At 46.1% G+C, this 121,896-nt stretch overlaps 3 protein-coding genes and 1 non-coding gene across 11 annotated transcripts; 2 read left to right on the top strand and 2 right to left on the bottom strand.

Moving 5' to 3' along the window:
* Positions 1-16,498: 16,498 nt before the first annotated feature.
* Positions 16,499-22,893, top strand: TSR2 (TSR2 ribosome maturation factor). Of its 4 annotated transcripts, none has more exons than XM_063083296.1 (5): positions 16,505-16,588; positions 16,748-16,838; positions 20,330-20,421; positions 20,960-21,136; positions 21,358-22,893. In XM_063083296.1, exons 1-5 carry the CDS (start codon positions 16,505-16,507, stop codon positions 21,490-21,492), a joined length of 579 nt encoding a protein of 192 aa, XP_062939366.1. In that variant the 3' UTR covers positions 21,493-22,893. The 4 variants fall into 4 exon arrangements, with proteins under 4 accessions (XP_062939367.1, XP_062939366.1, XP_062939369.1 ...); XM_063083299.1 differs by lacking the exons at positions 16,505-16,588; positions 16,748-16,838 and adding exons at positions 18,090-18,135; positions 18,231-18,320; XM_063083298.1 differs by lacking the exons at positions 16,505-16,588; positions 16,748-16,838 and adding exons at positions 18,090-18,135; positions 18,231-18,332.
* FGD1 (FYVE, RhoGEF and PH domain containing 1) lies at positions 22,309-67,919 on the bottom strand. Its single transcript, XM_063083295.1, has 18 exons — positions 67,426-67,919; positions 51,047-51,220; positions 50,541-50,718; positions 49,975-50,413; positions 48,581-48,670; positions 40,354-40,502; positions 38,883-39,039; positions 38,638-38,776; positions 31,882-31,940; positions 31,590-31,736; positions 31,086-31,178; positions 30,872-30,951; positions 26,507-26,537; positions 25,904-26,005; positions 25,409-25,534; positions 25,071-25,232; positions 23,857-24,000; positions 22,309-23,330 (listed from the first exon to the last, which is right to left on the bottom strand). The coding sequence occupies exons 1-18, from the start codon at positions 67,730-67,732 to the stop codon at positions 23,025-23,027; spliced, it is 2,883 nt and encodes a 960-aa protein (XP_062939365.1). The 5' UTR covers positions 67,733-67,919; the 3' UTR covers positions 22,309-23,024.
* Positions 67,920-85,342: 17,423 nt separating this feature from the next.
* Positions 85,343-118,844, top strand: GNL3L (G protein nucleolar 3 like). Of its 5 annotated transcripts, none has more exons than XM_063083322.1 (16): positions 85,343-85,411; positions 87,653-87,718; positions 94,679-94,719; positions 95,684-95,791; positions 96,448-96,561; positions 97,332-97,415; positions 97,581-97,716; positions 98,607-98,710; positions 107,317-107,461; positions 109,518-109,605; positions 110,114-110,288; positions 110,383-110,525; positions 110,845-110,981; positions 112,801-112,928; positions 115,875-116,094; positions 117,777-118,844. In XM_063083322.1, exons 2-16 carry the CDS (start codon positions 87,700-87,702, stop codon positions 117,857-117,859), a joined length of 1,725 nt encoding a protein of 574 aa, XP_062939392.1. In that variant the 5' UTR covers positions 85,343-85,411; positions 87,653-87,699; the 3' UTR covers positions 117,860-118,844. The 5 variants fall into 5 exon arrangements, with proteins under 5 accessions (XP_062939392.1, XP_062939391.1, XP_062939394.1 ...); XM_063083321.1 differs by lacking the exon at positions 85,343-85,411 and adding an exon at positions 85,423-85,522; XM_063083323.1 differs by lacking the exon at positions 85,343-85,411 and adding an exon at positions 86,137-86,155.
* Positions 90,863-90,969, bottom strand: LOC134368752 (U6 spliceosomal RNA). The gene has a single exon (XR_010022462.1). It is a non-coding gene; the product is annotated as a U6 spliceosomal RNA (small nuclear RNA).
* Positions 118,845-121,896: the final 3,052 nt, after the last annotated feature.

Genomic DNA, 121,896 nt, shown 5'->3' with positions numbered 1-121,896 from the left:
TAGGCGATAAGATCAAAGAGGTACGGTATTGGGAGTCAAGATCATGTAGGGCCTTGAAGTCCACTATAACGACTTTGGTTTTGACACCGAGTGAGGTGGGAGCCGTAGGAGGATTTTTAACAGGAGAGGGATATGAGTGACTTTGGTTTATACTGGACCTCTTTGGCTGCTTCGAGAATAGACTGTAGGGGGCAAGAGTGGATGCAGGAACCGGGCTGCTGTTTAGGTGCTATTTGCCTATCATTGTGCAACTTTGAAAAAGGTGCCTCGCCCACCTGGCACTTGACTTAGAAAGAAGGGCTTTTATCTAAAGAGAAAGATGCCCCTTCTTTCTGTCAATGCAGCCCCACACCAGGGTTCATGGCTTAGCACCAGAGTACAGACTGGATTTCAGCCCCTACTGGGCCCCTTAGCCGGATGTCTTTGTGCAGTGCCCAAACCACAGAACTGTCTATAGCCATGACCAAAGAAACTGGTAGGAAGCTGTTGTGGTAATCCAGATGAGAGGTGACAATGGCTTGGATCAGGGTGGCAGCAGGGTGGAGGGAGGCAAATGGACAAGGGAAATGCTAAGAAAATCCTTAGCCATGGGTGCTAGCTCTAGCCCTGGGAAGAATGGAGGGCTATTGCTTCTTTAAGAGCAGCTCTAATGTCCACCAAACATGAGCTCAGGCTCATTTCAGCCCTAAACAACTCTCTCAAGTGAGAAGTTGGGGTTGTTACTCAGGGAGTCAGGGGGAAAGATTTCTCTCCCCATGGAGAGAAGCCGTAGCCCCAGGAAGCTTTGGTTCCCAGGAAGGATGATGGTCAATGGGCTATCCCCCCAATGGAGTCCAAGAGCAGTTGTGCATCTGTGCAAATTATGTGAAATGAGGATATTAATCCCTACCTAATGTTGTAAGGATCAAATATATGTTCCAAGCAGGTGGACTGGGCCTGGCACTTAGTAGGCATTCAGACCTCTGCCCTGGTCCTAGTTCCTCCACGGACTTACTGGGGGATCTTAGACAAATCACTCCCCCTTTCTGAGACACAGTTTCTTCATTTGTACAATGTGAGTAATATTCCCTGCAAAGAAACGGTTTCTGGAGCAAATGGGATGAAAACTTGGATGTGAGGGAAACCCTTGGAGAGCTATACATGTAACTGCTGGCATCATGATGTTGCAGCACCTCTTTCTCTCCTAACTGCCCCACTAGTCCAGTCCTTGTCCCTTTTGCCAGGACTTCTGGAAGAGCTTTCCAGCTGATTATCCCACCTTTGGTCTCCTTGCTACCTGATCTAGTTTTCCTGAACCCTCCTGAACCTTAAGCTTCCTAAAGTTTTAGGTATGTTCTGCCCTTGCTCCAAAACCTGCATCAGCTTCCCAGAGCCCACCAGATTTGTATGGGGAGGCAACAGCTAGGTGTCCTGCAAGGACTTGGGCAGGACAGACATGAGATTGCCCTAAGAAAGTTTGGTGGAGTGGTACTAGAGGAGACTGTTGCACTCACTTTTCTTTGTTCTTTCTTTTCTTCCTTTATTTCTGTCTCTCCTTCCCTTTGTCTTTCTCTGAACTTTCTTCCATCCTGGCCTCCCTCTATATTGCCCTGTTTCTCTTTTTGTATGATTCAGATTTCAGATTCTCTCTCTTTCCTCCTTCCCTTCAATTGGTTTGTCTTCAAGTCTATCTACCTCTCTCTGCCCCCCTCTGGGTCCTCTCCACCCCGTCTCTAGCTTTCCTCCCCGCCTCCTAGGTTTAAGGATGATGCAACCTCTGAGAGTCTGGAGCTCCCACAGCTGTTCTGAGATTCCGGGGCCCCCCACTTCCAGGCCTGAGAAAGGCTGACCCACAGGAGGGGCCAAGGGGGAGGGGTGGCAGGAAAAAGAGGGCGTTACACTTGTGGCCTTTTTGTGCCATTCATTTTGGAGGGGAAAAATGAAACAAGAGGAATTTAAAACTTCCTCTTTGTCTTGCCCCGGATGCAATTAATGATGGTCTAGGAGCTTGGTTTGACTTTCTAGGAATGAAAACTCTTCTAAGAAACCGCATCATTTAAACACTTGCCTTGCGATGGACCGCAGCATCTGATAAAACAATGAAAACAGAAAAGGCTTTTAAAACCAATTTAAACCACACATAAATGTAATTCTAATGAAGAATCAATAGTCTAGTGGATCATTTTTCCTGCAGCTCCTTGGAGAAGCTTAAAGAGACTTTCAATCAGTGGTGTGGGTAGTGAATAGAATGTTCTTTCTGAAATAAATAGAGTCGATTTAAAGATGAAGATCAAATAAATAATATCCAAGGTGGCACTTGGTCTTGGCAAATATTCTAAGGTGATTCTGCAGTGGCTGCTGTTTGGGAAGCACTGATTTAATGAAATCAATATGTAATGGGAGGGGGCCAAATGCCTTCACAGATTCATTAGGAGTATAAACACATCTGAAGGAAGAACGGTTCTGCAGACAAGTGTGACCAGCCTTGAAAAGGGGAGACACAGAATTGGAAGACTGTGGCTAGGTCTGTCCACGGGAGAGAAATTTAATGATACTGCCTGTAGATTTTTGATTGCCCAGACTCACTTTTTCCCCTTCCTAACCATACCCTGGTTGCCTTTGGGGAATTCTCTCTGACCCCACTCTATCAGGGTTTGACAGTTGTCTTCTTCTTCCACACTGTCAGGGCCCTGCTTTGGTTCCAGGACCCCCTCTTCCCCATGTGACTCAGGACTAAGTCCTGATTGATTTAAGCCAGTAGTTCTCCAGGTGTGGTCTGGGAACCCCTGGGGATCCCCAAGACCCTTTCAGACTGCAAGGTCAAAACTCTTTTTCAAGATGTTATTTTCCTTTTTCACTCATTCTTTTACAAGTATACAGAAGAGTTTTCCAGAGGTTACATGACATATGATGCCATCACTCTGACAGTTAATAAAATGTGTGCTTGTGTATTCTTGTGTTTTCTAGAATTTTCTTAAGATTTATCATATGTATTTTCAGAAATTAACTCAGTTTGATCTCAGTGCTTCTACTATGCTATTACTATCTATCTTCTTGCTATAATCTCTGTAACCTTATTATCATCCAATAAATCATTACACTTAAATCCCAGTTTTTCCTCGCATCTATGTGGAAACACAAGAATTTGGTACATTTTATTGTTTTGTTTTGCAATTATATTTTTTAAATTTCTCATTTTATTGTAGAACTGTGATTTAGAAGGACTCATTCTTAATTTCTAATATAAAAACTGTCAGCTATCACTCACATAAACAAAAGCTGTTTGAGGTTCTCAATAATTTTTAAGAATATAAAGATGTTATGAGGCCAAGAAGTTTGAGAACTGTTGGTTTAAGCCAATCATAGAGGTCTCATTCCTCTTTCCAACAATTGTTTAAAGAAGGGGAATAGGATACTGTCCTTACTCATGAGACAGAAATAAGGTCCTCTGTGTGGTGGTGTTCTAGGAAAAGTTTCCTTGATCTTAAAAAGAAAAACACAAGGAAGCAACCATTCCTTGGTTTGTTTCTTGACATTGTCCTGTCTGGAAGTGATGCTTGGGACTCAACAGCTAGCAGGCAATGTAGCCTCTAAGAGTAAAGTCACTGTATTGAGTTTCACAGAATGGCAACATGGACAGGACTGGGTCCTTGACGTACTGACTTAACCAACTCTAAAGCTCCTCTACCTTGGGACCTCTGGTTGTGTAAGATAATGCATTTCTTTGTTATTTAAGCCAGTTGAGTAGTGTTTGAAGTTACTTGCAGCTTAATTAATGATTGATTGATATATACATTGTATGTAGTCATGGTGGGAAGTAAAACCCACTGTGAAAACCTGAATAGGCTTATCTCTTCTTTCTCTTGTGTGTAGAGAGGAACAGGCTTATAACCCAAAGTTAGCCAGCCAAATGCTGTCTTTGAATCATGAGCAAAGAATACAAGGATGGAGGGAGGAGTAAGTATTAAGTTGTTCACTCTTTATTCCTGCAGTTCCCTTATTTCCTGCTCAGTCCCCAGTCTGGTCCTCCACACATGGATTCTACAAACACATAATAGTCTTCAGGTAATTTTCTAGCCAGAGTTGATTTCTGTTGTTCACAATCAACAACCTTACAGGGATGCAGGGTCAGAGACAGGAAAATTCCAGTTACTAAGAAGTGTAATGTTTCATTTTTGTTCATCAGGCAAATATCTCTGGAGACTCTCCATCTATCTTGGCTGTGGCTCTCTACTCAACCAGGCAGCCACTCCATATATTAATTAAATGGCATATGTTTTGTGGAGTAATCAAGTGCACAGTTTGCTTGTATCACCCAGCTCTGAGTTGGATCAGCTCTGTGTGCTCTTCAAAGTCAGATTTCTAGACCCACAAGATTGAGGCTCACAGGCCCTGGATTGTAGAATGTGGGGAGCTTGAACCAGCAATAAGGAGATCATCCATTAAGTCGGCAAATATTTACTGCAAATCTAACTGTTCTAGAATAAGGATACAGTGGTAAACAAAATAGACACAGTCCCTGTCTTTGTGGAACTGACATTCTAGTTGGAGACACAAACATTAAATAAACAATTGTACAAGTATTTAACTGTAAGAAACACTAGGAAGAAAAAGTACAGGGTACCTTCAGAATCTTCAGTTGGGCCCCAAGCTAGTCTTTAGTGTCAGGGGAGGTTTGCCCTGAGAAAGGGATATTCAAGATTAGGCAAAAGGGTGGGAGAAACATTCCAGGCAGAGAGAACAGCATCTTATCAAGGTCCAGAGATGTTGCTTTGCCTCCCACGGATTTGTCACCCTTTTTCCCCTGGGTGATGGAGCCGCCAAAAATTACTCAAAGCCCATCTCTTTTGAGCAGTGAGAAGCCCAGAAAGGGGTTAATATCCTGGGACCCTCAAGTGTGAGGCATACTTCCATTTGAGAAATTAACCACGAATTGGGGTTCTCTTCCTGCATTTATTCTCCAGACCAAGAAGTTACAGGAAGAGACATAGAGGGGGTTTTGCTAAGTATAGTTTAACAACTTTAACAATAGAAGCTGGTAACATTCAGTAAGTCAAGCAAGGTGACCTTCTGTAATGCAATTTGCAACAAAGGCTTGATTTTAGCAAACATTCTCTTCTTACCACAGTTTCCCAGGATCTTTACATATCAATCAGTAACTTGTCTGTCTTTGAGCCAGCAACCTTGCTGTGTTACAATTCTTATCTTGCAACAGAGACTCAATAGCCTGGGAAAAATTTTCTGTCCTTTGCAAGGTCAATATTTGAAACTGCAAGGCTTTGGAAAACCAGGCCCTGTGAAGTACATTTGCTTTATGAATCCTCTACACAGAGATAGTACACTAGGGGAACAGAAGGAAACTCCTGATTGTCAGGGCACAAAGGGAAGGGAAGAAGGAGGCCAAATGAGGCTAGAGAGGTGGCAGGAACCTGAAGTGGCTTTGCAGGCCAGCCCTTCTGTATCAGTCCATTTTTGTATTGCTATAACAGAATACCTGAAACTGGGTAATTTATAAAGAACAGAGGTTTATTTGGCTCATGATTCTGGGACAGTTGCGTCTGGTGAGGGCCTCAGGCTGCTTCTACTCACGGTCGAAAGTGGCAGGCAGCTGGTGGGTACAAGCAGATCACATGGCGAGAGGAAGCAAGAGAGAGAGAGGGGAAGTGCCAGGGTTCTTTAAACAACCAGCTCTTACAGAAACTAACAGAGCAAGAACTCACTCATGACCTGCCCCACCCCAGGGAGAGCATTAATCCATTCATGAGGAATCTGCTCCCATGACTCAAACAGCTTCCAGCACTGCCACATTGGGGATCAGATTTTGACATGAGCTTTGGGGGGATAACACATCCAAACTCTATCACCTTCTTTTCCACATTTTTAATTGTGTAAAATACACATCACATAAAAGTTACCATCTTAACCATTTTTAAGTGTACAGTTCAATGGCATTAAGTACATTCACATTGTTGTGCAACCCTCACCACCACCCATCTTCAGAAACCTTTTCCTCTTGTAAAACTGAACTCTGTTCCCATTAAACAACTCCCCATTCCTCCCCCCGCCTCCTCAGCCCCTGGTAACCAACATTCTACCTTTTATTTCTATGAATTTGAATATTCTAGGGACCTAATATAAGAGGAATCATGCAGTATTTGTCTTTTTGTGACAGGCTTATTTCACTTAGCATAATGTCCTCAAAGTTCATCCATGTTGTAGCATATGTCAGAATTTCCTTAGGTCAGCTGCTCCTTGTACCCACTTTGATTGACAGGGTTGTAGGCCATGCTAAGAATCTCAGGACAAGATTTTGAAATCTTTAATCTTTGTGCTTTTCTTTTTTTCCTTACCTTTCCTTGTTTTTCCACTAAGAAACAAGAGCATCTATGTTTGTATTAGTTACCCAGGGCTTCCATAAAAAATGTACCATAAACTGGATTGCTAAATGAAGGACATTTATTCTCTCACAGTTCAGGAAGTCAGAACTCCAAAATCAAGGTGTTGACAGGATTAGTTACTTCGGAAAGCTCTGAGGGAGAGTCTGCTCCATGCTTCTCTCCTAGTTACTGATGGTTATCAGCAATCCTTGGCGTTCCTTGGCTCGTAGATGCATTACTTCAGCCTTTGCCTTTGTCTTTACATAGTCATCTCCCTGTGAGTCTCTTTTTGTATCTGTGTCCCAATTCCCTCTTCTTACAGGGACACTGATCACCGGATTTAGGACCCACCCTAATCCGGTATGACCTCATCTTAACTTGATAACTTATTTCCAAATAAGGTCACATTCACAGGTTCTGGGTCGACGTAAATTTGGAGGGGACACTATATAACACAGTACATTGTTGCTTCTAAAAGAATTAAGACTGTTAGAGAAGGAACATAAAGAGAAAGATATAGATAATGTTCAGTTTTTTGTTTTGTTTTGCTTTTAACTTGGGCTTTTGAACAAAGTCAATGTACTTTTTTTTTTTTTTTTTTTTTGTCTTTTTCGTGACCGGCACTCAGCCAGTGAGTGCACCGGCTATTCCTATATAGGATCCGAACCCGCGGCGGGAGCGTCTGCACTCCCAGCGCTGCACTCTCCCGAGTGCACCACGGGCTCGGCCCTCAATGTACTTTTTGCAAAAGAGAAATCCTTTACTGGAGCAGAACATATTGTAATAAAGATTGAAAGTAGAGGAGAGGAAAATAGAGACCACTTTCTGAGGCTCTCCCCCTACTAGATACTACCTGAAGGTCACTTGATCTGGCAAGAGGGAGGAAAAAGTAGTGACTGGCCTTAGAGGAGGTTAAGGGGTGTAAGAAGAAAGTATTTATTTATTTATTTTAATTTTTAATTTTTTTACTTTTTGCTTATAAACAATAGACTGAAAAGTACAAGATCAAGGCAGATTTGGTTTTGGTAAGGCCTGAGTTTTGGCTCATAAATGACATTTTCTTGCTGTGTTCTCACAAGGTGGAAGGAACTAGCTAGCTCTCTGGGGTCTCTTTCATAAGGGCTGTGCCCTCATGATCTAATCACCTCCTAAAGGCCTCACTTCCTAATATCATCACTTTGGGGGTTAGGATTTCAACATACGAATTTTAGGGGGACACAAACATTCATACCCTAACAGGGATGTATCACACAGTGTGTATAACAACTGACCCATTGAAGGACATCTGAATTGTTTCCAATTTTTGGCTACTATGAATAAAACGTCCATGAACATTCCCATACAGATATTTTGCTGTGTCCTGTAGTAGTTACATGTTTAATTTTTTTTTTAACTGCCTGATTGTTTCCCAGAGGGACTGGATCACTTTACATTCCTATTAGCAACATAAGCAATGTATGAGTGATCCAGTTTCTCTTGCTCTTCCCTAACATTTGGTGGTGACACACCAGGTGCTCAGTTTCTCTGGGCTCAGGTTTCAGGACATGCCTCTGGGTTACAGCCACTCTCTGAGGGCTCAGGCCCCTCCTCTGAGCTCTCCTCTGGAGGAAAGTTAACTGTTGCCAGTTAGACCTATTTTTAGCACCAACATGGGAAAAATGAGATGACAAGGGGCTGGTTTATGCAAATCCAGTGGCTCAGCATGCTCAATAGAGAGCACAGAATATTCTTGAATATGCCTAGTGCACATAACTGGGAACCACCCCCTTAACTGAATATTCATTAGATAGAGAAACTATAAAAGCTGAATCCCAGCGGAAGGTAGGGTTGTTGCTCACTTTCCTGGAGGCAACTGGCTCTTTACTGGCTGAGGTGTGTATGCTTTACTTTGTATCTAACTTACCTTTTCAGCAAAGGGTTGCTCACTCTCAGGCCAGCCTGCACTTTGCACTGAAGAAAGTATTTTGTTAAATTGGTTATGCATATTCATGGCGTACAAAGCTGACCGTAACCACTTGTGCCCAAGATGTGATGGCCAGATCAATACTATCAGCATGCCCATTACCACAAATTGCGGTTATTCCTTGCGTCCCCCACCCAATTAATCCCCGACCTCCCTCCCCCTCCCCCTCCCCCACCCCCATCCCACTCTGCAACCCTAGGTATACTCTTTCTCACTGCAAGTCCAACATACCACTGTGGTCTGTCTTTCCTTCCAAGAAGAAAATATTGAATGGGGGGACCACGAAGAGGGGCAGGAGCAGGGTGAAAACAGTGCTGTGCACTGTTGGTGGGAGCTCAGAGCAGCCCCCAGTGGAAAAGGACTGCTCCTGGTATATGTTGCAATAGGAGTGGCATTGGCACCAGAGCAAAGTAGCAGGAGGGCCCAGAATAAGAAGGAAATCTGGCCAGGAAAATGAGATTCCACCAAGAATCTTCAGAGATATTAGAGGAAGTACAGGGTTTTTCCAAGGTATGTTGGCTAGGATTTGAGCTGTTATATGAGAGCATTAAAGAACGAGACCATATCAGTCGCTACTCTTTGGATACGTCCAGGCATAAGGCATTTTGGTGACATTTTTCTTTGCAGAAATGGTATTTAATATTTACAATTCCAGGCTGGCCAGTTAGCTCAGTTGATTAGAACGTTGTGTTATAACACCAAGATCAAGGGTTTGGATCCCCTTACCGGAAGCTCCGACAGACAAACAAAAATTTACAATTCCAAAAAATAATGATAATATTTAAAATTCCAATTCCATAAGCTATGAAGTTTTGAATAGGAGAGTATGGAAATCATACTAGGCTTTCAGAACAGAGAAATCTCTTTGTGAGGGGGAGGAAAAAAGTGGGAGAGGACAGGGAAAGAGGAAAGAAGGGCTGCTGGAGGAGTCCGTATCCTCAGAGGTGGTAAAAATCTAACTGATTTCTTCGTGTCAGCTTCCTGGTCATTTACATGTGTATTCTTTGGTTTTGCCATCCTGTTTTTTTTTTTTTTTTTTAAATCTCAATAAAAATTTTAATAAAGAAACAACAGAGTTAAATTCCAATTATGCTGTGTACTCTTCTAATGCTTGAAGTGTTTATTTTAAAAATTCTTTAAAAACATTGTAAAATTTTTATTATGAAACTCTTCAAACATATAGAAAAGTAGAGAAAACAGTATAATGAACACCCATATAGCTACCAATTAGAATTTGTTAGCATTTTCATTTTGGTGACTTTTGGATTTGTTCAATATTAATGCCTTGTCTTGAAGCTCCCTACAGTACTGAAGCCCCTATCACATTCATTCATTTAACAAACATTTGTTAAGCACCTACCATATGCTAGGTACTGGGGATGCAGGGATGAAGAAGACAAGCAGGGCTGGCTGGTTACTCATTCAGTTAGAGCACAGTGTTATAACACCGAGGTCAAGAATTCGAATCCCTGCACAAGCCAGCTGCCAAAAAAAAAAAAAAAATTGACAAGCAAAGTCCCTATCCTCTTCGGTGTTTTCTGGTTGGGAAGAGAGACAATGACCTAATGATTACATAGATATATACGTAGTACATACGAACAGCTCCACAGCTCTTGAGGTGCTAGCAGAGTCACATCTTTTGTAATTCTCCAAATTAAATGAAAACTGGTTTGAGCCCTCTGCCTCGGGTTGAATGTCCCTCCAAAACTTAGTCCCCATTGTGGCAATGTGAAAGAGGGTGGGAAATCCTATTATGGTAATTGAAAGGTGGGGCCTTGGGGAGGTAATTAGATTAGGACCATGCCATAGTGCATGGATTAAAAATGGTGGTCAGGGGTCTGCTTCTGAGGGCTTTAAAAGGAGAGTGAATGGGGAGGTTAGTTTCTCTGCTCTGCTCTGTCTGCTTCCACCATCTTGCAATGTGAGGGGTCACTGTTGCCACCACCAGATGTGTTCCTTGGACTTTGGACTGCCCAGCTTCAGAAACTGTAAGCAATAAATTTCATTTTTCTTTATAAAATATCCAGTTCTGTATATTTTGTTATAAGCAACAGAAACGGACTAATACACCCTTGCAGGCCAGATAAGCAAGAAGTTCAGAACCACCCTCTTTGGCTCTTCTCTTCCTCTGGCTTATCCAGGAACTTACACAGGAGGTCGGCCTCATGTCCATGCCTCAGGGGAGAAAAGCTTCTACTGCCATGCCTGCCATTGTGTCTCATTGCCACAAAGTGTCGCTATTGAACACCAGTCTGCTTCCATATGGCACTGCTAGGCTATAACACAGCAAAGCTTTGCTGACCCGACCTTTCAGTACAGGTCAGTGTGGTCCTTCAAAGGTTCCTCAAATTGCAGCTCTAAGTGACCAGGCTTTCTGGGGATACAATCAGCTCTTCTCCTCAGAGACCTCACTGTCTCAGGGACACTGGATTCAGACTGTGTCAGGTGTTTTTGTCCAACATAGACCCTCCCTCTTTTTGAAGAGAACAGAACTGTGGTTACTAGAGGTGGAAAGGGGGAGGGGAGGAGGAAGGGGGGCATTAATGAGAAATTGGTTAACGGACACAAAGAACAATTATGTATTGTAATGTTGAATAAGCTATCTTGATTTGACCATCACACATTGTACACAACTATTGATAGTCAACTTTCTATCCCACAGATATCTATAATAAATAAATAAATAAAGACTATGTGGCTGGAGGGAGATGTGGTTAAGGGGTGATCTGAGATTTATGTCCCAAACTCACTGTTCTGATAAGCTGGGTCTTCCTAACTTCAAATGTCAGGCACAGAGCTGCAAGATGGTATGCATTTTTCAGTGTGTACCTAAGACAGATTGCTACCAGCTGATATGATCATTTCAGAAAGTTCCTGTTTAAAAAAATAAGTAAAAATAAAAGCAGACAACATCTCTGGGAGGGTTAATCTTTGAAATGAATTATTGAATTATGAAGCCCCTGGCTCCCAGAGATGAAATGAATGCCTGGGGACATGGGCATCATTGTGCATGATTCCCAGCAGCTGGGAATTCCAGAAACTGTTCAGCTCTGGTTTCTCCCAGTGAAGGTAAGAGAACACTCATGGGGATATCATTTTGGAGGTTTGGTTTAGAAACTGTTTGGGCCACCTGCTTTATGGCAGTCTGTCTAGGGGCTCAGGTATTGGTCCTAGTCTGAAAATTTCTATTTCGGACTACCCTTTGTACTCAGACACTAGCAGTTCAGTGTGGTGATTAAATCTGCATTTCAATCTTGGAGCTCAATCTGAGGTCTATTCTGGGGGTTGAGTTTGGGCTTAGGCTTTGGGAGTTTAGTCTTGGACACATCAATCTGGCCATCCGAATACTCAATCTAGTTTGAAATGTTTGCCCTGGAGTAGGGTACTTACACTGGGAAACATAGATGTATAAAGCATCATGCATAGTTTGGGGTGTCTGTGTATTTGGATGTGACCTGGAAACTCAAACTGAGGTGCTTAATCTCAGTATCTTCGTTGGGACCTCTGAACTTAATCTAAGTTGCTGAGTCTAAGGAAATGAGGCTCTGGAGCTCTGGAGGAGCCTATGCCTCCTGAAATTCTCAGTCTGGGGATACTCGTAATTCTCAGCACACAACATATTGTTTCCCATCTCTGTGTATTCAAATATTGTTTCCTCTGCATGGAAGGCTCTTTCCTCCTTTCAGTAATATACCCTTCCCCCATACACACAAACTCGCCATCACCTGAAAAAATTCCACTCAAACTTTACAAATCAGCTCAGGCATCATCTCCAAAATGATTGCCACAACCCCCAAGTCTGGGTCAGAGGCCCTCTGCTGGACTCCCATGGGCCCCTGTGCTCCTTTCTCCTCTAACATTGCACAGAGATGATTATAACTAAAAAGCTTAAGTCTCAGGGCCCCACACTTACACAGGCCACTTCCAAATCTCTGGTTATTTAGCATGGTAAATTTGTCTTTTTTTTTTTTTTTTTTTTTTTTTTTTTTTTAAAAGATGACCGGTAAGGGGATCTTAACCCTTGACTTGGTGTTGTCAGCACCACGCTCAGCCAGTGAGCGAACCGGCCATCCGTATATGGGATCCGAACCCGGGGCCTTGGTGTTATCAGCACCGCACTCTCCCGAGTGAGCCACGGGCCGGCCCCGGTAAATTTGAAGAGTATTTAAGATTTGTCACTGCACAAGAAAAGCTAAAATGCCCTGAAATCTTGCAGCTCACGTAAAAGAAACTAGAGGTTTTCCCAAATTTGATAACAGTCTTAAAATTTACATTACTAGTAACAAGTTACGAAATTGTAACTTTTCTAAACTACTATAATAAAAAATTTGATCAACTGAATTGAATTAAAATCAATTGAATACTTTGTATTCTCTCTAAAAAACATTATAAAATAATTGTCACATAAGGAGGATATTAAAGAGTTTATAGCCAAAAAAAGGTAGGAAAAATTAGTAGAGAGATGAATCAGGCAATTAATAATACTTTTATTTTTCTGGATTTTTTCTTTTCTTTTTTTTCTTACCTTCATGCAAAGGAGCAGAATATTTTTCTGTATTTAAAAATATTTGTAGCATTTGTCAGTTTTTTAAAAATTTGTAATTTGTAAAATGTAATTTCTTTTGTAATTCCAAAGAAATATTCTCGTACCTAATTTTGTACTATTTTCTTAAAGAGGGCTTGCAAAATTGCATGTGCTTTGGGCCCTTTAAAACCTAGATTCAAGGGCTGGCCTGGGGTTCACTTGGGAGAGTGTGGTGCTGACAAGTCAAGGGTTAAGATCCTCTTACCAGTCATCTTAAAAAAAAAAACAAAAAACCCCAAAACCTAGATTCACCCTGGGCACTGATCATAGTCTATTGTCATTGGACAGTCTTGCATGCCAGACTGGGAGGTCCTCGAGCGTCTCATCAAATTCCATGACCCAGCAGCGTTCAGCACAGAAGTGTTAGTATTGTTTGTTAACACAGTCTGGTCCAAAGTTTGCAACCTTTGCTGTCTGAGGTAATCACCTATGATATGTTTCTAAAACATCTTTATTATGGGCTGGCCCTGTGGCTCACTCGGGAGAGTGCGACGCTGGCAGCGCCAAGGCTGCGGGTTTGGATCCTATATAGGGATGGCCGGTGTGCTCACTGGCTGAGCGTGGTGCAGACGACACTGAGCCGAGGGTTGCAATCCCCTTACCAGTCAAAAAAAAAAAACCATCTTTATTATTATTATTATTATTTTTTAAAAAAGATGACCGGTAAGGGTATCTCAACCCTTGGCTTGGTGTTGTCAGCACCACGCTCACCCAGTGAGCTAACTGGCCATCCCTATATGGGATCTGAACCCGGGGCCTTGGTGTTATCAGCACCACACTCTCCCGATTGAGCCACGGGCCGGCCTTAAAACATCTTTATTGAGATATTATTTACATACCATATCTTTTACCCATTTAAAGTCTACAGTTCTATGGTTTTTAGTATATTTACAGAGTAAACTGTAAGGTTACTGTAACAAAATACCACAGACTAGGTGGCTTAAACAACAAAAATTTCTTTTCTCATAGTTCTGGAGGCTAAAAGTCCTAGATCAAGCTGTCAGCAGGTTTGGTTTCTTCTGATTTCCTCCTTGGTTTTCTCCTTGGCCTTCTCGCTGTGTTCACGTGGTTGTCTCTCTGTCTGGGTCCTAATCTCTTCTTTATAAGGACACCAATCATATTGGATTAGGGCCCACCCATATGACCTTATTTTACCTTAATTACCTCTTTGAAGGCCCTATCTTCAAATGCAGTCACATTCTGAGGTACTGGGGGGGGGGTGGTTAGGCCTTCAAGATATGAATGGGGGTTGGGGGAAAGGCCACAATTTAGCCCACAACAGCAACCATTACCACATCTAATTTTAGAACATTTTTACTAGGTCAAGGGTTTGGATCCCCTTACTGGCCAGCCGCCCAAAAAAAAAAAAAAAAAAAGAACATTTTTATCACCTCCCAAAGAAACCCTGAACCCATTAGGAATCATGTTCTATTCCATTCCCACACCCCAGCCCTGGGCAACCATTCATCTGTTTTTTGTCTCTAGATTTTGCCTATTCTGTACATTTCATATAAATGGTATCATACCATACGTGGTCTTTTTTGACTGGTTAGTAGTGATGTCCCCTCTTTCATTCCTGATTTCAGTAATTTGACTATTTTTTTCCTTAGGCAATCTAGCTAAAGGTTCATAAATTTTGATCTTTTCGGGGCCGGCCCGTGGCTCACTTGGGAGAGTGCGGTGCTGATAACACCAAGGCCACGGTTCGGATCCCTATATAGGGATGGCCGGTTCGCTCACTGGCTGAGCGTGGTGCTGACAACACCAAGTCAAGGGTTGAGATCCCCTTACCGGTCATCTTTTTAAAAAATTAAAAAAAAAAAAATTTTTGATCTTTTCAAATTGCTGTAAAGAAAATAGAAACAGTTTAGTCAGGTTTCCTCGCCTCTTATCAGGCAGAACGTGATTCAGCACATTTCAGCTTGTATGCTGTGAACAAGTGATATAAGAGAAGTGTAACTGGGCACGTGTGCTTATGTAATCTTTGGCTTATTGCCACTATTGTGTACTTGTAGTGTAAGAGACAACTACTCTGTATTGGGGGTCAGCAGAGCAGGGAGAGCCGGCAGAGCTCACGTCTGGAATAAGGCATGTCCGTTGTGCCTAAGGCTGCCAGAATCTTCTTTCAACTGCCTGACTCATGACCTACACAGGATGGGGCAGAGGGATCTGTGATCTCAACCTGACAATCGCTAACTTTTGTCTTCACTTTTTTTTCTTGTTGTTTTTCCATTCTCTGTTCCATCTATTTCTGCTCTAATCTTTATCATTTCCTTCTTTATGCTTGCTTTTGGATTACTTTGCTCTTCTTTTTTTAGTGTCTTAAGGTGAAAGCTTAGTTTGTAAATTTGAGCTCTTTCCTCTTTTTTAATTTGGGTGTTTATTGCTGAAAATTTCCCTCTAAGTGTTGCTTTAGCTGCACCTCATAAATTTTGGTATGCTATGTGTAGGGACCCAAATGCCCCAAGGGATCACACCCCGATCACATAAGCCCTTCCCGGCCACACCCCATCATGGCGCTGGTTGCCCTTCTCTTCCATCTTCTCCTTCCCGCAGGCGCGAATTACACACCAATCAGCTCCCCCCCAAGCCCCATGCGGTATGCTAAGTAGGGATTGTATTTTAAGCCAATCAGCTTTCCCCTTAAAGCCCTATATATGTGTGTGTGCCGCCTAATAAACGAGCTCTCTCCGGTGGACGTCAACTGGTGTCGACTCTTCCTTTCACTATGTTTTTGTTTTCATTGATTTCAAAGTGTTTTCTAATTTTCCCTGTGATTTTTTTCTTTGACCCACTGCTTATTTAGGAGTGTGTTAATTTCCACATATTTGTGAATTTTACAGAATTCTGTTATTGATTTCTTTTTAAAAAAATCTTTTTCATTTTTTTTCTGTTATTGATTTCTAATTTCACCTCATTGTGGTCACAGAATGTACAGTCATGCATCATTACAACCTTTTGGTCAATGATGTACAGCATACATGACAGTGTTCCCATAAGATCATAATACCGTATTTTTACTGTACCTTTTCTATGTTTAGATACACAAACACTTACCATTGTGTTACAATTGTCTACAGAATTGAGTACAGTAACGTGCTGATGACTGTACTTTGTATTATTTTAATCCTTTTAAATCTATTGAGGTATGCTTTATGGTCTAGCATATTGTCTGTCCTGAAGAATGTTCTTGTGCACTTCAGAAAAATATATTCTGTTGTTAGTTGCAGTGTTCTATAGATGTTAGGATGCCTTCTTGAAATGTAGATTTTTTTAGGCTATGCACCCTGAGTCCTCTGCCCAAGGGCCTGGATTCTGTATCCGTAATAAGTTCTCCACATCCTTCCTGCGCAGTACCCACGGATCCGGAACCCACGGCCCCACAAGTCGTTTACGTCTGGCGTTCTTTGATTCAGTTACTGCAAGTGAGTAACTGTGGTGTTGTCATCGATCGCTCGGATAAGCTTTTCTATTGCTCTAGTCTTGCTGCCAGGTCCGCGGAGAAGCGAACCTGTGCTCTCAGGCTCGGCTTCCGGCTCATTCTGCCTGGGCCGAGCTGCTGAGGGTTGGGCCGCCTGGATGTCACGTGGGCCGGACCGGATGATGGCGGACGCTTGGGAGGATGCACGAGCTCTCTTCGGGGCCAGCGTCCGCGCTGTACTGGAGGCCTGGCCGGCCTTGCAGGTGAGTGGAGCCACAGCAGGGTCAAGGTTAGGGGCCGAAGCAGAACAGGAGCTGGCAGGGCGAGGCGCCTGAGGCTTGGCTGGGTGGTGTAAGCGGCGGACCCTCAGGCCGTCCTAGGCCTGTTCCCAAGCTGACGTGGGCTTGGACATGTGTTCGCAGATCGCTGTGGAGAATGGCTTCGGTGGCGTGCACAGCCAGGAGAAGGCCGAGTGGCTGGGGCGTGCGGTGGTGGAGTACTTTATTCGCAATGGTGAGTGAATTTGAGGCGCTGCAACCAGTCTGTCGGGGGTGTGGAAAGTAGGAGCCGCGTGCTGGAGAGCCTCCATTTCTGAGCAATTGCAGGTTGGGAACCTGAAGGAGAGGTGGAATGAATACCCTTTGGAGTCAGAGTCCTGGGTTCGAATGCCTTACGGGCTGTGCCACTAACTCATGTTATCATCATGGACAAGGCATTTTATATTTATTTTTTTAGAAAGATGACCGGTAAGGGGATCTTAACCCTTGACTTGGTGTTGTCAGCGCCACGCTCTCCCAAGTGAGCTAACCGGCCATCCCTATATAGGGATCCAAACCCGTGGCGTTGGTGTTATCAGCACCACACTGTCCCAAGTGAGCCACAGGCCGACCCTGACAAGGCATTTTAAAGACTCAGTTTCCTAGTTCCTAAAGTGGGTATAGAAAATATACACTCCTGCGATGTCCAATAGAAATATCATGTGAGTCACATCATGTAATTAAAAATGTTTGGCAGCCACTTTAATGAATTAAAAAGAAACAGAAGAAAGTAATAATATATGTCATTCAACTCAGTATATTCAAAATATTTCAACACATAAACAGTATAAAACATTATTGAGATATTTTACACCTTTTTAGTGTTAAACTTTCAAAATCTGTTATTTTATAGTTTTAGCACATCTCAATTTGGCCTAACCATATTTCAGGTGCTCAGTAACCACATGTAGCTATTTGGACACCAAAGATCTACACCTTAGGGTTGTCTTGAGAGTTATACAAGAACGAGGGGCCCAGCAGAGGGCTCGTTGCATAGTATGATTTTTGCGAAATTCTTCATTCTTTAGCTTTGGAGATGACATTAGGCAGGGTCCTTTCCCTGAAAGTTTACTATCTAGTGAGGGATCAATACAAGTAAACAGACAGTTACAACACTGGATGATAGGTGTGCTGATAAAGAGGAGCCCAGGGTGCTTGGGGTAACATGAAAATGGGGAGAAGGCTTCTCAGGGGAGGTGGTGATTGGACTGGGTCTTAAGAGATGAGGAGTTAACTAGGTGGGGGAGGCAGAGAGAGCAACACTCAAGTTCGGTGGTATGAGGAGGTAATGTGCTTTATTTGATTAAGGGTTTGTGCCATATTGGGGGTGAAGGAGCCTCCTTGCTCTTCCTCCTCCCGGAAAAGGGCAAGGCATGGAAGGCCTGATGTACCTTTGATTTTGTACTTTAGGCCAATGTTTGCCAAAACGCATGCTATGGAAGACTAGTCCCAGTAGATGTTCAGTGAAGAAAAAGCTCCTCCAGTCAAATTATGTAAGAAAAGCTCTTTTCTTCAACACTCATTAACATATTAAAGGCTTGGATAAGAACCACTAAAAAGAAACTTGTTTGCCTTTGTTTCCCATTAGCTTTCAGTGGACAGCTTCCCTTAAAACCCAGCAGAACACATATTTCTCAAAGGCAAAGTATGAAACACTGCAGTAGGTGATAATTCATAGGTAGGTTCTAAGGTGAGTAACAGGATGGGATTTGCTGGCTAGAAAGTTCAGGATGTAATCAGTACGGAGCGTGGACTGGAGAGGGAAAGACTGGTGAGAAAGCTGTTTTTGTCTAGAAAAATCATGAGGCCTGAAGTAGGGCAGTGGCAGTAGTCATGGAAAAGAAGGGGCGGATTAGGGCCTTGGAGATTGCTTGGCCATAGATGGGCGGGGGAAGAAGAGGAAAGTTTCTGGTTTGAGTTGCTGGGTAGATTAGGTGCCTTTCATGGAATGGAGGAACCCTGGAAGATGGATGAGAAGCAGGTTTGGAGTAAGGTGATGAATCTGGCTTTGGACATGGAGGGTCTGAGGAACCTGCGAAACATTCAGGCACAGGGTAGTCTGAATTGGAGACAGATTTGGGGGATATAGTTGTCCCTCAGTATCTGTCGGGGATTGGTTCCAAGACGCCTGAGGTTACCAAAATCAGTGGATGCTGAAGTCCTGATATAAAATAGTGTAGTATTTGCATATAACCTATGCACATCCTCCCATATACTTTATTTAAAAAAAAAAAAAAATTTTTTTTTTTTTTTTAAGATGACCAGTAAGGGGATCTTAACCCTTGGCTTGATGTTGTCAGCACCACGCTCAGCCATTGAGCAAACCGGCCATCCCTATATAGAATCCGAACCTGTGGCCTTGGTGTTATCAGCACCACACTCTCCCGAGTGAGCCACAGGCCGGCCCTAAAAAAAAAATTTTTTGTGTGTGGCTGGCCAGCACCGTAGGCCTTGGTGTTACCAGCACCACACTCTAACCAACTGAGCTAACCGGCTAACCTCTTCCCATATACTTTAAATCGTCCCTAGATTACTTATAATACTTAATACAATGTAAATGTTATGTAAATAGTTGCTATACTGTATTGGTTTTTATTTGTATTATTTTTTATTGTTGTATTGTTACTTTTTATTGTTTTTTTTCCCCTGAATATTTTTTTGTTTTTTTTTTTTTAAAGATGACTGGTAAGGGGATCTTAACCCTTGACTTGGTGTTGTCAGCACCACACTCACCCAGTGAGCAACCGGCCATCCCTATATGGGATCCGAACCCGTGGCCTTGGTGTTATCAGCACCACACTCTCCTTAGTGAGCCACGGGCTGGCCCCTCCCCTGAATATTTTTGATCCTCAGTTGCTTGAATCTGCAGATGCATAACCCAAGGATAATGAGGGCTGACTGTATTAGGTTTGAGTGGTAGGGAAAGACAAGGGGATGGATGAGCTCTCCCGGGGAGAGCATATACAAGGAAGAGAGGGCAAGGAGATTTGTGGAAGAGTTTCTTGAGTTATTCTCTAATTCAGAAAAAGTAGAGCATGGGCCCATAAAATAACTGAAGCCCAGACAGGAGGCCTCAGCCAGCATCACACAGTAGGATGTTGGTGTCAGGGTGTGACAGTTTTATCATTGGAAGTACTACCTCCATTTCTTCTTACCTATCCATTGGTCTGTGGCTTCCTATATCAGTGGAGCCACAGTTGTGAAGGGTCTCTACACTTCCAAAACTTTAGCCCTTGAGTGATGGAAATTAACATGGATTATGGATCTTTCCTGTGCCAGGCATTGTGTTGGATGACTCCTCATAACAGACCTTCAGGGAAGCCACTACTAGCCCCACTTTAAAAAGGAGAAAATTGAGACTCAGAGAGACTTAAGGTCACATAGAGGGGAGGCCAGTTAGAACAGGCCAGATGAAAGAGGGTGAGTGTGAGGAGGCTGGGGCTGCAGGATTATAGGGCTTGGTAGTGTTTAAGAGATTGGAAATTAGGTCTTAGTATTTAGTGGATTTAAAAAAAAAATCATGTTAAAACCTAGAATGCAGAGCACTTTGGTGAGTGAAAGGCTCACTGTTTGGGTCTTTACCCACCAATCAGATGCATACCCACTAAGTAGGTATTGAAGAGTAGTGGTCGGGGTCATGAAGTTGGCTGGCCTTTGACCCTAAAGGCCCTATTCTTTCCTACTCAGCCAACTTGGAGCTAGATGAGGTGGAGGACTTCCTGGGAGAGCTGATGACCAATGAGTTTGATACGGTTGTGGAGGATGGGAGTCTGCCCCAGGTGAGTTTATCATGGACACAACTGCCATCTCCCTGCGTGCAGTCTTTCTTCTCCGCAAGACTCTTGGCTGTAACCATTCATCTCTTGGGTCTTGCACAAGACCCTTCTATGACTCCCTATTGCCTAGAGAAAAAAAGTCTAGTCTTCCAAGGCCTTTCCAAACCCTGCCTCTATTCTGTTTCTCCCCATATATCATTCCCAGCCAGGCCTGTTCCTCCCAAGGGCAGGTCAGGCTAGGTACATTTCCATCCTTGCTGTGGTTAACATTGCTCCCCTTGATGAGACTACCTTCCCCTTTTTATCTTCCCTCTTTCAGAGCACAGTTCTAGTGCTTTCTCCGCTAGGAAGCCTTTGATGCTTCAGGACCTCACCTGAGCCCTTCAGATGTGGTTGCTTCATTGGTGAACTCCTTGGGGAGGAAAGAGCCCCATTCTCTTCTGGGAAATTCCATCCCCTTCCCTACTCTTGATACAAACATGGGCTGATTGTATAGTAGATTCTCTGGAAAATCCAAACCGGTTGATTGTTTTCTTGATAGGTGAGCCAGCAGCTGCAGACCATGTTCCACCACTTCCAGAAGGGTGACGGGGCTGCTTTGAGAGAGATGGCCTTCTACATCACCCAAAGAAAGTGCAGGGTCACAGCAACTGCACTTAGGACAGCCAGAGAGACTGATGAGGATGAAGATGGTGCAGACAGTGTGGAAGAGATGGAGGTGAGGGGGGTGCCCCTTGGGTGGGGGGATACAGATGTTTTCAATTTTCTGGGAGAGCAACTTCATAGGGAAGTGATGAGGGGGGGTTGTTAGTGGTGGTATTATCCAGAGAGGTCAGGGAACTTTCCTAAGGTCACACAGCCAATCCTGGAAAAGCTGGGAGCAGAGCCTGGGTCTCCAGTGGCCAATGTACTTAGCTCTCTCTTGTATTTCTCCTCCAGGTCACAGCTATGAATGATGGGGCTGCTACAGATGGGGTCTGCCCCCAGCTTGAACCCTCTGATCCAGATTCCCAGACTATTAAGGAAGAAGATATAGTGGAAGATGGCTGGACCATTGTCCGGAGAAAAAAATGAATGGGGATGGAAATGGTTTGGGCCCTCATTGGCTGGATGTTTTGAGACTTGTTTATTATAAGGACTTTTTTGGAGGGCTGTAGACCTCTGGACTGGTTACCTATCCCCCATCCTCTCCCTTGTTCCCCTGTCCAGCTCCCTCCAGGGGAAGAAAAGCCCTAGGGATCTTTGGTCTTGGGGGTGGTGGGGCCTGATCTACCATACCCTCTCAGGCCTCAAGTCACTATCTGAGTAATGAGGCCAGGTTTCCCAGCACAGTGCCCCTTGGGTGCAGTCATTGTGAAGAAGGGGGACTAGTGAGTTTGGATGTGGCTGGAGAAGGAGCTAAGACACGGACAATGGGCAGGTGGATTTGTGAAGAAAGAGGACCAGTGGGAGAACTAGTACTCAGCACCAGGGGGCTGGCTGGGTCAGTGAGATGAACATGCACATGGAAGAGAGAATAGTTGAAGATTTGAATGAAAGTAGCTGTGGTGCCTCTTTACCCCACCATGCCCACACAGAGTAGCTCTGTACCCCTGCCCAGAACTTGGAATTTCCCAGGAATGTTCCCTTCTTTCAGCCCAGCCTCCAGCCTTGGGTTTCCTTGGGAATTCTGAGACCTGGGCTAGGTGGTGAGCTTGGGAGAGCTGGGCTTTCTTTTCTGTCTCCTCCATCTTCTTTCCTGTCTATCCCATCTGATTTAAGTCCAGGGATGAGGCTCAAGACCTTAATAAGTAATACCTTATTGTTTAATCTGTGGCTTGAGTAGCCTTGGAATCAGCCTTCTGGGAGCTGAGCTTCAGAGTTTGGCAAGGGAGCGGTTACTGGGCCCACCCTAGCAACTTGGTACTTTGGACAAACAAACAGATGGACGGATGGAGCACAGTAGTGCTCAGAAAGCTACTGTAAGCCTGAAATAACTGTATTTTTCTTTAAAAAAAAAAACAACAAGAGTGTCCACATTGTCTTTCCCCCCATCCCCCTGTCCTGCCCAGTGGCCCTGCCATGGGTCTGGACGATAAAATACTGGGTAGCCTTGGGGCTGGGAAGAAGCTGTAAGCTGTGGGAAACGCAGGAGGGGTCTAGTCACCACCCCACGTGGAGTCATACTTGTGAAGACACGGGCTGAGGAGGCAGGGGTGGGTTGGGGTCCCAGGGTTAGTTGCAGAGCTGGCAGTTGAATCCAGTTCTCCTGCCCCCAGTGTTTTGGGGGGAATCAGGTGGAGGCAGGATCTGTACGGTGTTGTTGGAAGGGAGGGAAAATGGCCTAATTCAGATGGGTCTAGCAACAGCTCCCACCTTCCCTGGGGACAGGGATTAAAAAAAAATTAACATCACTGTGGGAATTGCACTGTGGGAATTTTTTTTTTAAAAGCCCACATTTTGTGAAAAGATGAATAAAAAACCCAAGACCCAGCATTCAGGATTGAAAGTGCCCATGATGGGAATTCAAGTATTGACTGAGCTGGGGGGGGGGGGGCGGCTGAAGCCCCCAATCAGATGGGGCAGCTAGAGTGTGGGGTGGGGGCTCCCAGCTCCCCCCAAACCCTCTAGGTCTTGTCTCGGGTCTGGGGGGCTTCGAAGGGTTCAGCAGTGGCTCCTGCAGCTGCCACTGGTGCCTCTTCTATCTCCCTGTCCTCAGACAGTGTGGGCCCTGGGCAGAACGTGTCCCCACGGCCTGCCCGGCCAAGCACGGCCATCCAGCGCCGCTGTAGCTCCTCTGTCTCAGGACTGAAGTACCAACTCAGGTGGCTCTGGGTGATCTTGAAGACGTGCCGTCTGTCAGGCCGCTCCCCTGCCTCAGGAGGCCCCACCTCAAAGCCAATGAGGGGCAGGCTGCGCTGGGCTTTCACATCCTGGGGAGGAGGGACAGAGCTGGAGTCATTGTGGGACTGGACTTTCCCCTCTGCCCCACCTTCTAACTAGTTTTGCATTTGCTCTTCTCTTTCCCTTCCCCTACTCAAGAACCTTCCATGGCTCCACTGTTATCAACATGAAAATGTCTGAACTGGGGCTAGAATGCGGGCTGGTTCAAATACCTGTCTCCTCCCAAACCCTAAAGCAGCTGGGTTAGTCTCTTTAGCAAATGTTTTCAGGCCCTTGTCTGGCCTACTGCCCCTACCTACAAGCCCTTCCCCACTCCAAGTTGGACCTAGCAGTGTCCCGTCTCCACTCTTGCTTCTTTCAGGAAGCCAGCTCCCCCAACCCAGTGTTCCCTACATACCTTGGTCCACAATCACTCCTTGTCTCTAGAGATTTCCTCTTAGGTACAGCGAGGCTCACCCTATCCTCCAAGGCCAAGGAGGGGTCAAGGACTGGAGGGAAGGGAGCTGGCTGGCTTTGCCAGGTGGCTGAAAGGACCCAAGGGAGTAGGATGCACACCTGAGGGGCTCCATAGATGTACAGTACCAAGGGTTCATTCTCAGGGACCACGAACCATGCCTTGTGCCATCCTTTACCACCCTTCTCCATGTAGTGCAGGAAGCTGCAGATGACGCTGTTCTCTGCAGCCACCGAAGCCTGTTTCTGTGGCCAGAGAGATGGGGGCATCAGTGTTAACAGAGGCCTAGCCTGGCTCTCACCCTCCACAATGTAGGGATTGCTATTTCCATGTCTCAGATGAAGACGCTGAAGCTCAGGAGGCAGGAGTGATTTGCCCAGCGTCACCCAATGAGAGTCAAAGCCAGGCTTGTCTGCCTGAGACCATGGTTGCTATCTCTAAGAGTCAGTGAAAGGGGTGTACAGATCTCAGTGGGGGCATCTAAATGTTAGACAGGCATTCTTTCTTAGTTCATTTATTCTTCAAGTCATTCACACATTTATGCCTCACCTTTTCTTCATCTTTTGTCACACATCCATTCCCTATGCTAGCAAGAGGCAATCTAGCATCGTAGTTAAGGGGTTCAGTGGGTGGTTAATGTAGAATTAATGTTAAATTCTGGCTCAGAATCCCAGCTATAGATGAAAATGTATTGACTCGAAAGGAATGCACAGTGGGCTGTTGTGAGGATTAAATGAATTAATATATGCAAAGCATTTAGAATAGCTCCTGGCACAGAGTAAGTGCTCTTTAAGTGTTAGATAAATACCTCCATTTGTTTAAATAAGAAAACCCAAAATGTGTGTATGCACACACCTAGAAAGATAGGAAGGATAAGTGTTAATAGTGGTAACTTCTGGGTAGAAGGCATATGGTGTATTTTTTGTTCATATTGTCCTACTTATCTTACTTTGTAATAAGAAAAGGCATTTTGTTAATTTAAAGAAATGCCAGCTCTGTCACTCATTGGCTGTGTAACTTTGGTACTGGCGAATAACCTCTCTGGGCCTCAGTTTCCTCATTTGTAAAATAGAGATAATAATTGCATGGGCCATTAATACTGTGAGAATTAAATGTCTAAAGCACTTCAATAATATTACTGTTTTTCATTCACTCTTGCACTCATTTCACTCACTTCAAGCCTGGGTCACTTGACCAGTGTATGCACACAGCACCCTACTGTTTCAGAGATGCCCAGGCCTCCTCAGTCACACTGGGTAGGGGGCTGGGGCCTATTTGGTTGCTGTGGAAGTATTAGTTGGGGCCTGGCTCTTACCTCCAGGATGGACCTCCGGCGCTGGGGTGTATGCTGGCTGCAGGCTGGACTGCTCCCGGACACCCCATGCAAGGCCACGTAGCAGTCAGTGCACACACGGTTGGAACGGTTGTTGTCATAGATGAGGCGAGCCCGGAACTCGGAGCACTTCCCACAAACCACCTGGGGTGGCAAGTGGGCAAGAGCAGCCTGATTCCAGTGGGCCTTCCCCTTCAGTGTACCAACTCCCACAGTAGACTTGTGACCTCCTCCCACTCGGAGGGTATCCACTCAGAAGTGGGCCTTTGGGCCATCAGCCTGTCCCCTCCCTAGCTGTGCCCCTGCCTCCCAACACTCACATGTCCGCAGGCCTTGCAGTGGTGCCTGCGTTTGGTGATGGAATTGAAGGGCTCCTGGCAGCGCATGCACATGGTGACTTCCTTTTCCCGGATAGGCGTAGGAGCCCGCTTCCCAAGATCCATGTTCTGGGGGAAGGGCCAGGTCCCAGATCAGAGATAGCTACTCCCCAACCCAGTCCAGCCAGCCCTTGCCCCTGCCCCAAGGCTTGGACCATCATCGGGGGAGAGGGGGACCGAGCAGCAGATACATTCAGTAGACGTGCCTTTGAGTCCTGGCTCTACTCCTGTCTCACTGTGCGACTGAAGACAAGTCACTTTTACTTTCTGGGCCTCAGTTTCCCCAATGATTTCTCTGTGGCCCTACCAACAGAAGACTATGCTTCTGAGGTCATGAACTGCCTCTCTGGGAAGGGGAGAGTATCATCACAAGGTCAGGTGGAGACTTGGAGGTCTGGAAGGGGTCCCAGTGCAGGGAGAGAGAATGGAGACTCTTACTGGAGAGTTGGGGGGGGTGTCTTCATCTTCCCTGTTCGTTGAGTTCAACAGTTTGAAGGTCTCCAGCGTCTGTTCATGCTTCAGGAGGGTGGAGTTGATGGCCTGGGGAGGAGGTGTAAGAAATGACAGGTGAGATCACCCCACAAACCACCTATTTCCATCCTCACCTCACATTCCTGTGCCATAGCCTGGAGTAAGAAAAGTTAGGGTGTAGGCCCAGCTCTGCCCCTGCTAGGTGTATGGCCTTGAGCAAGTCCCTTCCCAAATCCATGTCTCAGTCTTATAACTGTAAAATGGAGCAGTGGCTGAAAAATCTCAGGTGGCCTTCCTGGCCCCTGTCTGGGCTTAAGGTTTTACAGGGCTTGACTCACTGGGATTATACCCTCAGAAGAACCAGCTTTCTGAAAGAAGAGTTTATGAATTTCTGCTTAACCTCTGGACCTTAGTTTGCTTATCTGTAAAATGGAGATAATAAAATTTGCTGGAAGGCAGGTGTCCAGGCCCATGTGATCAGATGTATCTTTTTGGGGAGAGTCCACCAATCCCTAGGAGACCTATTAATACTCTTCCTGCCCCCTACCACAAAGTCTTCTTGGACGTTACCTGGACCCAGTCTTTCTTCTCCTCCTCAGTCCTTGGGGGGAAACAAGAAAGATGTTGGGTTAGGCAGGCCGATAAAAAGCAACCGGAGTAGTAAAGAACAGATGTTTTGGAGTCAGACCTGGGTTTGACTCTCTGCTTCTTCATTTATTAATTGTGTGACCTTGGGTGAGTCACTTCACCTGTCTGGGTTTATTTATTCAACAATTCCAGACCCTGTGCTAGGAACTTGGGCCTCAGAGAGGACTCTGCCCTCAAGCAGCTCATGATCTAGTAGAGGTGACAGACAGGGACAATTCAGAGAAATCAGTGCTATGACAGGGTGAAATAGGGCTGAAGAGCCCAGAGGAGGGGACCTGCCCCAGCCTGAAGTTTAGATGGTGGCTTTTAAGGAGCCACCTCAAGGAAGTGCTAGGCCTCAGGTAGAGGGGTAAGGGTGAAGTGTGTGTGAGAAAGAGTATGGAACATATAAGAAACCACATCAATAATTCCCCATTGCTGGGATGTCAAGTTTGAGAAAGGAGGGCAGTAGTTTATTTATTTATTTTCATTTGTGAAATGGAGATCATGATTATCACTCTCTGGGTTGTTCTGAGCTGTAACTGAGGTGACATGTGTAAAGTTCCCAGCACAATGGCTGGTATGCTAGCTGCTCAATCAGTGTGAATTCCCCTTTCCTTTGCCTTCCTTCCCTGACTCTCCCATCAGCCCTGTAGTCTCCAAGGCCTTTCCCCTGACATAGCCTTATCAACTGCTCACTGGGAATAGGACCCCAGCCTCTTTGCTGTCTCCCATCTGGTCTCTTCTAATTTCCTTCCAAGGGCTAGCCAGTTAGCTCAGTTGGTTAGAGCACAGCCTTGTAACACCAAGGTCAAGGGTTCATTCAGTTCCCCGTACCAGCCAGCCACCAAAAAAAAAAAAAATCCTCATTACAGATATGCTGGGTTCAGACACTAACTTCCTTCCACATCCACAATCCAGACATCAAGAGTATCTTTCTAATATGAAAGTCTAGGCTCAATTGGTTAGAGTGTGGTGCTGATAAGACCAAGGTCCAGAGTTCAATTCCTGTACCGGTCAGCCACCAAAAAAAAAGTCTGACTACATCCTTAGAACCATTTCATGAAAAATTAAGGATGTGCGTCAATATTTAGCTACAAGAATGTCCACTGCAATGCTATTTATTATACTGAAAAATTAGAAGCAGCTCATAAGTGTCCAACAACAGGGAATCAGGGGAAAAAAATGATCCTACATCACTACTGCAAGAAAACAATAATGATGTAGAAAGATGTTTATAATACATTAAATGAAAAGAACATACACAAAACATATTTAATATCCCACTTTTTTTTTTTTTTTGGCAGTTGGCAAGTACTGGGAATCTGAACCTTTGACCTCAGTGCACTTTTGTTTAAAATATTTATGTGACATTTCTCAAAACTCATCCATAGTACACTTAAGACCTATGCATATCACTGTATGAAAATTTTGCCTCAAGAAAAGTGGGGAGGCTTAAACAAATATTGAATTCTAGTTAATGATTTGCATGCTAGACTCTTGAAGGGTGATGTGTAGTGATGTCTGCAAATTATTTTGAAATGCATTTAAAAAATCTGATGAATTGGTGGATGGATAAAAGGATAGATATGTGATATAGTAAATAGAGTGCAATGTTAACACTTGGAGAATCTAAATGGTGGGTTTATGGGTGTTCATTATATAATTCTTTCAACTTTTCTGTATTTTGGAAAACTGTCATAATAAAATGTGGAAAGCAAAGGTCTGAAAGGGGTTCTGACAACATAACATGGATTATTTCAGGGTGATTAGGTTCCTAGGGGGGTTTTACTTTATTCTGATGCATTCTTTTAAAAAATTATTTCTTATTTATCTATATTTTCTAATTTATAATTTATTTGCAATGAACAAGTGTTGCTTTTGATTTATAAGAGCCACAATCGTGTTTGTGGCCATTCATACTGAAGTATATAGGGGTGAAGTGTCATGATATTTGTAATTTATTTCAAAATGATTCAGCAAAAGACACGTATGGCAAAACGTCAGTAGTTGTTGACTCAAATCAATGGTTCTAAACCCTGGTGTACATATTAAAATCACCTGGGGAGTTTTTAAAACTCCTTGTGTTCAGATTATACCCCAGACCAATTAAAATAGAATATCTGAGGGTGGGTCCCAGGCATCAGTATTTTTTTAAGCTCCTCATTTGAATTCAAGACTCACTAAGGTTGAGAACCAGTTGTCTAAGTTGTAGGCATACGGATACTTGTTGCACTTCTACTTTTATGTGTATTTGAGAATTTTCATTTAAATAAACCTTTAAGGGCAATAAAAGTGATTGCAAAGCGAACCCTCCATGCCTTCCCACTGCCACTAGGAGGAAACCCTACACTGCTTGGCAGCCCCCTCCCTCTCTGCAGACGTTTCGCTGTCACGTGGCTTGTCACTCCTACAGACGTGCTCTGTTTCCCCTGCTGCAGGCCTCCGTGAGGTCTGTCTCCCTGAGCTTCAAGACCCAACTGCTAGCTCGCTTCATCCTCCAAGAGGACGCCCTCTAGCCCACATTCATCTCTCTCTCCGACCTCCATGCAGTCCCAGCCAGTCATTTTTCACTTCCTCACAGCCAATCAGAAGCTGGTCATCCATTGATGTGCATCCATTCTCCTGCCCTGTGACCTTGATACCTTTTCACCTGTGCCCTCAGAAGGCAACACGGACAGTGGTTAGGAACGTGCACTCCTGGGCTAGACAGCCTGAGTGTTGATCCCAGCTCTGTTTCTTTTTAGCTGTGGGATCTTGGGCAATGTGCATAACTATTCTGTGCTTCAGTTTCCTCATCTGTAAAATGAGTTGATGGTAACAGTAGCTACTTCATGGGTTGTTGTAAGGATTCAACTAGTCAATTTAAACTTGAATTGTTTAAGTTAAAATTAATGGAGGGCTGGCTGATTAGCTCAGTTGGTTACAGCATGGTGTTATAACATCAAGGTTAAGGGATCGGATCCCCTTACTGGCCAGTTGCCAAAAACAAAAATAAAAAAACCTTAAAAATTAATGGAAAACAGTACCTGGAACATTTCACATTCACGAAATGTGAGCTATTATACTTGTCCAAGTAGAGGATGGATATGAAAGCCCATCTGGTAAATGGCTGGGTATTTTATCCATGTCACTATTTTTTTTTTTTTTTTTTTTAAAAGATGACCGGTAAGGGGATCTCAACCCTTGGCCTGGTGTTGTCAGCACCACGTTCAGCCAGTGAGCAAACCGGCCATCCCTATATAGGATCCGAACCCGTGGCCTTGGTGTTATCAGCACCACACTCTACCGAGTGAGCCACGGGCCGGCCCTCATGTCACTATTTAAAAATTTTTATTATGAAAAATTTCAAGCATACAGAAAAGTAGACAGGATAGCACAAGTATAATAAATATATACTCTCTATATAGATGCAAAAATTTTTAATATTTTGCCATATTCACTTTATATATATGTGTATATACAAGGGGTCTTCAAAACGTTCATGGGAAAATTCATATTATCTGTTAATTCCATCTTTCCAAGAACCTTTTGAAGTATCCTCACGTATGTATGTATACATGTGTATGTAGATGTATGTATATATAAGTGTGTGTATGTAAACGTATTTTTTGAGTGATGAACCATTTTAAAGTAAATTATAGATATCGTGATACTAAATCCTGAGCATGTATCACTGAAAAACAAGGCCATTTTACGAGGGGTCTTCAAAAAGTTCATGGAAAGATTAGTATTATCTTAATTCTATTTTTCCATGAACTTTTGGAAGTACCCTTGTATAACCACCATACCATTATCACACCTAAGAAAGTTAGCAATAATTCCCCAATATTTAATGTTCAGTTCACATTCAAATTTTCCCTATTGCCCCACAAATGTCTTTTAGGGATTTTCCCAAACCGAGCTCCTATCATGGACCAAGCATTGCATTTGGTTGTTATTTCTCTTAAGTCTCTGAATCTACAATAAACTATATGTGGTGCTGTTATTCATGTTAGGATTAGTATACCACTCTTCCCTGTCCTCTAACAAAACTAACCAGAAGAAATTCTTGTTTTAATCAGGGAGAGCTCATTCTCCAAAAGGCCCTCCTACCAGGAGTGCCACCTTTCCCCACATCATGAAGTATTCACCCTGAGTCCAAATGGCATCGAGCCCTTGGGGATCGCCCCTGCCACTGAAGAGCAAGCCTGCATCTTTGGGGAAAGGTCCCCACCCTTTTTCTGGAACAATCTCTGAGCCTGGAATGACTCGGCATATCTGAAGGAAAGAGGGGGCTAGGCGGAAGGCAAAGACAAGGACTAGTACCTGGCCTGGAGCTCCAGAGAACGCTGCTTTCCTGATACCAGGAAGGTCCGAGGCAGATTGAGGTTGGAGCTCTCCTTTAGCTGAATGGAGGGAGAAAGGGGCGTGGTGAGGCCTACTGAACTCCACAGACTTGGGGTCAAATCAAACATGCCCTTGTTCCTCCCAACACCAAGGCCCCATTCCAGGTTTCCATTTCCCACCTCCTGGTGCTCACCTCCATGCCATCTACATCAATGCGTGCCCGCACACTAAACTTCTGGCCAAGGAGCCGCAGCCTGGGCACGCAGTAAAGGAGGCGGTCGTTGAACTAGGAAGGAAAAGGTTTGGGATATAAGTGCAGGGGACCTAGTGGGGATGTGGCCCAGCTCCCTACCCTTATGGGACTCCTGAAGCTTTAGTGCTGAAGACTCAGGCAACAGATGGAGAAAAGACAGCCCAGATTAGGCACAGGGGTAGCAAGGAAAGAGACCAGGCATGGGAGTCACTTCCTAGTGGGTGACCTTGGGCAAGTCACTACTCCCTAAGTCTTAGTTACCTCTAAAGTAGAAAAGTTTTCTCTAAAGTAGAGAAAAAATTCCTAGCATAGGTAGTGAAAATACAATGAGTTACTGGAGGAAAGAATGGCTAGCAGGAAGTACAGTCTTGAGTGAGTACCAGGTCAATGTGTGTGTATGGGAGGGGGGTATGGCCCACCCACAACCCCATACCTGGTACTTACTAGTATGAGGTATCGGTCTTGAGTGGTCCCATTCTTTGCTGACAGTTTAAGGATGTGGCCTTCTTTTATGAGCTCTTTGGTGGGGCTGACAATGTCCTCCTCACCCCCTAATAGCTCATATACCTTCAGCAGCTTGTGCATTCGCTCCTGGTAGGAGACAGTGAGCAAAAGGCAGGGTTTGGGGTGCCAGCCTCCTGTCAGATGCCCCCACAAGTTGCAAGCCCCCCACCCCAGGACAGAGACACCACAGGTGGGTGGCCAAGGAAGGGCAGGGGCTAGAAGGACCACTTACCATTTTGCGGATGGCAGCATTAGAGTGCTCTGCTGCTGTGGCTATCAGCTCCAGAGACTCTATGGGCACAGAGAGGTGAGGTCAGATGGGGGACAGACAGAGAGGAGGCTCTTGGGGGCTTCTTTCCTCCCTGAATATCTCTCCTAGCCTGGCCATACCCTCCCCATCCCAGAAAGCACCAGCATCAAAGATGTCCATAGCAACATCATTTAAAATCAGAAACTGTCTCAATTAATGCCACAATAGCAGACTCACAATATATGGAATAGCTGGTAGCCAATAAAACACAAGCTTGCCAAGATTATTATTACCATTAATAATAAAACCAATAATAGTTCCTTATGCAACTGGAAGGAAACATACCCATGTTTAACAAGTTGTCTCTGGAAGATGGGATTATTGGTGGTTTTTATTGTCTTCTTTAGATTTTTCTGTATTTTCCATATTTTTGACAAAGAACATGTATTATTTTTATAATCAGAGGAAAGTCATATAAAGAAACAAAGAGATGATCCTATTCTTTGTCTCAATAATTCTGATTATAGTTATGTATGCCAAGAAAATACATGTTCTGTGCACAAATACACTTTCACTGCAGTGGTGTTTACAACAGTACCAAACCGGAAACAAAATGTCCAACTGTAGGAATTCGTTTAAATACATTTGGTGCATCCATATGATGAAATATTAAAAAAAACCCTTTATAAGCGATACTTGTGTAAAGTTTTTAATAATCTGGGAAATGCTCAGGGTATTTTAAGAAAAGAATACAAACTTGTATATACAGAATGATCTCATTTTTGTAAATACACATGTCTAAAAAACACCAGGAAGAATATATGTCAAAATGTTCATCTCAGTGGCTCAGAACACAGGTGATTTTTTTTCCTACTTCTTTTGCCTTTTCTGTACTTTCCATATTTCCTGTAGTGACCAGGTATCATCAAGAACAAACCTTACCAAGCCAAGGGTTAAGATTCCCTTACCGGTCATCTTTTAAAGAAGAAAAAAAAAAAAAAAAAAAAAAAAACCTTAAATGAATTCCTATATATCTCCACATGCTAACAAAACCCGCCCATGCTTAAGGCCTGGCCGCAGCTTCACTGAACACACTGTACATGATGAATTTCCTCACTTAGAAGATATGCCTGTCCTGGAGGACCGCAGGGGCTTCTGAAGGGGGCCCATTTGGTTGGCAAACCAAGTCTTGTTTCCCCAGGAGACTGTCTCTCCATGACCAAGTTTTGGTGCTCAAGAAAATCTGTGGCCCCTGTCCCAGCTCAGGCCTCCACATGCCTTTCAGGTGCCAGGTCAAATCTGCAACCCTTCTTCCCTGGCTACCAGAAGGAGCTTTCTCACACACAGCTTACTGTCACTCCTCTGCTCTCATCTGCCAATGGCCTCCCTGTGCCTGCAGGGTAAAGACCCAGCTCTTTAGCCCGGCATTCAAAGCCCTTAGTGGTCTGGCTTCTGCTGATTGCTCCAGCTTCCTCCACGTGCAACTCCCTACATACGTCTTGTCTTGCTCCATCTGGCCAACCACTGCTCGGTCTCGGATTCAGCTCACCTCCTCCAGTAAGCCTGCTCTGAGTTCTCAGGCTGGGTTAGGAACCTGTCTGGGTTCCTACATTCCCATTTGCTCCCTTCTGTCCCACTAGTCATACTGTGTGCTTGTCGCACATTTATATATACATTTATATATCTGCATCTATATCTCTAAGACAAGGTCAAGTTCCTACCACCCTCTCCAGGGCTCTCCAACAGACGCTTTATATAAATCAGCTCTTTCAATCCTCACAACAACCCTGTGAGATAGGTGTGATTGTGTTCCATTTGTCTAATGAGGAAACCAAGACTCAGAGAGAAGGCGGCCTCCCTGGGTTGTCTATCTGGGAGGCGGCAGAGTTGGCATTAGAGCTGGGGCTGATCTCCTAGCTGTCTTCTCTCCTATATATTGTGCATCTCCCCTACCCCAGGGCAGGGAGCAGGCTGGGTGGTTGTAGTGGACTGAATTATGTCCCCCCAAAACTCACCGAAGCTTGAATTGTGTCCCCCAAGTTTATGTATTAGAATCTTAGCCCCCACTGTGACTGTTAAGAGGGTGGGAAATCTCATTGTGGTAATTGAAAGCTGTAGCCGTGAAGAGGTGATTGGATTGTAGGACCATGCCATAGTGAATAGTTTAAAAATGGTAGTCAGGGGCATGGTTCTGAGGGCTTTGAAAGAAGAGGAAAATCTGTGTTTCTTGCTCTCTCTGCTCTCTCTGCTTCCACCATCTTGCAATTGAGACCCATAGGTCACTGTTGCCACCACCGGATGGACTTTGGACTTCTCAGCCTCAGAAACTGTAAGCAATAAATTTCTTTTTCTTTATAAATCACCCAGCTCCATGTATTCTGTTATAAGCAACGCAAATGTACTAATACAGTGGTGGAGGTAAGGGGTGCCCAGGGAAGGGGACAGGAAGAAGATTCTGGCAAGCTAAGGGCACATAAGCTCAGGGTTGTGTAGGCTGCAAAGCTCAGGTTGGAGGCTTTGCCATAGGGAGCTCTGTCTGGAGGTGACTTGTGTGGGGTATAGACTGGCACTTCCAGGAGTCCAGTGTATGCACGCTCTGTCTGAGGGTTCAGTGTAGGGATGTCAGTCTAGGATTTCACTTGGGGGTTTAGATTAGGGAGTACAGTTTGAGGAGCCTGGTGTGGGGGCTTGGTCTGGAAGCTTTGGTGGGGCCTGGTCTGGACTTGGCAGTCTGGGATCTTGATTTGCAGTTTAGTCTTGGGTTCAGTGAAGGCAGCTAAGGCCAGGAGTTCTAGCTAGCCTGGTTGGGGGAACTCAGTATAGGGTCCAGGCTCTAGAGTTCAGTATGGGAAGGGAAAGTGGGTGAGTCAGTCTGGGGAACCAGAGGTATGATTCAGTGGGGCTCAGACCTGGAGCCACTTTCTGGGACTCAGCCTGGGGATTTTAGTCTGAGGGGTAAAAAACAGGGAGCTCAGCTTAGGATCTTGGGCTGGCTCTCATTCAGAGATTCTCATTCTGAGCAGCTCAGAAAACCAGACTGGGAAGTTCTTTCTGTGAATTTCATCTTTGGGCTCAGTGTGGGGAGCTCAGTCTAGGAAGCTCTATTAGGGGAGCTCAGTTGGCCAAGCTCAAGCTCTGAGGCTCATTCTAGGGGCTCGGATAGGGTTGGGATTGGTACGAAACAGGAAGCTAAGTTTGGTAAGTTCAATTAGAGCACTGATTTTAGGGAAATTCAGTATGGAAGGTATTAGCCAGAGCATTCAGTAATAAAAACAGCTAACCTTTATTGAGCCTTTACTATGTGCCGGGCACTGTGCTAAAAGCTTTACCTAGATTATCTTATTTATCCTCAAAAGAACCCTATGAGGTAGGTATCATTATCATCCCCATTCTACATGTGAGGAAACTGAGGCTGAGAGGCTAAGCAAATTGCCTAAGGACACACAGTTGATAAAAGGGACTCTATCTGGGGCCCAGCGTAGGGGGTTTACTTGGGGGTCCAGTCCAGGGAGCTCATTTGTGGAATTTCCATCTGGGAATGTCATACTGGGGATCCAGTGGGGAAGTAAAATTGCAGAAGTGAGTCCTGGGAGCTCAATGTGGACATGTAATTCTGTCGGGCTCTGAGTGCAGAAATGAGACAGGAGGCTCCTTCTGGGGACCCCAGTTAGACCAGTATAAAATGTGGAGACTCAGTATGGCAGTAAAGTGCCCTTCTTGAGTCTCAGTATAGGGCCCAGTCTGGAGACCTCAGTCTATTGGACTCAGTCTGGGAATCTCAAATCGTGAACCCAAGTCTGGGAGACAGAAAATAGGTGGTTCAGTCTGGGAGAAGTCAGTCTGGGAGCTGAAACTCTGAAGATCAGACTAGGCACTTAGCCTGAGTGGCTTAATTTGGGGGACAATCTAGGGCATTAGTCTGAGAGCTCAGTGAGGGTTTCTCAATCTGGTGGATAGAAAATTTTGTTCTTCAATCTGGGGGACTTGAGCTAGGGAGAACATAGTCTGGAATCTGTTGGGAGCTCAGTCTAGGTTGCTCAATTTCAGGGTTCCCTCTGGGATTCACACTGGGAAATTGTGGGAATTAGTCTGAGGGCTCAGTGGGGTTTCAGTCCATGGGATGCACCTGGAGATTGTCTTTTGGGCTCAGGCTGGAAGTTTCAGTCTGAGGAACAGTAAATGGGAGGATTAATCTAGAGTGTTGAGTTTGGCAATACCCATCTATATAGAATGGTGACCCAGGAGATCACACTGGGAAGCTCTTTTGGGGGAATCTCACTCTGGGACCTCAGGCTAAGGGCTTTGATTGGGAACCTGCTCTCAGGGCTCAGGGTGGAGAGAGCATTCCGGAGGCCCTGTCTGGGGATCTCAGTTCAAGAAACCAGTGTGGAGATCTGTAACTGGGACCGTAGAGTGGGCTTTGAGGGCTCAGGTTGGAGATGTCAGTCCACGGGGCTCATTCCAGGGAATCAGTCTGAAAGGCTCTTTCTAGAGTTTTAGGTTATGTAGCTCACCCAGGCACCACAGTGGGAGCTCTTATTTGGGGGAAGGAATCTGGTACTTAGTCTGCAGATATCGGTTTGTAGAGCTCAGCTATCAAGCTTTCTAGGGGCTTAGCTCTTTCTAGAGGTCCAGGCTCAGTAGCAAAGTGCCCCATCTGGTGGGGTGGAAGCGGCTCAGTTTGGGAAGTGGACACAGCAGTGGACACAACTGTCTGCTCCACATTCTTGTGGCTTCCAGGACTCCACTTTTTCAGGTTTTCCTCTTACCTTTAGGGCTGCTCCTTCTAAGTCTCCTTTACCAATTCCACCTCCTGGAGCTTTGTCCTTGGCTCCCTTTTCTCCTCCATTTACACTCACTCCTTTTGGTGATCTTGGCCAGCCCCATGGCTTTGAATACTATGTGCTAATGACATCCAAATTTCTCTCCCTGGAATTTCAGACTCATCGAACTTCCTAACTGGTAGCTCACTTTGAACATGTCCAAAAGCAAACACCTGAGCTCATTTCAGGAACCATCACTACCAGCCAAAAACCTTCAAATTATTCTTGATTCTTTCTCCCAAGCCCTGCATCCACTCCATCCTAGTCCTTTCAGTGCTACTTCCAAATAGAATATATCCTGAATCCAACCATTTTTCAACACTTCCACTGCTACTATCCTCATCCAAGCCAAATTTTTTCACTTAGATTATTGCAAAAGTCTTCTAACTGATCTCTCGGCTCCCTCTCTTGCTCCTCAAGTAACCCAGATCAAAACCTTCCCATTACTAGCCAGCTGCCAAAAAAAAAAAAAAAAAAAAAAAAAAAAAACCCACAAAAAGCAAAAACCAAAACCTTCCCATGGCTACCCATTATGCTCAGAATAAAATCCATCTCCTTATCTTGGCCTTCAAATTCTTGCTCTTCTCTCCAACTCCATTTCTATCATTCCACCCTCACTTGTCATGTTTGGGTCACACTGGCCCTCTTGTTGGTCCAGAGATATGCAAGCTGCCTGCCTCCCCCAATCTCTCTCCTGCCTTGGGGACTCTGCACCTGTTGTTGCCTCTGCCTGGAACGTGCTCCTCCCCAATCAGTACATAGCTACCTTCTTGTTATTCAGGTTTTGACTCAAATGTCTTCTATTCAGAGAGGCCACCCAATCTAAAGTAGGCTCCCCAGTCACTGTCATATCACCCTATTCTAATTCTCTGAATTACATTCAGCATCTATATAATATCCTGCATATTTATTACTTTTGTTTATTGACTCTCTCTCCAACTAGAATATATGCTCCCTGAGGTCAAGGATCTTGTCTGTTTCATTTACCTCCATATCCTCAGTGCCTAGAACAATGCACAGAACACTGAAGTGCTCAGTAAGTAACTGTTAAGTTAATGAATGAATAACAATCTGAGGAAGAGAAAATGGGGTAGACTCTGAGGAGCTCTATCTTGAGTGTGACCCTATTGGGGGTGAAGCTGATACTGAAGGAATCTGAATGAAAGACTTTTCTAATGGTTCAGTGTGTAAGGACTCAGTCTGGGAGGGGGTATCTCAACCTAGAGATCCAAATCTGAGAGGTAGGAAATATGGGGTCCAGTCTGGGGTGCTCAGTTTTGGAGAGGTAATTTTGTGGGGCTCTGATCAGACTTGGAGGTTCTTTTGGGAGGTTCATTCTGGGTAGTGGATGGTGCACATGAAGCGGAGTTCTAAATCTGGAGGATGGAAAATCAGGAGCTCTATGAGACCTGGCTCTTTCTAGGGAGCTCAGCCATGGAGATTCAGTAAAGAGGGCTGGGCCTAAGGGGATTGATCTGGGCTCTCAGTCTGATAGCTCAGTCCCTGGGGGGTTCAGGCTCAGTTTCATTTCATACTTGGTACAACTTAATTCAGGGATGAGTCTAGGGGTCAACCTTGGGGTCTTGGCCTAGGAAATGAATGGTTCCCTTTAGGGGATCATTCTGGGCATGCCTGTCAAACTCTGGAGTTCCAGTTGGGAAGTTAAGACTGGGGGAATCCTTCTGAATGTTCTATTTGGATACTAAGGCAGGGCTCTCAACCTGGAGGTTCATCCTGGAGTCTCACTTCAGAGCCTCAAAGTGGGCCTTTCAGTTTGGAGATCCTACTCTGGGATCTCAATCAGGTGGCAATGGAAGGCTGACCTTGTGACTTAAGTCTTGGGGTCCTGACTTGAGGTATGGCCTAGGGCTATTAGTGTGAGGGAGCAGGGCAGGGCCTGGATGCACACACTCACTTTGGGCGTCCTTGCTGTCCGGGGAGCCATGGGGCAGCTTTAATAGATAGTCCTTGAGAAGCAGCTCATAGCGGGGGATGCGCTGCACGGGCTCCAGCATGTGGTGCTGCAATGTCAGGTTGCCACAGGCTTCCTCCTTCTGTGACAGGCAGAAGCAGAGGGGCTCAGGTCTGGCTGCAGACCCCCGACTAGGTCCCTGCAGACCTCTCCTCCCCGGGTCTGCTCCCTCCAGCTTTGCCACTTACCTGCACCTCATGGATGATGACTTTAAACTGGGTGGAGCGCTCTGTCCAGGTGTTGACCAGCTCCACGGCCCGGTCAAAGTTCTTTACATACTCGCCATACATCTTGAGGAAGGGTGCCAACTTCTGCAGGATGTCCCCAATGCGTGGGTAGCGGTCCCTGAGGTGGAAGCAGAGGCTGACATGGCCCTGCTAACCCTTGCCCCCCAGAATCCTCCCCACCAGGTCTCCAACCCCAGGCAGAATACTTTCATCTCAGTCCTGGAAACCCACTTCTCAGCCAGTCTGCTCCTTTGGAAATGCTGCTTACATTATAGACCAATTAGGCCAAGAGGCTTGATCTGAGATCATGGCCTGGGATGCTAACTGTCTCTGCCCTGCTCAAGCATCAAGAATGACACGTCCTGGAGTACCCACCCTGACCTTACTGCAAGAGCCACTTCATATACTGATTATTGATTCCATGCCCAGCCTTGTGCTGGGTGATGCTGGGGACACAGAAATGAATCATATCCAGTTGAGCCCTGAGAAGGTCACTGTCTGGTAGGGGAGGCAAAATGACCAGGCCTGGTCACACTCCTCATCGGTCACAGTCTGATGCAGAAGACAAATAAAGCAGACCTGGTCCCAGCCTTCAGAGGTCACAGGTTGGTGGGGAGATATAGGAACTAGGCTTCATGCCAGTCCTCTATGGTCACGGTCTGGTGAGGCGGACACACTTTATCCTGTGAGTGTGGGGAATGTGGAGAGATGATTTTACGCAGGGAGTGATGTGGTCTGATTGTTGTTTAGAAACAACAATCTGGTGGGTGGTGTAGACTGTAAGGCTGGATTGTAAGAGGAGAACCTGGAGGCTGAGAGATTGCCTACAAACCCTGCCCTTCTGCCTCAGGACTCAGCTCAGGCATTACCTCCTCCCTGAATTCTTCTCTAACCCCTGGGCTAGGCTTGGTTCATTTGTCTGCATTCCCTCAGTCTCCCATTCTCAGCTCTATCATAGCACTGATAATAACAACAGCTGACATTAATTGAGCACTTATTATATACTGGGCACTGTTCCAAGCTCTCTACATGTATCAACTCATTTAATTCTTAAAAAAACCTTACAAGGTAGGCTACTATTACCTCCACTTTATAAATGAGGAAACTGAGGCACAGCAACTAAGAAAACTTGCTCAAAGCTAGCAAGTGGCTGAGCCAGAATTTTTGAAGCCGGCCAATTTGGCTCCTACCCTCACATTCTTGAGGGCATACCATAGAGAGAATAGCATAGCTATTCTCTTGCAATTTTATGAGTCTGGTCTGTGTTCCACATTAGATTGGGAGGGCAAAGAAGACAGAACTTGGGCCTGGTTCTTTCTGTGAAAGTGAGTAAGGGAAGAGGGCAGGCAGAAATAAATCTGTACACATCTTGGCTAGGGCTCAGCAGGCAAGTGGACAGAAGAGCTGGCAGCCTAGGTCTGGGGCCCCTCACCATTCCTCCATGCGCTTCTCTAGCTCAGGCAGCAGGAACTGCTGGTGGAAGCAATAGATGGAGCAGATGTTAGAGAAGATGCCGTGGACAACATCGGCCGGGAAGGAACTGCGGTTCCGAGCTTCTTCCAGCAGCCGGGCACAGAACACCTGTAGGGCAGGGCAGGAGTGCTCAGCCCAGCTGGGCCTGGGGCTTGGCTGGGGAAGGAAGGTGAGGGCAGTGTTTGTGGGCAGCTTTGTGGAGCTTTGGAATCAGCATTGATCTTGAGACTGAGGAGAGAGGGAATGGAGTTAAGGTTATATATGGGATTGGATTTCAGGTTGTTAAGGTTAGGACCTGGAGTTAAGCATTGGAACAATGCGAAGGCAGTATCAGAGTCAAGGTCAAAATTAGATTCAGGGTCAGAGAGAAAGCTGGAATTAGATTCATTCATTAAACAAACATTTTTGAGTGCCTACTGTAAGAACCCAAATGCCCCAAGGGATCACACCGAGGAATGTAAGAACCCAAATGCCCCAAGGGATCACACCCTGATCACATAAGTCCTTATCCGCCACACCCCATCACCCATCGCGGCACTGGTTGCCCTTCTCTTCTGTACTCTCCTTCCCGCCGGAGCGAATTGCACACCAATCAGCTCACCCCAAGCCCCATGCGGTATGCTAAGTAGGGATTGTATTTTAAGCCAATCAGCCTTCCCTAAAAGCCCTATATATATGTGTGTGTGCCGCCTAATAAACGAGCTCTCTCCATGGATCAACAACTGGTGTCAACTCGTCCTTTCATTTGGTGCCAAAACCCGGGACGGAGCTTCTCTCGAGCGGCGACACTTTTCGAATCACAGCAGCAGCACTTTCCAAGTCGCCCCTCGGGAACTCCATCCCGCCAGGACCCACCTCCCTTCCACCGCTCACCATTGACGGTCCACCCTCGTCCATTCTTTTCGGTGCTGGCTCCTTCCACTCACCACCGGCTCATCATTAGGTAAGCCCCCTTTTCTAAAGGGCACCAGCCCTTTTCAGGCTACCACAGGGAGTCTAGATCGTCCGGTAGCCCCTAACGCCCATACCCCACCCCACCACGGTCTTCATGACCACCATAAATTCCCAAACTATAACAGGTTCCAAAGCCCCGGTAAACTTACTTTCATTTTTGGAGGTTAAAAGCCCCATTCTGTTCTCTCCTTCACCCTCCTGTCCACCACTCTCTTCTCTCCACTTCCCGGGTCCGGGACCCAACCAGAAAATCCTGGCGCTAGGTTCCTTCAGGCACCGGGCTTTTGCCCTAGAGAAGTGGAGGTCTGAGTGACGACCCACACCTCCCTTCTCTCCTCCTGGTTCGTACCTGAACCTGCCGGGACTGACGTGACCTACTGGGGACGCCCTCTAGGACCCCGCCTTTCCCAACTGGCTGAAGGATCTGTCCTATCACTAAATCTCTGCCCGATTTCTGTCTAAATTCCCATTAAGAGACCAGAATGGGCGCTTCCTCCTCCTCCCTAGGGGACTCTCCACTTCAATGCCTTCTGAAAAACCTCACCAACCTTTCCCTCAGGCCAGATATTGAGCCCAAACTCCTCACCAAATTCTGTACACAAGATTGGCCTTATTATCCTTTAGATAATCAAAACACATGGCCCCCTGAGGGCACATTAGATCCTAACATTCTACGAGACCTCTTTAACTACTGCCAGTGCCTAAAAAAATGGAAGGAGATACCCTACATCGAGGCTTTTCACCCCTTGGCTCAGAACCCCACCCTCTGCTCCTCCTGTGCTCCCTCTCAAGTCCTTTTAGCCTGTAAACCCTCTTCACAGTCACCCCTTGATTCTTCCACCTTCGACCCTGCTGATGAACCCCCACCCTACCGACCTCCTCCTCCCCCAGTGCCTCCGGCGTCCGCTCCTCCTCCCCCGTCATCCGCGTCACCTTCTGCACCTCCTGCACCATCCACTCCCCCGTCTTTACCCTCCACTACTCCTGACCCACTAAGCCCCCCTTTCACCCGTTCCCGAGGACCTCCCCCCACCCCTTTAACAATTGCCCCACTACGTGAGGTAGCTGGGGCTGAAGGAGTAGTTAGGGTCCATGTTCCCTTTTCCCTAGCTGACCTTACAGAATTAGGAAAAAGACTAGGCTCTTTCTCTACCAACCCTACCACCTACATTAAAGAATTCCAATGGATCCTGCAGGCCTACAGCCTCACACATCATGACATCTTCATGCTCCTAGCCAATACCCTCCTCTCCGAGGAACGCTGCAGGGTCTGGGATACAGCCCAAACCCATGCCACTGACACCCATCGTACCAATCCAGATCACCCGCCAGGCCCCCAAGCAGTCCCAGAACAGGAACCTAATTGGGATTATAACACAGCCCAGGGAATCCAGGCTCGAGACCGTTTTGCCTCTTGCTTAATAATTGGCCTCAGAAAATCGGCTCGCAAGGTCGTCAATTTCCAAAAAATTCAAGAAATTGTCCAAAAAAATGAGGAAACTCCCTCCGAGTTCCTCAATAGATTAACTCAGGCCTTTCAACAATACACTAACTTAGACCCGAACTCAGAAGATGGCCGGCATGTCCTTATGACCTATTTCCTGGCCCAATCCTACCCCGACATTAAAACTAAACTTAAAAAATTAGAGCAGGGTCCTGCAACCCCTCAGACTGAAATCCTGTCAGTGGCCTTCAAGGTTTTTCATAATCGGGAGGAGGAAAACAAAAGGCCGACCACGCCAACTTCCAGATGTTGGCCTGGCTTATCAAACCCCCTGGGCGCCCTCCCACAGCCTCCACCTCTAAGCCTCCACCTGGAGCCTGCTTTAAATGTGGAAAGGAAGGGCATTGGGCAAAGGCTTGCCCCACCCCCAGGCCACCCACCACTCCTTGTCCAAAATGCAAAAAGAAGGGACATTGGGGATCTGATTGTCCCCTCGCCCGAAGGGGTGAGGGACCAACTGCCCCACAGTCCCCCGAACCGTGGACACCACCTATGTTCGGCCTCACTGAGGAGGACTGAAGGAGCCTTGGGCCCTTCCCGACCATCTCTATAACAAAGCAAGAGCCCAGGGAATCCATGGTTGTGGACGGCCACCCAATATCTTCCTCCTGGACAATGGAGCCACCTTTTCGGTCTTAAGGGAATATAAAGGCCCCACCACCTCCAGCAGCTCTCCTATAGTCAGGGTAGGAGGTAAACAAATCTTTCCCCAAAAAACCCCTCTTTTAACCTGCTGCCTTCAAGGCACTCAATCCGTTTTCTCCCATTCCTTTCTAGTCATGCCACAATGCCCCGTCCCCTTGTTGGGTCGGGACATTCTATCACGGCTTCAAGTCTCCATTACTTTGCCCCTGTCCTCTTCCTCTTCCCCCGTTTCCTTCCTCCTACCGCTAGTTCAAGCCCAAGATCCTACTAATTCCACCCCTCCAAAGAAGTCCTTACCCATGCTAACGCACCCTGTTAACTGCACAGTTTGGGACACTGCCAGCCCCGCTCTGGCCCAGTGTTCCCCTGTACACATAAAACTAAAAGACTCCTCCAAATATATTTGTCAGGCTCAGTATCCATTAACCACAACAGCCCTCGTCGGGTTAAGCCCCATCATTCAGGACCTATTAAAAAAGGGGTATCTCCGTCGCACTCGCTCCCCTTTCAATACTCCCATACTCGCTGTAAAAAAACCTAATGGCGCTAACGCTGCTGTCATTCCCATTCACCCCCTTGTATCAAATCCATACACTCTTCTTTCCAAGGTCCCAGCGACCTCTACTCATTTCTCGGTTTTGGACTTAAAGGATGCCTTCTTTTCCATAACCCTGGAAACCGATACTCAGGACATTTTTGCCTTCACATGGACTGACCCCCACTCCCGCCACTCCGAACAACTCACTTGGACGGTCCTGCCACAGGGATTTCTGGATAGCCCTCATATTTTCGGGCAGACCCTAGCACAGGACCTCAAATCTTTTCACTTAAACCATCCAGAGTCCACCTTATTACAATATGTGGACGATCTCCTTCTATGTAGTCCTTCATGGGAACAATCCCAAGCTGACACTTCCCATTTGCTTAACTTCCTAGCAGGTAAGGGATATCGAGTGTCCCCCGCCAAGGCCCAAATCTTCTTGCCGTCTGTAACCTACCTTGGTTTTCTCCTCTCCCTGGGAAGGAAGGAAATCACCCTGGACAGGAAACAGCTTCTTACTGACCTGCCCATCCCCCAAACCAAAACAGAAATCCTATCTTTCCTGGGTCTAGCCGGATATTTCAGAGCATGGATCCCCAATTTCTCTTTGCTAGCCCAACCTCTCTATAACATGAGTAAGGGTCCTCCTGAAGAACCTTTACTCTCCTCACCTCAGCGCCCTTTTCTCAAGCTTCGATAGGCCCTTCTAACAGCCCCTGCACTTCATCTCCCTGATCTAACTAAACCCTTTTTCCTCTATGTTCATGAAAGTACGGGACAAGCTCTGGGCGTTCTAGGACAGAATTATGGCCCCTCCTTTGCCCCCGTAGCATACCTATCAAAACAATTGGACCCCACTGTACAAGGCTGGGCACCCTGTCTAAGAGCCCTGGCAGCGGGGCAGTTACTGCATAAGGCAGCATCCAAATTAACATCTGGGGCACCTCTCACCATTCTCTCACCACATCACCTTAAAGACCTCCTTACCTATAAGGCTCTCCAATCCTTCCCACCTTCCAGAATCCTAACCCTCCTATCCTCGTTTCTGGAAAATCCTGCCCTATCCTTCAATACCTGCCCACCCCTAAACCCGGCTACCCTACTGCCTATACCAGATTCCCCCAACACCCCTTTGCACAGCTGCGTAGAAAGCCTTCAGAATTTCATACCTTACCGATCTTCCATCACTGAGGGGCCCCTGTCTCACGCTGATCTCGCATGGTTCACGGATGGGTCCTCATTCAAGGAAGGAAACACTCATTACGCAGGTTATGCCATAGTCTCCCTTGATTCGGTTATAGAAGCCCAACCTTTACCCAAGGGTACTACCAACCAGCAGGCTGAACTTATCGCTGCCACGCGAGCCTGCGTTCTAGCTGAAGGAAAAACTCTTAACTTATACACTGACTCCAAATATGTCTTTCATATACTTCTCTCTCATGCCGCCACATGGAAAGAACGCGGTCTGCTTAACACCAAGGGTAACACAATCACCAACTCAGCTTTAATCTCCACATTAATTGAGGCATCCCATTTACCTTGTAAATTAGGAGTCATTCATTGCAGATCCCACCAGAGGGACGATTCCCCAATCACTCACGGGAATTGTAAGGCTGACCTCGCCACACGCACTGCGGCAGTGCACCCACAGACACAAAACCAACTTCCCGTTCTTCCATACGGTTTCCAAGGTTCACAGACACCCTCTCAGCCTCAACCGCCTAATGATGATAAGTCCTCTCTCTTTCGCTTGCTCCATGACCTGTTTCACTCTAGCCCCCAAGCTTTATCCCAGTTTTTACAAGCCTTCTTCTCAGTCACCCCATCTGACAAAGCCCTCTTACAAAAAATTTCCTCCTCATGCACAATCTGCCAGTGTACCAATCCTAACACCCCTCTCAAACCTGGGCCATACCCCTCCCACCAGGCCAGAGGTCTCACACCCGCGGCCGACTGGCAAGTCGATTTTACACACATGCCTTCCGTCCGGTGCCTCAAATACCTCTTGGTGTTTGTTGATACCTTTTCAGGATGGGTAGAGGCATTCCCAACATCCAATAAAAAGGCCTCCACCGTAGCCCAGACTCTCCTTTCCCAAATCATCCCACGATTTGGGATGCCCACTTCCATTCAATCTGACAATGGACCTGAATTTACCGCCCAGGTAATACAGAAACTCTCCCAGTCACTCTCTCTCCCCTGGCACTTACATTGCCCTTACCGACCTCAGGCATCCGGAAAGGTAGAGAGAACCAACAGAACCTTAAAGGGCATACTAACTAAATTGTCTCTGGAATTACACCTTGATTGGGTCCGTCTTCTACCTCTCGCTCTACTCAAGACCAGGGCTCTCCCAAAAAGGCCCTCCAATCTTTCCCCTTTTGAAGTCATGTATGGTAGGCCCCTCCTACCCCCGGGGATCACAGCGACTGAAGGAGCCATACCACCCACCATGGCCTTACCCTTGCTCTCCCACCTTCGCACCGAGCTATGGAAGTACCAGGACTGGCTACTTCCAGATCCGTCACTTTCCAAAAATAACCTTTCACTCAGCCCAGGCCAATTAGTATTCTACACTTACCCGGAACCCAAAACCCCCCTAACCCTTAAGTGGGAAGGCCCATGTCCTGTCATCCTTGGCCTTCTCCTGTTCTTTTCATTTCACCCAGGGAGCTTTCAGGCCCCTCTGCTAGCTCCCCAGGGTCACCCATTTACACCTGGCAACAGATCTCTCATGCGACCACTCCTGGCGGCCGTCCCCTTAAACGCTTCCCTTCCTCAACCATTTATACCCACACCGTCGCCCCACCAGGCTCTTTCTTCTGGTGCAATGGAACCCTCTCTACCTCCATCCTGTCCAATCTTACTGTCCCATGCCTTCTTGTCACCATCGTCCCTCAACTCACTCTGTATACCAGTTCAGAACTGTTCTATCTTCTTCATCCCCCCTCAAGGCCAAAAAGGGCCGCCTTCCTCCCGATCATGGTCGGTATTTCCCTAACAACATCAGCGGTCGGAGCTGGCCTGTCAGGAGGATGCTTAGGACACAGTTTATGGGCGGTCGAAGACATAAATGCTAAACTTGAAGGGGCTCTGACCTCCACTGCCGAATCTCTTTCCTCTCTGCAGAGACAAATTACCTCTTTAGCTCAGGTCACCCTCCAAAACCGTAGAGCACTAGACCTCCTCACCGCAGAAAAAGGAGGTACTTGCATCTTCCTTGGGGAAGAATGCTGTTATTATATCAATGAATCTGGTCTAGAAACAAACATCATCAAACTCACCGACTTAGCTTCTAGCCTACGAACCACATCCAGTTCTAACCCCTTTTCCTCCTTTATCTTAAGTCCCATCCTAACTTGGATTTGGCCCATTTTGGGACCTCTAATCATTATCCTCATAACCTGCCTTTTCTTGCCCTGCATCATTAGGTTTCTTCAAACCCAAGTGGGAAAAATCTCTAATCAGGCCTTTAACCAGCTTTTGCTTAGAAACTACCAGCTTCTAGGTACCGATGAACCCCCCGCCTCATCTCGTGAGCACCTCAGCCGATGCTGAAGAGACACCACCTTACAGAGGAAACGCATTCCTACACGCCCTCGCCACCGAAGCCTGGCTGCTCCCTCCAGTCTCCAACTACGAACAATGGAACTGGTGCATATTCGATTTATGGCTTCAAGGAACGTTTATGGACTTTTCCCCTTTTGAAATTACTTGTTTCTCCACCCTCCTTTGGGGTTTCATAATGGGTATTTATGTACCTTCCTCCCTTTGCCCCCCCCCCAACGCCCCAGTTCAGCAGGAAGTAGCTCGATGACTTCAACGTCCCCTTTCCTAAAACAAGAAAAAGGGAGGAATGTAAGAACCCAAATGCCCCAAGGGATCACACCCTGATCACATAAGTCCTTCTCGGCCACACCCCATCACGGCACTGGTTGCCCTTCTCTTCCTACTCTCCTTCCCTCCAGCGCGAATGGCACACCAATCAGCTCACCCCAAGCCCCATGCGGTATGCTAAGTAGGGATTGTATTTTAAGCCAATCAGCCTTCCCTAAAAGCCCTATATATATGTGTGTGTGCCGCCTAATAAACGAGCTCTCTCCGGTGGATCGTCAACTGGTGTCGACTCATCCTTTCACCTACTATGTGCCAGGCACTGTCTTAGAGGCTGGGATAGAGCAGTGAACAAAGCAGAAAAACTCCCCACTTTAAGGGATTCTAGTAGATTTGGGGTTAGGAATAGGCCTAGGATTAGAATGAGGTTCACAGCCATGGATAAATTCAGAGTCAGCATTAGTGTCAGAGTAGCAGACAGGGCTGGTGTACTTGCCCAGGGTTAGGAGTGATGGTTAGTAGGAGCATCAAGTTTGGGGTCATACTCAGAGCTGGTTTCAGAGACAAGTTGGCTTTGAGGTCAGAGAGGGGTCTTGCTACCTCTAGATTCCGGCCCCCATGGTGGGATTGGGCTCAGGCCCTAACACTTCCTCCTTGGAACCCACCTACCAGGTCCTGGAACTCCAGGACCCCTGAAGTGCCACTCACCTGATCCAAGAGATGGAGCCTGGAAACGTAGGCCTTCTCAGTTTGCAGGAGCTCATTGGCAATGTGGAACACCTTCTGCTGCACAGTCAACTGGAAAGGAGAAGAGGTGAGCCCTGATCCATCATCCTCTACTCTAACCCTCACCCAAGGCCCCAGAATTCTTAGAACAGCTCACATACTACTCTAAGCCTAATGCCACCCCCATCTCTAGATCCATAAGCTCCCCAGCTACATCCCCGCCTCCCCAGTCTGTCATAAAGCCCATCTCCCAATTCTGATGACATGTACTCCCTCACTCAGCCACTCATTCACCCATTCAGCTGCTCTCTCTATTCATACAGCATAGTGTAGTGCTTAATCATATGGGCTAGGAAGTCAGACATCCTGGGTTCAAATCCTAGCCCAGCCACTCACTAGCTTGCTTAAGTTGATTAAATGCTTTGTATTTAAGACTTGTCATTTATAAATACAGATAATAATAGGACTAAAGTCCATCTGTAATGGAGACAATTAAATGATTTAGTATAAATAAAACATAGCAGACTACAGATCAGGTAGTCTATAAATGCTAGTTATTATTTATTCACCCACTCAGTTCACTCTCAGCAAAGGCTTGCTGAGTACCTGGGGGTGTGAGAGAAACACAAATGTATAAAAATATATACAACTCATTGTCTGTTGGCCCAGTTTCCTATTAGTTAGACACATATTAATCTGCTGAGTATCTGCCATCCCAGCAATCCCTGGACTCAGCCCTCACACTTGAGCTTGGTCCTGGTGGAGCAGGTATTCTGGCTGAGACCTAACTCAAATGTGAAGACACCTTCTGAAGAAATGTTAGGCTGTCAGGGCACAGAAAGGGGTCCCTGCTATCTTGAGCCTTCATAACCCAGCCTCTAGTCCCTGTGGGGCTCTAGCTCTTGTGCCCAATCTCTGGCTGTCGGAAAGTCTCTCTGGATGTGAGAGGCTTTCCATTTTACAAATAAGGAAAATGAGGCTTGTGGTGGGGGAGCAGAGAGGGAAGAGACTTGCCCATGTCACACAGCTACTGAGTCATAGAATTTAGCTGGAACAGGACATTAAGGATCTCCAACCAGGAAGCCTATCTTCAAGAAGGAAAAACTGAGGTTTAGCTAGTGGTTCTCTGATGAGGATAGAACAACTTTCTTAGTGGGCATTTGGAACTGTGCATGGTCATATTGCTAGTCACAGTGATTGGGGGAAAGAGCAGGGGTTTGCTATTGGTACTTACTACCAGGAGACCAGGGAAGCTAAATTTGAAAATGGAAACAATGCCCTATATTTCGAGAAATACTGAGATGGGGAAGAACCAAGCATAAAAGCCAGGCTCCTGGTTTCTCCACACAGTCCTCTTGGTGCACATGGGTTAGTACCTCCATCGACTCCTGTCTCTCCACTGGGGGAACTGGGATTTCTCTGTCCTTCTCCTCATCCTCCTCGTCGTCCTCCTCCTCCAGGTCACTGTCAACCTCCTGGGAGCCAGGCCGGTGGGGGTCGGCCAAAGCAACAGGCACACTGGCCAGGACAGAGGGCCCAGGGCAGAGGCTGTGGCTGGGGGGCCCATCATCACTGACGAAGCAGGTCTCCTCGCTGTTGGATGGTGAGCTGATGCTGTCAATGCCACTGTCCCGGTTGGGCATCTTCTCTCCATCCTGGGGCCCAGGAGCCAGCAGGAACAGGCAGCGGGAGGCCTCTCCCTCGGAGAGCTGGGGCACTGGTGGCTGCGGGGGTAGCTGTGGCAACATGGCTGGCTCTGGGGGACCTGGGCTGGGGCCAGGGGCTGGCCTATCCGAGGTGACAATCACAGGCTCTCTGAGGTGGGTGGCAGACACACATGGAGGCAGGATATGAGCTTGACTGAGAGGTCTCTCCTATGACTATCCCTTCCTGTCCCAGGTCCACCCTTCCCCACCCCTGGTCCTCCAGGGACCAGACTCACCTTTCAAACTTCTCAATCAGTGAGGATACTGCTGCAGAACTGGGGCTGGCCTCTGCCCTGGGGGCCAGGCCCTTGGCCACTCGGGGGTCTGCTGGCAGCGGGCGTGATGGTGGAGGGGGGATAGGCTCAGATGGGGGGTGCACCCGGGGCATCTGCAAGTAGCTGGGCTTTGGCGGGACTGGAGAACAGATAGGGAAGAGACAGCGAGAAGACCCCAATGAGCTGGGTTTGGAGGTGGCTGTCATAGCCAGACCATACCCTCCTCCATAAACCCCAGTCTGTACCTTTGCCTGAAGTAGGCATAGAGCAGGCCTGAAGTGAGATCCCAGTATGCATACATTAGCCTCAGGCCACCACCCTCTGCCAGATGGGTAGGTAGCACTGCCCTTGAGACTGTGTGCCTCCTTGTCCTTCCAACAAGCCCACTCTTCTGCCACTGGCTAACTTCTCCCCTCCTCTGTCCCCTCTTCTGGGCCATTTCTCTGTTGCTTTCTGGAACCACTTACCCTGCGGCTTTGGCCCTGGTGCCCGCTTCAGTGGTGAAGGACGCTGGCTGGGGGTTTCGGTTGGGGGGCCTGGGTCTGAGCGAAGCCTCTGGGGGCCTTCTGGATGAGGCTCAAGGTTCTGGCCAGGGTCAAGGGACAAACTTTTAACCAGGATCCGGTTTCCCTGGTGCAGCCCTGCAGAAAGGGAGAAACTGGGTGTGAAGCAACCAATTTTACCAAAAAGGAGACTGGGGAGTTGCATGTCTTAGCAGGTATCTGAGGTGTTGGGTTGACTTGGGCCCCTTTCCTGGCCACACCACTTTTCTGGTAAGCCCCTACCCCAGCCCTCAGGAGCCAGGCCCAGGGCTAGGGCTGGCTGTTGTCATCAACAGATAAGAGTTCTGGGCCGGCCCGTGGCTCACTCGGGAGAGTGCGGTGCTGATAACACCAAGGCCCCGGGTTCGGATCCCATATACGGATGGCCGGTTCGCTCACTGGCTGAGCGTGGTGCTGACAACACCAAGTCAAGGGTTAAGATCCCCTTACCGGTCATCTTTTAAAAAAAAAAAAAAAAAAACAGAAACAGATAAGAGCTCTTTGTGATTAGTGCACTGATTCCATGAATGTCAGCAGGCATTATTACTAGATAGTTTAACCAGACTGGGGTGAGAGTGAGCACCCTAAAGTTTGTGTACGTGTTTGCAATCCTTATTTATGCAAGCAGGCCATGGGTCTGCTGAGCATAAACCATTCTTCATCCTTTTTTTTTAAGACTCTGAGGATATCTGAACTTTCTTGTCTACAATTTTGTACAGCTGGGCATGCTTAAAAATGATGAAGTTGTATTTCATGAGCAAAAGTTTTGCTTCTTAAATCCCAGCTTCTCACCAATGTGTACCACTCTCCTCTACTTCCACATCCATCTTCCCCCATGCACTGTTCCCCCACCCCCCTCAAACACACCCAGCATCCAGAGTTCAGGTCACAGGAACTTTAAAACAGCAATCAGAAAGTTCAGAAAAAGGGGAGGCCTTTTTGTACTATCCCTCTTCCCTCACTGTAGGTCCCCTCAACCCACCTCTGTTTTTGGCCCTGGAGATGATAGTCACACCTACTAGAGAAGATCTGTTCGGTCTGGGAGGCAGTGGGGGACCCCCCCAGGGATGACATGTCCCAAGAGAAGGAGTGTGGGGCTTGTGTGGTCCTGGCTGGGCAGGGGGCTGTGGGAATTCCTCAGTTGATATAAAAAGTCAGGTGGGGCCAGAGAGGAGAGGGAAAAGCCTTGGATGCCAGGCTGAGGAGCCAGATGTCCATCCTGTGGCAGAAGGGAGCCATGAAAAGCCCTGTGTAGGCAGAGATACAGGCAAACAGGCATGAGGACAAGAGAGTGAGGGGTACTCAAGAGCTCCCAGAGGTGCCAATGGCACATGGTGTCAGTTACATTGTGCCACAGCCACATGGCCTTTTACTCACAGCCACAAATGGTCTGTTACCCTGTGTCACGCAGTCTCATAAATGACTAGTCACAAATGTGCTCACTCAGGAACAAAAATACGTGGCGCTTTTTACACTGTTTCACATAACTGTGGGGTCACACAAGGTCACACTTGCAGTCCTAACCTCACTATGATTACACATGGTCATGCACAGTCACACAATGGCAATTCTACCACCTCACATAGCCTCACACAAAAATAGTCCAAACACATACCATCGTATACCCAGTTATACACCCCTTAAACATGGTTCCACTGAGTCACAAAGATATACATTGTCATTTACATTGTGTCTCACAATTGCAGGGCCATAGTGTGTCATATACACCATAATATGCCTTTGCACACCTACAAACATGGTTACACACAGACAAAGACTATAGCCACAAAAGGTCAATTATACCATGTCAGACACAACCTCACACAATGGCAAAATAGCATAGAGTTATACACTACTACAAACTCAGAAACACAGACACACAATTACAGACACATGGCATTATGTAGCACACTCATGAAACATGTCCATGGTGTCCCTGGTGTGGTCTTAGCCATGGGCTCAGGGATACATACACATGGGACACTTGCCTCCTCCTGGTCTAAACAGTCACAGTGTCACATGTGGCCTTTGATGCGAAATCATATGGCTGGGACACACACAGAGACATCCGTGCCCTCCCTTACAGGGTCACACAGGCAGAGTCATAGGGGATTTTAGGTCTCTCAGTCCTGGAAGGAAGGAGTAGCCCAACCCACAAGATTCCAGCAGCTTCCCTGTACCCCTGACCCCACCCTGGCTACAGCCCAGCCAGGCAGGCACCAGGGGACTCAGGCCAGGAGCCTTTCCCAGGCCTGAGAGAACATGGTACCCCAGGCCCCAGACACAGCACCCCTCCCCCACCCCGTACCTTACTTTGGGTGTAATTTCCTCACTTCCCTTCCTACCTGAGCAGGCAGGGCCCAGCCAGGACGAAGGAGGTGTTCCTCTTGGCTCAGCTGGGCTGCTTACTCTGCCCTGCTCAGCACATCCTGGCCTGGTCCTGCCCTGTCCTCCCGCTAGGCGTGGGGTTGAGGAGGATGAATCACATGGAGGGGGAGGGCGGCACAGGTAGAGTCATAGTTGGAGAAACAGATGGCCAGAGAAAGTGAAAGATGCAGAGAGCGGCTGACAGGGTCAGAGATCCAGTGAGAAAAGCCAGGCACACTGCCATGCAGAGTACCCCTCTCCCCCCAGATATACACACAGAGGCACCAGGGTCTCAGGGGCCCCTTGTCTGTCTCCTTGGGCCTAGAGGAGCCCACCTGGCCCTGTCTTGGCACCTCAAAGTAGGGAGAACCCCTGGGCAGGCCCTCCCTGCCCCATCTGCAGCAGGACAGCAGGGCCCCTGGCTGGGTCTTCCCTCCCTCTGCTCCACTGCTGGCCTCGGGGTGGGGTGACCATACTACCCTCCATGGCCCTGTCCTGGCCCATCCTATGCTCCCTCCTCACCCACCTCACCTGGGAACCCACACATGGGCCTGCCTCTCCATTCTCTCTACCTCCTTGCAGGCAGTCCTGCAGAATAGGGAGCTGAATGAAATTCAAAGATTCTGGGACACCCTGGAGTACCAGCTGAGAGGGGCAGGGATTGTCAGCCCAGTTTCTAGTGAAGAGATAAAGGCAGAGAGAGGGGCAGGGACTTGCCGAAGGTCACACAGCAAGTCAATGGCAGACTTTAGCACAGACTGGTCCTGGACTGGACTCCTTTCTTAACCCTGCTGTCTGAGGGCAAGGTGGAAAAGAGGGGAACCAGGAGGGGCAGGGGTGGACTGCAGTGCTTCAGAAAGTCACAAGATGCAGTGAGGCTAGTGAAAGCCTCAGTCCCGCCAACAGGGAGATGAATAACAGGGTTCCGGTTCAGGAGGCTAGGCCTGGCCAAGAACCAGGCTGGGTTTCACTGAGGAGAAAAGGTTCAAGATCCCTCCCTCTCCTGTTTCAGCACTCCCCCCCGCACTTGTCTCTCTGCCTACATTTCTGTCTCCTCCTAGGTTGTCCCTCAGTGGTTCCCTTGGCCCAGGTCTTGCTCCCCCCAGGTGGTTGGATGAACCTTCTTACAGTCCAGCTCAGATCATGCCACATACCTGCAAAAGAACATTCTGTAACTCCCCACTGCCCATGGGAAAATAGGAACTTCTCAGCTAGGCCTCTGTGGCCCCTCAGGACACTGCTGAACTCTCTGGCATTCCTCAGCTTAGTTTGGTTCCCCAAATATTTCTCAGCCTGGTAGACTCTGTGCTGGAGGATGAGAAAATCCCATCCCTGCCCTTGAGGAGCTCCCAGGGTAGAGTCTCCCTCCCCCTTCCCAGAAACCATAGCCCTTCCCACTGCCCCATCCTATTCCTACCCAGCTAGATCCTGCATTGGTTTTCACCAGCCCATTTTTCTGGTGGTTGATAATCCAGAACATTCCCTCTCATACACATACTCACACCCACACCTACACACCTGACAAGACCTTCCACCAGCACTGTCCCCTGCACCACTGGGTTTATCAGAGTACCCAATGCCCATTAGAGCAGAGGCCACAAAGGAGCCCCCCTCACACACCTAAAGTAATACCACCAAATCTTACAGCACTTTGTGAAAATGTACCCAGCCACACACCAACTGTGCACAGCCTTCAAAGACCCTAGAGAGAACTACAGAACTGTTCACCTGTCCATGTGCAATGTTCTCGGCACAATGTGTTCACACACAATCACCACCGTCACTCAGACATCTCTTGTTGACGATGAGTAGCATACCCTGGGCACCCCAGGAGTGCTTGAGCACTGCCCCAGCCCTGCTGTGAGGGTGGGGTGCAGAGCGCACCTTCCCCACCCTCTCCAGGCTGGAAGGGTAATCCCTTATCCTCAGGGAGCTCCCAATCTCAAAGGCAAGAGACTCTTATTCAGGATAAGAGTCTCCTAAGTGGTGGCTCAGGAAGTAAAAGGGGGTCAGACTGTTGGGACTGGGGAAGCACAGGGGAGGGAGAGGTCAGGAACAGGATGGCCAGATAAAATACAAGATGCCCAGTTAAATTTGAATTTCAGATAAATAATGAATAATTTTTTAGTATAAGCACGTCTCACGCATACTTACGCCAAAAATTTATTATGCTATGCTAAAAAATTACTTGTAAGTCTGAAATTCAAGTAATCATACTGTTTGGGCTAATTCTGACAGCCCCAGTCAGGGACAGCTTCTGAGTAAATGAGGCAGAGCCATGCCTCCCAGACAGCATGGGAACCTCAGGCTCTTGTCCTCTTAAGCCTCAGGCAAGCTAGAGGCTCTACACAATTTCCCCTGCAATGGGCACCAGAATGCTCATGACAGTGACATTATTTCAAGGATAACCTTAAATCTGGTTTTATTTATTAAAAAACAGAGTCAATAATTTAAAAACCATGTTACTTGACTATTCCAACAAGGGTGGTGTCATCATGATCACTGATTAAGGTGTTGCAGCACCTGAATTAGGAACAAGTGGCTTAGGTATCACACAGACCTCAGTTTATATCCCAACAGCACATTTACTAGCTGTGTGGCCCTGGGCAAACCTCCCCATCTATCTGAAACTCAGTTTCCTTGTCTGGAAAATAGGATAATAACAGCAGTCCTCTGGTTTGGGGGAGTCAATGAGACAAAGAAAGGAAAGAGCATAGTGTCCCTCGACACACACACACACAAACACACACACACACACACAGAACGATGTGGGTTAAACTTGAAAACCAGCAGAAACACACATACACAAAGTCACAAAACTATACACACAGATACATAAAGCCACAGGCCGCAGGCTGCAACTCAACATAAAGCCACTGAGAAACACAAGCCAACACAGCCAGAGATGGGCACAGAATCGAGCCCCTCACCACGACAGCTCTGCAGATCAGAGTGGGATTCCTATTAGGGGCAGCAGGGCAGTGAAAAGATGCCCTGTCCCTGCCGCCCCCATTCAAATTCAATTCCAAATACAAACCAGACAAAACTGTAAAATATGTCAAGAAATGTAGCTGAGTTGTGAATTTGTCCATGACAACTTATTGTTGTTGAAATAGCAAAGTCATTCCAAAAACTGTTTCTGGTTTTACTGCATGCCACTGCTTGGCAGCCCTGAGCACATGCTTCCAGGTTTACTGGCAGAGCAGATCCAGCCTCCAGTTGAGGCACAAGGACTCTTCCTCTTGCCCATTAACCACTGGAACCAGACCCTTCTCCCTCACATCTTTCTGGGAATTTCAGCTGCCAGCTTTTCCCCCTCCCTGGCCAGCAGCATCCCCTCTCCCTTCTCCCAGCTGTAATCTTGGCTTAATCTCAAGACAGCTACTAGGGCCTCAGATTGGATCTTGGCCATCAGCTCCCTGGTGACCTGGGACAAATGGCTTTATAGCTCTGGACCTCATTTTTCCTGTTTGCAAAATGGGAAGAATATGTGTCTGCTGCTCCTTGTGAGGATCAGTGAGATGCTAGCCAGCCCTAGCACTCAGCCCTCCGGACAGCTGATGCAAACTTCTCCCTCCAGCCCCCCAAATCTCTGGCTTTCCTGGCTGAGAGGTAGGCCCCAGGGACAACTGGAATTCCTGGGGGTGGGGTAGGGTGGGGAAAGGGAACAGAGGGAGTTGAGAAGAAAGAACAGCAAAAAAGACAGTGCCTTTTGGGAAGCCAGCTCTGTGAGGGGAAGGAGAGTCCCTCAGCTTGAGAAAAAAGCAGGGGATAAAGGCATAACTGCCCCACCTCTTCCCACCTGCCCCTTGAATGTGAGCCCCAGGCCAGCTGCCCCACTCCACCTTCAAGGCCAGACTGCACCCAGGCCTTGCTTGGCCTGGCAGATGTTCTCTCTGAAAGTTCAAACACAAAGCTCTCTCAAGTGTGAAACATGCAGGAGGAGCTGTTTATAGGAATCCTCTGGGTAGTTCAGAGGTTCCTTCCCTGAAGTCTACTTATCTTCTGAACCTAAGGACTCTGCAGAAAAATGGAGGCACCTTCTATAGAGTGGGAGCTCTTTTGGAAAGTGAGAGCCATTTTGGCAAGTAAGGAGCTTCCTAAAGAGTGTTCCCTCCTGCAAAATGGAGAAACTTTCTATAAAATGGAGGTCTCCTTGATAAAAAAATAAGGCCCTTTCTGTGAAGAGAAGAAGTTTCTGCAAAATAGAGGAGTCTTCTTCAAAGTGAGGAGAGTTCTATAAAGACCCTTTTGTAAAATGGATGACCTGTCTATAAATAAAGAACTCTGACGAAACAGAAGTCTTGTCTGTAAAATGGAAGAACTCTTTTTTGTGAAGTGAGACCCCTTCTATAAAGCAAAGGACATTTCTGTAAAGTGTGGATCTGTGTGTAAAGTGAGGAACTTTCTGTAGAACACAGTGTAAGGCAATAGGGAATGGTGGGGACTAGGGTAAACTGGAGACCACATGCCTCACCTAAAGTAGAGACAGCAGCCCCTCCCTCCATCCAGTTGTGACCTTGCAGTAATGGGGCCCTGTATTATCAGATCTTCCAATATTTCAAGAGAATACAGAAATCTAGATTTTTATGTGAAATCCCCTAATTTTAAACACAGGGAGCAGGCCAAATTGTGGGCCAAATTCAACTTGTGGGCCATCACATTGTAATAACTGTCCTTAGGGCTTCTTCTGCTTCTGCTGTTTACCTCATGCCCTATCTGCATGCTCTGACCCTTGGGCAGCAGCCTTGGAAGTCTCCTCTCTCACCCCATGGAACGGCTCAGTTTCTGCTGGGCCTGAGCAGGCTCAGGATCTGGCTCATGCAATAGTTTTCAGGAGTTCCCTGAACTGGAATCTGCCTTCTGTCTGGTTCAGTTCACCTTCTGTCCTGCGCAGGATGCCCCTCTACAAATTTGGCCTGCTCACTGTTTTTAAAATTAGGGGATTTCACATAAAAAGCTGGATTTCTGGATTCTACTCTCTGGAACTCAAGCTGTTCACTTTTTTAGTAGAGGATATAAGGTATGGGGATTCGACTGTTTGTTGAACACCTACTGTGGGCCAGGTGTTGTGCTGATGCTTTCCTGTAAGGCATTCTCCTAACAACCCTGTGAACTATTAGCTCCATTTTACAGATAAGAAAACTGAGGTACGGAGAAGCAAAATAACTTGCCTGAGAATACACAGCTACAAGTGGTTGACCTGGGACTGGATCCCAAGTGTGTCTGTGTCCAGAGTCATAGAGCACATCTTCAGTGAATGTTTGCTGAGTTGGGAAAGAAATCACATTTGGAGAGGGGAGGAGAGAAGACTTTCTAAAAGAGGTGGTTTTTAGTTGAGCTCTTCAGGATGAGGTGTGTTTTCTTTCAGGTATAGATGGACAAGGGAAGAAAAGTGGACAAAAGTGTGGATACTGAGGAGGGGGTATGGGTGAAGCATGTGTTTGAAGGACAGAGAGTCTTGGGTTTGCAAGAAGGCTCCAGAACAGAAAAAAAGGGATAAGAAAGGCTCAGGCAGGCAGGCACACACCCCCCACCCTTTCACCACACATAGACCACCAACCACCACCACCAAGACACAGACCAAAAGGGAGCACACAAAGACAGACACTGGTACAGAAACAGACAGACAGACACAAGATCTACAGAGACCTGCAGAAACATTGGGAAACCCCTATGGGCTTACTGTTTTGTGTTTTTTTTTTTTTTTTTTTGGTGGCTGGCCAGAACGAAGACTGAACCCTGGACCTTGGTGTTATCAACACCAGGCTCTAACTAACTGAGCTAACCGGCCAGCCGTACCCCCCTCTCCCCCCAACATGGGCTTAGATAGAGCCAAGGTGACATCTAACTTAGGGAACACGCAACAGAGAAACCCAAAGACACACACAGACATACACAGATATATACAGATACATACGCAAACATACATATGGACATACAGAAACAAGAACACTAAGACACACACAAAACAGACCCACGGGGACAAAGGCTACCAGGCAGCCAGGCACATGTGCACACGCACACACACACTCAAACCACAAAGCCACATGAGAACACAAACAGCCCATCCCTCTTCCAGTCTCTTGATTACTGAGAGGGCCTAGCCACCTCCTCCCTGCTTCTCTGCACCAGAGGCCAGAGAAGGATAGGGGGTAGTAGCTCCACCCCTGGGAGGAGCTGGGGACTTCAGAGGACAGGAAAGGAAGGGAGTGGAGCTGCAGCTGGGAGTACTGGGGGCAGTAATTACCAGTGCTGGGGCTGCCACGCTGGCTGGGATTCCCCTCCCCAAGAGGACAAAGCCAGTAGGGGTGTGGTCCCTCTGACCCCTGCCTCAACTCCAGGAACCCCAACACCCACTCATCTCCCCTCCCAACCACCAGAGGCCTGGTCAAATGTGAGAACTGGACTTGAGGGGGTAAGACAGATGATAAAGAAAGACACTGGGACAAAGATGAGGAGGGAGAAGACAAGGAAACTGCAGAGACCTAGAGATAGATATAGCTAGAGACAGAAAAAGGGAGGGACAACTCTGAAGGGAGACAGAGACAAAGAAGGCATGGGCTCCACATAGGGCATGGGAGTCAGCGAGGGACGCAGGGTCAGAAGGGCAAAGGATCAGGGCCAAAATGGGCAGCCAGGGGCCATTTGTTGAACCTGGCTACAGTGTGTCATGCTGAGGGCTGTGGGCTTTTCCTTTGGCCTTTATTCCTTACAACAACTCTAGGAGGTGGGAATTACAACCCCACTTTACAGATGAGAAAACGGAGGCTCAGAGAGGTGAAGTGACTTGCCCAAGATCACATGAAACTTTAGAAGGTAGCAGAGCTGGGTCTGGAGGGCTTTCACCACTGCCAGCCACTGCCAGCCCCTGCCAGAGACAGGAGACCAAACAGAGATCCCTGAAGGAATTCTGAAGAGCGAGAAGCGTGAGTGAGGCTGGAAGACTCTCCCTGAGATGCACAGTGAGAGACCCGCGCCGTCCCTGCCCCCTCCCCGCGGGGTGGGGGAGGGGCCGCCCCTCCACCTGGAATGCATTAGGTAGGGAGGCCCGGCTTCGGTCTCAGGGAGCCGGGAAGAAGCTGGAGGGGGAACAGTGAAGGTGAAGGCGAAGGCGACGGCGTGGGCGGCGGCGGCGGCGCGCGGGCCTACAAGGCCCGGGCGGAAGGGCTTCCATGCCAGCAGCAGCTCCCAGGGGCCAGCCCTACCAGTCCCGCCTTTCCCGCTTTCCACAGGCGCCTTCCCTCCGTGACTTAACCCCTTCCCTGCAGGGGCCATGGGGAAGCACCGCGGAGGACTAAATGCCGCTGAAACCGGGCAGAGCCTGTTGTGCCCTCGCGGCCTCAGCCACACACCTGTGGTCCTCGCCCTCCTGCCCTTCCTCTGGAGCCCAAAGAGGCACAGCCGCTGCCTGTAGGGCGCTGTCACCTAGATGTGCTGTCTTCAGGCTCTTCAGATGCAGTGCATCCTAAACCACACCCCTACCCCAGCCCCTAGTCTGCTCCTCCTCCTGCCTTCCTCATCCAGGGACTGGCAACTCCAGCCACCCAGTTGCCCACGTCCTAGGCCGGGCTTCCTCCCCGACTCCTCCCTCTCCCTCAACTAAGCCAGCCAAGCCCCAAGTACTTCAATCTCTATACACCGTCCCCTCCCCCCCAACTCCAGCCTCTTAACTGGTTTGCCTCCATCCTCAGAGCCCTCTACAAGGCACTCTCCACACTACAGCCAGGTTTTGGAAAACACAGCCAATCCCTTCAGCCTTGTGAAGGGCTCTCCTTGCCTTCAGGGTGAACTCCAAACTCCTGAGCACAGGGACAAGGAAGGCCTAAGCTGTGAACAGTTCCCCACCCCCACCCTCCAGCTACAATGGCCTCTTGTCTGTTCCTCGAAAGTGCTCTCTTCCGCCAGGGGCTTTGGCACAAGTTGTCCCCATGATCTGAACAGCTTTTCTGCTTCTCTTTACCTCTGGGCTCCTATTCCGTCAGGTTTCAACGCAAGTGCCCTCTTTTCCCTGCACCCCTCCCCCCTCCCCATGTGTTTCTGCAGCATCTGAGCTTGGAATTACCTGTAGTGTATCTTTCCTGCTAGATATGAGCTCCATAAGGACAGGGGTTGTGCCTGTCTTGTTGCTCACCTAGCACCCAGCACAGGGTATGACACATAATAGGCATGCAATAGACACATTAAATAATGAAATGTCCTCCTTCCTCTCCTCTTGCACTCTCCCTTATTTGCTCATCGAGTATTTATTGATGCCATATTCTATGCCAGACAAATGTGATGACCTAGTCTGTGGTGTTACAAATAGGGAAACTAAGGCCCCAAAAGGGGAAGGGAGGCCTGGAGCCACAGTGAACCAACAGTGGAGCCAGGAGTGCTGAGGCTCCTTCAGCTACTGCCCTGCAGCCTTGTCTCCAGCCCAGTGTGTGTTTTGAGGCACCTTTTAGAAGTATGATGCCTTCCAGGTCCGAGAGGCTGGACGCACTGCTCCAAGGATATCTGCTCTCTCCAGATGAGGGAACTGGACTCTGCGGGGTTAGCCAATGGCACACTGTGCTTCCTGCTCTCATTCCAGACAGGTCCTAGCCCCACCCAGCCAGCGTCTGGCCAGCTCCACATCTGCCTAAGGCATTTAGCTAACTGGCCCCCAGAAACCCAGGGTTTGCGTTTGTCTGGGGCACTGTTAGCTGCCATTCACACTTAGGGGAGCAGGCAGCCTCAGCCTCCCCCCAGGAACAGACGTCCCCGAAAGGGCCACGTAGTGGGGGTGCCAACCATTTGCAACTTGAAAACTTCAAATTTTTAGTCTTGTCTAGGGAAGTCCTTTTCCCTGCTACCTGGAGTCTTTATATTTTGTTGTGTTTGTTTGGAAGGCCCTAGATGACTAGGAACCAAATCTGGGTCTTTTCCCAGACACTCCCCTGGAATCTCTAACTACTGCTCTCCAAAAATCCCCAGCAGAGCCTACCGCCTCCTCCTGTCCCTAGCTCCCTCTTCTTTCCATAAGCAAACCCCCTCTATGGCCTCTCAGGATGCCCTCAACAGGAAGAACATCTAGGGAGCTGCACAAATTTACTTTACCAATGTTCGATTTGCTTTCCAGGAGTACTCCCTCAGGTCTTTGCAACAGCCAGCTACCCTGGGTGTATGTGAAATGGGTTTCAGCTTCATGCAAATATGCTTTAAAAACTGCTCTCCCGCCCTTACCAAAAAAGGCAAAGTTTAGGCAGGTAATGAATGATCCACCTGGATGTGACTCTTCTGACCTCACTGTCTGTCTTCAAGGATGGGACAGGCCCCCAGAACCATGCACTCTCCCCATGAGCTGCTGCGTGGCCCATGGGCTGTGTTGGTGGTGAACAAACATCTCAGGCCCAGACCTCTCTCCTGAGCTATCCAATCCTACAGCCAAATGCCTGCTGGCCATCTCCACCTGGATGTCCCCCCAGGCCTCTCCAACTCAACAGGTCTCAAACACGACTCACTATTGTCCCCCAAACTGCTCTTTTTCTTGCAAGTAGATGGCCCCACCACCATCCACTGGGTTACTGTAGTTGGTTTCAGAAAACAACCTGAGGGGCTGATCTGTTAGCTCAGTTGGCTGGACAGCAGTCTTCTAACACCAAGGTCACAGGTTCAGATCCCATATGGGCCAGCCGCTGAAGAAAAAAAAAAAAAAACAACCCAGAGCCATCCTGGACTTTTCTCTCTTCTTTGGCCTCTACATCCAAGCCACCACCAAGGCCTGTCCATGTTAGCACCTAAACATCTCACATATCTTACCCTCCACTCCTGCCCGCGCTCTAACCTGAACTACCATCACCTGTTGCTGGGATGGCTGCAACACCCACCTGCCTGTCTCCCTGCTTCCACTCTTGTACTCTTCCATCCATTCTTCATATGCAGCTATGGGGAGCTTTCAAATACCCTCATCTAACCACATCATTCCCCTGTTAATAAACCCTTCAATGGCTCCTCTTTGCCCTCAGGAGAAAGTCTCTTTTGCCAGCCTTATGGCTCCACTTGTCCCAATGCCAGTCCTGCCCCTGGGTGCCCCATGTCTTGGTGCCTTTGCTTCCACCAAATCTCCTCACTGGGCTGCCCTCCGTGTTCCCCTCTGGCTCTACAACCCTTGCTGATGCCCCTCCAGAACCCTTCCTTTGGACCAGGTCCTGCGATGGGCACTACTGATGCCAGGGTTTCCTCTGCCTAGAGTCCCAGAACTGCAACTGCCTTCCAACTTAAACTGGCAAATGGCAGCTGTTCATGAGAGCTGGAAATAGAGGGTAAACCGAGGTAGCCAGTGTTTGTGTGGATGTGGATGAGAGGTTGACTCACTCCGTTTATCTTAGATCCTGTGTCTCCCTTTGAGGTTGGGAGTGAGTTGAGGGAGGCCCACATAAGGCCCTAGGGAGAGGGCTTCAAAGGAGGAGGCCCTAATGAAGCCGACTCACTGTAGGGCCATGGCTAAATCACTGCCTGAGCCTCTACTGCCCTAACTGGAAAATGGGCTTGACCAGTGGTTCCCACTCTAAGCTGTGCATCAGAATCACCTGGGAGCTTTTGAAAATACATTTTTGGGTCGTGACCCCAAGATTCTGGCACTCTGAGAAGGAGTCTGGGAATCACTTTTTTTTTTCTTTTAAGGTCAACAAGGGATTCTAATGCTCACTTGGTTTGGGAAACCTAGAACCAGACAGTGTCTAAGGGTCCTTTCCAGCTCCAATTTTAACTCCTGTAGTCTCTGAAGATGCCCCCGTCTCCCCCTCCTGCTGCTCCCTTAATTGGTTCAGTTTCCCCCATTACCCATGAAAAGACTCTAACATCAGATGCAACTCCTTTGACTGAGCTCAGGTCAGCCCCAAGCTCCCCCAACCCCCAGCATCTGGAAGGACATTTTAGGCCTCATTAGGTCTCAACCCTGAGGAACAGGGTAGGATTCTCCCCAAATTGATAGAGCAAACCTATACTTGGGAACCCCTTTCTGACTTTCTCTAGGCCCTCTCTGGAACTTCACTGGGTTATCCCAGCGACCCAATAAGGCCTTAGGTTTTATCAACCTGGAAAATAGGCATAATAACTATTATCCCTTCCCCCACCAGGAATCAGACGGGATAACCAAAAGGGAAAGCACTTTGAAGCAATTCAAGGCTCTTCGCATGGATAAGATATAATTATTATTTTAAAAAGTCCCACCCCACCATAGGCCACTGAGCACTAAGGATGATGATTCAATAAAGGTCTCAGCAGTCTGAGGGAGGAAGTCAGCAGGCACACGGAAATCTTAACATGTGGACTAAAATGTTTCAACCCTTTAATTGAAGTTCAGGAAACCCTCTCTCTCTCTCTCTCTCTCTCTCTCTTACACACACACCCTACAACCACCAACCCTGCCCTCTTTGGGCCAATTATAGGCGAGTCCTGTGGAGAGAGAAGCAAGTCATTTGTGCCTACCTCTGGGCCACTGGGCAGTGGGGGAGGCGGGCCTCTCACAACCCATGCTGCTGTGAATCACATGGCCCAGCGCCTTCCTTGCCAGGGCCTGAGTAATTCCTCCACCTCCTCTTCAGAAAGTTTTTCTCTGTTATTATTATTTTAACTCCTGGTTGCTGAGGGTTCATGCTATACTGCAGGCTTTGCAACCAGTATTTCATAGACTTCTCACGGCATTCTCTAGATGAGGAAATTGAGGCTCAGAGAAGGAAAGTAACTTGCCTAGGATCACACAGTGAGTCAGTTAGACATCGTTGGATAGGACTGGATAAGAGGTCAGGTCCTTCCCTGACACCCTTCTTCTTGGATTAAAAAAAAAAAAAAAAAAGACATTCTCCATGCAATTACAGAGGCAGGGACTTCATTGAAGAAAAGTATCCTGGGACCTTTGTGTGGCTTATTTGGGGAAGTGGGGTGTGGTTTAAGAAGGGTTTTGTGATTTGTAATTTGGATGCATTGGTGGAGTGGGAAGGCATACTCAGAATCACCATCGTGTATTGATCAGAGGGGCCAGACACCAGGGGTCTAGACACTGCCCAGCTACTGAGTACCAGACCAAGAGTATCTGAGACCGAGTACTCCCAGACTGAGGGCAGGAATTCAGTGACTTTCTCTTAGGCAATAGTTTCTCAGGACCTACTATGTGCTCCCTTAGTATCTGTTCAGGCATTTGTTCAGCAAGGATTTATTGAGCACCTACTGAGTGCTAGGCACTGCACTAGTTGCTGGCGATACAACAGTGAGCACAACAGATAGAATCCCCTCACCCTCACATTCTAGGAGAGTAAGAGGGACAATAAACGAGTAGACACATACAGTAAGATAGTTTCAGATTGTCCTAAGTGCAAAGATGGAAGGAAGCATGCTGGCAGTTGTGATGGAGACTCCCAACTGGCCCTTCCTAAAGCGGTCAGGGAAGGTCTCTTGGAGGAGGTGACATTTGAGCTGAGATATGAAAGATGGGGAGCAAGCCAGGTGGAGAGCTAGGGGAAAAGCTACCAGGCAAAGGGAAAAGCAAATGCAAAGGCCCTGAGGTGGGAGTGCTTATGGTGGGTTTTGGGATCTGAAAGAAGTTATAAAGTGAGTGAGTAGCCTGCTCCACACAGTGTCTGTCGAGGGGAGATGGAAAGCCAGCAGCAGAAGCGTGCAGGGCAGGGCGTTAAAGGCCTGTTGTCAGCTGGTTATCTCCATCCCACACCCAGGGAAGCCCCTGAAATCTCCCCGAGGTTCCATGACTAGCCCAAGGTCGCAACGGCGGCAAAAGGTACATCCTGCCCTCTGTGTTTCACTACGGCTACCTGGTGCTGGGCCACAGTCCCAAGACCTGTGGAGCCTGGGATGTGAGCCCTGGGAGCCCCCAAAGGCTCAAAAACTTCAGTCCCACTGGAAGGCGGGGCAGACGTGCACTGCTCTTCCTCCACGGCTCCTGGGCTCAGACCCACATGAGAATGTCCCCAGATGGGGGAGGCCCTGCTGGGCTCCTCGGACACTCAGGTCTGTGCAGCACAAAGGCCTCTTCAGGTCTGTGGCTCCAGCCTGAACTAGGAGCTGCTCCACCTCTGCAAACCCTAGAAATCATCCTGATTTCTCCTCAGGAATAACCTCATGGCCCTGCAGCTCTCCAGCTCTGCTACAACTAGCTTCTGCCCCCGCTGACCTTTCTGCTGTCTCCCTACCTACCAGCCCCTCCAATCTTCTCCTCCAGCCTGATCCCCAAAGCCCACCTCTTCTACCTTTCTCTTACCAGCACCTTCTACTCCCTCCTTCCCTTGTCCTCCCGCCACACACACCTGGTAAAACCCCAACCTTGGATCAATCCACCATCCCTCTTTTGTTTTTTTTCCAGTCGTACTCCAGGGCTGCTGAATAGTACGGGAGAAAATCACATAAGCAGAAAGCTTGGCATTACTTTCATGGTCTCCAGCCTCAGTGTGGGGAAGCCAAAAGACCACAGACTTTGGACTCAGATCTGGTTTTGAATCCTGACTCCATACTAGCTGTGTGATCTTGGGCAAGTTACTTAACTTCTCTGAGCTTGGCACAGTGTAGGTGCCTGGCAAATGGGAGACGACTCCTTTTCTCCTATCCCCCCAACTAAAATCCAGTCCCCCAACCAGATCCCATTGCTGCCTTGCAATCCTGCCCCTTTTTCTTGGAGTGCTCTCTCACCCATTAGCCTCAGCAGACAGAAGAGAAGGGGGTTAGAGGGGTTGAGGGGCACAAGAGACAGAGAGAGTAGATGTGGGACAGAGGCTGAAAGGGCTGGATGGATGAAAGGCCAAGGGATGAAGGGAGGGGGTGAGGATTGAGGAGACTCGAAGGGCTGGGGTGAGCGGGCCGACCCCGAGGTGGGGCTCAGAGGGCCCAGAATAAGAACTCGCATAAAAACCCGCTCCCAGTACCAGGCCCGTGGCCCGGGCTCCCATGCTCTGTCGATCACTCACCAGGCCGAGGCTGCGAGCCCTCCAGGTGGTAGGAGAAGCGCAGGGCCCGGTGGTGCTGTGGACTGGGGCCGCAGGGTAAGACCCGGGGGCCTGGAGCAGCGGCCGGGCTGGCGTCCGAGGGTCCGGCAAACTGGGAATCCAGGGGACCGCCGACAGTCGAGCCTAAGCCCCTGCGCAGCGGCAGTCCGGGCTCGGAGATTCCAGGGTCCGAGTCGGCACAGGCCGGTGGAACGGCGCCGGGGGTGTTCGCGGCCGGGTGTTCAGGCTCCGAAGGCCCAGCGCCCCCCGGGGCTCGGTGGACATGCATGGTCCGGGCCTGGTAGCGGGGCCCGGGCTCCCCGCTTGGCTTCAGCTCCTGGGGCGGAGGCACAGGCGGAGGAGGCCCGGCGCCCGGCGGCGCGGCAGCCTCAGGTTCGGGGGGCGGGGCTGCGGGCTCAGCCCCACTGCGGAGACTCGAGCCCCCGGCCCGGGCCCGGACCAGCTGCCGTGGCAGCAGTGGCAGTAGCTGCAGCAGCCGCGGCCACCGCCGCTGCCGTGCCAGGCATCGCCAGCCCCGGCCCCGGCCCCGAGCGGGGAGTGGGCTCGGCAGGGCCGGGGGCCCGCCGGGGAGCGCTGTCTGTGCGGCTGCGGCTGGGCGAGGGTCGGGGGGCTGGGCTCAGCGCGGGCTCTCCTGTGAACGGTGAGTCACTTCCGTGGCCCTGGGGCGAGCGACCGGTCGGATCGGAGTGCGGGGTCTCGTCTTTCTCCCCAGTGGGAATCGATCTGGGCTCTCCTGGCTGGTTGGAAGGGTTCTTCCTCCCGCCGCAGCGGAGGCTGGGGGCGGAGGAGAGCGGAGAGGAGGGGAAGGGAGGGAAGAGAGGACGGCGGTGGCCGGGGGCGCGCGTGTGCGCCGCGCGCTTCGGCTGCGGGGCTTGCCTTCGGCCAGTCCTTCTGGATGATGCTCCAGCCGCGGGGGCAGGGAAACAGCCTGCCCCGGGCTCCACCGTCCTCCCCAGCCTTTGCCTGAGTCCCCGCGGCGCCGGGCGGGAAGGAGCCCAGGGAAAGGGGGTGGGGAAGCAGGAGCCGTAGCTGAGGCAGCCGCAACCACAGCGGCGCTGGGACCCAGTTACCGGGGCCCCGCCCCTTCGCCCGGGATTTGCTTTTGACCACGCCCCCTCGTTCGGGCCCTCCTCGCTTCTCACAGCGACAATTCTCAAGGCCCTCCTTCTGCTCCTGAAAATTCCCCCTCAGCCTGCTTTCCCCGTCCCTCCCTGGTCCCACACTGGCAAGTCTCCGGGCTCAACCCTCCCCCATCTACCCTTCCGTCCTTCCCTCCGCTTGCACTTCACCTCTTTTCCAGAAGCCTTTCCACATGTTCCAGAGTTTCCCTAGGGCTTGGCTCACAGAGGGCCTGTCTTTCATATTCTTCACTCTGCTCAGACCAAACCTCACGGTCCTTAACTTCGCCCCTTTCTTACCAATAGCCTGGGTTCGGTGGCTTGTCGCATCTGCCTGGCGACATCCCAACCTTGGATCGGTCCAACTCCGCCTCTTCCGTGCATGCCTGCACCCAGGCAGCTAAACACTGCTGGAGAAAACTATTCAAATCACAGATTTGTGCCACTGTAAACCTATGGTTCCCATCTTCTACCAGGCTCTCAGTGCTGACCCACAACCCGACTAGTCAGCTCTCTCTCTCTTTCTCCACGGCGGCCATTTCAAACCTTCTTCTATCCCCTCAAACCCCCAACTTCTCCATCTGCCCCCTAACCCTCAGCAGATGACCCCACCTCCTACTTCACAGAGTAAACAGAAGCTACCAAAGAGGAAGCTCTTGACTTCTTGCCACCAAGCCTAGGAATTGTCTCTTGCTCCTTCCCATCAGCATGTAAACATACTCAGGTCTCTTCCATCCAAAAAAGAAATAAACACTTAACAAAAATTCTCCCTCTAACCACCTCCCTCTCTTCTTTCTACAAACTTCTCCAAAGAGTTGCCTACACTCAACTGTCTTCATTTTCCCACCTCCCACTTATCTTTCAACCAACTCCAATCTGCCTCCGCTACTTGCCTGAAACTGCTCTCTCATCAAGGTCTGCCATGGCCTATGTCAATTAAATCCAATAGAATCTTTTCAGAGGTTATCCTACTTGGCTTCTTGGTAGTACTTGGCACTGGTGACCACTCCCTCCTCCTCAAACTACTTCCACGGCACCACACTCTCCTTGCTTTTCTCCTACTTCCTTGGTAATTCCTTTTTACTTTCCATGCTCCTCTTTGTCCAACACTTAATGTTGGTGGTTTTTAGGGCTTTGGCCTGAGATCTCCTGTCTTCTCTCTTTATGCTCTTTCCTTCGATTATCTCATTTGCTCCCATGGCTTCAATTATCATCTCTTTGCTGATGACTCCCAAATTGATATCTTAAGTCTAGATATTTCTCCTGACCCACACATTCAGTTGGTTATTAAACAGCTCTACCTGAATATCCCAGAGACACCTAAAACCTCAGCTTCTCCCCAACTCAAGGCATCTTCCTCCCAACCTGTTTGTCCTTCTTTGTACCTTACCTTAGAGAATGACTCCAGTCAAAGCAGAAACCTGAGCTACACCCCTGACTCTTCTCTCTCCTCCACCCTCCATGCGGTCACCAAGGTCTGTCATTTTTACCTCCTGAATATTTCCAAAATCTATTTATGTAGTCTCTTCATTTCTGCTGCCACTAGTTTAGGCCAGCACCATTTCTAACCTGCAATACTCTCACAACCTCCCTGTTTCAGTCTTGTTCTCTGGAAGCTATTCTCTACACTGTAGGCAGTGTGTATCTTTTGAAAAGGTATACCAAATCATATCACTCCCATGTTTAGAACCATTCAATGGTCCCCAGTGGCTCAAAAGGAAACCTACCTTCCTTAACAGGGACGGTTAAGCTGGGCCCTTCATGATCTGGCCCGTCAGCCTTTCCAAACTCTGTGTGTAAATTCTTAGACCGTTCTTAGTCTCTCTAGCCTCCAAGTTTTTGCACATGCTGTTGCTTCTGCAGGAAACTCTCTCCACATCTCCCCAATTCCACTTCATTTGTTCTTCAGATCTCAGCTCATTCAATGAATGTCTTCTGAGCACACACTATGGGCCAGGCACCATATGAGGCACTTACACAGTAGTGAATAAAACAGACACGAACAAGACAGTGGTGAACAAACTCTGCCCTCACAGTTTACGGTCTGGTACTGAAAGGACGTAAAAGAAACAAATACATAATTATAACGAATAAACACACATAATTACAAATTGTGACAAGGCTATAAAGAGACAGGACAGGGTGATAGGAAAGAGAATAACGGGGTGGGTGTGATTAAGCCTGAGGGGTAAGGTATGGCCTGATATTTAAGCTGAGATGTGAAGAAGTAGGAGTCAGCAGATGAGGAGTGGAGGCAAAAGTGTTCTAGGCAGAGGACACAGCAAGTGGGAAGGCCCTGGGGAGAAAGGGAAATGGTATATTTAGGAGCTATAGGAAGGCTAGTGTGGCTGTAGCATAGTGAGCCGAGGGCAAGAGGGGTGGAATATGAGGAGCCAGATTATGTAGGGTTTCCTAGGCCATGGTAAGGAGAATGGATTTTATTCTATGAGCAATGGAAAGGTATTGAAGCAGTGCTTTTAAGTGAGGGTCAAACTGGAGAAGGTACTGAAATCAATTTGAGAAAAGAATAGAAAATATCAGAATATATCATAGGATCATGTAGGATGCATAAGTATATTTCATGAAACTTTTTAGTTTGTATCATATGTGAACTGGGTCATAAGAAAATAGTATCTCTTTTGTAGATACTTCACTTCCAAAAAAAGGTGAAATACACATTGAAAAGTTTTTTTTTTTTTTGTTTTTTTTTTAAAGGATGACCGGTAAGGGGATCTTAACCCTTGACTTGGTGTTGTCAGCCCCATGCTCAGCCAGTGAGCGAACCGGCCATCCCTATATGGGATCCAAACCCATGGCCTTAGTGTTATAAGCACCGCACTCCCCTGAGTGAGCCACGGGCCAGCCCCACATTGAAAAGTTTTAAGCTTGGTGTTGCCACGGTATATTTAACATTTAAAAGAGATGACTTTGGTTGCTGTGGATTGGATTGCAGGTTGACAAGGTTAGGAAACTTCTGCGGTCAGAGATGACGGTGATTTGATTAAGGTGGTAGCAGTGGAGATGAAGACACGTAGAAAGATTTGAGAGATATTTAGAGAGACGTTTAGAAAGAATTGAGAGGGCTTGGTGTGGAGGCTTGGAAAAGGGGGAGAAAAGGAGGAATCAGGGATGATTCCCAGGGATCTGGTGATGGTGGGGCCAGTCACTCACTGAGATGAGGAAAATAGAGGAACAGGTTTTCAGGGGAAGATCAAGTTCAATTTTGGATATGTTAAGCTGGACATTCCTTTGATATATCCAAGTGGAGAAGTCAAGTAGGTAGTGGTATATACATCCCAGGGGAGAGGTCTGGGTTTCAGATATAAATGAGATTGGTCAGTATAGAGATGGCATTAAGTCAGAAGGATAGAAAAGATCAGCCCCAAACTGAGCAAACAGTGAGAAAGGAAGAGGACCCATGATTGAGTTCTGTGGAACTATAACTAGATTGGGTGAAGGAGCAGGAGTTGGCAGAGACTGAGAAAGAGATAAAAAGGTAAGGACATAATTAGCAGTGTCAGGGATGTTTCAAGCGTGCTGAGGTGTCTAGTAAGATGAGGATTGAAAAGAGTCCATTGGGGGTCAGCCCTGTGGCTCACTCGGGAGAGAGCGGCGCTGGTAGCGCCGAGGGTTCGGATCCTGTTATAGGGATGGCCGGTGCGCTCACTGGTTGAGCGTGGTGCGGACCACACTGTGCCGAGGGTTGCGATCCCTTACCGGTCAAAAAAAAAAAAAAAAAGAAAGAAAGAAAAGGGTCCATTGGATATGGCAACATGGATACTGTCAGGAAGCTTGACGGGTAGTTTTGGGAAAGCGGTGGGGACGAATACCAGAATGCAGGAAGAGTGAATGGCTACACCACTGGCAGGAGTGTAAATTGATACAACTACTTTAGAAAAAGCTGGGCATTTTCTAGTAAAGCTGAATGATACACATGCTCTATGACCCAGAAATTCTAGGTATGTATCTCAGAGCAGCGGTTCTCAGTGTGATCTGGGGATCCTGTGGGGGTGGGGGGTGGGAATTGTGGGAGCCAAAACCATAATACTAGTAAGATGTTATTTGCTTTTTTTACTCTCATTTGCTCAAGAATGTAGAGTGCAATTTTCCAGAGGCTATGTGACATGTGATTATCATAACAGATTGAATGCAGAAGCAGATAGAAGAATCCAGCTGTCTTCTATTAAGCCATACAATAAAAAGAGATTTACAAAAATGTAAAACAATGCCACTCTTCTCACTAAATTGTTTTTGTTTTAAAAAAGTTATTTTTCATAAAAATATGTTATTTGTGTTAAATGTAATGGATTTATTATTACTTTAAACTTAATATATCCAAACTTTTTCAGTTTTAGTTTTTAATACAGTAAAGATCAATTCATATAACCCAAATAAACCAAAGCTCTCTGGGATCTGTAATGCTTTTTAAGAATGTGAAGTGGTCTTGAGACCAAAATGTTTCAGAACGGCTCCCTAGAGCAATCCTTGCACATGTGTACTGGGAGACATGTCTAAGAATGTTCACAAAAGTCTGTTTGTGACAGCAAGAAACTAGAAACAAGAGCACAGGATGAATCCATTGAGACGTATTTAATAATGGAATACCATAAGGAAATAAAATATGAATGAACTGTAGCTACATGTATTGACATGGATAAGACTCAGGAAACCTGGCGCTGATTCAAAAATGTCATGGAGGCCTATGTTTATAAAAAGCTGAAAAATGTGCAAAATTAAAAAATATATGGATGGGCCGGCCCGTGGCTCACTCGGGAGAGTGTGGTGCTGAGAACACCAAGGCCCCGGGTTCGGATCCCATATACGGATGGCCGGTTCGCTCACTGGCTGAGCGTGGTGCTCACAACACCAAGTCAAGGGTTAAGATCCCCTTACCGGTCATCTTTAAAAAAAAAAAAAAAAAAAAAAAAAAAAAATATATATATATATATATATGGATGTAGTCTTATGTTGTAAAACCATACAGAAAAGCAAGGAATAAAAAAATTAAAAATTCAGGACAGTGGTTACTTCTCAGGGAGGGGAAGAAGATGTGACTGGGGAGTTATACCGGGGGTTTCATCATTAGTAAATGATCTGTTTTTTGAAGTTGGGTGATAGGGTACATAGGTATTGGTTTTATTACTTATTCAAATTGTACACATATGCATATTCTAAAATTTATAATGTGTATCATGAAAAACAAATACATTAATTAATTGTAAAGAACAGGACTGATTGGCTAAAGTGCCAGTGAGAACGTAGATTGTTATAAGACCCTCACTGAGGTCAGAGATGGCAGAACACCTCCTCCCACCCCACTGAAGTGGAGCTAAATGTGTAGACAATTTCAGTGAGAAACTTGGCTGTGAAGGGGAACAGAGCCCAGAGACATAGGGTGATGGTAGGGAGGGTCAAAGAATGATTTTTTTAAAACTGGGAGACTACTGGACTATGTTCGTTTGCTGCTGGGAATAATCCAGCAGAGAGGGAGAGAAATGGAATAATACAAGGGAAAGGAGGGGCTGGGGTTGGGATATGGGGCACTGGGCCTCACAGGGGAGGAGAGCCCACCCATTCTGCCCCAGTCCCATCATTGTAACAGGAAGGAATGAGAGAAGGATGAACGTGATACTGGTAGGTTTAGAGATTCAGAGCTGGGAAGATGAAGGAAGGCCCTGTAAAAATTCTTGATATCCGATGGCTTCTGTTTTATCACTGAAGCATGAGGTAAGGTCATTTTCTATAGAGAGAATAGAAATAATAGTCTTTCTTAATAGCATTGTTGATAGAAATTTGTTTTTTATTATTGATAGCTCAGCAAAGCTTCAGCTTCACAATAATATCTTACACATTTTTAGGATGGCTGTCGAATTTGGGAAAACCTCTGTCTAGTTTCTTTCATATATGAGCCATACGATTTCAGGGCATTTCAATTTTCTTGTATAATGACTTCTTCAGCACTCTGAGTTTTCAATAACCAGGGCCTTGGAAGGCACCTGTGCAAATGAGCGATCCTGAAGCTTAAGCTTCATTGACTTCTATGAACTGCCTCTTCCTTCAGGAAGCTTTCTCTGATTTTGCCATGCTGAGTTTCTTCCACAGGGTTTTATTCCATTTATAGGCTTTCCTCGATCTCTCTGAACTAGCTAGGTCAGCCTCCTCTTCTAGATGAAGGGACCTCCCATGGAGAAAGTCAGGACACACTTACCCTGGAGGCTCTGCAGTCCTCCATTAGTGTGCCTCAACTCTTCACTGAAGCAGTATGGCATGGTGGTAAAACATGTAGGCCTTGGAGGCAAGCAGATTGGAATTTGGCTTTTTGAATCTTGGGTACATGGAACAGGATTCATACTAATCCTTGCTTTATGATATATGCTCACCACTGGTCCAGGCTAGGGCTTCACTCCTGGCTCCTCTGTGTGACCTTGAGCAAGTTACTCATTGCTCAGAGTCTGTCTCCCCATCTGTAAACTGTGGATGATGATAATAATACCTTCTACATCAGAGTTATGAGGATTCGATGACATAATCCATGCAACTGCATGCACAGTCCCTGGTACCTAACGTTTAGTAAATGGGAGCCCTCCACACAACTGGCATTCTATTATGGGTGTAGAATACAGTACTGAATAACAAAGGCCTGGGGCCCGCCTTCCTGAGCTCATAGTTTAGTGGGCCCCACACAGCCCAGGGCCTGCCCTGATATATCTGAGATTTGTGAATGGTTGCTGGATCAAAATGACTTCATCCTTTTGTCTCTATTTCTCTTTCTTGTTTTTGTCTGTCTCTTCCCACCAGCTTGCTGTCACTGTCACCACCTCTCAAGACACTTCCCACCTCTGTTTTGCTTTCTCTTGTTTTTTCTGTTTACATCTGTCTGGCTGTTTCTTTTTCCTGCCTCTCCTATTCTCCTTCTCAAACTCTCTCCCCTTCTTGATCTTGCTCTCTCACTATTAGTTATGTTGGGGGCCACCTTGTCTCCATCCTGTCGCTGTCTCTAACTCATGGTCCTCATCTTGGTCTGTGTCTCTGTCCTTGTACATATGATCACATTGCTCTACCTCATCTGTTTCTGAATTTCTGTGTGTTCCAGCATTTCTGTCTTTTCTTTCAATTTTCCTTGGCTCCTTGGTCTCTTTTCTGTCCCGTTCCCATCACACTGTTCTGATTTTTCTTATCTCTGGCTATCTCCAGTCCTCACTTTCTATTTGTGTTGCTGCATTCATCTATCTCTGTTCCCCCTGTCTTTCTCTATTCTCACCTTTCTATTCCGATCTCTGTATCTCTATCATTTTTACCCTAACATTTACATTCTTTGTCTCTGTTTCTTTCTCTCTCATACACACCCCTATGTTGGTCTTCTTGCCCCTTTTCCTGGTCTGATTCTCTCTCCTCATCTCTCTGTCTCCCATTTTCTATCTCTGTTTCTCTGTCACCATCTCTCTTGTTCGGTCATTTTCCTTGTGTGCCTATATCTTGTCCCTATCTCTCTGTTCCTAGGTGTGTTTCATCCATTTGCTGTCTTGTTCCCAGCTTCCACGTTCCTCTGTCTCTATCTCTCTGCCACTGACAGAGTAATCAAGAGTATGGTCTCTGGTGGTAGACTATTTGGGTTCCAATTCTAGCTGTGCCTCAGTGTTCTCATCTGTAAAATAGGGCTGATAACAGTACCTGCACTTCATATACTGTAAGGATTAAATGAGTTAATACACATACAGCTCATAGAACCGTGTGTTAGACACAACAAATGCTCAAATATGTCACCTTCGAATTCATCAGCATCTCCCTCCTCATTGTTATCACCACCTCTGTTTCCATCTTTGTCGATCTAATCCCAGTCATTCCCTCCCATTCTACCTGACTCTCATTATCTCTGTCTTTTTGCCCTCACTTCTTTTTTTTTTTTTTTAATAGATGACTGGTAAGGGGATCTTAACCCTTGACTTGGTGTTTTCAGCACCATGCTCTCCCAAGTGAGCTAACCGGCCATCCCTATATAGGGATCCGAACCCGTGGCCTTGGTGTTATCAGAACCACACTCTCCCCAGTGAGCAATGGGTTGGCCCCCCACCCTCACTTCTAATGTAGCTGCTTCTTTGATCCCAATATCTCTGTCTCTGTCCCCATCTCTCTCTCTCCCTACATTCCTGCCTCATTTCAGCCAGTCCCTCTTTTTCCACCCTGCTCATCTCATCTCTGTATATCTCTCTATCTCCATCCTTTGTGTTTCTTTATCTCCATTTTTGGCTGTCTGCTCCAACCTTTTAAACCCTATTTCTCGATCTCTGTCTCTTTGTCTTTATATCTGTCCTGATTTCTCTATCTGTTCCTCTGTCCCCATATCTATGTTTATTTATTTACTTAAAAAATATCTTATGCTGTTTCTTTATCTCCATCTCCCTGTGTCTTCCTCTGGCTGCTCTGGACCATTTAGATCAGAATTGGTCTGGTAGATAGTGTGGAGCTATAAAAGGGTTCAGGAGGAAGAAAGGCCTGGCAAGAGGCGAGTGGCAGGGTGTGGAATTTCATGGCTCTACCAAATCCTGCTGAAAGACGTAGCCTCTGAGGTCAAGGTTAGCATAAACCCCTTAACTCAGCCACTTGAAGAAAGACAAAGAGTGCTGCATTTATTAGGAGGACTAGGAAGGGGTATTTTTCTGAGTGAAATTCCATCCGGAAGCTGGAATCCAGAGCATTTCCTGTTGTAATGTTTCTTCCAGACTTGGAGAGTCTGAACTTGCCACGTAGCATGTGCACTCCATGCATATAATTCTACAGTGTAACACTGAGATGCATACACAATCCCCCATCCTTACAGACCCAGACATAATGCAGTGACATAAAGATACACATAGAATCATGGACTCTCACAGATGTAGATACTCAGAGACGTAGAAAAGCACAAAGAATGAAGCACTCATTGGCAGAGATGCAGACGTATGTGGGGACATTGAGAGACCCACAGAATTACCCCCTTGAGGCTCAGGGACCTGTGTGAACAAATACAGGATAATAGCTACACAGAGAATCAGCCCGCCAATTTCCCTTTGAAACACGGTTCTCTTTCAGTCTTATATTTTTGTATAAATAGAAGCACAGCAGAGCATCATGTATAAACACACACATTCATAGAAGTACACACAATCACATACAGTCACAAATATCCAAAGCCACAAAGAATCACACATAGCCTTTGCTTTGCTGGAAGTGCAAAGGTAGCCAAACTCCCTCTGGCCCCCAAATGAGAGGCTTGCTGCTCCTTTGGCGACCCCATATCCATGAAGGCAATGCCAGGCACTCAAGCCAGAAACTTGACCCTTAGGAACTAGGCATAAATAATCTGAAAGTATGGATAAGATTTTTTTTCCTAAAGAAATATAAAATGACAAAAATGGTATAGGAAGAAGTAGAGAACTTGAATGGACCACTAAATGTCAACAAAATTGAAATGGTAGTCAAGGACCTCCCTTCCCCCCAAATTCAGGCCCAGATGGTTTTACAGGTACATTGTGCCACTCTCAAAGAACAGTTAATTCTCTTCTTATACAAGTTATTCCAGAAAATAGAAAAGGAGAGAAAGCTGCCCAGCTCATTTCATTAATCTAGTACAATCTTGAATTCTTGATTCTAAAACCAGATGAGGACAATACAAGAAAAGAAAATTATAGGCTCATTTCACTTACAAACATAGATATGCAAACATTAAATAAAATATTAGCTAATAGAATCCAATAGTATGTTAAAATGCATCATGATCAAATGGAGTTTATTTCAAGAATGCAAGGAGAATTAGTTCAATTTCCAAACCTATCAATGTAATTTACTACATTAATAAAGGAGAATAATAATATGATTATCTCAATTAATGTAGAAAAAGCATTAACACACCTACTTAAGATTAAAAATCTTAGCAAACTAGGAATAGAAGGCAAATTTCTTAAATTGGTGAAGATTACACACACAAAGCTTACAGCATACTTTATACTAAATGGAGAAACTTAAGATGCATTTCCTTTAAGACTGAGAATAAGACTAGATACTTACTCTTACCAACTACTATTTAACATAGAACTGGAAATCTTGGTCAATACTCGAAAGGGAGAAAAAGAAATGAGAGATGTAAGGACTGGAAGAGAAGAGATTTAAAAAAATATATTCTGGTTAGATCATGGTGCTGATAACACCAAGGTCCAGGGTTCAATCTATGTACTGGCCAGACACCAAAAAAAAAAAAAATAATAATAATTAATTTAAATAAATAGATAAATAAAGATTAAACAGACATATTATTAGAATTAAAAATAATTCAACAAGGTTGTCAGATATAAAAGCAACTTATAAAAATCAATAACATTTCTTTACCTTAGCAATAAGCAACTAGAAAAAGGTAAAAATAAGATGCCTAAAATTAATCACAGACCAAAATATAAACTTTTCTAAATGTTAGGATAAGTACAAGCTTTTAATATATAAACATATAGATAATAAAATAAAAGTTAAAATACTATTACAATACTAACACCAAACATCTTTCATATCAATAAATATAAATGGTCTTAGCTCATGTGTTTAAAGAAACATATTTTCCCATTGGATGGCTGAGCAAAACCCAATTGCTGTACTCAAGAGTGTCAATGAAAACAAATTGATTCAGAAAGGTTAAAAATACAAGAAAGGGCAAAGGTATACCAGTTGTATTAGTCCATTTCTGTTGTTTATAACAAAATACCTGGAACTGGGTACTTTGTAAGAAAATGAAATTTATTGCTTACAGTTACTGAGGCTTGGAAGTCCAAAGTCCAGGGAATACATCTGGTGAGGGTCTTGGTGGTGGCGACAGTGACTCAGGTGTCTCACATAGCAGAAAATGGCAGAGCAGAGAGACAGAAAGAGAGACTCTCATGCTCTCCTTTTAAAGCCTTCAGAACCATGCCCCTCACCACCATTATTAATCCATTCACTATGGCACGGTCCTAAATCACCTCTTCAAGGCCCCATCTTCCAATTACCATAGTAGGATTTTCAACCCTCAACAGTTACAGTGGGAATTAAGCTTCTAATACATGGCTTTGGGGGACATAATTCAATCAATCCACAGCACCAGTCAAATGCTAATAAAGAAGGCAAGGCTTGCAATCTTAATATCACACAAATTAGGAACTCAGAATAAAAAGCATTAATTGACTGTCAAGGTCATGAAAAACAAGGAAAGACTGAGGAACTGTCACAGATTGGAGGAGACATGATGACTGACTGCTATATGGTGTCCTGAATTGGAGCCTGGAATAGAAAAAGGATATTAATGGAAAAACTGGTGAAATCTGAATAGTCTGGAGTTTAGTTAATAGCAATATACCAATGTTAATCTCTCAGTTTTGATGAATGTATTTATACAAGATGTTAACATTGAGGGGCAACTAGGTGAAGGGTACATGGAAACTGTACTATCTTTGCAACTTCTCTATATATCTAAAATTATTTCAAAATTAAAAGTTTATTACAAAAAAGCACTGATTGAGATAAAGAAGGCCACAATTCACAATGAAGACAGACACACAGTCATGAATGTTTTTGTACCGAATAACATAGCAACTTTCACAAAGCTAAAGTGATAAGCGATACAAGAAGAAATAGATGATAGATTAAAACACACTAAAAACAGGAGAAATTTAACTTATCTTTCTCATTTGAGGACAATCAAAAGGAACAAAAAACTCGGTAATAAAATAGAAAACCTAAACAACAAAATCAATATTAGGTGAAGAAGAAAATCTCAATAAATTCCAAAAAGTAAAACAAATACAATGTTCTTTGATTGCAACTGGATAAATCTAGAAATCAATATGAAATGGATCTTCCGTCTGAATGTGTAAAAATTCTCTAACAACTCTTGAGTCAAAGGAGAAACACAAGCCAAAATTACTGAAATTCTAGACAATAATGATAATGAAAACACTACATATCAGAATCTACGGATACAGCTAAAACAGTGGTCAGAGGAAAGTTCATAGCCTTAAAATATATTTAAAAAAAGAAAAACAAATGAATGAGCATTGGACTCAAATAGTTAGAGAGAGAAAAACAAAATAAATTCAAGGGCAGCAGAAGGAAAGAATTAACAAAGATAAAAGTTGAAATAAAGGAGTTAGAAAACATCTAGATAACAGTAGGACTAATGAATAAATTAATGAGCCAATTCTGTGAAAAAGCTACTAGATAACATAATCAAGAAAAGAAAAGAAGAAAGCACAAATATACAAAATAAGAAATGAGAAGCTGGACATAACCATAGTAAGAGGACATTTTAAATATCGTAAAAGACTTCATACAACTCTATGCAAATCACTTTAAAGAACTGGAAGAAATGCATAATGTTCTAGGAAAATACAGCTTACCAAAACTTACCCTAAAAGAGAAAAGTCCATATAGATTAATTTCCATGGAAGAAATAGAGAAAGTTATAAAGAGCTCCCCACCCCACAAAAGCACCAGACCAAGATCCTTTCACTGCCATTTTATTTTCCTGAGCCTAGATAAAGAATGAACAGATTCAAAATCTTTTTATGAAGTAAGTATAACACTGATACCAAGATCTGACAAAGATTCCACAAGAAAAAAAAAATCATATAGACTAATCCTCCTCACTTATGAGTATCGATGCAAAATCCTACATAAAATATCAGCAACCAGAATACATGACTGTGGGATTTATTCCAGGAATGCAAGAATTGTTCAATATTAGGAAATCCATTGATACAATCTAACATTATTAAGTCTAAGTAGAAAAGTCCTATCTTCATCTCCCAGAGATGCCAAAGAATCATTTGACAAAATTCAACACCCATTCTTTATAAAAACATTCAATAAAACAGGAATATATGGTTTCTTCCTTGATATATTTTCTCTCTCTTTCTCTATAGATAGGTTTATCCTCAAATCCAGTATTTTACTTAACCAGAAAACACTAGCAGCATTTATATGCTAAAATCAGAGACCAGGAACCATTTATTAGTATTGGTGTTCTTAGTCAAACTAAGTATATGGACACTTTAGGATGCAATCATTCTGTTATTGGGTGTATGTTCCAAAAGTAATCCTGATACAAGTCAATAAGAGGACATAGACAAGGATGTTCATTGAAGTATTATATGTGGTACCGGGGAGATGGAGGCAATCTTGCTGTCCTTCATTGGGGAACTATTCAGGGAAAATGCAGTGAAGATGCACTGTGGTTCCCACAAACAGTTAGAAACAATGGATTAGATGTATATATAGCAGTATGGGCAGACCTTAAAAACTCAAGCCTGAATGAAAAAGTAAGAAACAGAATGAAGTATCATTTATATAAAATAAAAAGATACAAACATAAAGCATCGTCGATAGTAGGACAACCTGATACTATGTGTCACCTGAGGTGACATAATATGAAGTACAGGATATCCCCTATGTACTATTCTTGCTGAAAATATTTAATCAGAATCTAATCATGTAGAAAGAGCAGATGAATCCAGAATGTGGGATATTCTATAAGACAATTGTCCTGGACTCTTTGAAAATAAAAATGTCATTTGGAACACGCAAAAAATATAGGGGTACTGTTTTAGATTAAAAGAGATTAAAGGGGGCTGGCCAGTAAGCTCAGCTGGTTAGAGGGTGGTGCTGATAACAGTAAGGTCCAGGGTTCAATCCCTGTACCAGCCAAATGTAAAAAAAACCCCAGAAAACCCCCCAAACCAAAAAAACAACCAAAGTAATGCATAAACCTTGATTAGATCCTGGGATCAAAAAATAAATGCAGGCTAGCCGGTTAGAGCGCAGCCTTATTACCTCAAAGTCATGGGTTGCAACAATCCCTGTAACCAGCTAGCCATGCAAAAAATAAAAATAAATAAATAAATGCAGCTCCAAAACCATTTTAGGGTTAACTGGGAAATTTGAATATGGACTATATTTGATGATATTATTAAATTACTGTTAAATTTTTAGGTGTGATAATGGTATTGTTGTTATGTGGGCAAAATATTAAGGGTATATGGGCTTTCATTATACTATTTTTTCAACTGCTCTGAATTTTGAAAAATTAAAAAATAAAAATTTGGTGGAAATACATGCACATAAAACAACACCACGTATTTTGCAAGAACACATATAAACAAAAGGATATGCATAAAACACCTTAGAATGGCTGCCTACAGGAGGGAAATGAAAGTGGGAAGTAGAGATGAAAGTGATTTTAAAAAACAAAAAAACCTCTCACTAAAGTAATACATATTCATTGAATACATGGAAAACACAGAAAAACACATGGCAGAAAATTAAATTCACTGATAATCTCATTTTCTCCGTTAGCAGTTCTCAAAATGTGGTACCTGAACTAGCAGCAGTCGCAGCTTCTTCAGCATCCTCATCATCACTACTTGGGAACTTGTTAGAAATGTAAATTCCTGGGCTCTAAACCAGACTTACTGAATCAAAACTCTGGGCATGATGCCCAGTAACTGGTGTCATAACAAACCCTCCCAGTGATTCTGATGCTGGCCAAAGTTAGAGAACCACTGATCTAGATTTAACTAGTATTAACATTTTGTTGGAGATCCTTGTAGTCTTTTAAAAAATTATGAAATATTTCAGGCATACGAACAAGTATAGAAAATAATATAACAAACACCCATGTACTTACTAACCAGCTTAGAGGGTGAAATATTAGACAGACAAGTTGAAGTCCCCTGTCTATCTCATTCTGTTCCTTTGCTTTCTTCTCTAGAAGCAGTCACCATTCTGTAGTGGCATTTATATTTATATAATCTATAAACAACATAATGAAGTCTTCTAGATTTTTAAAAAACTCTATATAAATGGTTTCATACTTCATGTATCCTTTTGCAACTTGTATTTTATCTCAGTATTGTGTTTTTGAAATTTATCCGGGATGATGTATGCAACTCTGATTCATTCTTTGTTGCATAGTATTATTATTTATTCATGTTCCTGTTGGTGGACTTTTAGGTTGTTCAATTTTTTTCTCTATTACAAACAGTTCTGCAATGAATATTCTTGTACATTTCTACTTGAACGTACATATAAGAATTTCTCTAGGACCTAGTCTAGGGGAGATGCTCTCTCTCTCTCTCTCTTCCTCCAAACTAGAATTGTTGGGTCCGAGGGCCATCCTCAACTGTTCTGGATACTTCCCTAATTGCTTTCCAAAGCAGTAATATCAATTTTCACTCCTAACGAAGATTTACTTATAACTTTCTCCTTATAGTTTCTGCATTTGGGACTTTGTTTAAAAAGTCCCTCCCGGGGACATAGGTCACAAAGATATTCTACTGCGTATTTTATATTAACTTTAAGTTTTACATTTCACATTCACAGTCCACCCTCTTAATTGGAATAAGTAGGGATCCAGTTTTATTTTTCTCTTTATGGTGAATCAAATTTCTCAATCCTATCTACTAAACTGTCCATTTCCCATTGATTTGTGGTGCAGGCCTGTAAAGTCACGTATTTAACAAACATCTGCTGAAGCCTGCCCTACCAGTCTTGTACTGGGTCTTGTTGAGGGCTCAAAAGATATATGGCCCCTGCTCTCAGGGAGTTCACCCTTCTTTGAAGATACAGCCACATAAACAACTACAGTATTATGTAGTTAAGTGCTAGGTTAGCTCTGTAGACAAGGTGCTCTGGGTTTCTAATTCATCTGGGAAAGTCAGGGAACGTTTCGTAGAAATGTCAAGAGTTAAGTCAGAGAAATAGGAAGAATTTGCAATGTTGGGGGAAAGGTGAAGGTGGCCAGGGCTGGTTTGGGGTCCAGAGGAATTCTGTGTGTCTCTAAGGTGAGAGGTTAGAGGCCCTCCACTGATGCGAGGGTCGTGAGTCCTGTGTGTGCATGGGGTAGGAGGGCAGAGGGAGTCATTTTCAACTGAGATGTGCTTGAGGTAGGAACATACCCTGGGGGTAGAGCCACACCTATCCCGTGCCCCACCCCAAGGTTTAGGCTTGAGGAAGAGGGGCCGGAATTAAACAATCAGGAAGAAGACATTTTCAGATAGTATTTACTGTATTTAGAGGAAGACCTCACTCCCTAGCCAGGTGAGGAACTCCTTGAGGTGGTTTCCGAAGAAACCCTTTCTTGTTTCGACTACAGAGACATAAGTTAATTCCTTTCTGCAGACGCTACTCCAGGACTGAGGGAAGGAGGGAGGAGGGGAAAAGGGCAAATGGGTGGGCTACTCGGACTGGGCCTGGCCATGGATCTGAGCTTCTGCAGAAAGTACTGGGAATGCTGCCTGGGGGTTTGTCTGGGGCTCTACGAGCTGAGCCGGGAAGTTTGTTGGAAACGGCTAACCAATTCACTTCAGACATATGACCCACGCGGCCATTTTCTCACACCCTGCCCGTCGCCATCTTCCAGGCAGACAAAGACACGACCCCCAGCCTTGTCTGATGCGGGCATGGCGATCGCCTGGTCACTAAGATTTGGGAACACACATATTTCATCCTAGATACAGGGCCGCACACAAGATTTTGGCTTACTAGTAGGTTACATGGCCACCAGGCGACCCGCCGCTTCCCCCTCCCACTTCCCGGCCTTATCCCTCCACTCTCCGCTATTTCGTTACTCACAAGGCAGCCAGGAGGCGGGGCCAGCGTGGTGTCGAGGAAGAAATGGGAGGTCTCGAGCAGTCAGTCTGAAGCTCCGCCCCTGCGGGGAGTCTCACAGCGGGCGGAACCGCACGCCGCAGGGCTGGGATCCGGAAGTGGGAGCATTTCCTGCGCCGACCGAGTTGTCGTGCTACCTCTCTTCTCAGATCTCTCCGGAAGTGTAGGTAAGAGACCACTCTCCTCTTCTCACGGTGAGCGCTCACCCAGCCGGCCGGGCGGTAGGGATTGTCTATTTAAGATGAAACCAGAGATGCCCGCCTGCCTGGAATAGAAAGGTAAACAGCCGCCTCCCTTCCAGGGTAGAATGGCCCAGAAAAGGGGCAGGTATCGCTCTGCACGTGGAGGCGCGCCGAACTGCAGTCTGGTGGGGTAGAGGGGCACAGTCCTAACCCACCTAGAAAGGTGTAGACTCTAGACACACCGTGTAGAGAGGCAGAGACCCCACTTGTTTGGGGAAGCGTCGATCGCTCTCTGCCCCTCAGGATAGTGAGGCTGCACTCCGCTTTCCCTTGGCGCATACAGGCGTCCATCCGCCAAAAGTGTGGTGGCATCGACCCCAACCTTATAGAGACATATTCCTCTCCAGGTGGCTGAGTGGTGCAGACCTTTCCCAGCTTAGGGCGTCCACCTCGAGGCACCTCCTTCCTCAGGACACGGGCTTTGATGTATTCCCCTCCCCCTCATCGTCAGTATAGACGTGCTTAGAAACATTCAATGTACAGAAACCTTCCCTACGTGTAGAGACCTGGATCCCTCCCCATCTTTCCCCTACTCCAGCAGAGTAACTAATTGTCGGAAGCCCCGCCCCCACTCCTGCAGAGACCATAGATAACCCTTCCCCGGAAGTAGTTGCAGGCACAGGCCTCAGCCTGTGGAGAGCCACGCAGATTTCCTCTTCCTAGGCTAGAGTGAGTGCCCAATGGGGAGAATCAGACCCGTCCCCTACACCTGTAAAGAGGCGGTGTTTACCGAATGTGTAAAGGCCCAACCCAAAATGCCTCTCAGCAAACAGGAACAGATCTTAGTCCACGAAGAGACAGATCTGCGCTTCAAGGGGCCTTCCGGGTAGAGGGGCTCAGATTTTTACCCCCTCTTTTTGAGGTAGACACAGATCACCCCCCCACCCCAAGGATTTAGAATCACCAAATGTAGCAAGGGAGAGGCCCCATGGGAGTAGGGATGCAGCTTCCCCTCCCAGTAATGTTAAAAGGCTGTGATATCACTGATCACCCCATAGTGCAGTGCATGTGGGTTTTCCCCTTACCCAAGGCAGAGGAGCTCAGATCTGTTTGTCTCCATCCAGGGTAAAATCACAGAGTCCCCCCGAACCCCCCCCCCCAAGTGTAAAGGCCAATCCACTGAATTTATAGCTGGATTGCTTGCTGCCACTCTACCCCCGACCTGTGCTGAGAAACAGAGGCCATATTCCCTTCAATGTTAGCATGCTACTTACTTCAACTCACATAAAAGTTACACAGATCGTTCCAGTCCACCTCCCATAGAATAGTCCCGAATAGTCCACTGCAGGCAAGGTGCAGACCCCACTCATTCAAAGCTGCACATTTTCTCCCTTTGTTAGTGTGGCACTAATGTCCCCTCATAGTGGAGTCAGGCATATCAGTCCTGCCCACAGCTCTCTTCAGGGTAAAGAGACACAGGATCCCTCCCCTCCCCACAATTTCGAACTATATAGACCTGTGCTTCTCCATCCAGCAGAGATGCACACAGCCACTGTGTAGGTTTCTCCAGTTTCTCTGCAACCTAGAGTAGAGGGAGAGATGGCAACATTACCCCCACCCAGTTGCTGGGGTACAGACCCTACCACACATGCAGGCACAGATTTTTCCCCCTTCCTCCAAGATTTTGTACTAACTGCAGTCCACATAGACACACAGGTAAGAAGTCCCGTTCTGAGGTCTCTTTTCTCCAGGATAGACTCCTGGGATCTATTCCCCCTGCTCCCCCCTCATGAGACACAGAACCCCCTACTTGGGAAAAGAGGTGCTCTTATCACCTCGTGCAGAAACAGACCACCATTGCATGCCCCTTTCTTTCCCCTCAATGTGAGGGGTTTAGCACTAGCCTCTTAGGGTATATGTAACACTCCAGGGTGAAGGATTAAGGATCAAGGACCTCATCCGGTGCATTGAGGCATTGACTCCACTGAGGAAGAGAGGTTCAGACCTATTCTTCCCTTTAGGTAATGTGACACTGCCTTCCCTGTGTAGATTCAGCCATACCAGGCCTTAGCTCCAGTATAGCCCCTTCTCCCACTTTCCCTAAGTGTTAGGGCTTCCTCATCATGTTCTTTAACTTTTTATTTTGCCTTTAGGGGACTTCAGAGGGGACTTGTGGCATTGTGTTCCCAACTCTGTCTTAAAATGCTTCTTCTCCCATTCTGACAGGAAGAAATTGGGCAGATTTGAACTTACCTGCTTTCAAACTGGTCATCATGATGAAAATTAGACACAGTGAGTTTCCTTTACCACCCCCTCCCAATCCTATGCTTTTAGTGAATATTCATAGTATTTCACAGCAAGTTTTAAAAATTGCTACATATGTTCCAGATCACTCCAGATTTTTACAAATGTTCTAGATACCATATGTAAGTCTGTGCCTTTTTCATATGGTATTATTGCTGTCTTCCTGACTTCCTTATAAGGTAATGCTCTCCTTAGTCCCCATTCCCATTTTCCCTCAGATGAGGAAACTGAGGCTCAGCAAGGTTAAGTGACTCGATCTGAGGTGAATAGCAGTAAATACCATATCACACTACCCGTAACCCTAACATATCCAAATATTTTTCTTTATAAGTTGTACCAGTGGTTAAGAACATGGACTCTGGAATCAGATTGGGTTTGAATCTCAGCTTTCCCATTTACTAGCTGTGTGACCTTGGTCAAGTTACTTAACTCTAGTCTCCTTATCTATAAAACAGGTAATTATATTATCTACCTAATAGCTTTGTTATGAGGATTTAATGAATTAAGAGAGGTAAAATACTTAGAACAGTGCCTGGCACATAATAAGAGCTCTGTAAATATAGTCGGCCCTCTATATCCATGGGTTCTGCATCCGCCGATTCAACAAACCATGGATGGAAAATATTCGGGAAAAAAAACCAATAAAAAATAACAATACAACAATGAAAATAATACAAATTAAAAAACAATGCAGTATAACAACTATTTACATACATCGTATTAGGTATTTTAAGTAATCTAGAGATGATTTAAAGCATATGGGAGGATGTATATAAGTTATAAGCAAATACTGTGCCATTTTTTATCAGGGACTTGAGTATCTGCAGATTTTGGTATCCACTGGGGGGTCCTGGAACCAATTCCCTGAGGATAGCAAGGGATGACTGTACTGTAGATATTGGCTTAAAAAAAATTCTCTCTTCATTTCTCTTTGGAATTTAGCCCCTCAGAGGATGCATACACTGTCCTGCCACCAAATTGTCTGACCTCTACTGAGCTTTGGATTTTTATTAACTATAAAACAGACCATGTGGATGAATTGCCATTCTTTCTGCCTTCACGATTCTTTCCTTTCCTTCCCCCTAATTCTTCAACTGGATAACTCTTGCTTGTTTTTCAGGTTTTCAACTTATACATCACTTCCTCTGGGAATCCCTCCCTGTTAACCTTCTCCCTTGGTTATCATCTGTGCACCCACAGGAACTGGGGCTATTGACACTGTATGATCAAATCTGTCTTCTCCACTACACTGTTGACTTCTCACATACATCTGACTCATCCTTGTGTCCCCAGGGCCCAGCATGACCAGGCAGTCTTTTGGTACATACTGTGTGCCAGGCACTAGAGTATCTCAGTTAGTAGTGCTGACTCAATTCCCCCTCCTCGCACCATGATGCCTACAGCCTAGAAGGAGAAGAAAAATGTGACACATAGACTCTCCCTCATAAAAGGGAAGGGCAGGTCCTGCCATGGTCCACATAGAAAATGATGACATTTGGATAGCACACTGGGTAGACTGGATGAGAATTGTACAACCCAGTGGCCCTGTATTCTATGTGAATGGTGGCCCTGTCTATGTAGGGCTTGGTGAAAAAAAATTCAGTACATTTTCTTTATATAATCATACAAAATTTTATTAAGAATGAAAGTATGTCAATACCAAAAAGCAAATAATCATTTTTACAAGTAACAAGAAAAATGATCAAAATTAATTATACTTTATTTAGGGACATCTAATACCAGATGATGATAAAAATATTGATAGTGATGAGAAAGACAATAATTATTTGGCTTAATAAAGTAGTTCAGGATGAACAATCTCTATAAGACAAAAATAATAAAGTAGGATATATGCATACATAAGAATCCTGGCAGTTTATAAAATGAGAAAGTATTGAATGGATTGGTTATATGGAAAAAGTGTATTGTACGGAAAAACTATTAGATGGAAAGATCTCCAGGATTTGTTCAGTGAAAAAAGCAGGTTGACAGGACTACAGTATGTTACCTTTTGTGGGAGGAAATAAGAACGTATATTTGTACTTGAATAAAGAAACTGAATGATGCACAATAAACTAGTAAAGTGGTTTCTTGTAGTGAGGGGACTGCAATAAATAGGGAGAAGTGTGGGAGGGAGACCCCTCAAAATACACCTTTTTGTTTTGGAACCATGCGACTATTACCTGTTAAAAATAAAGAACAATCCTATACGTGTACATTAGTGGGGAAAATGGTGAGAATTAAATTAAATAGAAAAACTTTACACTTGCACACAAAGTAAGACCTTCACTAGTAGATTGCAACAAAAATAATGATCAGACTAACAGCTGATTGTGGAGGAAGATGAAGGAAGGTGCTGAGTGGTGCTGCTGCCTCCACCCTGGTCTAGGGATATCTTGGACCCAAATGATAATGATAATGATGAAATCTGGGAAGGTTATGGAGGAGTCCTACAAAGAGTATTCAAATAGTTTTAATTGTACATTTTTGGGTGGTTATTTATTTATTTATTTTTATTTTATTTTATTTATTTATTTTTTCAGTCCAAATGATTGGATTTATTTTATTTTATTTTTTTAAATTTTATTTTGTCAATATACATTGTGGCTGATTATTGTTGCCCATCACCAAAACCTCCCTCCCTCCTCCCTCCCCCCCCAACAATGTCCTTTCTGTTTGCTTGTCGTATCAACTTCAAGTAATTGTGGTTGTTATATCTTCTCCCCCCCCGTTTTTTTTTTTTGTGTGTGTGTGTGTGTGTGTGTGAATTTATATATTAATTTTTAGCTCCCTCCAATAAGTGAGAACATGTGGTATTTCTCTTTCTGTGCCTGACTTGTTTCACTTAATATAATTCTCTCAAGGTCCATCCATGTTGTTGCAAATGGCAGTATTTCATTCGTTTTTATAGCTGAGTAGTATTCCATTGTGTAGATGTACCACATTTTCCGTATCCACTCATCTGATGATGGACATTTGGGCTGGTTCCAACTCTTGGCTATTGTAAAGAGTGCTGCGATGAACATTGGGGAACAGTGGGATGAACAATGGGAATCATCGACTTGATGATTTCCATTCCTCTGGGTATATTCCCAGCAGTGGGATAGCTGGGTCGTATGGTAGATCTATCTGAAAAATATGGAACGCTTCACGAATTTGTGTGTCATCCTTGCGCAGGGGCCATGCTAATCTTCTCTGTATCGTTCCAATTTTAGTATATGTGCTGCCGAAGCGAGCACTTGGGTGGTTATTTAAAAGGGGAGGGGTGTTTCATCACTTGAGAAGTTTACAGCCATCAGTGTTGGTGGCACAGGTATATAATCTGGAACCAGTCTGCCTGCTTGTTTGCCAGCTGGTCAGTTAACAAACACTTGTAAATATATCCTGGTAGGGCAGTGGAGGGGCAACGGAATTGTGGCTTTGTGCAAGAGCGCAATTGTAATGATAGACCGTGGAATGTTAGCTGAACAGGGAGGAAAGAGGGGTGGCTGATAAATAAGGAACTGACTAGAGAGTTCAAGTCTAGGAAGTTGGACAAATGAGTTTGAAGATAGGAGAGAGGGGTGTCTGAGACTGCTTTCAGAAGTCCAGACAGTTACAGGTGATGCCCCTGGAGGTGTAACCATAGAAATGGGTGGTTGAGATGGAGTGGAAATCTCTGGAGGTGAGGATGTCAAGGAAGTGGGAAACTCAGGTTGTTCAGTGATTGCCAAGGTCATCCAGGTGATGGTGGCAGGAGTTGGATAGAAAGTAAAGCTATGAGCCAGGTGTGACTCATAGATGACAGGCATAGCAACATGGTGGAGGCCTCAAAAAGAGCAGGAGTTGTATTTATCTTTTTTTTTTTTTTAAACGAGAGGGAGAAATAGTCCGAGTTTGGCAATGGTGAGTCTGGAGAACACCTCCTCTACCTACTGGCTCCAAGATAACCATGTGCCGGAGGAAACAACCACCTTTTGAGAGGCCTGCAAGTGAAGCATTGTTCTTGGGAGAGCCAAGTTTCCGAGATCAGACGAGATCGGGCGAGATCAGACGAGATCGGGCGCAGAGAGCCAAGTTTCAAGGCAGGAGTTTGGGGGAATTTTTCCCAAGGAGAGGTTGAGGAATTAGGGGAGTGCTGATCACCCAAGTGCGAGTTTCAGAGGGCATTGTGAGAGGTTTGATGCAAGGGCAGAGGGAGAATGGAGGGGAATGAAGTCTGTAAGGATGGGTGTACAGCGATATATGGGGGTGAGAGTATGGGAGATGAGGGGTGAATGAATGGAGAGATTTGCCTTTGAGTACTGATGTGAGAGTTGGTGATTTTAGGCCTATATGTTGTTGGGAGATGCACACATGAGGCTCAGAGAGATTTTAAAAAGTTCTTCAAGGTCATATAACTAGCTAGATGTTGAGCCAGAATAAGAACCTCATTCTGCTGGCTATAAGATGGTAGCTGTTTTCTCTTTGAAGCTGTTGACAAACCGATGAGCAGAGGCTCCTGAGTGCTGCGGTGCTGTGAGCAATGACAGTGTATACCCCTCCCCTTTTCACCTCTCCTTCCCCCTTCCCTTCTTTGCTCTGCAGCAGATGCTCTCCCCTGTCTAAGTGATGTATTTTCTTTCATTGTGTGCCTGTATCCAGCACAGGTGCTCAGTTTCTAGGCATGTTAACACAGGCGGAAATTGTTGAGTAAAATGGCCAGACGTGGGCCTGGCCAGTTATTTCAGTTGGTTAGTGTAGTGTTATAACACCAAGGTCAAGGTGAAGGGTTCGGGTCGCCATTTCCACCAGCCATTTAAAAAAAAAGGGGTGGGGGCAGGCCAGACCTGGTTCTTTCCAAACTTATATTCTTTTTTGTTGCATCATGAGTACTTTGGGAAAAAAGGAGACGTGGGCTCTGTTTTGTGGGGGTTTTCTTTAACAGGGAAATTCGACCCATTCATATTTGTTATGATAACTAATATGTCTAATTAAATTTCTACCATCTTATTTTATATTTATTGTTTATTTTTTCCTCTTATTCCCTTATTTTTTTCTCAGTTGATGAAGTTTTTAAACAATAGTCTGCCAGTAATTAAAGTTATGTTGGTAATTGCATTCATATTTATGTCAGACATAATTAAACCTGTATTTCTCTATCGCTTTACCAAAGTTAAATAATAACTTCTTTTATCCTACCCTTCCAAAGCGAAACTGTTAGCATGCGTTCGTGCTTTTGCTTTTATTCCAACCTTCATTGCTTGATTCCTGAATTTTGTTGAAATAATTTGGTTTTTTAGTTCTGAGCTAGTTCCTTATGATATACTTACTGGATTTTAAGGATCCTTTCTTAATATGTATTACAGTTCTTAGCCACATTACCAGCTCTCTTTTTTAGATTTAATGATAAGTTTTAATAGATTTCTTGTCCACCACTATTTGTTTTCTTTAGCTTGAGATTTTTTCTTCTGATTTACTTTTTAATTTTGCCAATAGTTTTACCAGAAAGGAAACACAGATGGTAATCTTTGCACATCTGAAAATGTCTTTCTTTTACTTCCCATAAGAGTGATCTATTGGGTAGGTAGAGGAATTTGGCTTGGAACACAGTCGTTTTTCTCAGAGGTTTGTAATAGCTTTTCTTCTGTCTTAAGTGTTCAGAGTTGTAGATTTGAGAAGGTGGCCTGCTTCTCTCTCATTTGTTGGAAACTTTCTGTTTGGAAGCTTATATGATTTTCTCTTATCCTTGGAGTTCAGAAATTTCATCAGGATGTACCCAGGGTATGTGTTTTTTTTTATGGTTAATCTTGATGCTCCATGCACCTTTGCAATCTGAATCCTCAAGCCTACCTTCAAATTAAGGAACTTGCATCTATTATTTAAGAAAATTATTGCTTCTCCATTTGTGCCTCTTTCTCTATCAAGAATTCCTTTTATTTAGGTATTAGCTCTCCTGGGTCTGTTCTCCATTTTTTAATTTTATATTTTCACTCATAATTTTTATTTCTTTGGATTTTTCTGTTTTCAGTAATCTCCATCCCTTGGTCTTCTAGCTTATTACTTTGGTGTGGTTAGTGATGTCTGTTCTGTTTTTCACTACATTTATTGCATTTTTATTCAATATCAAATTTTGGGAATCTTTTTTTCTAACTCAGTTCCTTTCTAATTTGCAGGAGTATTTAAGTTCTGCTTCCTGCATTAACTTTGCTTCACTATGAGCCACCTGATGTGATCGGGGAGCCTGTTTTTGGTGATCTTGAGCTGCTCATATATTTGTTTGTATATTTCCTGACCTTCCAGAACCTCCTCCCTCTCTAGGAATTCCTGTAGTCCCCTTGCAGGTAGTGAGAATTTAGAGAAACCATTCTTCCTCAAGAGGCTAACTGTGAATGGGATGACAGATGGGACTTTTTTGTTGAAGTGGGGAGAGACCTCTTAAGTTCCTGGGCTTTGTTAAGACCTGGTTGGAGAAGTAGCAGCTCTCTCCTGGTATCTAAGGGAGGCAGTAGTTTAGCTGAGTGGGTCAGGTTCCTTTGGAAGCAATGGCCTGAGCAGGGTCAGCAGGAATGGGTAGTTCTTTCTCTACATGCTGAGGGCATCTACCCAGGCTTAGCCGGCTGGGACTCCTCAGATCACCTTCCCATGCTGTCAGCTCCCTTACCTCAGCCTAGCACTGAAACTTTATTGCCCACAGCAGGAAGTTGGCGGGGAGAGAGGAGTCACAAGTGCACATTTAGGTCTTTCTCTCTACTTAATTCCCTTAAGAATTGTTTGAGTTTGCATTGAAATAATGCTTCAAACATTATATCCAGCACTTCCTCTGACACTGTTGTTGCCATCTGCATCTCTCTGTCTTGTGCTGGATCTAAACACACATAGTGTCTGTGGCTTCCTAGGTTTGTGGTGTTACCTGACCTTGATTGAGGTGTCAACAAATGTTGGGTAGGTAGATGATCGTTCTTTCTTCTATTTTTTTTTTTTTTGTAGAAAATAAAAAGCCAGGTAAAGTTTCCAAAGGCTGCAAGAAGGTAAGTTGATCTTACACTCAGGTGGGGTATGCCCATTGTTGGGGGTAAGGTCAGGAATAGGTTGCCTGCCCTAGGAGAGGCCCACAAAAACCAGTAAATATTGGGTGACTATGAACAGAGTGCTGCATTCGAATCAGCAAATCTGGCTTTCCCTCTCTCTCTGGGTAGCCACAACAGAGAATCAGCAGTGTTTATTCAGTTCCCACCACAAACCATGTGCTACTTTGTGCTTGATTTGCCTTGGTAGGCATTATCATTATCCCCATTTTTTAGATGAAGAAAATGAACCTCAATGAGAAAGTTTCCTAGGTTAACAGCTGGGACTTGAGTCTGTCTGATTCCCAAGTCCCTGTTTGTCCTGGAGAGGAGGGATGCCACAACATTGGACCCAGCTACTGGGTCTCCTGGTCCTGCTGGGAAAGGTGTGGGCAAGTAAGGCTTGGGCTAGAGCAGTGAGAAGAAGGTATGGACTAGAGAGAAGGCTTGGGTTCTCCAAAGTTAGTGTGGGTTAAGCTCTCAAACTTGAACCAACCCTCCAGAATCACCTGGAGGGCTGGTGAAAACACAGATTGCTGGGCTCCACCCCATAGTTTCTGATTCAGTAGGTCTGGCATGACATCTGATAATTTGTATTTCTGACAAGTTCTCAGGTGCTATTTTTGCTGGTCAAAGGACCACACTTTGAGAGCTACTTGTCTAGAAAGCTTTTTCCTGGGCCTTGGGAATCCTTCCCAGCTGCCCCTCCCTCTGCCCCCACTGTTTTCCTGCTGTTCTTCAGTCAGTCCCTGCCTGGCTAGGGGAGGGAGGGGCTCTCTCCAGCCAGATGGACAGATCTCTGGGGACAGAGCCCTTTTTGCTTACTCCTTTTCTCTCTTTCCCCCCACAACTAATCACACTGGGGGCAGTGTGATTTCCATGGGTTCATTATCTGTCTTTGATTTTATTTCTCTTGTGTGGTGACCAGCCTGCAAAGCAAAATGGGAAGAAAACGACTTCTAAAGTGCCCTCTGCTCCCCAGTTTGTTTACTCTAATGATCATGCCAATCGGGAGGTTGAATTAAAGAAGAAGAGGGTAAGCCATTTATCTTGGGGGAGAGAGAGGACCTGGTTTGAATGCTAGGTCCACAAAGTGTTGGACGGAAGGGCAAAGGCCAAAGTGGGAGGGGGAAGAGAGGGAGGTAACCTCCCCCTCACCTCCCAGTACATTGCTGCCTGGCTTATGCTCCCATGGCTCCCCTGAAACTACCCCTGCTGCTCTACCAGTGCCTTCCCTGACATCACATTCATGGGTAGTTTTCTTCCTTCATCTCGTTGGAATTCTCAGCATCAGAGACCGTGCTTTCCTCGAGCACTCTGACTTTCTTATCATCTCACTCTCCTGGATGTCCTCTTTCCTCTTTGTCCAGTCTTTTCCAGTTTCTTTTGCTGCTCTTTCCTCTTTCTGCCCTTTAAACGATGGAGCATCCCAGGACCTTGTCCTCTGTCCCTCCTTGGTCTTAAATGGGTCCCTCTGCCTAGCATGCATCTCTCTGTGCTTCACACACCCTTTTTATTTTTCTCTGCCACTCTTTCTCTCCCTTCATTGCTCTTTTTTCCTCAAACCCTTTATCTCCTGCTGTCATACCTGCCCTCCCCCTGTGCCATGTCACACTGTTTCCTCTGTCACCCATCCCTCCCTTAAGCTGCAGACTCAGTCAGGTACAGTCCCAGTTTGTGTTCACTTGTTAGGTTGAGATGAGGCAGAAGCAGCAAGCTGCCCGGGAGCAAGAGAGACACAGACGTAGGACCATTGAGAGCTACTGTCAGGATGTCCTGAGACGCCAGGAGGAGTTTGAGCACAAGGTAAGAGAGCAGCCCTTGTCCCCAGGCAGGACTGGTGCAGGTTTGCTCAAAAGCAACTTGCTGTTGCTCTGTGAAAGGGAAAGAGGAACGGAGTGAGGTTGTTGGAGAGGAAGGAGGGAATCTGTGCAGAGAGGGTGAGGGTGGAAAGCAGTGGGGACAGAGGGAGGGAGTATGCAAGGGAGTTAGACCATTTTAAGCCTTGTGACTGGACATCCCTGGAGAGCTCCCCTCTTTCAAGCTTGAACCCAAAGACTGGGAGTGGTGGTGGGATCAGAGTTGGGAGAGATGTGACTGAGGGTGGGGATGGGGGGAGAGGAAGCGAGAGTATGAGGGGAGGAAACAGACACATTTGTGAAGGGATGTCATCTTTCTTCTCAGGCTTCTTGCTGCCTTTTTGGCATATGTTCTTGTCTCACGCACAGAATACATACTTGTGAACTCATACTCCCTTTTCTGACATATAGTACATGTTTTGCCTCCCCTGTTTAATGTCCCCCACAGATTGTTTTTCTCACTTACACCTCCCTCACACATTCCTTCCTCACACACCCATGTGCACACTCAGGCCTCTGGCTGATGCTAAGACACGTACATACACATAGGGCACACACATGCACCATGCATGCGGGTCTATCTGTTGTTCTGGTTCCCAGCTTTGTTGTTTGGTCATGGTTTCCCCAGCCTCCTGTGGTTTCCAAAGCCTTGGCTATCACTCTCTCTCTTTGTCTGCCCCCTCCTCCTCTGGACCATTCTTTTTTTTCCTCCTTTAGGGGGAAGTTTTGGAGGAATTAAATATGTTTCCTCAGCTGGATGACGAGGCCACAAGGAAGGCTTATTATAAGGAGTTCTGTAAGGTATGAAGATCCATTTTTTAAGGCCCTTTGGGGAGGGCCCTAATCCAGTCCTATTTCCTCTCCATTTCTGTTTTTTCCTGAGATGGAGACTTTTTCTTTCATGGGCCTGTGTGACTACTACCCAATCCTTTCTCTGCCTTCATCCCTCCGTCCTCTGCCCTGCAGGTGGTGGAATACTCTGATGTGATTCTGGAAGTCCTAGATGCCAGAGACCCATTGGGCTGCCGCTGCTTCCAAATGGAGGAGGCTGTCCTTCGGGCGGAAGGCAACAAGAAGCTGGTCTTGGTCTTGAACAAGATTGGTGGGTGTTTGGTAGGATTGGGTAAAGCAGGGAACGGGCTAGTCCTTCTGGAAAGACTAGCTCAGATGAGACACTGAGACCAAGCAACTCAGTGGTACTCATAACAGGCATGCACTGTAGGAATTCTTTTTCTAATTTTCAAAGCCAGGAATGCTGTCTGAAGACACACACACACACACACGCAGAGTATAGCACAAGTTGGGAGTGGAGTCTGAGCCTGCCTGTCGGTCAGTCTCCTGTTCTTGCCATTTTGAGCCTTTTCTGTGACTGGACAACCCTGCAGAGCCTCCTCTCTCCCTCAAGCTGGAACCCAAAGACTAGGGCAGAAAAGCACAGAGGCTTAGGAGTCACTCAGGTCTGGATCTCATTCCACCTGTGTTATTTTCTCAGGGATATTGGACAAGTCACGTCACCTCAGAGCTCCCATTTCTCTAGCTATAAAATGGATCATGGGTGTTCTAACCTCAAAGGTTTGTTGTGAGAATTAAGGATAAAGTGCTTTGTACATGGTCACTGCTTCACAAATGAAAGCCATTCTTATCAGGGTTATTCTTGACATTTGGCCCAACCTAGAATGATCCAGAGAGGGGATGGGAAACACAATATTTGACAGGCCCCTGGCACCCTGGGCACCTTGACTTGGAAGGAGGACCTCTGGGACCAAACAACTACTTTGTCCATTTTCCTTGAGGGAACAGAGGCCCCCTCATGGAGGGCCCAACTGGTCTTGTAGACCAGACTGTCCTTTATAACTTGGGTACTGACAGGGCCAGCAGAGAGACCTGTTGGTGAGAGGTGGGCCTAGCCTTAGGTGTGGGTGGATGTGTCTTTGGAGTGAGTCACGGAGGTTCTGTTCTCCTTACTAGCCCATCTTTTCCTGTTTTCTCCAGACCTGGTCCCCAAGGAGGTTGTGGAGAAGTGGCTGGATTACCTTCGGAATGAGCTGCCAACCATAGCTTTCAAGGCCAGCACCCAGCATCAGGTCAAAAACTTGGTAAGTCTGGGGCCAGGGTTGCACCGGGCCTTCAGCCTTTTGGTAATTGAACTGGGCCTTCAACTTTGAGCTTTGTGCTCTGCTAGGTGATTTCTTAATATTAGTTTCACTTCATTCCTTCCTATATTATCACTCTTTGGGAAGCATTTTTTTCAGCTGTAAGGATTAAACATAACGAGGATATTTCAAAAAGTTAATGGAGGGAGGGGTTTGGGGAGTGATTGGGTAAGGAGCATAAAGAATAATTATGATTTGTAATAATGAATATGCTAATAAAAAAGAAAAAAGTTTATGGAAACATAGAATTGAAAAATAAGATGAATCTTTCCATGAACTTTTTGAAGTACCCTTTTATTTTCTATAGGAAATTCGGAAAATACAGTTAACTATTTGTTAACTTTAAAAATACGTATGGGGGAGCAGCGCGGCCGCTGCGCCTTCCTGCCCGTGCTGAGGCCATTCTCACTGGGTGACACCCCGCTACTCAGTAGAGAGTCACCACCCAGAAGAAGGCCCTCACCAGCTGCGCCCCCTGGACCATGGATTTCCCAGCCTCCCAAATTGAACCCAAGGCACTTCTGGTCAAGATGGTGGAATAGACGGTCCCTAGCGTCACTCTCTCCCACAAATCAACCAATTTAAACTATAAAAACATAACATCAAGTGCATATGGAACGGGGAGACATCCTGCGGGGAAGGCAGAAGCTCCGCGGAGACCACATGCCCTGCGGGGCTGCCGTCACACGATCCGGCAGATAGGCTTCACTGCCGCCACCCGGCTCCATTTCCAGCCCAACCAAGTGTGCACAGAGTGGGGAGACGTCCGGCAAGGGAGGCAGAGGCTCTGAAGAAACCACACACCCTGTGAGGGCGCCACTGCGTGATCCAGCAGGTAGGCATTACTGCAGGCACCCGGCTCCATTCCCAGCCCGGCCTAGTGCACTCAGAGAAGGGAGACGTCCGGGAGGGGAGGCGGGAACTCCACGGGGACCACACTGCTGCCGCGCGATCCAGCAGCCCAGCCCAATGTGTACGGAGCACAGAGACGTCCAGCAAGGGAGTCAGAAGCTCTGTAGAGTCACACACCCTGTGGGGGGGCCGCTGCTACGCGATCCAGCAACAGGTAGGCTTCACCGCCGCGACCCGGCTCCATCCCAAGCTCAGCCTAGTGTGCACAGAGCAGGGAGACATCCTGCAGGGGAAGGGGAAGCTCTGCAGAGACCACATGCTCTGCGGTGCCTCGGAACATCCCAGCAGCCCAGGCCAGAGTGCATGGAACAGGGAGAGGTCCAGCACGGGAGGTGGAAGCTCAGCAGAGACCACACACCCTGCGGTACCACCCCATGATCCAGCAGCCCGGCAGAGTCCAAGCTGACCAGAGAGGTGGCTCCCCAGAGAGGCCCAAGACCTGAGGCAACCACACACGCAAGGCACTAGTGGCCAGCTGAGCAGTCACTGAGGTAGCCATACCAAATTGGCAACCACAGCAACATCTTAGTCAGTCAATAGTGTCAAACCTGTGGACTGTGAAACCCCCTGCCACAATGAATAAACATCAAAAAAAAGATACCAGAAATACAAAAAATCAAGAAAGTACACCATCAAAAGTTAATAAAACTCAAGCTCTAGATCCTATAGGACAAGAGCCCTTGAAGTGACTGACAAGGAATTTCGAGTGATAATTCTAAGGAAACTGAATGAGATACAAGAAAACTCAGCTAGACATCATGATGAAATGAAAAGTATACAGTATATCTGAAAGAGGAAATTTACAAGGAAATCAATGTCCTGAAAAAAAATGTAGCAGAACTTGCCGAACTGAATAAGTTATTTAGCGAAATAAAAAACACAACAGAGAGTTTAACCAGCAGGCTTGCGGAAGTTGAAGAGAGAACTTCTGAACTTAAAGATGGGCTGTTTGTTTGGGCCGGCCCGTGGCTCACTCGGGAGAGTGCGGTGCTGATAACACCAAGGCCCCGGGTTCGGATCCCATATACGGATGGCTGGTTCGCTCACTGGCTGAGCGTGGTGCTGACAACACCAAGTCAAGGGTTAAGATCCCCTTACCGGTCATCTTTAAAAAAAAAAAAAAAAAAAAAAAAAGATGGGCTGTTTGAAATAACACAAGCAGGCAAAAAAAAAAAAAAAGAAAAAAGAATCAAAGGCATTGAAGAAAATCTGAGAGAGATATCAGACAACCTTAAGCGCTCAAATATGCCAGAAGGGGAGGAAAAAGAAGATTGCATTGAAAACATATTCAACAAAATAGTGGAAGAAAACTTCGCAGGTATAGGAAAAATCACAGATCTTCAGATCCAGGAAGCTCAACGATCTCCAAATGTATTCATCCCAAAAAAGTCTTCTCCAAGACATGTTATAATCAAATTGGCAAAACTCAGAGACAAAGAGAGAATCTTAAAAGCTGCAAGAGAGAAGCGTCAAATCACCGATGAGAAAGCCCCAGTCAGGCTAACATCAGACTTTTCATCACAAACCCTAAAAGCTAGAAAGGAATGGGATGATATATTCAAAATACTAAAAGACAGAGATTGCCAGCCAAGAATACTCTACGCTGCAATGCTATCCTTCCGAAATGAAGGGCAAATAGTATATTTCTCAGACAAACAAAAACTGTGGGAGTTCACCACCACACGACCACCCTTACAAGAAATTCTCAAGGGAGTACTGGGTTTGGTTCCTGAAAAATAACTACCACTGCCATAAAAACCCAAGAAAAATCAAAACCAACTAGTATAATAAAAATGGCATTCATGAAGAGAAAACAAACAAACAAAAAGGCTATCTACAACCTAAGGAACCAACAAACACAGAAAACAAACAGTAAATCAGAAAGCAAGGAACAAAAGACACCTAAGACAACCAAACAATAATCAATAAAATGCTAGGAATAAATCAACACCTTTCAATAACAACTCTTAATGTAAAAGGCTTAAATTCCCCAATCAAAAGACACAGACTTGCTGACTGGATTAAAAAGGAGGATGCAACTATATGCTGCCTTCAAGAGACCCACCTCACCCGTAAAGACTCACATAGACTAAGAGTGAAAGGATGGAAAAAGATTTACCATGCAAACAGAAAAGAAAAACGAGCTGCAGTAGCTATTCTTATATCTGATAAAATAGACTTTAAACTAAAAACCATAAAAAGAGACAATGAGGGACACTATGTAATGATAAAAGGAATGATCCATGAAGAAGACATAACAATCATAAATATGTATGCACCCAATGTTGGAACAGCCAGATTTATAAAACAAACTATTAGATGTAAAGAAGGAAATAGACACTAATACCATAATAGCAGGGGACCTGAACATCCTACTGTCAATATTGGACAGAACATCTAGGCAAAGAATCAGCAGAGAAACACAAGATCTGAACAGTACTCTAGACCAATTGGACTTGGCAGATATCTACAGAACATTCCATCCAACACCCTCAGAATATTCATTCTTCTAATCAGCACATGGATCATTCTCCAGGATAGATCACATATTAGGTCACAAATCAAGTCTCAACAAATTCAAAAAATTGGAATTCTCCCATGTATCTTTTCAGACCACAATGGATTAAAACTAGAAATCAATAATAAACGAAACTCTGGAAACTATACAAACACATGGAAATTAAACAGCATTCTACTTAATGACATATGGGTCCAAGAAGAAATCAAGCAGGAAATCAAAAAATTTATTGAAACTAATGAAAATAATGATACATCATACCAAAACCTGTGGGATACTGCAAAAGCAGTATTAAGGGGGAAATTTATTGCATTAAATGCTCACCTCAGAAGAATGGAAAGATGGCAAGTGAACAACCTAACACTTCACCTTAAAGAACTAGAAAAACAAGAACAATCCAAACCTAAAGTTAGCAGACGGAAAGAAATCATTAAGATCAGAGCAGAACTTAATGAAATTGAAACCCCCAATTAATACAAAAGATCAATGAATCAAAAAGTTGGTTTTTTGTAAAGGTAAATAAAATTGACAAACCATTAGCATGGCTAACAAAAAAAAGAAGAGAGAAGACTCAAATAACCAAAATTAGAAATGAAAAAGGCAATATTACAACTGATTCATCTGAAATACAAGGAATCATTCGAGACTACTATAAACAACTATACGCCAACAAATTTGAAAATCTGGAGGAAATGGATAAATTTCTGGTCATACACAAGCTCCCAAAACTGAACCATGAAGACGTAGAAAATCTGAACAGACCAATAACAATAAAGGAGATTGAAGTTGTTATCAGAAGGCTCCCAACAAAGAAAAGCCCAGGACCAGAGAAAAGCCCAGGACCAGATGGATTCACAGCAGCATTTTACCAAAGATTCAAAGAGGAATTGACAACTATTCTTTACAAACTATTCCAAAAGATTGAAACAGACGCAAATCTCCCAAACTCATTCTATGAAGCAAGCATTATCCTGATACCAAAACCAGGTAAAGATATAACCAAAAAAGAAAACTACAGGCCGATATCCTTGATGAATATAGATGCAAAAATCCTCACTAAAATACTAGCAAACAGAATACAGCAAGACATACGTAAAATTATTCACCACGATCAAGTGGGATTCATCCCAGGGATGCAAGGTTGGTTCAACATATGCAAATCAGTAAATGTGATACTCCATATTAATAAAGTCAAACACAAGGACCATATGATCATCTCTATAGATGCTGAAAAAGCATTTGATAAAGTTCAGCACTCATTCATGACAAAGACCCTCTATAAGTTAGGTATAGAGGGAAAGTATTTCAACATAATTAAAGCCATATATGCCAAACCCACTGCCAATATCATCCTGAATGGGGAAAAGCTGAAAGCTTTTCCTTTAAGAACAGGAACTAGACAAGGATGCCCACTCTCCCCACTCCTATTCAACATAGTGTTGGAAGGACTAGCCAGAGCAATCAGAGAAGAGAAGGAAATAAAGGGCATCCAGATCAGAAAAGATGAAGTCAACCTGTCCCTGTTTGCAGATGACATGATCCTATATATCGAACAGCCTAAAGCCTCTACAAAAAAATTCTTGGAATTGATAAATGATTTCAGCACAGTAGCAGGATACAAAATCAACACACAATAATCAGTAGCATTTCTTTTCTCCAATAGTGAACATGGAGAACGAGAAATCAAGACAGCCTGCCCATTTACAATAGCCACCAAAAAAATAAAATACTTAGGAATTGAGTTAACCAAGGATGTGAAAAATCTCTATAGTCAGAACTACAAACCACTGCTGAGAGAAATTAGAGAGAATACAAGAAGATGGAAAGATATCCCATGCTCTTGGATTGGAAGAATCAACATAGTGAAAAAGTCCATACTACCCAAAGTGATATACAAATTCAATGCAATCCCCATCAAAATTCCAATGACATTTTTCTCAGAAATGGAAAGAACTATCCAGACATTTATATGCAGTAACAAAAGACCACGCATAGCCAAAGCAATGCTGAGCAAGAAAAATAAAGCTGGAGGCAGAACACTACCTGACTTTAAACTACACTACAAAGCTATAATAAGCAAAACAGTATGGTACTGGCATAAAAACAGACACACTGATCAATGGAATAGAATAGAGAATCCAGAAATCAACCCACACACCTACAGCCATCTGATCTTTGACAAAGGCACCAAGCCTATACACTGGGGAAGCGACTGCCTCTTTAGCAAACGGTGCTCGGAGAACTGGATATCAATATGCAGGAGAATGAAACTAGACCCATACCTTTCACCATATACTAAACTCAACTCAAAATGGATGAAAGAATTAAATATACACCCTGAAACAATAAAACTTCTTAAAGAAAACATAGGAGAGACACTTCAGGAAATAGGACTGGACACAGACTTCATGAATACGACCCCAAACGCACGGGCAACCAAAGGAAAAATAAACAAATGGGATTAATTCAAACTAAAAAGCTTCTGCACAGCAAAAGAAACAATTAACAGAGTTAAAAGACAACCAACAGAGTGGGAGAAAATATTTGCAAAATATACATCGGACAAAGGATTAATATCCAGAATATACAAGGAACTCAAACAACTTTACAAGAAAAAAACAAGCAACCCAATTAAAAAATGGGCAAAAGAGCTAAGTAGGCATTTCTCTAAGGAAGATATACAAATGGCCAACAGACATATGAAAAAATGCTCAACATCACTCAGCATCCGGGAAATGCAACTCAAAACTACACTGAGATACCATGTCACCCCAGTTAGGATGGCTAAAATCCAAAAGACTCTGAACAATAAATGCTGGCGAGGTTGCAGAGAAAAAGGAACTCTCATACATTGTTGGTGGGACTGCAAAATGGTGCAGCCTCTGTGGAAAATTGTATGGAGGTTCCTCAAACAATTGCAGATAGATCTACCATATGACCCAGCTATCCCACTGCTGGGAATATATCCATAGGAATGGAAATCATCAAGTCTAAGGTATACCTCTTCCCCAATGTTCATCGCAGTACTCTTTACAATAGCCAAGAGTTGGAACCAGCCCAAATGTCCGTCATCAGATGAGTGGATACGGAAAATGTGGTATATCTACACAATGGAATACTACTCAGCTATAAAACGAATGAAATTCTGCCATCTGCAACTACATGGATGGACCTTGAGAGAATTATATTAAGTGAAACAAGTCAGGCACAGAAAGAGAAATACCACATGTTCTCACTTACTGGTGGGAACTAAAAATCAATAAATGAATTCACACACACACACACACAAAAAAAACCAGGGCAGGAAGAAGACATAACAACTACAGTTCCTTCTAGTTGATACGACAAGCAAACAGAAAGGGCATTCTTGGGTGGGAGGGAGGAGAGAGAGGAGGGAGGCAGGTTTTGGTTATGGGCCACAATAATCAACCACACTGTATATCAACAAAATAAAATTTAAAAAAATTAAAAATTAAAAAAAAAAAATGTATATACCGGGGCATCCCCGTGGTTCACTCGGGAGAGTGTAGCGCTGGGAGCACAGCGGCACTCCCGCTGCGGGTTCGGATCCTATATAAGGATGGCCAGTGTGCTCACTGGCTGAGTGTGGTGCGGGCGACACCAAGCCAAGGGTTGCAATCCCCTTACTGGTCACAAAAAAGAAAAAAAAAATATGTATATACCTCCATTTATTTTTCTCTTTAAAGCAAATCACACTATTTACTAATGTTATCACTTATAACAAAATGCATTTTCATTGTGAAGTATTAAAGCAGTACAGAAACATTGGCTGCTTCTCGGGAGAATTTTATGGGGTACTGGGGGACCTTTTTTCAATTTTGCACCAGGTGTTAAGAAAAAATGAAGTAGAAAAAAAAGTAAAATCAACTTCCAGTAAAGCTCAAATATCCTTTTCTAATCCCAGTCTCCTTTATCCATACCCAGAGGTAACCACCATTGTCAGTTTGGTGTGTATCCTTCTAGACTTTTTTTCTGTGTCATGTGTATACGTATATGAATATATATAAAAAGGGCGTAACTGTTTGGAGGTGTTACATGTGTTATTCTGTGGCTTGCTTTTTCTTTTCTTGGAGCTATTTCTATAGAGTTGCACCTTTTTTGACGTTGAATAAGATTAGTTTCCAGTTTTTCATCATTATAATAAGTGCTTCCATAAACACCCTTGTACGTGTCTCCTTGGCATATGGACAAGTGTTTATGTAGGTGAGATACTGAGGGTGGGGAGAGGCTGGGTCATAGGCTTTATGCAGTTTACATTTTTGTAGACACTGACAAATTGCCCTCCGTAATGGGTGTAACTAGTTTATTCTTTCACCAGCAGGGTAGAGGAATGTATGAGAGGGCTTCTTTCCTTATACCCTTACCAACACTTGATAGCATTAAACTTTTAAATCTTTGAAAAACATGATATCTCATTTACAATTTTTTGGCCTGTTTGATGGGAAAAATGTGGTAAGCAGCCTTTTCTAACAGTTGTATTTCATTTGTATTCCACTTTTAAGGTTGTACCTTTTTAACCTGTTTCTTATCAATGGGTATTTAGGTTAATTTTACGGTATTAGAAAGAATGCTATGGTGAGTAAGGAAGGGAAGAAGAAGAAGGGCATTCTGGGCAGTAGTAAAGAGATCGACGTGGGGTGGCATTGTTCTGTGTCAGGAATCAAGGGAAGATAGGCTGTAGGCCAGGCACAAGCTCCTTTCTGCACAGGCAGGAAAAGTGGGCATTGCTTTTGTGCACATGACAGCTCTGAGGCCCAGAGAAGGGAAGCAGGCTTTGCTGGACTTAGTCCTCTGAGAAGTAGAGCTGGAACTAAAACCTGGCCTTTCTAAAGCCAGGATGCCATCCTGCCTCTGCTAAGAGAGGCAAGAGATGTATGTGTTGAGGTAGAGGCAGGAACAGAGAAGACTGGAGATGCAGTGACACTGGAAGGGAGCAGGGAAGTGGCAGATGTTCAGGGCCTGTGTGAGAAGCCTTCTGTTCTAGGCTGAGGAGCTCAGTGATCACAGGGAGGCCCTGAAAGTTTCCCTGAGAGTTGAAAATCTGGGCTGAGACCACATCTCCCACCTGATGCTTCTTCTGTAATATGTCTTTTTCCAGAACTGGTGCAGTATGCCCGTGGAGCAGGCCCCTGAGTCGTTGCTGAAAAGCAAAGCCTGCTTTGGAGCTGAGAACCTCATGAGAGTTCTGGGGAACTATTGTCGTCTTGGCAAAGTACGCACCCACATCCGCGTGGGCGTCGTGGGTAAGGCCTGGCGAGGGGTCATGGGTCCCAGCCACCTTCCTTGGGAAGAGACTTTGCTGGGGGAAAGAATCCTGGGAAGTTTGTGTTGCCTTTTTGGGGAAGAGGTTCAGGAAGGGTTTTGTAATTTATAGCTTGGATTGGTGGGCGTGGGAAGGCATACTCAGAATTACTACTATGTATTGAGTGTTAGAACCATGGACCAAATGCACGGTGCCAGACAGTTGACACCATCTCATCCTCAGAGCTGTGGGAGGAAGGGGTGACCATCCCCTTCTTATAGATGAGAGCGCAGAGGCCCAGAGAAGGGAAAAGGAACTTACAGAGCTCTGTCCTGTGTGACAAGGCAGAGCTTAGGCTCAAACCTGGGCCTTTCTGGAACCTGGTGTAATGAGGGGGCAAATAGTGGGAGGAGAATAGGGAAATTGAGAGAGGCAAAAACAGATACCAGGGAGAGAAAGTGAAACCAAGAGAGAAACACATTGGAGAGAGCTGAACACTGAGAAGGTATAGGTGCGTATACCTGAATAGACACAGAAGAAGACACTGAAAAGAACAGGGAAGCCAGATGGCAGGCTTGGTGAGGAATGGAAAGGGGAAACAAATTTAAATGACAGAGGCATGCAGAGAGAGGGAGGTATGATCAGGAAGAAATACTAAAAGGGACATTGAGAGAGAGAGGTGTACAGAGACCTGCGAAGGGAGTCGTAAGAAGGATACTCCATGTATATGTATAAAGAGGCAGACATGCATACGTAAAGAAAGAGAGAAAGACAAACACAGGGATAGAGATAGATTCAGAGAGATAACCACAGAAACAGGCCAGAACAGAGATGTAGACACAAAAGAACACATCCATATCCACAAAGACAAATATAAATCCACATGTGTGGAGACATGTACAGACCCAGAGGATGCACGTCTAGAGACAGACAGACCTAGAGGCAAAATACATGTAGGTCAAGCCCTTCCCACACACACCCCTGCTCTGCTCCCCCAAAGCAAATAGAGCTTCAGAGAGAGACACATGTGCCCAGATGTACCATGACCCTCAGGCACAATCACATACCCAGAATCACAGAGACAAGTACACAGACAGGTCTATGATGAGACAGATACAGAGACATGCAGAGAGAGGGTTAGGGAGACAAACAAGGAGAGAGAAGAGACACAATGAAACATACAGAGGGGTATACACACACAGAGACAAGTCCACAGAGAGGAGGAACGTGGACAGAAAGAGACAGGAGTTGGCACGGAGGGAATTACAAAGAGGCAGAATTGGTAGGGTGGGGAGAATCAGAGGGAAAGGACAACGGCCAGGAGAGACAAACTGGCAGGCAAAGAGGTGCTTAGGTATAGACATACACAGAGATACATAGAGGAACTAAGACATGACAGAGAAATAGACTTGAGTGGGAAAGGCAAAAAAGGAAAAAGGCAGTGATATTTAGAATGAGAATGACTAAGACACACTGAGAAAGAGAGGTGTACAGAGACTTCCACGCACAAGGAGTCCCAGGCACACGTGAGAGAGTTGTGCACATGTGTGCATACACAGAGAACGGTGAGAATGAGAGACCCAGTGAGGGAGAAACACCCAAAGACATCCACAGGTCACGAGTGTCTCTCAGATGCCCAAACAGGAAAACACACAGCACAGGCAGACAGCTGCACAGAGAGACCTCCATCTAGAGGTGAACCACCCTCCTCCCCACCCCGGGGTAATTACACACCAGAAAAGACACTTCTGTGTTCCACAGATACTTCTTGATGTCCACCTTCTGTTGGGTTGTGTCACTGAGGCCTTGCATGGAGCATCTCTCCCAGGCTGTTTATGGGTGGGAGGTGGTAGACATGCCTACTCAGCATGCTCACAAATGGAAGAGAGGTCAAAAGGCCCTGTAGGGGTTTGGTCAGGGCCTGGCATAGGAAAGCAGGAGGCCAGGCTGTATTTTTGGCTTCCCATGGCCTGGCCACTGCTGCTGCCTGGACCTCCCTCAAACAGGCTGGCCTGAATGTTCCTGAGGGCCCTGAGCCACCTGCTGCTACTTTATAGGCCTTCCCAATGTTGGGAAGAGCAGCCTGATAAATAGCCTGAAGCGAAGCCGTGCGTGCAGTGTGGGAGCCGTTCCTGGGGTCACCAAGTAAGTATCTGCCTGCTCCCCCACTCCATAACTCCTTGGCCTTACCATTCCCTCTGGCTCCCGTGCCTTCAGTCCCTGTCCCTTTTCCTTATCTTGGACCATCCTCTGGTTCTTCTCCCAGTCATGGGAGTCTCACTAACAGCCCTCATTTACCTGACACACCCTAGGTGTGGCCCAGGTGGCCCAGCTGGGAGCTTCCTAGTTAGCTCCTTGAAACTTCTTGACAACCGTGCAAGATTAGCTCCATTTCTTAGTCAAGCACCTCAGGATTGGAGAGTCAGAAACTTGCTCAAGGTCCTGCAGCTCAGTCCCCAATGGCAGAGGCTAGATTAGAATCAGTTCCAGGTCTGTGCTGGGGACCTCAGTACTCCCCAGCCCTACACCTCTCCACCTTCATCTGTAAGACACTCTCCCCTCAACCTTCTTTACCTGTCCCCTCATCCTCTGCCCAACATTGTGACTGGGGTTTATACAGATACATCCATGCCTTCTTTCTTTCCTGCCACAGATTCATGCAAGAGGTTTACCTGGACAAATTCATCAGGCTGCTGGATGCTCCAGGCATTGTCCCAGGACCCAGTTCAGAGGTGGGCACCATCCTGCGTAACTGCATCCACGTGCAGAAGCTGGCAGACCCTGTGACCCTGGTGGAGACCATCCTGCAGTGCTGCAACCTGGAGGAGGTACACAGTGGGGCCCCTGACTGATGCCCTGCCCCACTTTGAGAGCCCTTCATTCTTCTTTCCTCATGACTCCTCTCCTTCCTCCCTCCCTCAGATTTCTAGTTATTACGGCATCTCTGGGTTCCAAACCACTGAACACTTTCTGACTGCAGTGGCCCACCGCTTGGGGAAGAAGAAGAAGGGAGGCTTATACAGTCAGGAGCAGGCAGCCAAAGCTGTCCTGGCTGACTGGGTGAGGTAAGGAGGGGCTTAGGGTAAGGGTGAGGCCCTCTGGGAGTCTGGCTTCGCAGGGGGGCTCATCTGTGTTCACCACAGCCAGTGGGGCAGCCTGACTTCTTGCGTCCCAGGACAGGGATGGCCAAGGCGCCAGGTCATGTCCTGCTCGAGACTTTATTCCCAGTGATTCTCCAGCAACTCAACCCCTTATTGTTCAGCAGCAACCGCCTGGGTTTTCTTGTTGTCCCTTACTGTTTCTGGCTTGCAAGGCACCTCTCTTTGATTGGTCATTTGTTTTCTCAGTAACATCACCACTAATCTCCCCCACCTCCCGATGCAGCGGAAAGATCAGCTTCTATACACAACCACCACCCACCCACACTCTGCCCGCCCATCTCAGTGCGGAGATTGTTAAAGAGATGACTGAGATCTTTGACATTGAGGATACCGAGCAAGCCAATGAAGATACCATAGAATGTAAGTGTAGGCGGGGGTGGTGCATGCGGTCTTATCTTACTGGAGGTACATAGACTTGATAGCAGATCCTGCATTTGACCTGCCCCTTCCCTGGCTTTAATCAGGCTTTGAGCAAGTTGTTTAACCAGCTCTATGCTTAATCCTGCAAGGTGGAGAATTCTAATCTGGGCTGTGGGGGAAGGGGCTTGTGAGCTTTTGGTAGATGAAAAATCAGCAAGGTTCCTGGTACCCATTGAGGTGCTCTGGAAATGTGGGGCTCCCTTCCCAACTCGGGACCTGAAATGGACTGAGACGTTTCTTTCCAAACCTCTTTCTCTAATATTGCTCTAGGATTTTTCACAGCCATTTCAGGCTCATTCCTAGATTTTCCTTTTTACCCTCATTGGCAGGCAAGGTATCCAAGTCACAAAAAGGTGATATTTGCTAGAAGACATATAGATAAGGCAGACAGAGGTGGCCTTTGAACCAGCTCTCCTGCCCTGTTGTCTAAGACTCTCTCAGGTCAGAGTAGTAGTGGTTAAAAATATGGACGACCTGGATTCAAATCCAAGCTTTGTTCCTCATTAGCTGTGTGATGCTGAATAAGTTACTTCACTTCTCCCTGTCTTAATGATATCATCTATAAAACAGGGACAGTAGCACCCACCTGATAGGGTAGTTGTGAGGATTTACTTAATATGTAAAAGACACTTAGAACAGCAGTGCCTAGCATATAGTAAATAAATACTTGGTAAATGTTAGCTGTTATTAAGATGATTCTTTGCTGGAATACAGAGGTATGACTTTCAGAAACGCCTGAGAAACTTTGTTCTCTTCAGACACTACCCTCTGCAGCCCTGGCTTGGGGCTCCTACTTCCTTTTCTACCCCACACAGGTAAGGTGCCCAGTGCTCTCTGGGCCTGTCTGTAGACACTCTGTGGTAGCTGAGAAAGCCCTGGCTGGCCCTGGCTTCTAGTTTCTCTGTTTCTCTTGAGGGCCAGTAGTTTTCCTTCTCTGGGTCTTTTAATGTCCTTGGATTACAAATGAGGATAAGAGGACTTGTTCACTTCCTAGTTTATTCCCCTCGTGGCTTTGGGCCTGCCAGCCCCCTTTATGAACTTTAGTTTCCTCTTCTATGAAGTGGGCAGTTGAGAGGGATTTGAGCTCATGTTCTGATGATGATGCTTGTCTCTGGCCGGATGTGTGGGCAAGAGGGGCTCCATCACTGAGAGTGCATTTTGGCAAAAGATCGAAGTCTGAGAAACGGAGAAGAGGGTAGGAGAGGTTAGAGGTGAGGGATTCCTGCAGGATTTGGCCCTAGTGCTGGATCTTGAAGGGTGAGCAGGGATTAGAAGGCCCAGGGAAGGGAATGGGGGCAAAGTTGTAGAAGCAGGCATGTGGGCAGTGTGGGCACAGGGCAGTGGGCATATCTGATGGTTACAGTGGAGGCCATCTCCAGGCAAGGGGCCAGAGGGAGGAGGAGACAGTCCTGGTCCTGGTCAGGGAATGCCAGTGACTGCCATTTTCAGAATAACATCTTGCGCCAGAGCATAGAGGTGTCCTCTGTCATGTCTCACAGCAGCCCTGTGTGAATAGGGCTTTGTGGAATTTCCGTTTTCTAGATGAGGAAACTGAGGATCCGAGGCCAGCTCCCATTAGTGTTTTACTGCAAAACCCATGCTTTTAATCCTTTGTCATGTGGCCTCTCAGCAGGAGTGAACAGCTCCCCCACTCTACTCCCCTGGGCAGCATCCACGTTTCCTTTTCACTGAGGCCTGACCAGGGGGCTGGCAGCAGGGAGGAGTCAAGGCCCTGACACTGGTGTTGGTTGTGTTAAAGGCTTGGCCACTGGAGAATCTGATGAACTGTTGGGTGACATGGACCCACTCGAAATGGAGATCAAGTGGCTCCATTCTCCGATGGTGAAAACAGCAGATGCCATTGAAAATAAAACCACCGTGTATAAGGTACCTGTCCCCTTTCTTCATAACACTCTCCTCTACCCAGGGAAGTAGTCAGTCCCTTCTGCCTGGCTCCTAGGAGGTGGTGAGATGTGGGTGGTTCTCTCACTCCCTGTGGACTCCTGGATACCTGACTGGGCACATCCTTTGTCAAACAATGACAGGTCAAGGGAGGCACACTCTCAGCAGCTTTCCCAGGCCCTGCTTCCAGCCCATGGAACAATTATCACTATCTAGTCACCTGGTTGTCCAAGTTGCAAACGACTCTTCCTTCCCTCTAGCTAGTGTCCAGGATCCCATACACTGTCAGTCACCAAGTCCTGTGGCTTTTCTCTCCTAAACTTCTTGAGAGATTGTCAGCTTCTTTTCATCCCTACCATTCCTATAACCCTAGGCTAAACTCACCCTAGGCAGTCCTCACTCACCTGGACATATGTGCTGTGGTTCTGATGGCCCAATCTGACCGTGTCACCTCCCCTGTTTAAACTCCTTTCATGGAGTTTCCCCCAGCACCTGCAGGATCAAGTTCATACTCCTGAGGCCTGCTATTCAAGACCTGCATGGCGTGATACAATTCCTGGAGGTTTTCTCAGCTTCTTCTTCTGCCAGTCCCCCCATCTCTGCTCTTCAGACATTCATAGTTTAGTGGATTTCAGACACAGGCATCTGCACTCGGATGGGAGGCATGGGGTGGAGGTGGAGGTTGGTAGAGCATGGATCCGAGGGCCTGGACCTATACTGCCTGTTGGTCAGGGAAGTCTTGGTTAAGCCACGTCTTAAAAGCTGAGGAGTCCTCTAGACAAAGGGTGCAGCAGCATGTGGCAGGGGCTTAGCCCTTGCTCATGCTGAGGCCTTGAAGGTGAGAGCGTGGTGTTTTGGGGAAATCGCTGGGAATGGGTGGGGTGGGAGGTGGGGAAAGATGAGTCTGAAGTCAGATCACAGAAGGCCTTGAATTTGACTTTAAACCATAGGTAGTAGGAAAACATTGAAAGTTAGTTATTTTTTCTGGATCAGAGGGTTTTTATTTATTTAAAAAATGTTTAAAAATTTATTTTAACTAGGTAATACATGTACCTGGTATAAAATTTAAAAAGTATTAAAGGGTACACAGTGAAAAGTAAGTTTCTTTCCTACTTCTGTTTCCCCGCTTCCCTCTTCCTTCCTTGGAGGCAGTCACTATTAGCAGACTTTTGAATGTCATTTTAGAGCTACTCCATATTTATGTAAATACATATATACACACAAGCAGATGCATAACTTTTAATTTAAAAATAGTTGCATGCTATTCATATTGTTCTGCACTTTGTTTATTTCACTTATAAAAGTGCTTATTGCACTTTTCGTCTTGAAGATTGTTCCACATGATTACTTAAAGAGCTGTCCTTTATTTTTCATTGTTACATAATATCTAGAAGGGTTTCTTAAGCAAGGAAGTGACATGGTTAGGTTTGTATATTAGAATGATCACTCTGGCTGCCAGAGTGATCAACTGGTGTAGAGTCAGATTAGAAAGAAAGGTGCCAGGGTTGGAGGCAGGGAGTCCAGAGAGGAAACTGGCCTATAGTCGGTCCGTAAGAGATGAGGTCTGAACTTGGGCAGTGGCAAGAATCACACTATTCTCATCCTCACATAGTTTCAGAGGTTCCCCTGTTGGGATTTAAGGAAAATCAGTGTATAGTGTGTTTAAGGCCTCCCCTCAGTAATATTTCTCACTGAGGCCATAAGCCCCAGAACATACCATTTTTTAAAACCTCAAGAACCTACAGTACCCCACTCTGTACAGCAAATTCCAGACTTAGGTCCAGGGTCCTCAGTAGGGCCACCGCATCGCACAACTCTGAGAGACACCATTTTGGTATACTATATTGTGAGTGACGCCTGCCCTCCCCCCACTCCCTGCCCGAACTCCAGAGTGGTACACTGGTAGCTTTGCTCAGTCTCACCCCATCTTGCCTTTTCCTCACCAGAGGGTAGTGGGTGGTCATACATATGGGCTCTGGAGCCAGCCTGCCTGGGTTCTAATTTACTCCACTCCTTACTAACTATGTAACCTTAGGTGCCTTGTTTGTTTAAAAAAAAATTTTTTTTTGGTGACTGGTACAGGGATCTGAACCCGTGACCTTGGTGTTATCACTACCGTGCTCTAACAAACTGAGCTAATCAGCCAGCCCCATCATAGCATTGTTACAAGGATCAAATGAGTTAATATGTGTGTGTGTGTTGTGTGTATGTGTGTACATACACATATATACGTGCATGCAGTTTATATGCTTAGAGTGGTATCTGGCAATGTAGTAAGCTTTCGGTCAGTATTGGCTTTTACTGCGTACATGTATCTTTCACTCCTGCCAAACAGACACCCTTTTTGGTGCCCAGATATACTCTGTGCTTTTCCAGTGTTCAGTCAGGAATGATGCTCCCCATCAGTAGTATGTTGACCACCACCTCTCAGTCACTGATCCTTTGTGTCTGTATTGGGCTGTTAACCATACTTTGACTGTAGTATAGATTGTTGTATCCTCTTTAGCCTGGTTGCTCCCTAAAGGTGGAATTGAGTCTGACTCATTTCTTTGTCCCTAGCATTGCCCCACACAGAGCTGGGTGCAAAATGGATGTCAGAAAATATTTGCTAAGTTGAATAAGACCTTGAAGGGTCACATAAGCAAAGAATCATTGTAAAAGCAATTGTCATTGGTCAGATAACTCTTCTTTTTCATTTTCCTGTAAAAGCCATGCAAGCTACCCATTATCATCCCCATTTGACAGATGAGCAAACTGAGGCTGAGAGGTTAACTAAGCACTTGCTAGCACATGGTGGAGCCAGAATTGGAGCTTATTAACACATGGCTCTAGGTTCCCTATTTTTACCCAAGCCTGTCCCTGCCTCCTCTACAGAAGCCTTTGGAGATACTCTGGGGGACAAGACCTCACTGTTGTCCTCTCTCCCCTCAGATTGGAGATCTCACTGGGTATTGCACCAATCTGAACCGTCATCAAGTGGGGTGGGCTAAACGCAATGTGGGACACTGCCCCAAGAACAACAGCGTGATGGATATCTGCCTAGTGGACCGCCGCCCGATGCTGCAGAGAATCATGGAGACGGACCCGCTGCAGCAGGGCCAGGCTCTGGCATCTGCCCTGAAGAATAAGAAGAAAATGCAGAAGCGTATAGGTGGGGCACCTGACGATCCCTGTGCTCCAAAAATGGCCTTGGTTAGGGGCTCCTGAATGAGCAAATGTCCAGCTCGAGGCTAGGATTAGTGGGCTTAGCTGCTGGCACAGTGGTTCTCAAACTTTAGCTTGCAGCATAATTGCCTGGAGGGTTTGTTAAAATACAAATTTCTGGGCCCCTCCCTCAGAGTTTCTAATTGAGTAGGTCAGCTATGAGGCCTGAAAATTTGTATTTCTAACAGGTTTCTAGCTGATGCTGTTCCTCTGAAAATCACACTTGGGGAACCATTGGCCTCATCTGTGTATCAGATAGCTACTATTTATTTATGAGGTGCTTTCTATATATTAGGTGGCTTGCAGGCTCTATATAATGTGTACTTTATCAATAGGCAATACACTCAGAATCCAAAAGGTACGCAAATGATACACAGCAAAATCTCTCTCATGCCCTAGTCATCCACGCCTCTCCTGATAGACAACCAGTTAATTAGTTTCTTTTGTCTCTTTCCTGAGTTAGATAAACAAGCAAATATCTATGTATTCTTTGTTCTTTAACCACACAAATGCTACTGAACATACGGTTTTGCCCATCATTTTCTTTTCTTTTTTTTTTTTTTTTTTGGTAGCTAGCTGGTATGGGGATCCAAACCTGTGACCTTGGTGTTATAAGGCTGCACACTAACCATCTGAGCTAACTGGCCAACCATGCGCCATCATTTTCCAATCAGTATATTTTAGGGATATTTCCATGTCAGTATGCAAAAGAACTTCTTCCCTTCATTTTAATGGTGGTTCCTATGTCACTAGCCCATTCAAGTCTCCATGCTATACTTATCTTCACTAACTCATCACAAAAGTCTTATCCTCATTTGGTAAGTGAAGAAACTGAGGCCCAGAGATATTAAATGACACATTCACGGTAAGACAACTAGTAATTGATGCAGCCAAAATGTAAACCAAATGTTGTTTGGCCCTGTCAGCCCTAGTCTTTGAACTGTGTTCCATAACTAAATATTTCACTCTTGGCCTGGCTCTACCCTGAGTCCTGGAAATCCAGAGGTGAATTGCCCTTGAATTCCTAGTTATATTAGGGAGTGGGGAGGAGACGAGAAAACAGACATTTGCAGCACAGAGTGATCACTTTGAAGACACAGTGAAGGAACCTAACCCCACCTGGGGATGGTGGTTGAGTAGGGATGATCGTAGAAGGCTTCTTAGAGGAGGTGAAGTCTTAGGGGAATCCTGAGGAACAACAGGATGTGTCTGGCGGATGGGAGGTCTAAGTAGAGAGCATTTAGGCTCGAAGTCCTTACTGCCATGCTGCCCCTTTGCTGTGAGAGCTTTGTTTTGAGGGTAATGGCAGAGTGCTAATAAGTTCAGCACAGTATAAGAAAATTACTGTTTTGATACTTGCAAGGACAAAAGTACTTGGAGCCCAGTGAGTCTGAAACCCAGAGATTGACACTTTGTTGGGGTGATCATTTCACAGATAGACAAACTGATCTACTCGTGAGGTTGAGCAGTGCCTTCTAATAGCCCACCAGTTATTTTGTTTAGTGTTTAGAGGGTAAGTGAGCCAGTTTGGGAGTTTGACGCAGACCAAGGTAGATGTGGGCCAGCTCTGGCAGTCCACCTGTTGGCAAGCCGGTTACCAAGAGATTGCCTGTATTTCTCCATCTGCAGATAAAATCGCCAGCAAGCTGTCTGATTCCATGATGTCTGTCCTCGACCTCTCTGGCAACACTGATGACGGTGCTGGTGACTGATTGATCTCACTTCCCTACCCTTCCAGTCACCAGTTCCAGTGGGATAGGTGAATACAGATTAAATAGTTTGGTTCTCCCTGAAGCATCTTCACAGGAAAAGAACCTTTCCCCTACCCTGTGTTCCCTTTCCCGCCACCTTTCCCTCCATTCTCTCCTGCAAAAATAGAGTCCCAAGAGGCTGGAGCTGCCAAACCCAGTACGCTTTATTTAACCTTTATTCTGTTTTACAAGAGAACTAAAAATCAGCAGAGCCCAGGTGCTAACAATTTATCCCCCACCCTCAATCCTGGAGTCCCACCCTGTAGGTTGGGCTAGTTTGAGGGTTGATCCCCTGAAAAACCCCTCTTAGACAGCTGAATGTGCAACTAGAGGCTAGGGTGATGGTAGACCTGGGGGTCCTTGGGAGGGTGTTGATTTTTTTACCACTCTGCAAGAGATCTCAGCGGCAAGGCATTCCTGCGGTGGGCTTCGGGCCATGCATCTTCCAAGTCCACAGGTTCTCACTTGGGTGGCAGTGAGAGTAGGGGGTATAGTGATGAGCCTTCTGTGTCTCTGGAAGGGTCTGGGGATAGGATAGAGGGAAGAAGAGAACAAATAAACCTGGCTGGTGCTGAAACGTTGTACGCACTACCTTGTTCACACAAAGAGAAAACAAGGTACCTGTCAGGCCTTAAAAACTAACGCCACCTTAAGTGACATTACAAGCGGCGCCATTATGGGCCCACAAGGGCGTATTAACGTGGCAGCCTAAGACGCCGCCGGGAGGAAGTAGGGTGGGAGTGTCTGTGGGAACCTTGCCTTAGCCCTTATTGGCCAAATATGTGCTTCCACGCTCGTGAACACTGCGTGATTGCAATAGCTAGGCACTGAGACAGGAGGCATGCTCTTGACCTTTAAGCTGATAGGATTATGTTAAAACCTCCCCTCCCCATCTGCCTATAAAAGCAAGTGCTTGTGTGATAATAAATGGAACTGCTCGACAGAACCCCCACTGCGTCTGAGTGTCCTTTAACCGGGCTGGTTGGGGCCAGTGGCTGTGCTCACCTCTCTTCATGACTCTCTTCCCTCATCTCCTTCCGAAGGGGATAGGAGGGAAAGAGGAATCCGGGCCATTCGCTTACCCACCAAAAGAAACGAGGCTAGGGCTGTTCGGGTCGGCCGGCGGCTGACCCGACAGAGTGGTGCCCCGTGTGAGGCATTTTTTAAAACTCGTGGGTGAAAGGTGAGCGAGTGAGGCCCCTGGCTGCTCGGTCCTGAAAGAAGGTTGACGAAGGGTGATCAACCAATGGAGTGGCCCCCGCAACCGCGGTAGTCGCCGTGAAGTAATCTGCCTGCGTGTCAGGGTGAGTACCATAACGGGGAAGTCCCTGCACTTCTCTGCCCTGTTGCTCCCTTTGTCCCTTCCTCACGGGGCAACATGGGCAGTGTGTGTGGAAAGAGTGATGAGACAGCCTGCAAAGCTCTAAGGTACATGTTAAAAAGCAGAGGCCTAGAAATATGACTCCACGGCCACCAATGCCTGGCATCATGTGGTGCAGGTAGCCCCTTGGGCACCTTCGTCCAACTTGTTCTCATATGAGACTTGGGACCGGGTTCAGACCCTGGCCAGAAAGAACGAGATTAGTCACGGGCTAGACCCCCCCTTAGGGTTCTACCCAACTATCTCTGCCCTAAAGCTTTGCTTCCATCCCGAGCATCAGGAAGGGACAGAAAGGGATTGGGCGCAGTTCGATGAGGAGAGAAAAAAGGAAACAAAGCTGCCAATGCAAGGCCCTGAGCCACTGAGTGATACCTATGCCCCTACCCTGTACCCTCCTCTCCCGGCATACTCATCCCACCAAAGTTTAGCCGAAGGAGAGAAAGCGGCACCTGAAGAAGTGGAGGAGGCTAGCCCACCTTTAAAAACATCCCCGGCAGAGCCGCAGGTTTTTCGTTATGGCTCGCTGGGAACCCCCAGCCATCCGCAGCCTGTGGGGGAAGTCGCCCCTCAGGCCTATCCGGTCAACGTTGTAAAAGAACTAAAAAAGGGTGTTGCCGAGGCCAGGATTTTATCCTCAGCCTTGCAGGCTCAGACACAAAACCGAAGCCTTCAAGGCGTTGACTGCCCTGGTCCCTTCAGGAAACAATACTTCCCCACCCAAGGTCATTTTAAAAGCCAATGTCCCAAGGCTAAAGGCAAAAAACCCCCTACCACACCTTGCCCCCGATGTAAAAAATGATTACATTGGACAAAGGACTGTAGGTCCAAATTTGACAAAGCCCCTGGTGGAAATAGGCCGGCCGCTTGGTACCCTTGGGAAGCTCATGACCTTAAAGAGCTGAAAAAGGCTGTCAGAGGATGGGCCCAATTCCCCACGGGCAGAAACCATCCTCCAGGGCTTAGTGCGCCAACCCTGCACAACCCAAGATTGGAAAATGCTCTGTAAGGCTGTCCTCCCCCAAACTTGTTTATCAAGTTCTGCGCCTTCTTTGAGGAAGAGTGCCATGTGCAGGCAGAGATAAACCGAGGAGCCAACCCACCCATCCCTATCAGCTTCGGCATGCTGTCTGGAAGAGCAGATCAATTTAGTACTGGAATCCAACAGGCTGCTATCCCAGCCCCCTACCAGGACCAGGTTAGGGCTACAGCGTTAGCCACATGGAAAAAGTGGCTGAAGGGCCCAGTGAGCCCGCAATGGCCGGGGTCACCCAGTGACCCTCCGAGGACCTGCCCTCTTTCATAGTTCGGGTGGAACAGAGCATACAGAGAAAGTTTCCCCCAGGTTCTCTCTGGGACCAGTTTGTAAAAATGCTAGTGTGGGACGGCATGACTGCCGACCACAAGCTTGCCTGTGCCGGGCTCAAAGATCGTTCTACGGAAAAGTGGGTCATTGCCAGTAGAGACGTTGGAAGCTACCAACAACAAACCAGGGCCTTAACTTCTGCTCTACAAGCTCAAGCGGAAACCTTTGCAGGTGCTATGACCCAGGCTCTCAGTGTCAGGATCCCTAAGGAGAGCCCCAGCCAACCCTCCCATAGGGGTCAATGTTATGGCTGTGGGGAACAAGGTCATTTCAAAAGGGACTGTCCCAACCGGAAAAATAAAAACCTTCCCTCTAAGCCGTGCCCTAGGTGCGGTAAGGGGCTTCATTGGAAGCGTGAGTGCCGGTCTAAGTTTGACAAGGACGGAAAGCCTTTAAACTAGAGGAGGGGCAATCCCCAGCCCCGTCACCCCAAGGGGATACAAAGCCAGCACCTCCATGCCCTACCAGGCGGCCAGTACCCCAGGCTCATTGGACTATACCTATAGTCCCTGGTTTAAGACCAAAAATGAATCTTAAAATTCAAGGCAAAGAGTTTCGATGCCTTGTTGACACGGGGGCGGATCAAACAGTCCTTAGATGGGAAGAAGTCCCTTCAAGCTGGAAGTTAGTTCCAGGCCCCCCAAATTTTGGGGGTAGGGGGAAAAACCCCAACGTGGGAAACCCATGAAATCCTTCACTGGGAAGATGCTGATGGCACAAAAGGGGAAGTAAAACCTCTCATTGCTGCCGGATTGGCGGCCAACCTGTTAGGCCAAGATGTTCTAGGCCAAGCAGCAACACCTTTGGGGTCATCAAGGGATGCCAGGATTTCTAGCCACTGGAAATGCCCAGGCAGACACTCTTGCCTCTCAGGGCCCTAAAATATATACAATAGATAGTGCCAGCCAACTGCACACTTTAACTCATGTAAACTGGTGAGGTCTACATGCCAGGTTTCCAAATATACCTATTTCACAGCTAAAAAGGATTGTACACACATGCAAGTCATGCCTTCCTTATCTGCAAGTACCCCCCTTACAACCGCCAGGGGTCAATCCTAGGGGACTCAAACCTAATGTGCTGTGGCAAACTGATGTAACTCACTTCCCGCCTTTTGGGAAACTCAAATATGTTTGTGTCCGTTGACACCTATTCACACACGTGTTGGGCCACAGCACACACAGGTGAAGCTGCCAAGCATGCAAAAAATCACCTGCTGCAGCGTTTTGCCACCTTAGGGCTGCCAGCACAAAT

Source organism: Cynocephalus volans, chromosome X (assembly GCF_027409185.1).
Source record: "Cynocephalus volans isolate mCynVol1 chromosome X, mCynVol1.pri, whole genome shotgun sequence".
Lineage (NCBI taxonomy): Eukaryota > Metazoa > Chordata > Mammalia > Dermoptera > Cynocephalidae > Cynocephalus > Cynocephalus volans.
Note: the sequence above shows the minus strand (reverse complement) of the source record. Positions and strands in the feature narration are given on the sequence as shown.

Excerpts from the sequence above, each read along its gene's own strand:
- TSR2 (XM_063083296.1), top strand. The coding sequence starts at position 16,505 with ATGATGGCGGACGCTTGGGAGGATGCACGAGCTCTCTTCGGGGCCAGC. Across the intron at positions 20,422-20,959 it reads AGGATGGGAGTCTGCCCCAG|GTGAGCCAGCAGCTGCAGAC; the intron begins GTGAGTTTATCA and ends TTTTCTTGATAG. Across the intron at positions 21,137-21,357 it reads ACAGTGTGGAAGAGATGGAG|GTCACAGCTATGAATGATGG; the intron begins GTGAGGGGGGTG and ends TTTCTCCTCCAG.
- FGD1 (XM_063083295.1), bottom strand. The coding sequence starts at position 67,732 with ATGCATGTCCACCGAGCCCCGGGGGGCGCTGGGCCTTCGGAGCCTGAA. Across the intron at positions 26,538-30,871 it reads TCTCTGGAGCTCCAGGCCAG|GACTGAGGAGGAGAAGAAAG; the intron begins GTACTAGTCCTT and ends TTTCCCCCCAAG. Across the intron at positions 25,535-25,903 it reads ACACCCCCCCCAACTCTCCA|AACATGGATCTTGGGAAGCG; the intron begins GTAAGAGTCTCC and ends CCCTTCCCCCAG.
- GNL3L (XM_063083322.1), top strand. Across the intron at positions 94,720-95,683 it reads TTTCCAAAGGCTGCAAGAAG|CCTGCAAAGCAAAATGGGAA; the intron begins GTAAGTTGATCT and ends TGTGGTGACCAG. Across the intron at positions 109,606-110,113 it reads GCCGTTCCTGGGGTCACCAA|ATTCATGCAAGAGGTTTACC; the intron begins GTAAGTATCTGC and ends TTCCTGCCACAG.